Source organism: Taudactylus pleione, unplaced genomic scaffold, assembly GCF_031769625.1.
Source record: "Taudactylus pleione unplaced genomic scaffold, aTauple2 ptg000839l, whole genome shotgun sequence".
Taxonomy (NCBI): domain Eukaryota; kingdom Metazoa; phylum Chordata; class Amphibia; order Anura; family Myobatrachidae; genus Taudactylus; species Taudactylus pleione.
Genome location: NW_028285241.1, coordinates 187,182 through 331,360, shown reverse-complemented (window position 1 = coordinate 331,360; position 144,179 = coordinate 187,182). Strand labels below are relative to the sequence as shown.

At 40.7% G+C, this 144,179-nt stretch overlaps 1 pseudogene; it reads right to left on the bottom strand.

The window, feature by feature from the left end:
• Positions 1-111,051: 111,051 nt before the first annotated feature.
• On the bottom strand, positions 111,052-111,169 carry LOC148474512 (5S ribosomal RNA; annotated as a pseudogene).
• Positions 111,170-144,179: the final 33,010 nt, after the last annotated feature.

Genomic DNA, 144,179 nt, shown 5'->3' with positions numbered 1-144,179 from the left:
GCTATCCACGCCTCTATACCCAGCGTAAGCACCTCCAGTGTCCCCTGTGGAATCAGAGAAAAGGATTTACCGATAGGTACCAAAATCCCATTTTTTCCTGTACATAAAGTCATGAAGGATATTGTGTTAAAGGAATGGCACAGCCTGGATAAAAGACAGGGGAATCTAGCCAGAATTGATTGTATGTATCCTATTAGGGATGAAGAATTTCTTAAATGGTGTATTATCCTTAAGGTGGATGCTCCAGTGGCAGAAATGGTGTCTGAAACAACTATTCCTATAGAGGATGGAGCCTCTTTTAAAGGATACAATGGATAAGAGAATGGATCTCTCTGAAAAAGGGACATGTTTCCTCAGTGGTCTCGTTAAGATCTGGTGTAGCTATTGCTTCTGTGTCAAGAGCTTTAAGATTATGTGCTAATATGCATACTGATCTAGAAGAAAAGATTTCAAAACAGTATTTGTTAAAAAAAATCAGGAAATAATGCAGAGAGCAGTTGAATACTTATGTGATAACTTTTACTGCAAGCTCAATGACTACTGCAGTAGTTGCAAGGAGAGCATTGTGGCTCCGCTCTTGGGGCCCGATTCAGAGTCGCTCACAAGCGGCCTGATGGTTGCCCACCGCGCACATGAAGTTCAGTCGCTACGGGCTCACAACAAGACGGGGTGGCTGTCGATGTTGATTGACAGCTTCCCTCATTTTGTGGACGGGTGGCTGGACAAACGCAGGCATTCCTTTAGGAATGCCTGGCATTTGTAGGAGGGCTGACTGACATCACTACTGATGTCAGTAGTGGACTTCCTGCTCTAATAGAGCAGGAAGTCCACTTGGGCTTGCTGTAGCTAGACTCTGCCCCAGGGTCTCGTTGCAAGCCCGATGGTCGCGATAATAGCGACGGTATCCAGGCCGCTCGCACAAGCTGTAGGTGGTCACCCACAGCTTTGCGAGCAGCCGGAGACCGAAAAAAAAACACCCACATTCAGAGCGAGCACCCGCCAGCAGCGAGCGGCTCTGAATCAGGGCCTTAGTCTGCTGATGCTAATTCCAAAAACAGATTAACAAATTTACCTTAGGAGGGATCATTACTGTTTGGAAATAAGCTGGAAGCATTGATATAGAGGATAACAGGTGGAAAATCTACTAAGTTACCTCAGGACACGTGAACAAGATATCAGACACAGACCTCTAAGTAACAGTTTAAGGAAGCACGAGGTTACAGGCCGGGGAGACAGTATAATAGAAAGTACTCTACAAGAGTGACAAGAGAGTCATTTAGTCAAAACCAGGGTAGACCATATGGACGAAGACAATTACTATATAGAGTCTCTTCCCAGATTGCCAGTAGGGGGCAAACTGTTGGAATTTGCAGAAATATGGAAGACAATTATCCAGGACAGATGGGTCTTACAAATAGTCTCCAAAGGTAACCAAATAGAATTCCAAGAGTTTTCCAGAGGGGACAGATTTCTAATCTCAAGAACTCCAACATCAGAACTAAGGATCCTAAAAGAAAGTATAATGGAGTTAGTTAGTTTACAGGTCTTAAAAGCAGTACCTTACATGGAAAGAGGGAAGGGATTTTATTCTCAAATGTTTCTAGTGAAGAAACCATCAGGACAGTTCAGGACAATATTAGATTTAAGAGATTTAAACAAGTTTCTTCAGACAAGGACATTTCGGATGGAAACTTTAAAAACAATTCTGATGGGAGTAAGAAGAGATTTTGTAATGTCTTTAGACCTGAAAGATGCTTACTTCCACATTCCAATCTGGCATCAACATCAGAGTTATTTAAGAGTTTGTATCCTGAACAGTCATTGCCAATTCGCATTGTCTGCCATTTGGTCTGGCATCATCCCCAAGAACTTTCACAAAGGTCTTATCAGTATTAATAGCCTATTTACGAAGACCGGGTCTGTCAATTTGGCCATATCTCGACGACATCCTAATTTGAGGAAGAACAATACCAGAAATAAAGGACAGTCGGGACAAAATCTTGAAAACCATGGAATTAAGTGGCTGTTTGTATAACAATTGATCCACCGATGGCTATTTCTGACTCAGTTGCTCCGCCATGGGACGCTGACATGGTAGGAGTTATGTCAGACTTAACGTCTGAGTTAGCTGAGGCACGCAAGTCTCAGCTAACCAAGTCTCTAGACACCTTGGTACAGGTTATGGGCACTGCGGCATCGGCACCCTCCACTTCCTACCAGAGACCTAAGCGTACTCTGATGACTGTTATCCAGTCAGAGGAGTCGGAGGAAGAATTCCTTACTATGGAGGATACCGAAGTAGGGGATTTGGAGGTTGCATTACAGGACGATCCTCAGGAGTTAAGAGTCCACCTCTCCCGGGGTGGAATCTTTAATTTTGGCGGTCAGAAAGACTCTCAATTTACCTGAGGATATAATTCCTCCATCACAGGAGTTTGAATTATTTAACGAACAACCGAAGAGCTCTGCAGTTTTTCCGTTCTCGCAGCAACTTCAGCAACAGCTCTCGGTAGCTTGGAAACAGCCGGATAAGAGGTTCCAGATTCCACGCCTGTTTTCATCTAGTTACCCTTTTCCTTCATCCATGATGGAAAAGTGGGAGACCCCTCCTCCAGTAGATGCGTCTGTCTCCCATCTCTCAAAGAAAACAGCACTCCCAGTACCAGGAGCTACAGTTCTAAAAGACCCGTCGGATCGTAAGTTGGAGACAACACTAAGATCTATTTATACAGCAGCGGGTGCTCAACTCAGGCCCACACTTGTTACCGCTTGGGTTAACAAGGCTGTGGTTTCCTGGGCCGATCAATTGATTACAGGATTGGACTCAGGTAATTCCAGAGCAGAGTTACGTCTACTAGCAGAACACATCCGTGAATCTGCAGTTTACACGGGAGAAGCTTCAAAGGATATCAGTCAGCTTAGTGCTCGCATATCTGCTTCGGCGATTTCGGCCCGCAGAGCCCTCTGGCTACGCGCTTGGCAAGCGGACGCAGAATCCAAGCGTGCGGTGGAAAGTCTACCATTCACTGGCAACATGCTGTTCGGGCCGGAATTAGACAAATGGATATCCCAAGCCACAGGGGGTAAGTCTTTCTTCCTCCCGTCAGCTACACCGGCTCCCAGAAGAATTTACACGGGACCTTCGTTTAATTCCTTTCGGGTGCCACATTCCTTTCGTGGTAGGACCAGAGGTGCGCCCACGCAACCAAGAGGTGGCAGAGGTAGAGGTCGTCCACACATGGTTGCTCGTAGACCAGAGCCTAAACCAGCTGAGAAACAAGTGGCATGACGGTCTTCCGTCCCACCTGGGACCATCTGCAGTGGGAGGCCGCCTGCAAAGATTTCAACAAGTTTGGAACCAGACTTCTACAGAACCATGGATCCGAAGACTAATTACCCTGGGGTACTGAATAGATTTCGACACCTCCCCTCCACCTTGGTTCTTCACTACAAGTCTGCCAATACAGGCAGAAAGAGCCAAGGTTCTACAGGAGGCTATCCAGTCTCTAGTAGTATCTTCTGTGATAGCTACAGTTCCGGAACTTCAACGAGGTATGGGGTTTTACTCAAACCTGTTTGTAGTACCCAAGCCGGATGGCTCTTTCAGGCCCATCTTAAACCTAAAGTCTTTGAACCGGTATCTGAAGATGTATCCTTTCAAGATGGAGTCTCTAAAGTCAGTAATAGCGAGCTTGGAACCAGGGGAGTTCCTATTATCCCTGGATATCAAGGACGCATATCTCCATGTTCCCATTTGGGAACCACACCAGGCTTTTCTGCGTTTCGCCATTTTGAAGGATCATTATCAATTTCGGACATTGCCGTTCGGGTTATCCTCAGCTCCCCGCATCTTCACCAAACTCATGTCAGTCATGATCGCTCTCCTTCGGTCATCAGGAGTGAACATAATACCTTATTTGGACGATCTGTTACTCAAGTCTCCATCGGTGCCTCTTCTATCAGATCATGCCTTACTGACATATCACATTCTAATCCAACATGGTTGGATAATCAACTTCAAGAAGTCAAATCTCAATCCGTCCCAGAAACTTTTATTTCTGGGCATGATATTGGATACGAAATCTCAGGATTTTTCTTCCAACAGACAAGGCCAAGGATATCCGAGTGTTAGTTCAGCTGGTCCTCAAAACAAAGACTGTGTCAATGCTTCTTTGTCTGCGCCTCTTGGGGAAAATGGTAGCTGCTTTCGAGATACTACAGTTCGTCCGGTTCCACTCCAGGGTGTTCCAGCTGGACCTGTTAGCATAGGGGTCAGGGTCTCACCTGTTCCTACATCGACAGATACGTCTGAACCCGGTTACCAGAGTAGCCCTTCTTTGGTGGACACAATCCAGCAATCTGTTAGCGGGAAAACGGTTCGGAATGTGGGACTGGATCATCATAACCACAGATGCCAGCCTTCGAGGATGGGGCGCAGTAGTCCTCGATTATCACTTTCAGGGTCGATGGTCCCCTCTAGAACAGAAGTGGCCCATAAATGTGTTGGAACTCAGCGATTTACAATGCTCTGATAGAGGCAACAGAGTTGCTCAAGGCGCGTCCGGTAAGAGTTCAGTCCGACAACGTGATGGCTGTCGCTTACATCAACCGCCAAGGAGGGACTCGGAGTCACATGGCTATGCGAGAGGTAACTCGGATCCTCCGGTGGGCCGAGAATCAGTCAATAATCCTGTCAGCGGTATTCATTCCGGGTGTGGACAACTGGGAAGCAGATTACCTAAGTCGACAGGATGTCCATCCCGGGGAATGGAATCCAGACGTGTTCAACGCGCTTATACGTCGATGGGGATGTCCTCAGGTGGATCTCATGGCGTCACGATTGAATCGTCAGCTTCCAGTATACGTGTCAAGAACTCGAGATCCGCAGGCGGAAGCAGTAGACGCTCTGACAAGTCCGTGGACCTACGACTTCGTTTACCTTTTCCCTCCGATTCCACTTCTTCCTCGTCTTCTAAAAAGAATAAGACAGGAGTCAGCCTCGGTAATTCTCGTGGCCCCGAACTGGCCTCGGAGAAGTTGGTTCTCGGGCCTTCGGTCCCTATTATCAGACGATCCGTAGCCCCTTCCTCTGCGCCCGGATCTTCTACAGCAGGACCCTTTCATACACCCCAACTTAGCGCAGCTACGTTTAACGGGGTGGCTCTTGAAACCGATATCCTAAGACATAGAGGTATCCAAGACGCGGTTATTCCCACCATGCTACGCGCCAGGAAGCCAGTTTCGGCTGCGCATTATCATCGCATCAGGCGTGCTTATATCTCATGGTGTTCTAGTCGGGATCTTCTGTCTAGGACCTTTCACTTATCCCGGTTTCTGCTTTTCCTTCAGACGGGTCTGGATTCTGGCCTTCGTCTGGGAACCTTAAAGGTGCAGGTTTCTGCCCTTTCCATTTTCTTTCAAAGGAAATTGGCCCTCATTCCTGAGGTGCAGACGTTTCTTCAAGGGGTCTTGCGCGTGCAACCTCCTTTTGTACATCCAATTGATCCATGGGATCTTAATCTAGTTATTCTGTTCCTTCAGTCGCCCATGTTTGAACCTTTGGAGGAGGTTGATCTTAAGTACCTATCTTGGAAGACGGTAATCCTCCTGGCTCTCGCTTCGGCTCGTAGGGTTTTGGAATTGGGGGCTCTTTCCTATAAACCTCCTTACCTAGTGTTTCATGCGAATAGAGTGGAAGTCCGGATGATAGCCACCTTCCTTCCTAAGGTCGTGTCGGCTTTCCATATCAATCAGCCTATTGTGGTACCATCGTTGGTGGAGGACTCTGGTTCTTCTACCTTGGATGTGGTTAGGGCTCTCCGCATCTATGTTGACAGGACTGCTTCCCTTCGTAAGTCGGAGTCGCTTTTTGTCCTCTATTATGCGGTTCGGAGGGGTTGGCCAGCGTCTAAGCAGACTTTAGCACGTTGGATCCGGCTGACTATTCATCAAGCTTATGTTAGTGCTAACCATCGGCCTCCTTCGTCAATTTCGGCTCATTCCACATGTTCTGTGGGTGCGTCATGGGCGGCCGGTAGAGGAGCATCTACGTCACAATTGTGTCGTGCGGCCACTTGGTCTTCAGTTCACACGTTTGGCAAGTTTTACAAATTTGATACGTTTGCCTCTTCGGCGTCCCGTTTTGGCCGCCTTGTTCTGCAGACGCCACAGAGCACTCCCGCCCGTGGGGATAACTTTGGGACGTCCCCAGCGTAAGCACCTCCAGTGTCCCCTAGTGGATGAAAGAGAAAATGGGATTTTGGTACCTACCGGTAAATCCTTTTCTCTGATTCCACAGGGGACACTGGACGCCCACCTCTGTGCTCTATGCCTGCCTGTTCGGTTTTGTTCTGTATGTTGTATGATTCAGTTATTGTGTGTTCTTCTCTCCTTTTCACTCTGCTTGTTCTCCACCTCCTCTCGGTCATTTTCTAAACTGAGGGCTGGTGGGGCATAGAGGGGGAGGAGCTTCACACTTCTAAATTTTAAAGTGCCAGCTCCAGCTATCCACGCCTCTATACCCAGCGTAAGCACCTCCAGTGTCCCCTGTGGAATCAGAGAAAAGGATTTACCGATAGGTACCAAAATCCCATTTTTTCCTGTACATAAAGTCATGAAGGATATTGTGTTAAAGGAATGGCACAGCCTGGATAAAAGACAGGGGAATCTAGCCAGAATTGATTGTATGTATCCTATTAGGGATGAAGAATTTCTTAAATGGTGTATTATCCTTAAGGTGGATGCTCCAGTGGCAGAAATGGTGTCTGAAACAACTATTCCTATAGAGGATGGAGCCTCTTTTAAAGGATACAATGGATAAGAGAATGGATCTCTCTGAAAAAGGGACATGTTTCCTCAGTGGTCTCGTTAAGATCTGGTGTAGCTATTGCTTCTGTGTCAAGAGCTTTAAGATTATGTGCTAATATGCATACTGATCTAGAAGAAAAGATTTCAAAACAGTATTTGTTAAAAAAAATCAGGAAATAATGCAGAGAGCAGTTGAATACTTATGTGATAACTTTTACTGCAAGCTCAATGACTACTGCAGTAGTTGCAAGGAGAGCATTGTGGCTCCGCTCTTGGGGCCCGATTCAGAGTCGCTCACAAGCGGCCTGATGGTTGCCCACCGCGCACATGAAGTTCAGTCGCTACGGGCTCACAACAAGACGGGGTGGCTGTCGATGTTGATTGACAGCTTCCCTCATTTTGTGGACGGGTGGCTGGACAAACGCAGGCATTCCTTTAGGAATGCCTGGCATTTGTAGGAGGGCTGACTGACATCACTACTGATGTCAGTAGTGGACTTCCTGCTCTAATAGAGCAGGAAGTCCACTTGGGCTTGCTGTAGCTAGACTCTGCCCCAGGGTCTCGTTGCAAGCCCGATGGTCGCGATAATAGCGACGGTATCCAGGCCGCTCGCACAAGCTGTAGGTGGTCACCCACAGCTTTGCGAGCAGCCGGAGACCGAAAAAAAAACACCCACATTCAGAGCGAGCACCCGCCAGCAGCGAGCGGCTCTGAATCAGGGCCTTAGTCTGCTGATGCTAATTCCAAAAACAGATTAACAAATTTACCTTAGGAGGGATCATTACTGTTTGGAAATAAGCTGGAAGCATTGATATAGAGGATAACAGGTGGAAAATCTACTAAGTTACCTCAGGACACGTGAACAAGATATCAGACACAGACCTCTAAGTAACAGTTTAAGGAAGCACGAGGTTACAGGCCGGGGAGACAGTATAATAGAAAGTACTCTACAAGAGTGACAAGAGAGTCATTTAGTCAAAACCAGGGTAGACCATATGGACGAAGACAATTACTATATAGAGTCTCTTCCCAGATTGCCAGTAGGGGGCAAACTGTTGGAATTTGCAGAAATATGGAAGACAATTATCCAGGACAGATGGGTCTTACAAATAGTCTCCAAAGGTAACCAAATAGAATTCCAAGAGTTTTCCAGAGGGGACAGATTTCTAATCTCAAGAACTCCAACATCAGAACTAAGGATCCTAAAAGAAAGTATAATGGAGTTAGTTAGTTTACAGGTCTTAAAAGCAGTACCTTACATGGAAAGAGGGAAGGGATTTTATTCTCAAATGTTTCTAGTGAAGAAACCATCAGGACAGTTCAGGACAATATTAGATTTAAGAGATTTAAACAAGTTTCTTCAGACAAGGACATTTCGGATGGAAACTTTAAAAACAATTCTGATGGGAGTAAGAAGAGATTTTGTAATGTCTTTAGACCTGAAAGATGCTTACTTCCACATTCCAATCTGGCATCAACATCAGAGTTATTTAAGAGTTTGTATCCTGAACAGTCATTGCCAATTCGCATTGTCTGCCATTTGGTCTGGCATCATCCCCAAGAACTTTCACAAAGGTCTTATCAGTATTAATAGCCTATTTACGAAGACCGGGTCTGTCAATTTGGCCATATCTCGACGACATCCTAATTTGAGGAAGAACAATACCAGAAATAAAGGACAGTCGGGACAAAATCTTGAAAACCATGGAATTAAGTGGCTGGGTAGTAAATTGGTAAAAGAGCAGATTGGTACCACTTCAACAACTACAGTGGCATTTTGGATAACAGAATATTCTGTATTTTGGAATATTTCCATACCATAATGAAATATCTTGAGAATGGGACCCCAATATACACTCAGAATGCATTTATGTGTTATATACACCTTATACACACAGCCTGCAGGTAATTTTATCCAATATTTTCAATAATTTTGTGGCTCAAGCAAAGTTTGTGTACAGAAATGAAATTAATTTATGTTTCATATACACCTTAAACACACAGACTGAAGATAATTTTTAATAATTTGTGCCTTAGACAAAGTTAGTGTACATTGAACCATGAAAAATCAAAGGTTGCATTAGCTCAGTCATGCCAAAATAATTCCATATTTTGGAATATTCCGTATTTCGGAATATTTGGATATGCGAGACTCAACCTGTACTTTATTTAAGATGTCTGTTCAGTCCAAATATTTGTATATTTTACAGCATTCCCGGTCTATATCCCTAAAAAAGTATTTTCTGTGATTGATAGTATTCTCTTATCGTTTATTTGGGGGAATGGACCTGCCGGAGTATCTATTAAAACTCTATAAAACTAAAGCTTCTGGTGGGTTGGGCCTTTCTAATCTCAGGTTTTACTATATTGCCACCAAATTAGTTTATCTGTCTGGTTGGGTAACTGGCTCTGCTGGGTTAACATTATCAAGTTTTTTGGCTGAGCGGGTAGGTTCCTCCCTTACTCCGTTGCTATTTTTGCTTTCTGGTATGTCTGTTTCTGGGTTGCCCCTTCTGTTTCGTCAGGCTCTGCTGGTTTAGCGATATGCCCATACCCTTTTTGAATAATCAGATTTAGATGCAGATTCTCCTTTGTGGTTTAACAGTTCGTACAGAGAGTTACTTGAGCTATCGTCTGATAATATCTGGATTTTAAAGGGTGTCACGAGCCTGGGCCAATTGTATGATGCAGGAACTTTAAAGTCCTTCCAGCAGCTACGGACTGAATTCGATATTCCTAATACAGCCTTCTTTAGATATTTGCAATTAAGGCACGCCATAGAAACGCAGTTTGCTGGTACTACTCTTGTACTCTCACCGTCTCCCGTAAAATCTCTAGTTGCTACTTTGGGTTTGAGGAGTAAAGTATCTTTCATATATGCCTCTCAATGATAAACTGTATCCAGAGTTGTTCACTCCTCTTAAGTTGAAATGGGAGGCAGATGTAGGGTCAAAATCTGATGACCATTGGTTACAAATTTTGATCTCAATCAAGTTCACTACACCTTGTATTAGATTTCAGCAGGTTCATTTTTATGTTTTGCATAGGATATACCGTACACCTGTTTCTTTATATCGTGCTGGTCTCAGAGAGGACTCTCACTGTCCTAGGTGTCATGGGGATTATGCTGGTTTTTGGCATTTGCTGTGGGAATGCCCGCTGGTCTCTTCTTTCTGGGAGCATGTTTTGGAGCATGTTTGGAGGGACATGTTACTCACAGTTCCTTCCTTGCCCTGTCTTAATCCTGCATTGTGTTTATTTGGTCTGGATCTGGAAGAAACTCACTTGCTAATTAAATATCGCTATATTATGTGCCTTTCTACATTGGTCTAGAGTAATCGTGGCACGATCCTGGTTTTCAGCTGACTCCCCTGACCCGCTCAAATGGAGATTTCTGGTAAATTATGTGATCAAACATGAAAAGCATATGTTCCAGTAATAACTTGCCAAAATTTTATGATAAATGGGATAGATGGTGTAATTCTAGGTTGGGATGGGCATCTCAACTGCATAACGCTGTTATTCTTGTGAATATGATATACTGAAATGGGTCCACATTGATGATATTGATAATCTTGATTCGTATTCACCGTATATTATATTGCTGTAATATATTAATTTTCCATTATTGTTGCCTTTGTTGATCTGACTTAAATATTGGTTCACTCAAACCATGTTTTCTGTGTGCATACTCTGTGTGTTGAACAGATTTTATATAATACAGTATGGTTACTTATTTAATGGTGTAATATCTACACTCTGCACTTATATATATCCTTATTTCTCTCTATGGCTGTTTTTTTTCTATGTATGCAATTGATTACTATATTATGTAATGTTCTTCTTTGTTTATATCAAAAATGTTAAATAAATATATGATTAAAAAGAATAATGTCTTGGTACATTTTTCCATTCATCCGTCCTTCAATTACATGCAGTATGCCAGTACCGTATGCGGAAAAACAGCCCCACACCATGATGTTCCCACCTCCAAACGTCACTGTTGGTATGGCGTTTTTGGGGTGATGTGCAGTGCTATTTCTCCTCCAAACATGGTGTGTATTATGGCATCCAAAGAGTTCAATTTTGGACTCATCTGACCAGACTATATTCTCCCAGTAAAAATCAAAAGCAGGATTCACTAAACCAGTGCTTCCTCTGTTGTAATGTATGTACACTGCAGGGGACAGTTCCTCCAGCGGTGAGTGTTCTTAGTAAAGTTTTTAAAAACTTACATGGAGATTCACACCCGCGTACACATAAAAGGTATCTTTATCCTTTTCATTAAAATTCAGGAATGGCTATATAACTTACATTGACATTCTTACCCATATGTATAGAAAGGTTTCTTTACAAATCCTCAATCATACTTCTAAGCATCGATGCAATTCCAATAAGGAAAAGAACTTACATTTGTATTCTGCCCCGCGTTCCCGCAAAGGTTTCTTTAGTTGAAAGTGGTTTGAAGAAAGTGATCTCCGTAAACTCAGTATCCGGTAATAAGCTTTTTATTGTACAGGTTCTCACCACGAACCTGAACCATGAAGCTTTCTGGATTTATATGTTTCTAATTGGTCTCTTGTTTTCTCTCTTCTCTCCCTAAAAATTATTGGAGACTATATAATAACTTGAATTCTATTAGGTATTAATAAATAAATGTAATAATTTTGATGTAAAATATGAAATATATTTAGCGACATCTCGTTTTTTGAATAATGGAATTTTATGATTCATAATTGAATGGATTTTAATATATTGATTGAATTATTGTGATTATATGATTGTATGTTAAGTTTATATATTGCTCTTATGGAATGTAGCGTGTTTTTAAAATATGACACTGATTGTATAATATGTGGTGTATAATCTGTACAAAGTTGTAAAAACTGAAGTTTTTTTAATGCTTTGAACATAGATGAAATGTATAATTATTGAGATAATGAGTTCTTTCCAATTATCTAATTATGACTCACGAGTGGGTATATAAAGTATGGAAGTAGGGGATAAGCCACACTCCCTGACGAAGTCATACTGACAAAACGCACAGGGCGTGGCTAGTGACACAGACGGAGTGACGTAAACCGGTGTGCCAGAGCCGGGTCTATGCTTGAGGGATCGCTGTCCGGAGAACGGATTACCATACCGCTGGGTTACGGAGGATCCACTGTTGGTGATACCGCTTGCTTTTAAACCTTGATGTACGTTTGCAGATATCAGTAAGGTTATTACCTTTTCTATTTAATCACGAGTGCGCTCTCCTTATTACTTGCTTTTATATATTAGGGGTGAGCGGTTTCGGTTTTACTCGGATCTTTAAAAGGCATTTTATTGGCTATCGCCTATCATGTGTTTTGGATAGCCAATATAATAAATCAGAATTTGCGGTAAAGTGGCGATAAGAACCGAGTAAAACCGAGCCTGCACATCCCTTATATATATATATATAAAATCATATACATATATATATACAAATACAAATCCCATAATGGAAAAATACAAAACTATACCAAAACATCTATTGAAGATTGGACAGAAGTCCAAATTTGAACCGGTTTCTTCTAACGCATCCTTAAAAACATTCGGAAGGATGCTTGATAAATCCCTTAATGAGAAAAAACATGCTGTTCGCCATAATTTAATGACTGAGGTACATAAGGCATTGATGTCGCTCAGAAAGAGAGAGGACATAATTATACGCAATGCGGATAAGGGAGGTTCTATTGTGGTGTGGGATGTCAATGACTATAAGTTAGAATGTAGCAGGTTACTGTCAGACGAGGCGACTTATCGCCGTTTAAGTAATGATCCAACTACAGTATTTAAACAGGAATTAGACAACATACTGTGTGCAGCGCATAAAACAGGGATTATTGCAGATGCTATATTTGATAAGTTAATTAAGCAACATCCTGTTGTGCCAGTTTTTTAAGTGATTCCCAAGGTCCACAAAGACGCACAGAGACCTCCAGGTTGGCCAATTATATCGGCGAGGGGGTCTCTGTGCGAACCTATTTTGATTTATCTAGATGGTTTACAGGAATGTATACAAAACACTTTCACACACTTAAAAGATTCCAGTACCTTGTTGAGGAGGCTCAATGAGATGAAAGTAGTACCTAAAAATACCATCATGATCACTTTAGATGTATTCCACAAGAAGATGGGGTTCAGGCTGTGATTAGGTTGATTTTCTCTAATCCTTTATCTACAGGTCCCGACATAGATTTCTATGTGAGTCTTTTACGATTTACCTTAAATCATAATTATTTCCTTTTCAATGGTCAGTTCTGTCACACCACACAATGCGCAATGGGCTCGGCGGTGGCTCCATCGCTCGCCAATACATATATGTGGGAGGTAGAACGGGACTTATTTTTTAATAAAAGAGGTCACTAAGTTTATACACCTATATTATAGGTATATAGATGACCTCCTCATTTTTTGCACAGGAACAGTAGACGGTTTTGACAAATTGATACAGTCACATAATAGTTCCAATAGCCTGGTTAAACTAACTATGACTAAAGATCAAAAAGAGATTAATTTTCTAGACATCAGTATCAAAATTGAAGGTCGGATTAAAACTACTTTATACTTAAAACCAACAGATAGAAACACTCTACTTAGACATGACAGCTTTCACCCTAGGGCAACCATAAAAGGGTTACCATACTCTCAATTTTTAAGGGTATGTAGAGTTAACAATAGTGCGGAACAGACATTAATTCAGCTAGAAGAGATGGTCAGTAAATTCCTACAGAGGGGATATCCTCTGAGGGATTTGCTGGCAGCAAAAAATAAAGCATTGGCCCACAGCAGAGATGATCTTCTGCTGCCTAGTCCATCTAAAAATGCTAATAACATTATTACATGGGTAAACCAATACAGCACAGGTAGTAAACATACTATCAAAAAAGCTAAACAGCTATGGCCATTGGTCTCCACTGATGAAGACTTATCGTTACTATGTAACACCAGAATTAGACTAAGCTATACAAATAGCCGTAGCATCAGGAGTCTTTTGGTGAAGACAAACATCACCAACTTCTCTGCTAGTAAAACCTCTTCTTTTTTTTTTTTTGCAGAGAAAAAGGGATGCTGTAAGTGCCTGGGCTGCACAACCTGCAATTATATGATAGCAGGTGATACCATCATGCATCCTTATACAGGAAAAAAGTTTCACATACAGTGGAGCTTATCCTGTGGGTCCGGGTTCGTGATGTACTTGCCCATGGGGGTTATACTACGTGGGCAAGACAGAGCGTCAATTTAAGGAAAGAATGGCCCAACACAGATCGGCCATCCGGGCGGCAGTTCAAAGCGGCAATAGTGAACAGCCGGTGGCTCGTCACTTTGCGCTTAAGAGACATAGTATGGCCACCTTAAGATATTGGATAGTGGACCATGTATTAGTTTCAATAAGGGGCGGTGATCGCTCCAGGAGACTATTACAACTGGAATCTAGATGGATACATAAGTTAGACACTCTGGTACCACGGGGGTTAACCGAATCATTGGACCTAAATTGCTTTTTATAGAATTATGTTTTGTCTTTCATGAATTGCGTCCTTTATAAATATGATATTGAACATTATACATTTTAAGATGGGTTATATCTTTACGACAGGATGTTATGATAATTATGTGTAGTTTTTAAACATATTGTTTATGTATATTTAAGATATGATACACATATAATACATTATATATCACATAGCATGCATTTAGTATAGAGAAAGTTACATCCCATGTAAACAATTATCTTAAAATTTTTTTTTACAAGGTGTGACATTTAGTCACACAGCATTTTATTAGATATATATATATATATATATATATTGTAGATGTCCCCAGCGCCAACAGGAGAAAAATTAGCACCCTTCCAAGTATGTGTAATAAGTATATGTAATAATATTTATAGTAGATCACAGTGTATTGCACTCCTCAATTATAATAAGTGTCAGCTCTTATCAACAAAAAGAATGGTGGTGGCTAACCACCATAAGTGAAAATTAGAATAGTGTACACAGGGGTTGAAACGTGAGCGACAAAAGTTCTTATACACACTATTTAAATAGTTCGATAAAAACATGAAAACACTTAATAATTCATATATAGTGTTTTTTTTTGTTATAACATTGACAAAAAAAAACCAAAAACACTATATATGAATTATTAAGTGTTTTCATGTTTTTATTGAACTATATATATACAGTCAGGTCCATAAATATGGGGACATTGACATAATTTTCATATTTTGGCCTCTATTCACCACCACAATGGCTTTGGAATGAAACAAACAAGATGTGATTTAACTGCAGACTTTCAGATTTAATTTGAGGGTAATTACATCCAAATCAGGTGAACGGTGTAGGAATTCAACGGTTTCTATATGTGCCTCCCACTTTTTAAGGGGCCAAAAGTAATGGGACAAACTAAACAATCCTAAATCTAACTTTCACTTTTTAATACTTTGTTGCAAATCCTTTGCAGGCAATTACAGCCTGAAGTCTGGAACGCATAGACATCACCAGACGCTGGGTTTCATCCCTGGTGATGCTCTGCCAGGCCTCTACTGCAAATGTCTTCAGTTCCTGCTTGTTCTTGGGGCATTTTCCCTTCAGTTTTGTCTTCATCAAGTGAAATGCATGCTCAGTCGGATTCAGGTCAGGGGATTGACTTGGCCATTGCATAACATTCCACTTTTTAGCCTTAAAAAACTCTTTGGTTGCTATTGCAGTATGCTTCAGGTCATTGTCCATCTGCACTGTGAAGCGCCGTCCAATGAGTTCTGAAGCATTTGACTGAATATGAGCATATACTATTGCCCGAAACACTTCAGAATTCATTCTGCTGCTTATGTCAGCAGTCACATCATCAATAAATACAAGGGAACCAGTTCCATTGGCAGCCATGCATGCCCACGCCATGACACTACCACCACCATGCTGATGAGGTGGTATGTTTTGGATCATGAGCAGTTCCTTTCCTTCTCTTCTCTTCCCATCACTCTGGTACAAGTTGATCTTTGTCTCATCTGTCCATAGGATGTTGTTCCAGAACTGTAATGGCTTTTTTAGATGTTGTTTGGCAAACTCTAATCTGGTTTTCCTGTTTTTGTGGCTCATCAATGGTTTGCATCTTGTGGTGAACCCTCTATATTCACTCTTGTGAAGTCTTCTCTTGATTGTTGACTTTGACACATATACATCTACCTCCTGGAGAGTGTTCTTGATTTGGCCAACTGTTGTGAAGGGGTTTTTCTTCACCAGGGAAATAATTCTTTTGTCATCCACCACAGTTGTTTTCCGTGGTCTTTTGGTGTTGCTGAGCTCTCCGGTGCGTTCTTTCTTTTTAAGAATGTTCCAAACAGTTGATTTGGCCACACCTAATGTTTTTGCTATCTCTCTGATGGGTTTGTTTTGATTTTTCAGCCTAATGATGACTTGCTTCACTGATAGTGACAGCTCTTTGGATCTCATATTGAGAGTTGACAGCAACTAATTCCAAATGCAAATGTCACACCTAGAATGAACTCCAGACCTTTTACCTGCTTAATTGATAATGAAATAACGAGGGAATAGCCCTCACCTGTCCATGAAATAGCTTTTGAGTTGATAGTTCATTACTTTTGGCCCCTTAAAAAGTGGGAGGCACATATTGAAACTGTTGTAATTCCTGCACCGTTCACCTGATTTGGATGTAATTACGCTCAAATTAAATCTGAAAGTCTGCAATTAAAGCACATTTTGTTTGTTTCATTTCAAAACCATTGTGGTGGTGAATAGAGGCCAAAATCTGAAAATTCTGTCAATGTCCCAATATTTATGGACCTGACTGTATATATTTATATAATAGCAAAGAGACAGCGGCACTCCCGGACTTGATAATAGAATTAGATCAGTTTATTGCATGCCTATGTATGCCGACGTTTCAGGGCTATGCAAGGCTGGCGTTGCAAATATACAATAGTAACAAACAAGAAGAACTGTGGTTACTTCTTAACTTTAAATACAAGTCTTCATACTGCATGTTGCAGCAGACCAGGGCAGGCAGGAGGAGGCGGTGCCGTGCGTGCGGTCACTCGGGCCCCCAGTGATGACATCATTCCAGAGCTCATAGGTTGCCATGGAGACAATCCACTGGACGCATACACGTGTCAATATATTCTTACGGGTTCCACTTTTAAGCATCCTCATCGGGACCAGACATGCCAGATCAAATATGTACTTACCTGCACCTCTTCATTCGTTGTTTGCCTTATTAAGTGCTCATGCAACTACTATTATGTAGGTAAAACTACCAGAACGGTACGGGAACGTATGGCCCTACATCGTTCATCTATTAAATCAGCACTTACCAAGAAAGTGGCGGAACAACCGCTGGCTCGCCATTTTCTACAAGCAGGACACTCTGTCCGATTTAAAACATCTAATAATTGATCATGTCCCACCTTCACTACGTGGAAGTAACAGAGGAGGACAACTTTTACGGCTGGAGGCTACCTGGATCCATAGACTGGGGACTATATACCCGGCAGGCCTTAATGAGAAACTATCCTTTAATGTCTTTTCTTAATTGGTAACCTTGTTTACTATGCATTATATGACTAATATTCATCAAGGGTCATTGGTGAATTAATGTGATCTAGCCATGTAGTGGAACCTTAAACAATAATTATTATTCGTATTAGTCACGTTTTAATATGTTATGTGTCCAGTCCTGTTATACTTGAAATATGTGGTGTGTATAAGTAGTTTGATACAACCCTAAATCTTAATGACAGTTTTTGTCTTTTTAGATATATAGCGCTGTTATATATGTTGTTTTCTGACTAGCCATATGATCATTCATTTGTATAATTTTTTTCCCGTTCTGCAGGTTGTGTGTGGACCAGGGAGACAGTGTATCCATCCTGTGGATTGTCTCCATGGCAACCCACGAGCTCTGGAATGATGTCATCACTGGGGGCCCGAGTGACCACGCGCACGGCACCGCCTCCTCCTGCCTGCCCTGGTCTGCCGCAACATGGAGTATGGAGACTTGTATTTAAAGGTAAGAAGTAACCACAGTTCTTCTTGTTTGTTACTATTGTATATTTGCAACACCAGCCTTGACAAAAGGGTCTTGCATAGCCCTGAAACGGTAGCCCCTAGTGGTAGTCCCCTCCCCCCTATGCAGTGCCCCTAGTAGTTGTCCGCTCCCCTTGTAGTGCCCCTAGAAGTAGTAGTCCCCCCTTGTAGTGCCACTAGTAGTAGTCCCCCCCTTGTAGTGCCCCCAGTAGTAGTCCCCCCTTGTAGTGCCCCCAGAAATAATCCCTAGTAGTGGTCCCTTGTAGTGCCCCCCCAGTAGTCGCCCCCAGTAGTGATCTCCCCCTTGTAGTGCCCCCAATAGTGGTCTCCCTCTTGTAGTGCCCCCAGTAGTAGTCCCTCCCTCTTGTAGTGCCCCCAGTAGTGGTTCCCCCTTTGTAGTGCCCCCAGTAGTAGTAGTCCCCCCTTGTATTGCCCCCAGTGGTAGTAGTCCCCCCTTGTATTGCCCCCAGTAGTAGTAGTCCCCCCTTGTATTGCCCCCAGTAGTTTTAGTCCCCCCCTTTTATTGCCCCCCAGTAGTAGTAGCCCCCCCTTGTATTGCCCCCAGTAGTAGTAGTCCTCCCCCCTTGTATTGCCCCCAGTAGTAGTAGTCCTCCCCCCTTGTAGTGCCCCCAGTAGTAGTAGTCCCCCCCTTGTAGTGCCCACAGTAGTAGTCCCCCCTTGTATTGCCCCCAGTAGTAGTTCCCCCTTGTAGTGCCCGCAGTAGTAGTAGTCCCCCCCTTGTAGTGCCCTCCCCCTTGTAAAAAAACACTTACCTTAATCCCCGCTCCTGCCGCCACCATCTGCTCCTGCGTCTGTCCTACCCGGGCCGCTCTGCATTATGGGAGAGACGTCATGACATCATGACGCCTCTCCCATTGCCCACTGCAGGAGCCTGAAGATGGAGCGGCTCCTGCAGTGGGCGCAGCAGCAGCTAATGAGAATCTGTCAGACTCTCATTGGCTACTGATCAAAACAAACACACAGCTGCCGGTGCCGGCGGCTGTGTGTTTGTCACTTGTGTAGCGTTGACCAAACTCCGTCCGGTCAGCACTACACACGCGGTGCAGTCTGTGTCACAGTGACAGATTGCCCGTGGCCCACATGACGCTGCGGCCTGGGGGGGCACATGGCGCCCTGCCCCCCGGCCCAGCCCGCCACTGATAGTATACCAGCGCTATTATGCACAAGTAGGTGTTTTCACACACAAAGCACATCCAGATTAGTTTAAATGATTGTTAGATATGCTGGGATACTTATTCACTAAGTGTTTGTTTTATCAATGTAATATCTTTTTACACATTACTGGTTTGCCGGGACCCTATTGGTCACCGTCCGGGCAGGGTGACGTCATTCCGGTGGGCGGAGCTACTGTGACCGGAGGTGTGTGCCCTGGATGCCGGGCGGGGATGCAGTGGGAGCCAGGCTTCTGAAAGGGTGAGTGATTGTATTTATTGCACCGTTTAAGCACAGGGCTTTCATGCTCCGAAACGTTGAATAAAGCACAGCAGTTTATTTATTGATAAAAGTCTCCTGAGTGCCACCAGCATTACATCTTTATATATATCGTGTTTTGGATCTGGATCTTTCTTCGTGTTTTGGATCTGGATTGGTTTTGCCAAAACCACCCTTCCGTGTTTTGGGTTCTGGGTTTTGTGTTTCGGATCTGTATTTTTTTTTAAAAAAGCATAAAAACAGCTAAAATCACAGAATTTTTGTTTTTTTCTGCTCCTATACTATTATTAACCTCAATAACCTTAATTTCCACTAATTTCCAGTCTATTCTGAACACCTCACAATAGTGTTTTTATGTCCAAAAGGTTGCACCGAGGTAGCTGGATGACTATGCTAAGAGATACGAGTGGGCGGCACAAACACGTGGCCCATCTAGGAGTGACACTGCAGTGGCAGACAGGATGGCAGTTTGAAAAACTAGGCCCCAAACAGTACATAATGCAAAGAAAAAAAAAGAGGTGTAAGTAAAGGGCCGGCTGGCTCATTTCTTAACCCACAAAGTGCACTAATCTCCAGCAAAAATAAAAAAATATTTTCTGTGTTTGTGTGCGCCTTAGCCGCACGTATATATCAATATAACATAAATGGAGGACCAAACTTTCTCTGATAAAAATAAAATAGGGTAAGATCAAGAACCACTTCCTCCTAGTGCTGAAGCTGCTGCCACTAGTCATGACCTAGACGATAACATGCCATCAACGTCGTCTGCCAAGGCCGATGCCCAATGTCATAGTAGAGGGCACATACAATCCCAAATGACAAAGTTCAGGAAAATGACCTTGAAAAAAACATTTAAATCATCTGAAGAGAAACGTAAACTTGCCAATATGCCATTTACGACACGGAGTGGCAAGGAACGGCTAAGGTCTTTCCCTATGTTCATGACTAGTGGTTCAGCTTCACATGACGATGGAAGCCCTCCTCCCGCTAAAAAAATCAAACGAGTTAAGCTGGCAAAAGCGAAGAACTGTGCATTCTAAGAAGATATCACAAATCCCCAAGGAGAGTCCAAGTGTGGTGGCGGTTGCGATGCCTGACCTTCCCAGCACTGGACGGGAAGAGGTGGCTCTTTCCACCATTTGCACGCCCCCTGCAAGTGCTGAAAGGAGCACCCACAGTCCACTTGCTGATATGCAAATTGAAGATGTCACTGTTGAAGTACAACAGGATGAGGATACTGGTGTAGCTGGCGCTGAGGAGGAAGTTGGCAAGGAGGATTCTGATGGTGATGTGGTTTGTTTAAATCAGGCTCCTGATAGTGATACCAGGTTCTGGTAGTGAGGGAACTACCTGTGAAGTTAGTGCCCCGACAGGGCTAGGATTTATGTTTATGTTTTCTTTATGTTATTTCTGACATTGTACAATAAAGACTGGCGCCGACCAGCTTGTACTTGCATCCAGACTGGTGTACTGCTTCCCTGCTGCTGTGTGTGTGCAGGGCTGCCATCAGCAATTGTGGGGCCGGGACTGACAAAATAGGCAGGGCCCCTGGGCCTCCATCCCCCCACTACCACTAAAGGTGCATACACACACAGTGATTTTTTGGACGACTGAATGATAACGATATCGTTATCATTCAGTTGTCAAAAAAATCGTTCAGTTTTTGCCCCAAAACGATGAACGATAACTACCAATGCGCGCTCCCATTTGTAGTTGGTAGTTAACGTTCATCGGCTGAACCTCAAGTCCAACCTGACAATATTGTAAGGTTGAACATGTTCGGGGATGAGGGAGGGAGCCCGGCACTGAACTAAATCGTTCTTGATTTCGTTCAGTGTTTGTGCTCAGTGTCGTTAATGACACTGAGCACACATCTGCCAGGGACACACGGGACGATTTCATTCATGGAGCGAATCGTCCCGTGTGTATGCATTATAAGTCTCATTAAACATGACTTACCTTATCGCCTTGAAGAATGCTCCTTTCTTCTGGCTTCTTCTCATTCAGGTCTGGCTGTCGCGGCTCCTCTGACCTCTCCCTTCCAGCAGCGTGGCGTCATGAAGTCACACGCTCCAACCGCAAAGTAGAAAAAAATATTAAACAAGAGCAGGGGCAAACAAAGGATTGTCTGAGGGGGGGGGTTCTAATATACTGTGTGTATGTATGTATGTATATATATATATATATATATATATATGTATACACACACAAACACCACTGGTCCAGCACTCACAAAGAAACAAATGCAGTAAATGCAGTAATACTTGCTCCGATGCCCTCCTTGACGGAGAACTGCGTCCCCACTGTGTACCAGACATACGAGGCGGCACTCGGAGACAGTGCAAATGTGTTAAAGAAGCTATGTGGTTTATGATGACGATGACTATGCAATAAACCACATAGCTTCTTTATCACGTTTGCACTGTCTCCGAGTGCCGCCTCGTAGGTCTGGTATATATATATGTATATATACACACACATATATATAATATATACAGTATATAGCAACATGCATACACATATATACACACTAGCACATACACACCAACACATACAGTACATACACATATATACACACTAACATACATACACATATATACACACTAGCACATACACACCAACACATACATACACACTAGCACATACAGACACATATATACACACTAGCACATACAAACACATATATACACACTAGCATATTCACACTAACACAGACACATAAATATATACACACTAGCACATACACACTAAAGCATACAGACACATACATACACATGCTAAAACACATACATACTTCTAACTTACACTTTGAAGCAACAGCAGCTTGGTAATGGGGGGCGGGCACCTTGCATCGTTAGGCTCCGCCCCCCAGTGTGATGACGCGATTTGCGTCCGTGCGGGGGCGGGGCTTGTCACATTGGCTCCGCCCCCATTGCAATCAGCATGAACTTGAAGGGAATTATATCGGTCCATCGGAGGAGGGGAGCGGGCTCTCTGGTTGGAGCAGGTGCGCGCACACGAGTAGTGCAGGCCGGCAGGCTGTAGCAGCACCCCACCCCATTTTAACTCCAGGGGGTAGTGCGAGCTATACATTGGCGATAGAATAGGGTAGGAGCTGGCACGGGCCCCCTCCCGTTCTGTCTGTGTCCGGGACTCCAGTCCCGGCAGTCCCCCCCTGATGGCGGCCCTGTGTGTGTGTGTAAGGAAGGAGTCCTCTACCCAGGAGAGGGACCCCCTAACCTAACTGTGTCACAATATGGTGGAGAATGCGGGCACCCACACACACTGAAGTTGCAGCGAGAGGAAAACTTTCCGTTTAAAAATTAAAGGGACAGACACCCAATTGGTGAGTGTGGAAATAACACTGTGTCCTTGGAGTCCCATAGAGGAGGCGTCAGCCAATGCTCAGAGAGGCAAGGTTCAGCTTCCAACCTACACCCCAGGACAAAATGGAGGACATTATTAAGGCCTTGCTCCAAGCTACAGCAGCTCAGCAGGAGACAAACAAACTTCAGCAGGAATCTACCAGAGCTCAGCAGGAGACGAACAAACTTCAACAGGAAGCTACCTGGGCTCAGCAGGAATCTACCAGGGCTCAGCAGGAATCCACCAGGGTGCAACTGTTGGCCTTGGAAACAGCCCAGAGGCAACAACAGGTTGCCATCGAGGAAACCCGCCGGGCCTTAGCGGAAAACAGCCACACCATAAAAGAGGTGGTACAGCACCTGGTCGCCCGGCCCAGAGATGTTAATACTGGTCCTCCCACCACCACTCACTCTGTACGAGCCAGTCACTTCCTCCAAAAGATGACTTCAGGCGATGATGTGGAGGCCTATCTCGCCGCATTTGAAAGAACGGCCGAAAGGGAGAGTTAGCCCCAGGAGCAGTGGGCAAGTCTGGTGGCACCTTTTTTGTCTGGGGAGCCACAAAAAGCATATTTCTTCTTATGCCTGGCTGATGCCAAGGACTATAAAAAACTAAAACAGGAGATCCTAACTCGCTTGGGAGTCACCACCTTTGTTCGTGCCCAACGGGTCCACCGCTGGGAGTTTCATATGGACAAGCCTCCACGTTCACAGATGCATGACCTCGTCCATCTGTCCTCAAAATGGCTACAGCCCGAGACGCTGACGGGACCACAGATCGTGGAAAGGGTCGTGATGGACCGGTACCTGCGATCATTACCCGCGACTCTGCGCAAGTGGGTGAGCCATGCAGACCCTAAGACCGCGGACCAGTTGGTCGAGCTAGTGGAGAGGTACGTGGCGGCTGAGGAGCTGAGGAGTATGCCCCACCAAGCCCCGATGGCGCACCGGCGAACTCCCACAGACACTGGTAAGACTGTTCCAGGGGAGAAGGGTGCTGGGCGGTGGGATGTACCTAAGACTGAGGGTGTAGAACCTGGAGACAGGCCTGCCAGGCCAGGAAGGTTCTTGCCCCGTAAACGACTAGACATTAATATGATTCAGTGTTTCCGGTGTGGTGACTTCGGCCATATTTCCGCTAATTGTTCACTTACAATTGAACCTATGCAATGTGATACTGCTCATGTCTACCGCAGGGGGTCTTTCTTTGCACAGACAGCCTGTAAGGCTGACCGGCAGGCTGAGACTGATAAGCACATGTGTGTACTCACTGTAGATGGCAACCGAGTAGAGGCACTGTTAGACTCTGGTAGCTTGGTGACACTTGAGGCATACAGGGAAAACTGTTGGTGTGACCTGCATACATGGGGATACTCAATATTATGTTACTGCCAAGGTGAACATCGAGACACCCTGTGGCTCTGCTATAGTTTCTGTGGGTTTGGTGCCTGGTCTGATGTACGATGCAATATTGGGGAGAGACTTTGCTCACTTCTGGAAGTTGTGGGAAAGCCGTTTTGTTCCAGAGTGAACAACCCCGATCCATTTGAGAAGGTTGTCGATTAGTGGAGGAGGGAGTTTCTTCTGAGTCAGAGTTATCCCCTTTTTCTACTATGATTGGCGACTAGAGAATGCGGAGCGTGACGGTGGCCCGCCAACTGATGTGCCTCCCATTGAGGTGGGAAGTGTTGTTGGGCCAGTTGATCGTCTGCCTGATTTAGAGATCAGAAGAGAGGTCTTTGCCGTGGAGCAGTTGAGAGACCCTACTTTGGTAAAAGCCAGGAAGACTGTAAAGGTAGTTGATGGTAAACCCGTAGACCCTGATAGTCCTTTGTCCTATCCCCACATGGCAATGTGTCAGGATTTATCCTGCCCTGAGTGTCAGTATCATGCTCCCAGACCACGTTTTAAGGGTCCACTAGTTCCATTGCCTGTTGTAGAGGTGCCAATAGTGAGAGAGCACCTGAAACAGGCTCAACAAGCACAGCAGAGGGTATACAACCGCAATGCTCGGTTACGCAGCTTTGCTCCTAGTGTTGGTTCCCACTGTGGAAAATAAACTTTTGGCTAAATGGCAAGGGCCCTTTGAAATCTTAGGCAGAGTGGGACAGGTCAATTACAAAGTTTACCAGCCGGGGAAAAGAAAGCCGGAGCAGATATACCATATAAATCTGTTAAAGCCCTGGAAAGATAGAACGGTACTGTCGGCCGTCCGAGCCCCTCCAGTAAGTCTAGGGCCCTTAGTTCCCGAAGTGACAGTGGCAAAAACCCTGTCGGCAATTCAACAATGAGAGGTCAAGGAGTTTCTGGTTAGAAATAGGGTGCTGTTCTCTGATGTACCTGGGAAAACCTCAGTCGTTAAACATGACATCATCACTGACCCAGGGGTTAAAATTAATCTAAAGCCCTATAGGTTACCAGAAGCACCAAGAGCATCGGTGTCGAAAGAAATTAAAAATATGCTAGAGTTAGGGGTTATTGAAGAATCACATAGTGAATGGTCAAATCCCATTGTGTTGATTCCAAAGCCCGACGGGAGTGTGCGTTTCTGCAATGACTTCTGAAAGTTGAACAGTATTTCAAAATTCGATGCCTACCCGGTGCCACAGTGGAGAAGGAGGCGTTGGCCATAAAGTGGGCGTTACAAACTTTTAAATTTTCGGTGGAACACAGGCCAGGGGGCCTGTTGTTTAAAGCAGACGCGTTGTCACGCGTTCATTGTTTGGGGACTTCAGTTGTTCCGCCCCATAGGTCGAAACAAAGGGGGGGATATGTGATAGGATCACGGGTAAAGTGGTCTGTGACAGGGACTTTATCCCAGGTTCCTGTCTTATGTGTTTTAAAATCCCCAGGAGAAAGTCTGCAGTGTAGCAGGCTTGAGTTTCGGCTTTTTGAAAAGCCGGTTTGGGACCTGGGGGTTGTGGGTGAGAGGAGAGGGAGGGCTCCACCCACGGCCACTCCAGGTTTTGGTTCTCGCAGCCTGGTAACAGGCTTGTTAGTTTTCCACCTGAGAGTGGCCAATATAAGCCTAGTGTGTTTAGGGCTGATTGTCTCACCTGGGAGAGCAGACAGGGAGTTTGCTCAGAGACACTTGGAAAACCTATCTGTGAGTGTTGTGCTGTGCTTTTGTTGCTGGCGAGGGCATTAGGCCCTGCCAGGTTCTGGTAGTGAGGGAACTACCTGTGAAGTTAGTGCCCCGACAGGGCTAGGATTTATGTTTATGTTTTCTTTATGTTATTTCTGACATTGTACAATAAAGACTGGCGCCGACCAGCTTGTACTTGCATCCAGACTGGTGTGCTGCTTCCCTGCTGCTGTGTGTGTGTGTAAGGAAGGAGCCCTCTACCCAGGAGAGGGACCCCCTAACCTAACTGTGTCACAATATATATATATATATTTATATATACACATATGGAAATAGGTTGCTTTGCCTTTGTGCCCTTGCATTAGATCACGTAGAAAGATATTGAAATGCCCGGTCTGGCATATCACCACACGGCACTGCAGTCTTTGATAAATTAGTCAATTTTACTTCAACGTTTCGAGACATACACGCTTCGTCCTCAGGAAGATAGAAATTACATAAACAGTATTAACTTACCTTATAACCCCACCGAAAGAGTGACTAGACGCGCAGCAGCTGAGACGGGTGCACGAGACCGAGGAGTGTGGCGCATCCCGATGACATCATGGCCTCATTCCCCGGTGGTTGTCATAGTAACCTACCATGCTACCCCGACTGCTGTAGGCCAGGTAAGTCTCTGTCACTTGTTATAATGAGCCACAGAGCCCTGCTGGCCTTAGGGATAACGGGCACTGCTGGTATCGAAGGCGGTAACTCCAAGGAAATGTAGAAGTCTTTGGCTCATTTGGACCACACGTATGCAAAAGTGTTGTTCTATCCATAGATAACACCCTCCTTTTTGTGGCAATCAAATCTCTATTTTTATATCCCCTTTCTCTGAATTTGGTGATGACTATCCAACTCATCAGGTAGTTGATCAGAGTTGCTTGTTATTCTAGCTATGCGGAGCATCTGGGAATATGGAAGAACCCATTTGAGTGGAGGGGGATGATGACTATTGTGTTGTAGCAATGTATTGCAATCAGTTGGTTTATAAAACACAGACATAGAGATTTTACCCTTCTCTATTTTTACCACATCTAAAAAATCTATGGTAGTTTTGCTCCACCTCCAGGTAAATTTAACCGGTGAATTTGAGTCATTGATTTGTTGTATGGTATTTACAAATACGCATACATCTCCTTTGCCATAGAATGAACACATGGGGCCAAATGTAATAGGGTGTCTGTTTTGGTAAATTGCGAGTTTGGTGCTAAACTCGCAATTTTTCACAACTCTCCAATGTAATAGGGTGTCTGTTCACTAAAACTCGCATTTTTTAGCGTTACTAAAACTCGCCATTCTCAAAATCGCATCCAGATGTTTTCCCATTAGAAACATGCAACTCTCCAAATGTTATAGGTGCGATTTTGCAACTTTCAAAAAAAAGTTTACACAAACTCCACATTTTAGACCACGTTCAGATAGGTCTGTTCAAGCTCCCAATAAGTGAAATTTCACATCTGAGGCATATTTCCACATAGGAATCCCATTACCATTAATTTTCAGCCTGTATAAACCACACCTACATCAATTTCACCTGTGTGGGTGTAGCAATGGTGTTTTTGATGAATTCATATGAGCTGTATGTGTCTGGCATTATTACTGTGGAGGAGCTACGCAGGAGGAATGCGCAGGAGCATGACCAGATCCAGGTCCCTATTAGGCTGCGTGGCACACGTACTACAGTACAAGGATGGACCTGGACTCCCTCTCAGATCAAGAGGTGTTTCAGCTTTTTAGGCTGAGCCGTACCAACCTCCTGAACTTATATGAGCAGGTGAGAGCTGATTTGGAGCCTTTGGCAGGCAGTAACTATGCAGTGTCTGGGCTGCATAAATTAATGTGTTCCCTGCATTTTTTTGCCACAGGCTCTTTTCAGTCTGTGAGCTCTAGGGTGTTGGGGATTTCACAGGCCACTTTCTCAAGGCATTTATCTCAAGTGTTAAGTGCCATGAGGAATTTGTGGCGAACATATATCTCATTCCCAAGTTGTGAGTCCGACTGGCAGGACCTAAAGGTAGCTTTCTATAGGCTCTCAGCATTCCCTAATGTGCTTGGAGCCATAGATTGTACCCACATTGGGATCCGAGCACCGCTCTTGAGGAGTTATGTTTATGTAAATAGGCATAACTATCACTCCCTCAACATGCAGGTGGTGGCGATGCCCATCTTCGTATTCTCAGTGTGGTTACAGGTTACCCAGGGTCTTGCCATGATGCCTATATCCTGCGCCAGTCCGGCCTGTGGGAGAAGTTTGATGGAGCACACATGCCAGAGGGCTGGCTCTTAGGTATTTTGATTTCCTTTTTTTTATATTTTTGGTTTCATTTTGCCAAATGATATCTGTCCAATTAGGCAAAAGTCCGTGCTGGACTTTTCCCTCCACATCGGAGCTTTACCTTGGATAAAGTATTGGGTGCGTGCCTGCGTTATCCCAGTATTCAATTTTTTTGTTTCGAAAATGGTACCTTGCAAATTATTATCTGCAATTAAAAACGGGATTTATCTTTAAAAATTTGTATGACCCCCCTAAAGCTGTACAGACATGGTGGTTCACTATGGGTACCCCCGTTTTAGCCTGCAAATGAAAGTCGGGGTTTTAACTAGCCGCGGAGGGTGTTTTTTCCCAACACTGATTAAGTGATGCAAAAGATCTTTTTTTTTTTTTTTTTCTTTTGGGGTGTCCCTATTTTTTAAAAAAAAAATATGATCACTTTTTTTATCGAAATGTAATTCCCAGGGGTGCTGACTTTGTTTTTTAAGCCTGCACCCCTAAACCACAATTTTTAATTATTTTGGACATGTAAAACATGGTGATAAGTTATCCCCGTTTTTTAACACCGCGATTTAGAATACGGGTCTAATTTAAATATGCAAAAATGCCAACATCGTCCAAAAAATATCACCAAAACTGACTTTTAAAGAAATAAACAAAGAACCCACCCAGTTTTGACGTATTCAAGTTATGCGGAGCAGCGATACTTTTCTGCCTATTACACTGCCTTGACTTTCCGCCTAGGGGGAAAGTCTTTCAATACAATAGGGCGATGCTTTTCTGTCTTGCAAAATGACGTCATGGGCGAAACCTTTACTCCCATTTCCACATTTCACTTAAATTTGCATACGGAACTGTACTTGATAGTCTTTTTTTTGATATTTGGAATAAGGACATATTTGATTGTGTTACTAAATATACTTTCTTATCCATGACCAGGCGATTCAGGATATGGGTGTCAAAGTTGGCTCATGACACCTCTGGGTAGACCACGAGGCACTTCACAGAACAGGTTCAACCATGCACACAAGGTCACCCGCAGTGTGATTGAGCGGATGTTTGGGGTCTTAAAGAGTCGTTTCCGCTGTTTGGACCGTTCTGCTGGGATCCTGCTTTATGATGCAGCTAAAGTAGGTGACATAGTTATCACCTGCTGCATGTTACATAATATTGTCCTCGGACAAGGGCATGCTGACCTAGAAGACATTGCAGCCGAGGTGGATGTGCCGGATCCCTTAACATCACAACACGTGGTTAACTCAGAGGCTGGGAATGAGGTTCGACAGAGGATAATTCGTCGTTATTTCTCAAGTAAGTTTTTAGCTTCAATTAGTTTTATTTAAAAGGGCATGTTGTGTATAGTTATTACTAACTAATAATTAAAAATCCAAACACAAAATACATTCCCTTGTTTTTTTTCAGTGAACATGCATATAGCGAAAATTTACAATTTGTATAATTGTGGGTAACACAAATTTTTTTATGAGCCTAAATATGTTTACCATTACTACTGCCACACCAATTGGAGCCACATTTGTATGTGTTTACCTAATTTGTTCCAATTTATCATCCAAAAATAACCTGTGGCTTTGTTACTTCAGCAGGCATAGGTGTCTACACTGATGTGGTTTAGCAAAGCAAAATCTGTAGGTTCGACTGTTCCTGTTGCTCTTCTTTTTTGTAATTTGTTTGTCATTTTTGAAATTTAATGTTGTTGTCCAAGCACTTAGATGAACTGTCCTTAATAATGTTTTTTTAATAATCAGGCATGCATGTGTTACACATAAACATGGTTCAGCACTTGTTTTTTATTGTTTGTTGGCTCTTAATGTGAGCCCACCCCTTCTATCTTTTTAAAAATAAAAATATAAACATTAAATTTGTCCATTTCATATTGTATTGCTAAAAACCCTCAATGGAAGTTGTTTTTCTCACAGATCAGTTTGATGCATGGACGTGTTTGATTTTCATGGATCCTGCTTACGGAAGCTTATTGACTTTATATTGTTTTGTTAAAAATATGTTAACATTATACTTTTGACAGACTAAACTCAAAACAAGTTTTTTATAAAGGATCTGGGAAATATCTTTAAAATAAAATGTAAACCTGTTTTTATATAAAGTGCTAGTGTTTGTTTTCTTTGAGTCCAAATAAAAGTGTTTTAAGTTGTTGTGTACCATTGTGAGATGTACAAGTATGCCTGGGCAAATGTAAAGGTATACAATGTTTGTGCGTCTTCAAATGTGTCCTAACCCTATTTTTTGGAAGGACACTACTGTATATCTAATTTATAGTCCCTTCTGTAGAGGCCTACACCAATTGAAATGGAAATTGAACTTGCTAACTATCAACTTGACTATCCCTCAACCTTTGTGTTTAGTGATTCTGTAGATAAAAAATACACACTTCAGATTACACCATAAGTTTTTATATTAAGAACATATTGGAAATGTCCAATCTTAACATGGCTTTTTGACAGCCATACCAAATATTGTTTAACACAAAAAAACAGTTATGTGCACTTTGCTTCTGAAATGTAGAAAGTTACAAAATGTAAAATCAAAATTACAATGTTTAAATGGCAATAACAACATAAAAACATACAATCCCAAAAACAAAACCAGGAAATGCTCAATCTTTCAAAAATAAACAAAACGAAAAACTGAAGCTAAGCACCCTTGCCCCTCCTTGCCCCTTTGGAGGCACCTCCACGTACACGTGCGCTACGTCGAGGTGGAGAGAGTGGTGATGCAGTTTGGGGGCTGGTGGGTTGGGAACTCAGGCTGGAAATTGTTGTAGCCTTAACATCCTGCCTTGGAATTGGCAAGTCCCTTTGTTGGGAAAGGAAGGCCTGTGCCAACTCTCGTAATGCCATGGTTTGATCACGTATGGCTTGGGTGAGTTCAAACATGCGGACATTATTGTCACTCGCCATATTGGTGCGTGTTCCCTGGGCCACTGCAGCAGTTCTATTTAATTTTCGAAGTTGGTGTGAAATGACATTTAATTGTTGGGTTTGTGTCCCCATGAAATCCATTTGTGTTTGACGGAAGAAGTGTAGGGAACGGCTCATTTCATCTACATTTGGGCTTGTCGTATCAGTTGTTGCCTGTGTGGTTTGTGGTGGTTGTGCTACAGGGCTGGGGGGTGTGGTCTCAATGGAAGTGAGAATAATGGTGGGCTCCTCAGCGTCCTCCACATCTGAATAATCCACCAGGCCCAAAGGTCTTGCTGGGACAACTGGTGCTGCTCTGACTCCAATTGGTGGTCTATATTGTCTTGTAGAAGGACCTAAATTTTTATTTGGAAAAGGGAAAAAAAAAAAAAAAAACAGGTTTGTAAGTATTTTACATCTTCAAAATCTATGTGCTCAAAAACATCCTGGCTACAACTGTTTTTTTTTTTAATTTCAAAAATTAAAGACAGGGCATATTGATTTTTTAAAATAATAAAAATGGAATTCATTACACCTGAGTCTAAGATGCATTGTGTGTGTGTGTGTGTGTGTGTGTGTGTGTGTGTGTGTGTGTGTGTGTGTGTGAAAATTGCACTGGTTTAACTCACACAAAAATGACAATAACACAGGGTGAGTGACATGTTAGCAGAATTGAGTGACCTTGCGGAGTAGGCTTCATGGAAACACAGGTGTGTCAGTGTTGTTTGTAGTCATTACATGGCCCTTAATTAGTGAGACACATTACAAACATACACAGGTGTGCATGTTTAAATAGGGTCCAAGGCTGAAACATGTCACAGATGATGTTATGTCAAGATGACTGCTGTTGTAGGTCAATGCTTGTTTGCTTGTAGCCAGTATGCATGCATTGATATACATAGGTGATAAAGAAGCAGTGGCTGTTTTATGCTTGGCTGGATTTTTGAGTTTAAAACAGATGCTTCTAGTAGGTTAACAAGAAAACTCACCCGCCTCTTCATCGGTCATTTGAGAGCGTGGCCGTTTATTTCGTTTTTTCCCCCTCAAATTTTCAGCTAGTTAAAGTAACAGAGATTGTTTGAAATTACTCTATGTAATCTAATACTGTGTATACCTAATCAATTGGTCCTTATTTTCTTTGAGCTGATCCGCCAGACTTTTCAACCTACTTTTGGCCGTATTCAATTTCAGGCGTTAAGTCCGGATTTGCGGTATTTTTTCTACGATGACGTAATTATCCCGTTTTAGTTTTCCGCCGTATTCAATTTGAAAGACTTTACGCCTAGGCGTTAACCGTTAACTCAATGCAATGTAATAGGCTGTAAAGTATCGCCTAGGAATGGCAGGCGTTAAAAAATGCAGAATTGTGGTTTTGGTGTGCAACATTTCGGGCACCCCCGACCAGGCTTCAGACAGTCCCCCAAAGGTAATCTGTGTCCAAAAATGTAAACGAAAAAGTAAGGGCAACCTAAAAATTTTCTTTGAAAAAGTTGGTGAAAAAATAAAATAATGGGATACAAACTTAAATAAAAACGAACTTGACTCTGGGGGGGGTCCCCAAGTATGCCCCAAGTGTTTTTTTTTATTGCAGGTGTTTGCGGCAGGTGGGTTTTTCCCGTTTTTTCAAAGTCACTTTAGCAACTATCAAATATGCTGAACCCCATTTTCAAGTACCCAAAATTTGATGGCCATAGTTGTTTTGCCGTAAAAAAAACTATTAAATGCTCTTCTGCATCACCTTATTCCAAGCCGCATTTATGCACCTGCCTCGGCTAGAAACACCGACTTGCTTCAGTAGTTAAAAATGGGGGTACCCATAGTGATCCCCCATGTCTACACATCTTAAGGGGGGTCCCTAGAATTTTACAGCTAAAACCGTTTTTTGTTGAACCGGACAAAAAAAGTATTTAAATTTTTTTTTTTAAAATGACGAAAAATTACTCCGGCTACTGACAGTTCCCACGTGGTGTGAGTCGCCCACGTGGGAACTGTCAGTTGCTGGAGCCAATCAGCAGGCACTGTACAGTCAGCGCTGCCGCTGATTGGCTCTCTGGACTGCTATGCCCCGTGAAGTGCCGTTAGCTGGCATTCGGGAGCTATCTATATGTGTGGCAACACACATACAGATAGCTGTGTTCCGTAGATCGGGTAAGGACGTTTTTTTGTTTTAAAACACCCATGGATTACTGCGGAGACCAGCGCTGGATGTAGGCAAGTATGAAATCTTCGTTGCAGGGCCATGTTTTCTGGATTTCTACTGGAGAAGAGGACAGAACATCTGGTATAGGTAAGTATGTGTGAATGGGTAGGTGTGTGTAATAAACTTATACTGGATACGGTGTGCGTGTTTTGTCTTTTTTTAACTATTTATTTTACATTGAAATTACAGGTGCCGCATGTCTATACAAGAGCAAAATGGCAGGCATGCTGGCACTTGTAGTTCCACTGAAAAGTACAATAGTGTTACATTATTTGGCCCCCCTATTACCCCCATACCCACCGCTCCAGGGGTATGGGGTTGAGCCCCAGGCTTCAGCGTAAGCCTGTGGTGCTCGGGAGAGGGGGGACCCTTTTTTGGGGGGTCCCCGACTCGCCCGAGATCAACGGCTTGCGCTGACCGACTTGGGGTGTAATGCTTTGGACCTGGAGCACCGGTGATTGGGTCTCCGGGCTGTGGCATTACACCCCGGTCGGTTGGGTCTGGTGCTGGTCTTAAATATAGGGGGTACCCCACGTCATTTTTGCCCCCTATATTTAACACCAGCACTACTCCCTGCAGCCTGGTGTTGGATTCTAAAATACGGTGGAACCCTACACATTTTGTTCCCAGTATTTTTTTAAAACAACACTGGCTGGCAAGCCTGGGGCTGGTTTGGCTTTTGGGGGGGGACCTTATGTCATTTTTTTTTTTTAACATTTTGAATCTTTTTTTTACAGGTTCAACCAAAACGGGAATTATCGGAAAATATTCTAGGGCCCCCCTAAAGATGTGTAGACATGGGGGATCACTATGGGTACCCCCACAGCAAGTGCATAAATGCGACTTTGATAAAAGTGATGCAGAAGAGGTTTTTTTTTTTGTTTTTTTACAAATACCTAGGCCCATCAGATTTGGGTCACTTGAAAAAGTGGGTCAGCATATTTTAAATTTGCAAAAGTGATTTTCATAAATTTAAAAAAACCCACCTGCCGCAAGCACCTGCAATGAAATAAACACCTGGGGCATACTTGGGGACCTCCCAGAGTCAAGTTTGCAAGTTTTTAACTTTGTCCCCCAATTTTTTAAAATTACACACAAAATAAAAAGTTTTTTTTGGTGTTCAACAAATTTTTAAACTTAATTTTTTAACATAGTTTACCTTTGGGGGGCTATCTGAAGGATGCACGGGGGGACCTGTAATGTTTAACCCCAAAACCCCAATTCTGCACTTTTTAAAGGCTGCCTGCCATTCATAGGCGCTACTTTTCTGCCTATTACATTGCGCTAACTTTACGCCTAGGCGTAAAATCTTTAAAATTGAATATGGGGGAAAAAGAAAGCGGGGGAAAATGACATAATCGGCGGGAAACTAACGCCAATCCGGACTTAACGCCACAAAATTTAATACGGACCGACCAGCAAAAAATGTAACTAAAACAGGACTCACCAGGACGCCTTGGAGCAGGAGGTCGATCCATGTCCTCTGTATGATCGCCAGGCAGGACTTCAGGAGGCAAAACCTGCCTCAACTCCTCAAAGCTTGAAAACAATATCCGTACACAATGTCCTCCACCAGATTTGCGTGCTTCTCGCATCTCATCTGCCATTTTGGCCTTTAAACCCCGCTTAACATCATTGTATCTTTTTTTAATATTTTTAACATCACGGGGGCAGGAACCTACAGCAGTAACAGCCTCCAAAACCGTTTGTCACATAGCTTTTTTCCTCGACAATGGGGTCTTGTGTGCATCCTCACCAAGGAGGCGACTATAGACCGGGACAATTGCATGCACTAGGGCACAATTCTCGGCATGTGTAAACCGAACATTGTGCCCTGTTCGTATTTTCCCAGGGCGTGGAGCTACTTCCACCTCCTCCTCCTCACTACCCTCCTCCTGTGTAGCATCACTGCTCGCCTCCTCGCCAGTAATTGCCTGTCTGACTAGGCAAACAACATCCTCCTACTCCTAACCGTTTCTCTCCAGCTAAATGTGTACAAAGAGTGTCACCGCACTCGGATTCCCATCCCAGGCGGCTTGTTGTGTGTCCCCCTGCTAGACTTTTCTCTGCAGTACAAGCGGGGCTATTGGGAGGAGAATGTATTGGGAATGGGCGGCCAACTACTGTGCCGAGATAAATCTGCCGGTGCTGCTGTTGGATAAGGGGGATACCTGGAGGCCGCCGGGTTCTGCAGGGCAGCGGGACAGGGGGAACAGCGCCCGGTGTGTTTCTGTGTAATGGCCAACTCTGCTGCTGGTAGGAGAAGATGCCTATTGCAGCATATTCCCTTCCCAGTGCTCTGGCTGTTGCTGCTGGCCCCTTTGTCACCACGTTTATTCATGTCAGCCAGATTGTGGGATGGGTAAGGAGGTGGTGTGTGATGAGGATGACATTAGTTTAATGTCTGGTGTTTAGAATTTTGTCATCAATGCTCCCCATGCAGGTGCAGTATGATCCCCACTTCCCCCGTCACAGACTAGCTGTCGTTATATCACCCTCCTCTCTTTCTCTATCTCCTTTTCCATCTTTCTCATTTCTGTCCTCCCTCTCTCCCCTACCCATATGGTAGTGTATAAATCACCTTCTGTTTCTGTACCTGAAAGTGATGTGCAGTGAGGGTGGAAGTACGGTTTCCTGCCCATACAGTCCAACTGAAAGAAGAAATTGTCCCCTCGTGGGCTCACTTTGCTTGCCACAAGATTATATTCCCACCCTATATGCCCACGTAGATGGTTGTGAATGATGTTGGTTAGTAACTAAAGACATCATGGTACAGAAAAGGAAGGGGATCTATCCACTACCCTACCCCGTATCTCTCCACCTTAGTTTGTACAAAGTGCGTCACCGCTCCCAGCACAGACGCACTAGGATCCCTACCCCAAGTCACAGACTTGCTTGGCGCATGTTCCCATGCTTGTCTTTCTCCGTGCTATAAGTGGGAGTAGGACGGGGACGATAGTGCGCCTTCGCTGGGAGCAGTGACTCACTTCAGGGATACGTGGAGGCTGGCAGGTCCTGCTGAACAGCTATATGGATTGGGAATGTGTGGCCAAGTACTAGTAATTCAACCACGTCCAGGTCTGTGGTGGTGGGGTTTGAGGGATGCAGCCGACTCTGTGGTGGTGGGTTGTGGGGAGCAGGGGGACAAAGGGAACAGGGCGCTCAGTATGTTTGTAATGTCTGGCCCTGATGCTGGTAGGAGTGGATGCCTTTGTAAGCCAATGCAGCATAGTATCTTCTCAGTGCTGGTGCTGTTTGCTTATCCACAACTTTCCCCTTTCCCTCTCCTCTCTCTAATCTGTCTGTCTCCCTTCACCTCTTCCACCCCACCACGTCATGTCTCACCCCCCTATCTCTATATCACTCTCCTCTCTCTCACCCCACTCACTTTCACTCTCCCTCATTACCCTCGTTTATGTATCTCAGTTAATAATTTTCCTCCCTGTTTTCACATCTCATCAGCCTCCATCCTGAGTCCCACTTTTTCACTTTGTGCCACCAGTGGTTCCAATACTGGTACAGCTGTAGGAAGGCTTATGGCGATTGTAACCAGTTGAATAAGGCTGCATCCTAGATATCTTTATCATCAGTGGGCATGGATTTCTGTGTCTCTGTCTGTGTGTCTCTCTCTCTGTCTCGGTCTGTGTGTCTTTCTCTCTCTTCCCCCCTGTTTGTTTCTCAGTTAATCTTTTTCCTCCCTATTTCCACATTTTTTTTAGCCTCCCTCTTAAGTCTCTTGAGTCTTTTTTACTTTGTGCTGCCGCTTGTGGTACCAATACTGGTACGTCTGTAGGAAGCCTTATGACGATTGTAACCTGTTAGATAAGGCTGCATCCTAGGTATCTTGATCATCAGTGGGCATCAAAGGTGAGTACATATGTCACACTCTCCCGTCCCGTTGTGTCTGTCAATTTCCTTTCACTATTGTGCTAGTGACACGCCTGTATTTCTGTTTACTTATCCTCACCTTCCCCGACTTTCTCTCTCTCTCGCTTCCACCCTCTCTTCCACCCCCATTTCTCTATATCACACCTCTGTGTCTTTGTTTCTCTCTCTGTATGTCTCTCATTTAATCTTTTTTCTCCTTGTTTCCACATCTTTTCAGCATCACTTTGTGCCTCCATCTGTGGTTCCAATACTGATATTGCATCCTAGATATCTTGATCATCAGTGGGCATCAAAGGTGAGTGCATATGTCAAACTCCCCCGTCCCATTGTGTCATCTTCCTTTCTCTATTGTGCTAGTGACACGCCTGTATTTTTGTTTGCATATTCTCACCTTTCTCACTTTCACCCTCTCTCACCTCCCCTCTCTCATCTGTCTCTCTTTCACCCCCCGATTTCTATAATACCCTCTCTTCTCCCCCACTCTCTCTCCTCCCCCTCTCTCTGTCTTTGTGTGACTCTCTCTCTCTCTTCCCCCATTTATCTCTCAGTTAATCCTTTTTCCTCCCTATTTCCAAATTTTTTTAACCTCCCTCCTGAGTCTTATTCACTTTGTGCCACCGCCTGTGGTTCCAATACTGGTACGGCTGTAGGAAGGCTTATGACAATTGTGACCTGTGGGATAAGGCTGCATCCTAGGTATCTTGATCATCAGTGGGCATCAAAGGTGAGTACATATGTCAAGGTCTCCCGTCCTGTTTGTCATCTTCCTATCACTATTGTGCTAGTGACATGCCTGCATTTCTATCTGTTTGTGTCTCTCTCCTTCTGTGTGTCTCTCTTTGTCTGTGTGTCTTTCTCCTTCTGTGTGTCTCTCTCTCTTCCCCCCCATTTGTCTCTCAGTTAATCTTTTTCCTCCCTATTTCCGCATTATTTAGCCTCCCTCCTGAGTCTTTCACTTTGTGCCGCTGCCTGTAATTCCAATACTGGTTCAGCTGTAGGAAGGCTTATGACATTTGTGACCTGTTGGATAAGGCTGCATCCTAGGTATCTTGATCATCAGTGGGCATCAAAGGTGAGTACATATGTCAAATTCTCCCATCCTGTTGTTCGCCATCTTCCTTTTACTAATGTGCTAGTGACACGCCTGTATTTCTGTTTGCTTTCCTCACCTTCCTCTCTCTTTGTCACTTCCACCCTCTGTCTCTACCCCTCACTTACTCCTCCCTCCCTTTCTCTGTCTCATTACCCACCTCTGTCTCAGTTAATATTTTTCCTCCCTGTTTCCACATATCTTCAGCCTCCCTACTGAGTCTCTCATTTTCACTCTGTGCCTATGCCTGGAGTGTCCAATACTGGTTCGTCTGAGTCTTCGAGTCCTTGATCATTCCTGGAAATTTAGTGTTATAGAGATTAGTGTGACCCTTCTCTCTACCTCGGTATCTCTCCACATATGTCAGCTCCAATCCCTTTTCTTTCTCAGACCCCATTTACTCTGAGTAGCTCTTTCCCAGTCAATCGCTCTTCTTTAATTTCTTCCTCAGAATCCGGGATTTTAAACCAAGCTTCTTGATGTAGGAAGGCTTATGGCGATTGTGACCTGTTGGATAAGGCTGCATCCTATGGATCTTGATCATCAGTGGGCATCAAAGGTGAGTGCATATGTCAAACTCGCCCATCCCGTTGTGTCTGTCATCTTCCTTTCACTATTGTGCTAGTGACACGCCTGTATTTCTGTTTGTATATCCTTTCCTTCCTCTCTTTCTCACCTCCCCTCCCTCACACCTTCTCTCTCTCATCTATCTCTCTACCACCCCCCCATTTTTCTATATCGCCCTCTTCTTTCTCCCCCCTCACTTTCTCCCTCAGTCTCTCCTCCCTTTTTCCACATTTTTTAGCCTCCCTCCTGAGTCTTTTTCACTTTGTGCTGCTGGCTGTGGTTCCAATTCTGGAACGGCTGCAGGAAGGCTTATGACAATTGTGACCTGTTAGATAAGGCTGCATCCTAGGTATCTTGATCATCAGTTGGCATCAAAGGTGAGTACATTACTGTATGTCAAATTCTCACGTCCCGTTGTCTGTCATCTTCCTTTTACTATTGTGCTAGTGACACAAGAAATATCTCTTTCAAAGACAGGAAATAATGAACAATACCCCTATTAAGAGATTAGACTCGTTTGAAGAAGATTGTTCGTGTGATTGTGATGAGTCAGAAAAAGAAGATAGGGAATATATGCAAGTAAGAGAGGAAAATAGATACAGGAGAGATGACTCACATAAATACAAACCCAGGAGAGTGAGTTTCAGGAATTATGATTGAGAGAAACCTAGAAGACAATGGACACAATATAATGGACCAAGGAGAGTGCAAACCAATAAGAGTTTTTTTAGATCCTATAATTCAAATAGACGGAACTTTAGAAGTCCCTCTAGAGAACCCCTTTATATAAAGGATAAGTGGCATATTAATGACGACAGAAGAAGCCCCATATCCACTAGAAATAGGTTTCAGCCCTTGGATAATAGGCATTTTTTAGGGATGAACAGAAGAAGACAAAATTGGAAATAAATAAAGAACAGAACAAAAAGGATAAGAAAAAATCAACTAGGGGTTGTCGAAGGGGGGGGGAATAAAAGCAAACCGAATATCCCTAATCGAGCACCAGATTCTATAAATATAGAGAAAGAAAAAGACATCCAAATTTTCAATTTGAGCAACCATCACCTTACTAAAGAGGAGGAATCGGTTTTAATGAAAGGATTAAAATTTGCTCCTAGCAATAAATTAAACAAATTTGGTACTTATCTTGATGTACAAAAATTTGTACGAAGTGTCCCTTAAGAAATATTTTTTAAGTAATAAGACAGAAGGTGCCAGTAATAAGGATATTTTTAAACCCAAATCAGTTTTTAATCCCACTTTTAATCGGGATGTTTTATTGAGAGTTTTTTAAAATCTGTTTGTATTGACCTAGAAAAATAGATTCAGATAAGGATATCGGCAAGAGAAATAACCTCTCTTATAAAGGAAGAAAGGCCCTGAAAGATCTAGGTAGCAACTCAGAAATTACCATAAAACCAGCAGACAAAGGGGGGTGGCATTGTTATTATGGATACCACAAAATACAACACAGAGATTATGAGGCAACTCAATGATAGTGACACCTACAAGGTTTTGAAAAATAACCCTAGTTAAAAAATTAAAAAAAACTTAGATATGTTGTTGTCTAAATATCAAACTTTAGGAATCCTTTCAGAAAATGAAAGAAAATACATATACACCACTTCCCCTGTCACACCAGTCTTTTACATTCTTCAAAAGTACATAAAGATTTAGACAACCCGCTGGGACGACCCATTGTAGCGGGTACTAATTCTATCACAGCTAATCTGTCTCATTTTTTGGACTACCACCTCCAACCAGAAGTTTCCAAACTTGAATCATATATAAAAGACACACCAGATTTATTACATAAGACTCAGAATTTAAAATGGGAGGATGATTTTATCCTTGTAACTGCCGATGTAAAAAGCCTCTACACCGTTATTGAGCACACCAAGGGTTTAGAAGCTGATAGATATTTTCTAAATTGAGGAGAATTGCTAGAAGATAAAATCAACTTTGTGTTAGAAGGCATAGAATTTATTCTTAATAATAATTTCTTTTGGTATTCAGCTAAATACTATATGCAAATAAGAGGGACCACAATGGGTATCCAGTTTGCACCCTCGTACGCAAATTTATTCATGGGCCTGTGGGAAACCACTTGCATTTGGAATAATAACCCATGTCGGGAAAATATCATCTATTGGTATAGATTTATTGATGATATTTGGTTTATATGGAAGGGAAAGAGATTATTTTGGAAGAATTCAAACAATTTATAGGGAATAATACATTTAATATAGAATTAACTTTTATTTCAAGTAAAATGGAGGTTAATTTCTTAGATCTCACCTTTTATATAGATGATAATGCCTATATTGATATAACAAGCAACCATCATCACATGTGGTTGAAAAATATTCCAAAGGGTCAAGTTAGAAGAATTCAAAGGAATTGTTCAGATTTAGGATGTTTTTAAAGAACAAGTTATAATATATAAAGACAGGTTTCTAAAGAAGGGGTTTCAAGATAAAGATATTGAAGATCAGATTCAAGGAATGATTATTAAAAACAGAGAGGATATTTTAATACCGAATCGCCGTCAAGAACCTACCTCCGATATTTTTTCACTTTTATCACCTCCTTCAGCGTGCATCACAGAGAGGTGGAAAAAATTGTCAAAAGACATTGAAATCTGCTAACCCGAGACCCTATTCTTAAACCAGTGATTCCACAGAGACCTAAATTCATCTACAGAAAAGCGCCAAATATTAAGAATAAAGTTGTGAAAAGCGCTATCCCACCTAAAAGAACGAGCCGTATTAAAACCAAGGGTTTTCACCGTTGTGGTACATGTGTGGTGTGTAGAAGTTTTACAAAACAGGCTACAAAGGTAGAGAATTTTGTGTCATCTCAAACTGGCCAATCATATCCCATATTAGATTTCATTACTTGCAACAGCAAGAATTGTATCGATCTAGTAGAATGTGTCTGTGGTTTACAGTAAGTAGGACGAACCACCAGATGTTTAAAAGACAGATGGTCTGAACATTTAAGAAATATTAAGAAAGGTTTCGAAAAACATTCCCTATCTTGTCATTTGAAAGAACAGCACAACAACTCATTAAATGGTATTAAACATATTATTGGAGTGAAACAAGTAAATAGCCATTGGAGAAAAAATAAGGACACTGAAACCTGTCTGGCTAAAACTGAAAAGAAATTTATCTTTGATCTGAAAACACTGAAACCCAATGGTTTGAACATTGATTTTGAACTTAAGTGGTTTTTATGAGTTCTATACTAATTTTTACTATTATTTATGGTCTTTTATATATTGTATCCATTCAGATTTATTTATATATTTTATATTCAGTTTTTGGGTTTACTGGTGTTTTATATACCTACCTGTAAGTTTTTATTTCCAGATGGGAATTTGAGTGTAAAATCTACATTTTAATTTCATGTATTGTAGATTTTTTATTTATTTATTGTTTCTATAAACGCGTGATACCGGAAGTGACGTCTGCATGTCACTCCGGATCTCTTATCTATTATATCCGCGTTCCACTGTAATTATATAACTCCTTTTAACAAGCGGTCTTTGAATAATCAGACCACTAGATACAGCCTATCCATCCTCTGTGCGAGACTGTAAGGGCAACAGTAATACTCTACAGGTTCTTTTTGTTTACATCCGACACCGGAAGTGACGCATGCGGGTCACCTGCTGGCCCGGAAGTCCTGTTTACGTTCCACACGAACGCGATTGCTTTATGACTCTGTATGCAATTATGTTCATCTTTGCAAACATATACTGCATGTATTTTATTTAAATGCATGTTTACCCACTTAGGGGCTTTATTTTAATAGCAATATATAGGTTTTTGAAGTTCTTTTAGGATTGACCAATAGGATTCCTGGGGAGGGTTTATAAAGGATCTGAGTCCACAAGATCACTACACCTTGATAAAGACTCACATTTGGAGTTGAAACGCGTTGGTGACACTGCTACAAGGCTGCACTCCAGGAGGTGGGAACGTTTCAGAGACACCAGAGTGTGCTGGGATACCACGGAATCCTGTTCCCAGGAAGTGCTATACAAGTGACTTTAGGTGTGAATTTTACATTTTAAATTATCCTGTGGATGTTTATTTACTTTGTTTTATATTGATTATTCCATTTAAAGGTACTACACTATGATACACTATGATAGTCTCTCTCCATTCTCTTTTTATATGACCTGATTTTGCATATGGGAGTGTGAAGACCATTCTACTACTGTACCTGTGTTGGAAGTTTATGAAAACACACTATCACCCTAATCAACTTTGTATTTATTATTGGTATATCGCCTATATTTCTGTTTGCATATCCTCACCTTCCTGTCTTTCTCATTTCCAGCTTCTCTCACCTCCCCTCTCTCTGTCTCTCTCTCATCTGTCTCTCTTCCACGCTCCCCGTTTTTCTCTATCAACCTCTCCTTTTCTCTCTCACCTCCCTGTCATAATTCTCTCTCTCTCTATTTATTTTTTTTTTTTTGCTTTTCCTCAAGGTTCTGGATTCTGTACACTGTCCAGATGACAGCTATTTAAGTATTATGGCCTGTTAATGGAATAGCAGTTTGTCATTTCACTACAGCTGCTCCTTTTTGTATCTTCCTGTCACTATCTTTGGAATTTCATTTTTGACCAGAAGTTCCACTACAGATATCAGCTTTATTATTGGAGTTTATGAAAATTTAAACACATAATTTCATTATTTTGTGACTGGTGTCTGTGTTATATGTAAACATTTTTTATAACTTTAATTTGCTTGGAATTTATTATAAAGTGTAATTTATTTGACCTAATATTGCTGAAAAACAGTGTAAACTAATCTAACTTATTTGTGCCACTGTTCTCTAAGTTAGTATTTAGGATAAACTTTTGTTTATAATTTTGATGTAAACAATACAGCAATTAGTATTGTTTTGGTTGTTATTTTGACCTTTTTTAATAGGTTACTATCTAATTTAAGCATTTGAAATATAGAAAATATTTTTTTCTTTTTAGAATACAAATACAAAATGCCTACAAGAGTGAAAAGTAAGCGTAGTAAAAGAAGACATGAGTATTTGGCTAACAAAATTAAGAATGTTAGTGAAGAGAATCTAAAAGTATTAAATCGTAAAAGAATTGTTATGTGTAGTGGTAAACAAGTTCAAAAAGAAAAGAACTCTAATAGTTTATGCAATTATACACATCAACATCTGGTTTTTGAGAGAAGTGGTGAAATTAATCAAAGAACACTTTCAGATAGGTCATGGCGTAAGAAAATTTATATGAAAAACAAGTTACAAAATAGATGTTTTGTGTCACAGACTGTAGGAAATATAATGTATGTTTCTTCTCATAAGATTCAAAATTTAAACAAGAATACAAGTTCAATGCTTGGTAATGAGATTATTAAATTTAGATAAAATATAAAAAATTCAGTTATCATCATCTTTGAGAGACTTACACAAATCATTTGAAAAATGTAATGTGCATCATTTGGATTGTACAGATGTTTCAGTAGAAAATTATTGTACATTTTTGGGTGGATCTTGGTTATATTCCATATGGCGCTATCCCTTTTTTGCAGAGATTGGAAGTATTCCACTTCCTACTCTTAACAATCTTGTTGTGGCTAAAAATGGGGTTGTTTTGCTTCCAAATCAGCATGATTTGAATCCTGAAACAGTGTCTGGCAGTTCTCTAGAGAGCACTGAAGTAGCACAATGGCCATGTTCTGAGTTGTGCATTCGGCCAGTTCAGTCTTTAACCACTTAACTGACGAATTATTTCTCCAAAAACCGCTCCCGAAATTGTCTTTTTTTTTTAATGATTGAATTAGATCAGGAACAGCTTTTTAAAACTTATCCAACACGATTTTCTAAAAAAAATAAAAAATTTTAAGCGCTGTATATCATAAAAATGGCAATTTTTATGCTATATAGTACTGTTGGCCATCGATAGAAACATCGATTGTGACCACAGCTGCCGATGTTTCCTTAACATCGGTTGGGGGCTGCCATCTATATACGTGTGTATATATATATATATATATACGTGCACATATATATATATACACACACATATATATACATACATATATACACATATATATATACATATACGTGTGTGTATATATATATATATATACGTGCATATATATATATATATACACATACACACACACATATATATACACACATACATATATACATACACACACATATATATATACACACATACATATATATATATATATACACATACATATATATATATATACTGTGATTGGCGGCTGCTAGAAAATTATTTTCCAGCAGCCGTCCATAGAGCTTTTCTGACTGGTCGTATCAGATACGACCATGTCAGGGAAAGCCCAGTCTGGTATGGTCGTATCTGATATGACCATGCCAGGCAAGTGGTTAAAAGTCATTGTTGATTTTGTGAGGATCTATTTTTCTTCTTGAATAGATAAGAAAAAGAGTATGATCCTAAAAATTTACTCCTGTAAACAATTTCGCGTCACTGGAAAACATGGGCATTCTTTATTCTGGAAAAAAATGCTAAAGTATTTTAAGGCATTTTAAGATGATTTGTGTCCACAGTGATTCAACTGCAAATGTGGTTCGAAACATATATCGGACACGTTCTATTGTTCTTTTGGAAGATAAGTTTAAAAAGGTAGTACAGAGTGGTGAAATTGAGAAAATAAAAGACATTGCAAAATGTTTAAAACAAATTGAATCTTTGTGTTACATATGATTCTAATAATGTGTATGTTGAGGAAGAGGAAGTGAGACACAACAAAGTAATTGTTTTAGGAAGGTTTGAGGATGACCTAATTCATTTTGAAAAAGAAAGTACATTATTTTTGATCGTAAGTGTGTTAGCTGTAAGGGCTTATTTTATCCATTACAAGATTGTTGATGTGGATAGGTTTGTTGCAAAAAATAAGTCATGGAGAGAGATATTTGCTATTTTTTTTGAATAACGGTGACAGTTTAGATAACATTTTATATGCATGTTTATACTGCAGTCCTACACTTGATAAAGACATTCTTCCTGCTCAATGTCAAATGAATAATATGTTTCCATACTATAATATGTTTCCATTCTTCCTGCTCAATGTCAAATGAATAATATGTTTCCATGTTTGTATACTATCCAAAACCTTCTGTTCATTCAGTAGAGTTGCAAGATTTAAATATTCATGAAAATTTTTTAATAGAGTTGATAAAACCTTTCCAAACAATTGTTTGTTTGAGAACACAAAGTGGAAATATACCATCTAATACATTAGTCAAGGCATTGAAGGGACAAGTTGTTTGTCTTCCAATTCCATTGCAAGAAACATTGAGTACAGTTACACAAAAGAGTAATTTATGTGATAACTTGTTTATTCTAGTAAATGGAGTAGCAACCAGAAAAAAAGTTATTTGGCAGGAGTTAGTAGATTTTAGTAAGATTTGTTGTGCACTTCAATATTTGAAGAGCAATAAACCTTTATATTGCAATGTTGATGTGAATTTTTAAACACAATTTAACAACAGTGAAACTTGTTTTGAAAAATCAATTTTGCAGAAGCTAGACTTTGCACAAGAGGATATTTACGAACAGTACACAATTCATCCTTTGCATAGTAAAGATCCTGTAGAAGATGCTCTTGATTTATACCAGATGAAACCAGTTGTAGAAAAACCAGTTAGTGTTTGGGAAACTTCTTTGGAGATGAAATGTTTTCCAGATTTGTTTTCTTGTGGAGTTGGAGGTTTCTATGATGAACGTGCAAAAAACATTTCTAAAAATGAATATCGAAAGGCGAGAGTTAATAGTGCTGATTCTCATTTTAGATGAAACCATCAATATTTATTTCAGATGTTCTGGGAGAGTGAACTGAGGGCCTGATTCTGACCCGCTCGCGTGCGCTCGCAAGCGGTTCGATGGTGCCCAAGTGCGCACGATGGAGGTGGCTCCGTCGTGCGCATGCGCGAGACCCGAATAACGATGGCCAAGCCGTTGTTAAGCCGTCGTTATGGGTCTTGCACCAAACGGGGCGTGCTGTCGATGTTGATTGACAGCACGCCCCCTTTGGTGGGCGTGCCTGCCCAGACGGAGGCGTTCCCATGGGAACGCCTACCGTCTGGAGCTGGCCCCACTGACATCACTAGTGAAGTCACTGGGAGTGATTTTGGCTCTGATAGAGCCAAAAGCACTCCTGTGCTTGCGGCAGCGAGACCCTACTGCAGGGTCTCGTCGCAAGCCCGACGGCCCTGATTCAGAGCGCCCGGCTCTGAATCAGGGCCAGAGTGCTTTGTCTTACAGTATTGCTCACACTTTGAATATAGTAGATCAGTTTGGAGATACCAATGCTGTAAAAATGCTTGAGCTTATAAGGACTAAACATACATTGTTACAAGCCAACTTACAAAGCATTTTCTCAAATATGCGTGGCACAAAAGAATATTGGTACCGTAGGCAGGGTGAGATCTATTGTATGCTGCGTAATTTAACTCTTAGTTGTGCTGAGTATGCTTGGGAAGAACTTGTGGACTTGCTGAAATGGGTTAATAGTAGTAATCCAAAAGTGGATTCAAAATTTATTGGAGAGTTATGTTCTTGTGATCCAGTTTCAGTTTGTAAACACTTTCATCAACGTTTCAAGCTGATATTAAAATTCATTTTAGCAAAAAAAAAGTCCATTGGGTTTAGTGAAGCATTATTTTTGGCGTGTAGTATATCAGTGGTGCACCTCACATCCATATGGTGCTCTGAGTTGGAGATGCTCCTGCTCTTGGAAAAAAAACTAATGATATAGTGAAGGAATTCATTGATCGTTTTGTGACATGTACAATTCCTAATAAAGTTTCTAGTCCTGTTTTATTTAACCTTGTGGATGAGTTTCAGATCCATAACTGCAGGAAGAGTTGTAGAATTTTTAAGTAAAAAAATGGAAAATGTTATAGATGCTGCCATTATGGATTTCCAAGGAAAGTGTGTGAAATAACTGAAATTAATGGTGTGTTTTTAAGCATTAGTCTGAAAGGCAAATCTAGCAAGTGAGTATATAATTTACGACGGACGAAACAGCAGAAGTATATTAATGACTACAATCCAGTGATTCTGTTGATGTGGAAAGCAAACATTAATGTGCAATGTGTGGCTGATAATTGTAATGCACTTGCTAGGTATGTCACTGCCTACATTACAAAGCAAAAAAATCTAATTTAGAAAGTATGTGGAATGATATTTCTGCTAAGGAAAGTTTAGCTTCTCGGCTATGGAGTTTTGGTATAAAAAGGCTGACTCAGCATGGATGTGAATGTGACGTGAATTTTAAAAGAAACCGAAAAAGAGTTTTAAAGAATAATTTAGAATTGGACAAATTGGCTACAATTGATCCTGGAAGTACAGTTATTTTGAAAGGAAACTTAATAGATGTATACTATCCAAAACCTTCTGTTCATTTAGAAAGAAATTGTATGACATAGGTCAATGGTATGACTATTGTCCTAAAGTACTTGAAGAATGTATAGATTTGGAACATTTTTGTGTTGAAGGATCATCAGGTTGCCTTGTAAAAAGGAAAAAATGTTTTTAATGATCTTGAAAAATGAGAACATTATTTCTTTTCAATGATGTTTCTGTTTATGCCATGGCGTGATGAGTCACAATTATTAGGTGATTTTACAACTTATGAAGAAAGTTTTAATGTATCTATTCATAAAGTAGAGTGCAGAGCTTTTGACCATTATAAAGATTTGTTAGAACAAGAGTCAGTTATGTTGAGTCATTTAGAGTGTGAAGTTGCTCATGATTCTCAGGACAGTGTAAATTCAAGTGTAAATGAACCGCTGTTAGTATGACAAAAATGTTGATTCGATAGATGTGCATATGGAAGATATCTCTAACATTTTTAATTTGCAATTTGAGGAAAATTGAAAGCAGAGCATCTTAGAAATAAATACAGATCAGCTTACTGTATATGATGAAGTTACTTAACTGATACAGCATAGTTTTCTTCATGAATCTTCTAAATGTCAATGCAACAATAACCAGTTAGTAATGTTTGTTAGTTGGTCCACTTGTACAGGTAAGAGTTTTCTTATTAAGGCAATACGTTCATTTGTTTTGGAAGAAACTGGTAAATCTGGTTCTTGTTGGGTTGCTGCTCCTACTGATTTAGCAGCATATAATGTTGGTGGAGTTACTTTGCATTGGCTACTTCTTTTACCTGTAGAACATGGAAAACAATTAGACTATCGTGATCTCAATGCTGATAGTGTTGAGCTTTTGAGGAAGATACTTAAACCTTTAGTTCTATTAATTGTTGATGAAATTAGCATGGTATCAAATTTAATGCTGTAATTTGTTAATTTGAGGTTACAACAAGTTATGAAAAGGTCTGAAGATTGTTTATTTGGGAATAAACATGTTTTAGTTTTTGGAGATTTATTGCAGCTGACCCGTTAAAGGGCTTCCTGTTTTTGAAAATATAAGACATACTGATGCACGAAAGTCAATAGGTTGTATAGGTCATGTAAATCTTTGGAGATTTTTTTTAAATATTCTGAACTAAAATTAAATATGCGACAAGCTGAAGATGACAAGTATGCTAGATTATTGAATCATCATTAGTCAAATGAGGAGAATATTATTTTACAGAGCCGACTGATTTGTAACAGTGGTGATACATTTGAAACTGCTTTAGAAATTTTTAGATCTCTGTTAAATAAACAATCCTTTCCAGTTTGTCTTATGCCTACTTTAAAGTGATGTGAGAAATGTAATGCATTAATGATGTCTTCAGAAAAGTAGAATATAATTGAAATTAAATCAATTGACCATGTGGATAGTGTGCATTATTCCACAAATGTGAAGGATAACATAATGGAAAAACTAATCCAGTTGCATAATAATATTTCCAGAACTGCTGGTTTGGAAAGTTGTTTGAAATTGTGCAAAAAGTCACGAGTTATGCTTAGATGCAACTTAGATGTTGAAAAAGGCCTTGTAAATGGAGCCATGGGAGAGGTGGTAGATTTCAAATCTCATATTTATAACCAAACTGTGGTTGAGGTTTTTGTAAAATTTGATTTGGTAGAAGCAATACAGTGTAGTGGTAGAATACAGGTAAAGTTTTTGTTGTTAAGAGATGTTTATATAGTGAGGAAACAATTTCCACTCATTTCATGTTATGCAGTTAGAATTCATAAATCACAAGGTCTTTCTTTTGACAATGTAATTGTAGATGTGGGGAAATACATTTTTCAAGATGGAATGATTTATGTAGAATTATCTAAAGTAAGAAAGTTGTCTGGTTTACATTTGATGTCGATAGATTTTACAAAAACCATTTGTGACAATAGATGCATTGATGAGTATAATCGTTTACGACAAGTGTTCCTACCTTATCTTCCTCTTTTTTCAAAAGGAAATAATAAAAAAAGACAGCGCAGGTAGAAAGCAGTGGTCCCTCACCTAAAAGATCTAGAAAAAATAAAGACCTTTTAAAAATAAATGAACATATTCCAAATGGCGCTAAGGGCAGAAAACAGCATCGTGCCTGTACTTTTGTCTGATTTCTGCTCGCATCCCTTGAGGGGTGTGAGAAGAAATCCATCACAGTGCACTTAATTGAATAGCTACGGGAACTCCCTCCCGGCGCTATTTACTTTGCGATCAATTGAATGGAGCCCAATGTAGTTAATTCATTTGAAGATAATGTTTAAAGAACGCTTGCACTTTTGTACAGTGTAACAAGCTTAATTTATAAGCCGTTAAATTACTGTATTTTTGGTATTAAAGAAAACTGGTACTATATACAGGATGAGCAATATTATATGCTGCAGGTTTTAGGTGTGCCTACTTGGTTTTTAAATCTTGTATGTGCTGACAATGTATGGGAAGTTTTTGTTAATTTTGCTGAAATGGGATAATGGTGATCTGAAAGTAAATACAATAACTTTAGGAGAGATGTGATCCTGTTTTTGTTTTTTAGACACTTGCATCATAAATTCAGATTATTTTTAAAATTTATTTTAACAGTCTTTTGTTCTACATGCCAAAAATAATGCTTCACTAAACTTAATATTGTAGTGATAAAAGTTAAGCAGACTAAATGAGCAAAAAGGTTCTTAAGAGCTATCAAAATCTAGATTTCTATGTGTCTAGTTGTTCAATGACAATGTGAACACTGCAATTTCAACTTGTGTTTAGTAGGGAACTCCAGTTTGGTTTCTCTAAATGCAGGGCCAGCCAAAAGGTTGATTGCGATCTACCTGTAGATCGCGGAGCTCCTGCGAGTAGATCGCGATGAACCTGCTGCAGTTCCTGGGAATACTGGTCTCTGAAGTAATCAGAGACTAAAGAAGCCTCTGATCACTTCAGGGCACAGCATAAGAGGCACTTCTAAGGGCATTAGAGGAGGTACAGCATAAGGGGCATTGCATAAGGGGCACTGCATAAAGGGAACTACTGAGGGCACTGCATAAAGGGCACTGTATAAGGGGCTCTAATACAAGGGGCATTGCATAATGTTCACAACTACAGGGGCATTGCTTAACGGGCTCTTATACAGAGGTCATTTCGTAATGAGTATGAGGGGCATTGCATAAGCGGCTCAAATACCGGGGACATTGCATAATGGGCACAACTACTGGGGTCACTGTATAAGGGGCTCTAATACAAGGGGCACTGCATAATGTTCACAACTACAGGGGCATTGCTTAAGGGGTTCTTATACAGAGGTCATTTCGTAATGGGTACAACTAGAGGGGCATTGCATAAGCAGCTCAAATACAGGGGACATTGCATTATGGGCACAATTACAGGGGAACTGCATAATGGGCACAACTACTGGGGGCATTGCATAAAGGTCACTACTACTGGGGGAATTGCATAAGGGGCACTACTACTGTGAGCATTGCATATGGGGCACTACTACAGTGGTCATTGTATAAGGCGCACTACTGTGGGCATTGTGTATAAGGGGCACTACTGTGTGTCTTAAGGTGAATAAGGGACACCACTATGTCATGTAATGTGAATAAGATTGTGCTGTTGTGTGGAGTCATTTGAATTGGGGATACTATGTGTGATTTGCCAGGACAGACCCCAACCCCCCTTGCTGTGAGGTCACGCCCCCTTTTTTTGAATACCACACCCCCGTTTTTGGCTCGGTAGATCACAAAAGGCTTTAAGTTTTAAAAGTAGATCACTGAGTCCAAAAGTCTGGCCACCCCTGCTCTAAATGTATTTAAGGAATTAATCTAGCATATTTACATATCCACTGCTAATTGTAATGCACAGTCATCTTCGTATGCATACTAGTGGTTTCCAGTATTAATTATAGAACTATAATATGTACTTAAGTTAATAATAACAATACATAAACACCTTTTTTTGGATTTATAAAAACTTGATTTAAATCAATGATTGAAATTGGTTAATTTAAATCTGCACATCCTACTAAGTAGCGTTTAGAATTTATAAGATAGAAAGTTAAATGAAATGGTATTCTGATTATTTTGAGGACTGATATGTCAGAGTGATTTAATAGAAGTCTTTTTGAGATATTTATGCTGGATTACCAGATGTCTTGAGAGTTTTTTGGAGTGTTAGAAACATTTTAATTGTAATCTACAGATAGAATACAAAAAGCCATGGTAAATTATAGTATGCTAACAGAGTGGCATATCAATAAGTCATGTTCATCCATGACAGTAGTGATTTACTTGAAACAAGTTTCTTTTTTTCCATGAAATATTAGATAATTGTATATTTATATATTTAAATAATTTTGTTAAGGCCATAATTGCTTGTAGATCAGAACACAATATATCAATGTATACTGTAATATAGAATACAAATATGAGTACCTGTTAGTAAAAATTAGATTGTTCCAATAGATTTCTTTATATTAAACATATGTACATAAATAATCCTCTGGAATGAATTATATAATTTAGTTAAAAGCTTGAACAAATATTGTAAAAGAAAATTTAATATAAAGAAATGGTCACACATTAAAATTATAGTGGATTATTTTGATGTATATTATGTATTTCTATAAAATTATATTGATGTACATTATTTATTGTCTTATTTAAAAAAAAATAAAGATTACAATAAAAACTTCTGTTTATGTTAATTATTTATTTTGGAATTTATACTACTTGAAGAAAAGTGAAATGTCCAGGTTGTTAATGTCATTTGATTTGAAACATTAAGTTTTAAAGTGATTTTAACTATTATATGGACTTTTGTTTTTTAAGTTTCAATGGTGTTATTTTTTAACGAAAAACCAATGAATCATAATAATTAGTATAACTTGAGGCAACTGGCTTTTTCATAAAACATTATGTTTAGATTGTACACACCTAAACAAATGATCAAATCATTTAAAAAATATAGGGTGGTGGATAGCTACAGAAATTGTCAACAGTTTGAAATTTGTGATTGTCTCATGTCCCAGTAGAATACTTAGTAACTTCAAATTAAAGTTCAACCTCTGATGTAATCAGTTTTACAAATTACAAAATAAACATGCACAAAAAACCTCCAAAAATTATTAAATGAAAAGTACTTTTAAACCTTTTCACCCGAAGCACACTATGCAGGATTTTAGAATTACCAAGGCACATGATCCAGTGATACAGCGTGTGCAATTTATGAAAAAACATACATATTGGCTTCCACATAAAAAAACACAACCACTTGCCTCCTCAGGAATAAAACACTACATTGGCCTCCACAGGGATAAAACTAAATGTAGTCGGCATCCCAGCGAGCGGGATGCCGACGGTCTGAATACCGGTGCCATAATCCCGACAGATCGAAATCCTGTCACCAGTATCCCGACCACCGACAACCTGAAGCTAAGTATCGGTTGGTGAGGTTAGGTAGCGGGGTTAGGGTTAGACATTAGGGAGAAGGGTCAGTGTGTTGGGAGGTTAGGTTTAGGCACTAGGAGGGAGGTTAGGTTTAGGCACTGGGGAAGGGTGTTTGATTTACGGTGCAGGGAGGGGGAGATTAGGTTTGGGCACTAGGGGGGAGGTTAGGGTTATGCACCGGGAAGGGTGGTTTAGGGTAGGTGTTAATAAAATACTCAGTTAATCCTATGGGTGTCGGGATTCTGGCTGCCGGGATGCCGCTGTCTGTTTTCTGACCAGTGGCATCCCAAAATCCGGGTTTTCATACCTAACCCGAATAAAACGCACAACATTGGCCTGAACAGGAATAAAACACTACATTGGCCTCAACAGGAGTAAAATGGGTGTAGTAGGTATTCAAATCCCAACAGCAGTAGCCCGGCAGAGGTGAAGATCCCGATCGCTAATTAGGTAAGTATAACTAACCCTATTTTACCCCCTAACCCTCCCTTAGGGGTGCCTAACCCTAACCTCCCCCCTAGTGCCTAGCCCTAACCCCCTCTAAGTGCCTAACCCTAACCCACCTTCCCCTAGCCTAAATCTAACCCTCCTGGAACCCCCGGGAGCCCTAAAACCTAACCCTCCCCCCAGCGGCTGTCCGTGCCCGGCTTACCTTCGTTCGGTATGCCGGGCGTCAGGCTCCCGGCATAGGTCTAATGACAGGCATCAGGATTTTGACGCCTGTTATTAGTACCTTGTCGGAATTTGACAGTCTGTAAGCCGGCGGTCGGTATTTAGACCGTCGGCTTCCTGACTACATCCCGAATAAAACACCCTGGCCTCAATAGGAATAAACTACACATCCATAAGCCCCAGAGAAGTAAAACACCTACATTGGCCTCAGTGGTGTATACACTGTAGGGCTCCAAGCCTCCCTGGGAAAGAGAGATTGGTGCGCCCCCCATATTTTCAAAATAATTACATTCTGTGAACGGGTCACTAGGAGCACCCATACAGTCCCTGCTCTGGTTGGCTTCCCTGTCTTTTAATCTGCTCCTCCCCATCTGTGTGATTGTGCTTCCCCCTCCATCATCTGAGTTGTTGTGCTCCCCCCTCCGCATCCCCCCCCTCTTACCATCAGTGTCCGTCATGGTGTGTACCGGTCCCCCAGCTTTTCACTCATCTCTTCTCACCTCCTTCACTGTCAGAGCACCTCTGACAGGTCTTCGAAGGGCTGGGGAACTGGCGAGCCGGGCCGGCAACGCAGCGTGTGTGTGATCTGTAATGTCGCGCCGCAGCATCTAAGCACAGCTTGGGTGCTTCTGAGCCTCCCAGAGGAGCTCAGAGGCAGTGCTGCCTAGTCCGTTCTGTAACCAGCGGTTCTCATGCCGCAGCACACTTAACTGCCCGCGGCACAACGCTTGAAAACCTCTGGGTATATAAGTTATTTCTATTTTTTGATGAACCTCAATTCTGGCAGGCTTATTTTAGGTCAAAGTTCTGCGATAAGCAGGCCCTTTGTGTTAGATACATCAGTGGTCGTCCGTGGTCTATGAGTGCTGGGTCTGTTGGTGCAAGTGGCACCAGTATTATCCTTCCTGCAAAGCAGGGTGGTGGTGGTTGTTCACTACAAACCTAGGACATCCGCCAGTCACAAAGGAGTGGTCTGTGCATATGCCAGGTTACCTTACAAATCTGGCAGGGGGGGTAGGTTCATGACATTCAAAATCAGAGGAGAATAGCCACACAAAAAAAGCCTGGCCTTCTATGTTAGGAAGCCGAAAACTGAAGGGGGCAGAGAGGAAAGGGTGAAGGCAGGGAGATTGTAATTTTTTTTTATCTTTAACTAGGGACTGGCTAGGGTAATATGAGTTATCTTAAAAAATAAGCATTTCCCATGAACCAGTGAAAATGCCTGGTTACTCTAATGTCTATGGTAATGCTAGATCGGCTTTTAAAGTTGATTTCTCTGGAGGGAATGGGGGCGCTCAGATTTTTGGCACGGGAATACCGACATCATTTATATTTCCTTTGGCAATATCCTGACAGCAGACATCCAGAAGATAAGTATTGGGTTTAATTGGAGGGTTTGGGTTTGCCCCGGGAGGAGGGACTGTATAAGTCGGGAGGGGTATATAGGAATAGGCTGTTAGGGAGGGTTTAGGTTGAGGGGGCCAGGGAAGGGGTAGCCAATTGAGTTAGGTATTGGCACTGTGAACCAGCTGGGTTTAAGCACACCGGCATTTATGACTATTGGCATACTGTAAACAAACGTACATAAATTTACCCATTCAACTTAGTATTTTTGTTTGGATATTTTACCAATTTTGTGTTAACTTTCTAAAGGGTCTTATGGTGCACATGTTTAGCTAATAATCTATCACTGGGGTCTGAAACTGAGAAGTGTTAATTTTTTTGTTATATCTGGAATATATCTGCTGCTTGTTTTTTATGGTTTTGATGGAGAAGCTTATTAATTTGTCTTTCTTTAAAGCTGGGGGACACTGGACCATGGGGTTGTAGATGGGACTGCAAGGAGCTGGCACTTAACAACTGTAACTTTAAACCCAAGCTCCTCCCCTCTGCAACCCCATGACACCAGTGTAGTTTAAGTGCCTGTGGAACAAGGCACGTTTTAGGAGGGCTGCTTACCAGCCCTTGTGATCTTTTTTTTTTTTACTTAGGAACTGTGCACTGCAGTGTGAGTGCAGCGGCTGCGGGAGCCGCGAGACACAGCAGGAGGGGGTGCGCTAACAGAACTCCGGTCTCAGAAGAGATTGCCTGGGCCCGGGTGCCCCCGCACCCTTATAGAGAGGGCAGGGGGTCAGCACTGTCCTGGATGGCGGCGCCATCCTGCAGGGCTTTGTGGTGATGGCGACTCATTAGGCGAGAGCGCCGGAGACAGGCTACCCACTTTTCGGGCAAACCAAGTGTTTTCCCCACAGAGGGGAGTAACACTTGGTCGGAGATGCTGCTAGCGATCTCTATTTATCGGGGGTGGAGCCTATTGCCGCTAGCTCCCCCCACTCTACGGCTGCACTGTGGAGGATCCTGCACACACAGGAAGACATAACAGGAGGACTCAGTTTCTTTTGCGTAGGCTGCTCCTGTGGCCATCCTGTATGCCACAGAGGATGTACAGGGACTCAAGCTCCTCTCCTCTGTGGGGTCTTAGCCAGGCAAGGCTGAGTATTTAAATTTTATTATTAAATTTTGCCTGTGGGGCTTATTGCCAGTGCTCAATGAATGCACTTTTTTTTTTTTGGGTGCTGACTGCATCAGCAGGGTGGTGCAGGCGTAGCAGTTATTTTTTACGTGTGCCCAGTGTTATGTCAAATTGCCATGTGGACAGCTGAATGCAGGGGCACTGTGCTTGGACTGTCAGCTGGGACCCACTTGTGCGCAGCCATCAGGTGGGGCCACTTCCGTCCCGGACGAACCGGCATGGGCCCAGGCTATGAACCGCTCGCTTTTTGACTTGGTGAGGCTCATGTTCATTAGAGGGAGGAACAGACTCAAGCATCGCCTCCCGCAGCCACAGTTGTCGCCCAGCCAGGGTCTGATTCACCTTGGCTTCGTACCATGCAGCGCACAGCGGCGGGTTTCGAGAAGGTCTCCTCTTATATGGAACACTTCTTTGTAGATCCTAAGCTCCGCACTGTGTAAAAGCATCTTCCTTCCTCCAGGGGACGTTAAGTCATGGTGTGGAGGACCTTATTATGGTGGTACGATAGTCTCTGGACTGCCTAGACCTGGATGCCTCAGCAGCAGCAGAGAGGCCATTCAAGCGGACCTCTCGGATCTCGTTGAGGAAGCATGGAAGACATCGGATAGAAACTTCACCATACCTTGTAAGTTTGCAGCCCTTTACCCGCTCCCACCAGATCAGGTCGCCAAGTGGGAACTACCTCAAGAAAGTGGATGTGGCACGTTTGGCCAAACACACGGCTCTTCCAGACCAGGGTGCGGCATCCTTCAAGGATCTGCTGGATAAAAAATAGGAAGGCTGCCTCCGGAGCATTTTTATTGGCTATGGGGTCATTATTCGCCCTATGTTTTCATCCACGTGGGTCACTCGGGCCATGGACACATGGGCTGACAGACTAGTGGCTGGTCTTCAGGGTGACTTATCCAGACAGGCTTTGCTAGAATTGGTGGAGCAGATTCACGCAGCAGCAGAATGTGTGTGAGGCTGTCCAGGACGGTGCACAGGTTTCCTCCAGAGTCTTGACTACGACGGTCTCGGCTCGCAGAGCACTCTGGCCCCGCGCCTGGGAGGCGGGCGCTGGATCTAAGTGTTCTTTAGAATCTCTCCCTTTTTGCGGGGGGAGGGGGGGGGTTGGGAGTGGTTCCTGTTTGGCTCTGAACTAGATACCATCATAGCCCAGGCAACCGGTGGTAAAAGCACATTCCTTCCCGTAGTGCCCCAAAAACAACGGGGCCCACGCTTCCGTGATTTACGTTCTTCCTTTCGAGGGGGAGGACCGGTTAGAGGTCAGACGGCCTGGGGATGATATTTCCCTAGCAGGGGTTCGGCTACACGGGGGCAGGTTTTCCAGTGCATTCAGGCGCATGGGAGCTAAAGCTCCCGAAAAGTTCAGCACATAACGGGCTCTCTGCCCGTCCAGTCCCGAAGAGGGTGGGGGGGCCGCCTCCTCTGTTTCCGGGACCGGTGGGTGGCATCGACGGCTGATGCCTTGGTGAGGAGTGTTGTCTCCCGAGGCTATGTAATCGACCTCAGGGGACCACCGCTGCAACGTTTCTTCGCCACGGCCCTGCCCAGGGACCCGGAAAAGAGAATGGCCTTGGCTGGGCCATCAAGTCTCTGGTTTCGGAAGGATTTATTGTTCCAGTATCACAACAAATATGGGTGTTTTACTCCAACCTCTTCCTAGTCCGAATGCACAACGGCACTTATCAACCGATTTTAAATCTGCGGGCCTTGAACACCAGACTGTGGGTGGATCGGTTCCGCATGGAATCGCTCCGATCAGTGATCCAGGGAATGTCGGCAAACAAGTTTTTGGCTGCAATCAATGTCAGATACTCGTACCTCCACATTCCGATTTGGGCTGGGCACCATTCTCTTATCAGGTTCACAGTTGGACACGCACATTACCAGTTCCAGGCCCTGCCTTTCGGCCTGGAACATCCCCATGCGTCTTCACAAAGACCAGAGAGATCAGGGTGGCAAAAAAGTGTTTTGCCGAAAAGCTAGTACAATTAGTACAATTTGCAGCTAATAATCCTGTGTCAATGTGGAAAGGCCTGCAAGATATTACTAACTACAGGAAAATATCTCCCCACTCTATGAGCCAGGAATTGGCAGATTAACAAAATAATTTTTATTGTAGGTTTGAAAAGCCGGATTTAATGCGTCGCCCTAATTTTGATCGAGGTCAAATAGGCGGGTCTTTTGGTATTCCTCCGCCATGCGGTACAGATAGTTCACCTGTTCTGAGGGTGGAGGAGGTTGAGGTGGCCAAACAGAGGCTGAGGACCAGGAAAACACCTGGCCCAGATGGGGTGTCACCAACTAGTCTGAAGATCTGTGCTGAACAGTTGGCCCCTGTTTTTACAGGGATTTTTAATGCATCTTTGGAACGATGTGTAGTTCCATCTGTTTTTAAGTGTGCCACAATTATCCCAGTGCCTAAGAAATCCCCTGTTAAGGGTCTTAATGACTATAGACCAGTCGCTTTGACTTCAGTGGTCATGAAAACACTTGAACAACTAGTGTTGACCTATTTGAAGGATACTGTAGGCCCCTTTTTGGACCTTATGCAGTTTGCCTATAGGGCAAATAGGTCGGTGGAGGATGCAGTCAATTTAGGACTGCATTTTATCCTGCAACATCTCGACTTGCTGGGGACATACGCAAGGGTCTTATTTGTTGATTTCAGCTCAGCTTTCAACACAATTGTCCCAGGGAAACTTTACCCTAAGCTGGTTAGTTTGGGGGTTCCTAGTCCGATGTGTCGCTGGATCATTAATTTTTTAGAGGACAGGAAGCAGCAGGTGAGGTGGGGTAGGTTCACATCTAGTGGTTGAATAATCAGCACAGGGGCCCCTCAAGGATGTGTCCTTTCGCCACTGCTCTTTTCATTGTACACAAATGATTGCACTTCTGGTGAGCCGTCTGTAAAACTATTGAAATTTGCGGACGATACTACCATTGTAGGCCTTTTAGTGATGGTGATGAGTCCGCTTATAGGAGAGTGGTTGAACGGTTGGCCATCTGGTGTGGTGAGAATAATTTAGAGCTAAATCTACAGAAAACAGTGGAAATGATAGTGGACTTTAGAAGACAGCCGCTTGCGATGTCTCCTGTTGTTATTGGTGACATGGTGGTGTCTGTGGTGAATTAATTTAGGTTTTTGGGGTCAGTGCTTTCATGGGATCTAAAATGGGGAACTAATGTGGACTCCATTGTGAAGAATGCTCAGCAGAGGGTGTATTTCTTGCTGCAGCTTAGGAAGTTTAATCTGCCACAAGAATTGTTAGTCCTCTTTTATTCAACAATAATACAGTCTGTTCTTTGTACATCAATTATTGTTTGGTATAGCTCTATTACACAACAGGAGAAGAACAGATTACAATGAGTGGTTAAGGCTGCGGAAAAAATCATTGGTATTGACCTCCCCCCCTTCAAGATCTATATTTAGCCAGGATGAGTAGGCGAGCTGGTAATATTGTAGCAGATCATGTACATCCAGGCTGTCATCTGTTTCAAATGTTACCTTCTGGTAGGCGGTATAGGTCGCAACGGGTGAGAACTTCCAGACATCTGAATAGCTTTTTCCCACAGGCTATTATGGTGTTAAATAGCTGATTTGAATAGTTGAGGGGGTAGGGTGGGCTGTACTGTGGTATGATTGAATAGCATTTTTTGTTGTGAGTTTTATGGGAGTGTGTTATACCGGAGCAAATTCCTTGTATATTTATGTATTTATGTATACTTGGCCAAATAAAGCTGAATTGAATTGAATGGCGGCTATGACAAGTTTGCTGCATTTGGAAGGGATCATGGTCGTGCCCTATTTAGATGATCTGCTAGTAAAGCAGATTCGGTTTCCCAGTTGCAGTCACATCTGCATCTCACGGTACAGCGGCTTCAGTATCACGGCTGGATACTGAACTTCTCACCTCATGCCTTGCCAGCACCTGATGTTCCTAGGAGTGATCTTTGATACATCCCTCTAGAGAGTCTTCCTACCCGAGCACAAACCCGGGGCCCTCTAGGATTTAGTTGGGAAAGTGCTGTCAGTGCATCATCATTCCATCTGGCTGTGCATGAAGTTATTGGTACAATGGTCTCTACCTTCCAGACCATCCAGTATGGCTGCTTCCACTCGCGAACCCTCCAGTGGGAATTTCTCAGAAATTGGTCGGGTTGCACGGACAACCTCTCCTCTCAGTTTTTAGTTCTGTCAAACAGCACTCATCAATCCCTTCAATGGTGGCTGATGCCTGATCACCTACTCCAGGGTCGGTCCTTGGTCACTCCCAACTGGGTCATTGTAACTACAGACACAAGTCTCAGCGGTTGGGGAGCAGTGACAGCGAACCTTTGTCTTCAGGGTCTTTGGTCGTCATTGTAGACGGTTCTACCAATCAATGTGCTGGAGCTTCGGGCCATCTATCTGGCTGTGTGTGGAGCCAAGTTCCTCCTGGCTGGCCGGCCAGTGAGGATTCAATCAGACAACACCAGTGGTGGCATATGTAAACCACCAGGGCGGAACCAAAAGCGCGGCTGCCATGGCAGAGGCAAGTAGCATTTTCGCTTGGACAGAGATGTTTGTGTTGGCACTATCAGCTGTTCATACGGGGTGTGGAAAATTGGGAGGCAGACTTCCTCAACAGTCCCACCTTCCTTCCAGGGGAGTGGTCTCTCCACCTACAAGTCTTACAGCAGTTGGTCTGGAAGTGGGGACTCCCGAAGGTGGACCTGATGGCGTCTCGGCACAATTGCAAGGTCTCTCGATTTTGTGAGATCCCGAGACCCATTGGCCTTTGCAGTGGATGCCATGACAGTACCCTGGAACTTCCGTCTGGCCTACATCTTTCCTCCGATTCCCATGTTACTGCGGGTACTCCATTGAGTCAAGGAGCAACAGGTTCCAATGATCCTAGTGGCTCCAAACTGGCCGCGCAGGTCGTGGTTCACCACGGCTCTCAAACTGGCTGCAGGTCCTGGTTGGAGTCTTCTACTGCAACCAGATCTCCTTCTGCAGGGGCCATTCTGTCACGAGGACCTTCCTTGATTGGCTATAATGGACTGGTTATTGAGACAGAGCTCTTAAAGGCTAAGGGGTTTTCCCCTTCCATTATCGGGACCATGCTCCAGGCTCGGAAGCAAGTTTCTTTGCGCAGCTACCACAGAGTCTGGAAGACCTACATCCTGTGGTGTGAGCGTCGCAAAGTGCATACATCCCAGTTCCGCCTTCCTAGGCTGTTAGCTTTTCTTCAGGGTGGTTTGGGCGCCGGCTTATGTACAGATTTTGGCTCTGTCCATCTACTTTTTTGCAGGGTTTTTTTTTGCGAGTGCAACCTTCGTTTCAGCCACCAGTGGATTTGCCCTTGGTTCTAATGGCTCACAAGCAGGCTCCCTTTGAGCCATTGGACTCCGCTGACTTTCAAGTCGTCACGTGGAAATAGTTTTTTCTTATGGCCATTGCCTCGGCTCAGCGCGTCTCTGAGTTTGGGGTTTTGTCTTGCAAGACACCGTTTCTTATCTTCCATGACGATCAGGCTGTTCTCCGAACAGTCCCTTCTTGTTTTTCCTGTATTCTCTCCATCAGAACCTTCACGGGACCAGGACAATCTGCCGCTGTTGGCCGTCGTCCGGGCCCTGTGGATTTCAGGGTTACGTCGTACGGACCGCCTTCCGGTCCTCTATGACGCCCACAAACGTGGCTGGCCGGCCATGAAGCAGACCATTGCAAGATGGCTCCGCTCAGTCATTTCTAGGACTTATTCTGATGCGGGGAGCCCGGCACCTGCCGAGGTGTAAGCTCATTCCACTTGGGCCATGGCGGTCTCCTGGGCGGCGCGCCACGGGCCTCAGCTGAACAAGTTTTTCGCGCAGCTACCTGGTCCTGTCCACACGTTTGCACGGTTTTACAGGTTTCATATTTTTGCCTCCGGTGACGCCCACTTTGGGCGTACAGTTCTCCAGTCAGGCAACTTGCGGCTTTTGAATGTCCCGTGGTCCAGTGTCCCCCAGCCTTGAGGAAAGAGAAAAGGGGATTTTTGGTACTTAGCGTTGAAACCTTTTCTCTGAGTCAGGTTGGAGGACACTGCGTTCCCTCCCTTAGCTCAGTTGTGTTGCGTGGTAGTTTTTACGAGGTTGGTCCTTATGGGACGGTCAGGTTAATTTTCAGTATGACAGTTTCACTGAGTTACTGCTTCTCCTTACCAGGCACTTTTAAAGTTGTACTGGTTTCATGGGGGTGCAGAGGGGAGGAGCTTGGGTTTAAAGTTACAGAGTTATTAAGTGCCAGCTCCTTGCAGTCCCATCTACAACCCCTTTGTCCAGTATCCCCCAGCCTGACTCAGTGAAAATAATTCAACGGTAAGTATCAAACATCCTCTTTTTCCAGTGGGGCACTCGCTCTTGTTTGTTTTACTTCCTCAAGCAATATTTTTGGGAGTCTGATTCATACAGGAAGGAAATGCTTAGCTTTCTATTATACTGCTAGTACCATGGGGTCTATATATAAAAAGTGTTTGATTAATAGAGACAAGTATATTGCTTTTGATAAATCTGTTATTAAGCTATCCACATAAGACTCCATCTTGTCTCATGATGGTGTGCCTTTAAGTTATTCCTAACTTTAAATGTATAATATTACAAAGACTGATTTCTGCTGAGCTTTGAGCTGAAGAGCCTTGGAATGTATAAACATGCAGATAATGTTATGAATAAGACTGTATCCTCACCCCTCTACCACTCCCACATGTACTGCTATAGTGAGATATAACGTGTGAATATTCTGATATGTTGCAAAGTAAGAACACTGCTTTATATTTTTGTACGAGACACAAATATAGCCAGAGGGAATCTTGAAGCCAAGACTGATGTTTGTGTTGATTCCATCTCCTGAGATATCAGTAATGCAAGGGTCTGACATACACTAATGAGCTTGGGCTGGCGATTAATTACAGAAGATTGGTTCCGATCTATAACTTTATATTGTATTTAATCGCAAAAAACTGTAAAGATAGGAGGACATTCATGTACACTCACCCCTCCTGCAGAATGAAATAAAAAACTGGGCCCGAGCCCGGAATTTATGTAAATTAAATACTGTTTGAAATGATGGTCCTTGTTGTTTCTAATGGTGAAATATTGTCATATGTATGTCTTTCAATGTAATCTGCATTTGTTTTTTGGGGTGTTTTGTTCTATTATTATTAGTTTGGTCACAATAGGTTTAACATTTGTCCATCTGTTTGCCTGTGTAATCATAACCATTGTTCATCGTGCTTTTGTGGGTTAGTTTTGAAATGTACATTCTGTTTTTCTTTGGGGGTGTTTGTGGCTAGAAAACTGTGTATAGTTGTCTTGTAGATAAGATCATATACATGATGTGGGTTTTCTTAAACGTTTGTCCATTAAACAGATTTGCTCATTGTAGGGGGTATATTTTCAACATGTACTGTATACTTTACCCAACTGTAGAGGTTTGATTAGCAAACAAACACATTAAACGTAATGTTTAACCTGCAGCTTCTAGAATATTTTTATTTTTGGTTTGTTAACACTATCATCTTCACTTCTAAGAAATGGCAGTTTTTTGGAATGACCCCTATGGCCTAACACATGTCAGTATGGGAATCCATAGTTGAACGCTGACAGAATTTACAAACTACTTGTAAGCATGCAGGGAATTGTATGTAGACCAGCAGATGGAGGGATGCTTACTACACAAATGTTGTGCAAACTGTAATTTTTTGTTTGTCAAATGTATTGGTAAGAGGCAATTGATCATAAACATTTAAAGGCTTTATGTGTCATACTGCAGGAATACATAGTTAGGTGCCAAATTCAACAAGGAACATGTGTTAACATTTGTCTGGTTTTACCCTAAAATGTGTGAGATTATCTTTACACTAGTAATATGTCCGTATTTAAACATATCAGTTTTAATTCAAATTGTATATGGTTGGCATTTTTATTGTGATGACTTTTGCTATACAATGGCTAAAGTCCCTAAATGTAACCCCCAAACAGAAAAAACATACCTCAAGAAGAAACCAGACAGATACAACACTAACATCTTTAATAATGTAGCCTCATTCAGAACAAATGTAGTAGAAATGAGCAAATAATGTCATAATTTTGATATAAACAATATGAACATCTGTTTGATTTTTTCACATTTACACAGCTAAACCCACAGCTGCATCCAATAAAAGAACCAGGCAACACCAGGATGCAGATTTTGAGGAGGCCGGTAAATTATTGCACATACAGTATTTATAAGGACAAAACAATAGTGATACTTTCCTAAGGTTTTTATGCACTATGGGTTGTAGGTCCGTCAAACCTTCCGCCCCCAAAAAAGGGCATATCCTGCTTTGGCCATTGAGCTACAGACGCCACCATCACAAGCTCAATCCAGAAGAATGGACACTCGGTCTTTTCCAGCTGGTCCATTGTCACCCCATCTTGATGGTGAGTCTGTGATTTCTGGTCTTCCAATAAAATTAACTAAATACATAAAAAAAAAATGTAATAAAAAATCAGAGCCGCACATTACCATACAGTTACATGTTTTAGATTAAAGTTGAGGCTGTGTTTCCCTTTTTTATTTGTAGTGTTCTAAATAATTATGTCCCTATTTTCTTGTACATACCTAATCAATGCACTTTTGTATTTACAACAGTATAATAGCCACTAAAATGCATATGTGTACTCTAAAGTTGAATGTCTGGCTGATTTGCATTGCATTTGCCTTTTGCTTGTTAACCTTGAAGACTAAAGTTATACTTGTTTTAGACATAAGGATCTATGTTTTTGTGGCTATGTAATAATGCTTTACAACGTACAATATTTCATTTTCATTTATGTATGGGGATATGAGGGCTTTGCCACATTTGTGTGTCAAGCTGTGGTTCATCTGCAAGTGAATACATGGCCTCACAATGTTTGCACTGTTTAAAATATGGCTAGTCTAGCAGGCCATGGTGTAAATTGTTTTTTTATGCTCTAACATGCAAAAGGTGGCCATGGCTATCACATGTTATATTTCCAATGATGAGCTGATGAGTGTGTATTTAGTTTTTGCACCCCCCATTAAAATATACTTTAATTTTTTCTTAAATTATTTTTCTTTAAAATCTGTTTATTGAACAGCGAAAAATTGTTATACATTGTACAAATCAAGAATTGAAAACAATAAAACATTTGAATACAAACTACATTGTTTCTTAAAATAAACAAAATGTAAAATCACTGTATCTAGTTTTTTCAATTTTCATATATTGGAGCAAATATGAATTGTAAATAATTCAAAGTACACAAAAATAAGTGTCGAAAAATATACTGAACATCTTGAAATAATAAAAGCTGCACATACTACACAGAATTGACTACATAGTATTTCTAAACATAAAATCTGCAATGTGCAATCTACTACACCACACATCTCACATCATTCACTTGAGTTTCGTGTAACTTGAATCGCCACTGGAGAGTATTAAGAAGAGAAAATAAAAGAAAAATATGATGAAAGTCAAATCAGTTCTAATGGAACAGTAGGGGATATTTACTAGTAATCCCAATGAATAAGGTAAGATACTCAAGAAGAGAAAAGGAAACCAAAAACAAAAGGCGTATTAAAAGGAGAGAATCTTATGTGATCTGTTGCAATAAGAACCATTCTGTATGGTCAAAAACTTTCCAAATGTTATTCTGGGTTTGAGTCGTTAAACACTTTATGTAGGGTTCCCATTTTTTTGAGAAAGCATAACCCCTTTTTCAACATTCAGGATGGCCATGCAATGCTCACAATAACACATTCATCTGCTTGGAGTATTTGCACCTAAATCTATATAATTCTCCATCCTTTCCGTAAGGTAATGTGTTGTTTGCGTTGTTTTTCATACAAATTGACATAAAATATATTTTGAAAATCCCTAAGGGGTTTAGAAAAAAACAATAAAATCCTGAACTAAAGATTATAATGTTGAAAGTGTAAATGTACCATTATTTGCAGTTTATTTCTGTGTATGTAAAATATCTTATACTTACCAACTTCTCTCTTGTATGATCTGCCAGGGGTTCCCTCTACATTCTGCTCTGTAGACGAGCCCCTAGAAGATCAACAAGAAGTGGTTACACTGCAGGCTCTATTGTTGAATAAATTGTGGCTCCTGGTTATTCAAGGTACCCTGTATTAAACCTATCTGTGCTGCCTATGCCCTGAAAATAAAAAAACCGGAACAGATGTCTTATGGACACACAAATTAGCCCATGGCAAAGTAAATGTAATGGTGTTTTTCTAAAGAAAAAAAAAACACTTTGTACAATTTCAAAAAATGTGATGTGGCTATAGTCATGCTAAAGGCAGTGGCATAACCAGAGCAGGCCGAGCGGGGGACGTGCCCTGGGTGCCGTCCATAATGTAGTCAAAATAACTAGTAACCTGCGGCGATGGGCGGTTTGTGTATGTTTAATAACTGTAGCATGTATACTGCAGTGACAGTGCACTGCACTGAAGCACAATACACTACTACCTCCTCCGGACTGGGACCGTCACTGTCTGATGACTCACACAGACAGTCACGCGGGGGGGCAGGCATACAGGATTTGGGTGGGAAGCGACCATGTCATTGGGTGGGCGGGAAGTGGGGAGGATTCGGGAAGCCATCTCATAGGCTTCCTAATGCAGTAATGTTTATATAAAACCAGTGGGAGCACTTAGATTAGATTTAAGAAAATATTTTACTTCACATGAATAATTTACAAATAAAAAACAGACATAAATTCAATATCTACAAAAAAATCACATAAAACCAGCTGAATTAAATGGATAAGCATGTAAGACACTAAACTAGCAGCAGATTTAAAGAATCAAAGAAAAATATTATAACTAAAGGAGTATTTAATTTATCATCTAGGATATTGAATACCGCTGAAAAAGGAGTTTTGATCAAAGGACTTATATATGCCCCAGAACAAAAACCTAATTTATTTACGCTATTCGTAGATCTTAATAGATTTGTTAGAAACATGAGAAGGAAAAGATATTTCGCACTTAAGATCAAGCAGAGGATAGAGAAGCCATAATTATGTTAGAGGAACTGGTATTGGAATAGGCATTAGATAAAGAAGGAGTAGTACGAGTAGTACACATTTATGTTGCTAGGGGTGAGGGTTAGAATCCATGGGTCTTCAAAAAGAAGTCTGACTTTTTCCCTCTCCAATCTAAGGGTCCATGTTTGGAGGGCTTTTATAAAACAACAATAGAAGATTTTGTCAAATTATGTAATTCAGCGGATGTATCCCCTTTAAGGGATAATCTGACCCGAAATGAAAGAGCATTAAAATCTTTGATTTTAGATGATAAGATCATTGTAAAAATGGCAGATAAAGGAGGAGGTGTAGTTGTACAAAGCACATGTGGGCAATACCATGTTTTATGACACTCTTATCAAATAATCCTATAATAGAGTTAAAATGACAACAGCTTTTGGATGATACCCTGGGGTGTGGCGCGATATCCAAGAATGAATGGCAATTTTTGTTTATTTTGTATCCTGTCACACATATTTATTATCATTTGCCCAAAATTCACAAGTCCCTCACTTCACCCCCTGGGTGTCCTATAATTTCGGGCATTGGGTCTATCACCTCCAATCTTTCACATTTTGTTGATGTGCACCTACAAAGCCATGTGGTCTCTCTTAAGTCCCATCTAAGGGACACCACTCATTTCCTAAATTTAGTCAAAGACATCAAATGGAAAGACACATACTATTTTCTCACTTGTGATGTGGAGTCTTTATACTCCAACATCCCCCATGAAAAAGGATTGGAGGTGATCAAAAGCTTCCTCAATAGTGATCCAGATATGGACAAGAGGCTATGTGCGTGACTTTGTGCTGGCATCTATCAAATATAGTTTGCAGCACAATAATTTTTTATTTAATTCACATTATTATTTACAAACATGGGGGACTGCCATGGGGACCAGTTTTGACCCGAGTTACACCAATCTTTATATGGGTGCATTGGAGGAGCTGATATGGGGTGGCGGACACGGGGGGAGCCTGGTCCTCTATGGCAGATTTATAGATGATCTTTTTTTTCTTTGGGATGGGGATGATTTATCTATTACTTCTAATACACTTAACAATAACACATGTGTCTTTGTGTCTTAAAATTTACAAGCACCAGCAGCAATTCACACATTCAGTTCTTGGATATTGCGCTACAAGCCAGGGACAATTAGATCCACACTGAGACCTTTTTCAAAAAAGTTGACACAAATGGCTTTTTGAATTTGAATATTAAAATCAGTCATTTTAAAGCTTGGAAACATAATATCTCCAAAAGTCAATTTTATAGTTTGAAAAGAAATTGTTCAAGCATGACTAAGTTCGATGAACAAGCAAACAATCTATATACAACATTTAGAGAACAGGGTTATCCTGCATACCTTTTGGATAAGGCACTAAAATAAACTCTTAATAAAGATAGGGAAGATCTATTAAGTCATAAGGAATCATTAGATCCCAAAATAGGGACATTTAAACAAGAAGAAGCAGAGTGTTTGTTCTTTACCCAATTTAACATGCATGCTACCGATATAAAGAAAATTATTCGAAAAAATAGTTCTATATTACAGGCTGATTCAATATTAAGTTCTTCCGTTAGGAATGGAGTAAGAGTAGTATATAGGATGTCGAAGTCAAATAATTGGATGAAGTCATTTGCAATTATTATCTAGCGATACTATCGTCTTTGTATGAAAACATGCGACTAGCACGCTACGGTGTGCTAGCCTGTACAGTATTTGCACATCACATGTGAATGCATTTTTATACATATGCATATTTATACATTTGCACACATGCACATTCACTTATAAAATGGTTCCTACACACTGTCTTTATAACCAGGGTTGATAGTTATTTATAGTTAATAATAATAATGTAAGATATACCATATAGAGATCTAAGGTTCAGAATACAGAGGACATATCATGTTTGGTATCATTCTAAATCCCTATTTATTCACAGACATCCGTTCCTATCGGCAAAGAGATCGCACCTTGCGTATGCAAGTTATGGATGATAGGGAATTAATGATCAGAATGCTATTGTTTGTGTAATGTAAATAGACCAGTTTGAACTAGGTTTTTCGGAGGGAAATCATGTGTGAAGCAGTTGGAGTGCTGACCCCCACCTTTTGTGGGCACCCTTTGAACTGGCCAATGTCCTGTTTCACACCAGACTGACCTGAAGCCTGAACCAATGGAAACATGCCAAATTGCCTCCTTTGTTATCTGTGTAACAAACTGTATATATCTCTGAACCCTGGGACCAGCAAACAGTCTCCTTTGTGTGACCACAGGCTTCAGAATTGAATGGCTGTTTGCTGGATCCAGGGCGCATGCGTATGTATTGGCTGTACTTTGTACTTATTGCATTAATTGTTTATCTGCTATCTTTTATTATTAAATAATTTTCTGCTTTGGAACCACACTATTGAGATTGGAAAGCAATCATTGAACAGCGACTAGATGAACTTAACAGATGGGGGCTCTTCAGTGGAATCATGCTACCAGAATATTCGCAAAGCCTACGGATTTCGGTTCCTCAACAAGGGTGGAGACGCGTCATATATGGTAAGAATGCAATGTGTTCAAGGCCTGTTTATCACTGTGTTGTGAAACCGAATGTCCATTTTTGTGTAATCCAAGGAGCGCTGATTAGAACCTAGGGACAAGAAAGAAAAACTGTTTCTTTTATTGACACTGTGCGATTTAATGTGATTCATTTTGCATAGTGTATACGTACTTCCTGTATTGTTGCCACATGTTTAATCAATTGTTTTGATAGTCTTGTTATAGTTTGTGATCACTGGTTAAAATCTCTGAACAGTTATTACAATCATTTGGGAAAGTATTTTTCTGCACAGAAACAAAGGTATATATGTATGTGGGATTGTGTGGTTGTAAAGTGAAAGTTGATTTACTGTTGAAAGATACAGGAAATGTCGGTTGCTGTTTGACGAGACAGGTAGGAAAAGCCGAGTGTCAGTATACACTGCAGGTATACTGGGTACGAAAAATTAGTTTTTTTCGTCACACACCAAATAGTAATTGGAAATTTTATTGATAGTTAGTGTCTCTAAGCAGTGTGATCGGACCGCATGGTTGTGTGCAACTGTGATTGTGACTCTGGAAGTTGTGGGAGGAAATACGCTGGCAAGGTTAAGTGTTAGTAAATGCTTAGTGCTACCAGTTGTAGAATACTCAGCAGGAAAGCTGGAAAGTCAGGCTATTGCTAAGTTGATATTCTTGTTCCCCCAGTTCCTGTGTCAGGGGTTCCTTGCTGGGTACACTGACAATCACGGGTGTTGTTCAGTTGTACACAGTTGAGAAGAAGTGAGTGGACGCAGCTTGTGTTAATACGTCCACGGCCAATAAAATCTCTAGTGGTAGTGGTGTGCTGCTCAAAATCAGTGGAAAGCAAACACTAGTGATGGTCGATTGAGATGCTGCTTAAAGGGGCTGATTGGTTCGGCAAGATATCTTATGCATGTGAAATATGGTACGTACGCTACGGCATACTGCGACATATGGGTCAAGATGACCAGAGGATGCATGAGACCTTTTCCCAAGATTGGAAGTTTCGATTCTGAGGTGTTAAGTACTGTAAGAGATAAATATGTTTAATGAAGTCACTAAGAAAAAAAAAATAATGACTTTAAAACTGTGACAACTAGAAGTGAACAAGTGGCAAGGTAGCTCGTGTTCCGGAAGGAAGCATTACAAAGCGAGGAGAAGGGAGCGCAAGTGTGCCCCCGCCGCCATATACGGTTGGGGGTGAAAGTACAGCAGATACCAAAAATAAAAAAAATTAAACAAGTAATTTCTATCCTGTGCGAAGTCGGTTTAATGGTAATGTTTGTGAAGAAGATAATGAACCCACTGTAATTTCAGCCATTGCCCATGCTATTAACATGCAAGAAGTACCACGTAGGCAAGAAAGGGGAGTGATCCCACCAGCAGGGGCATAGGCTGAAAATTTAGTATTTTTACAGGACTGAAGTCACACTGAACAGCAGGCTCTATTGTTGAAGAAATTGTGGCGCCTGGTTATTCAAGGTACCCTGTATTAACCCTTTCTGTGCTGCCTATATCACATCTGCAATAACACGCTACATAACCATAAAAAAAAATAAACACACTCACACTTAGTAAAATAGATCTCTTTATACCGTCATGGCTGCATTGCCATGAGGCACCACCATCCCATTCAAAACACAAATCACACAACCCACACATGCACATACATACACAAATAATTATTTTCTCTGATAGATTGCTTTCCACAATTTATCTCTAGACTAGTAGTCGGGCCGAAAGTGCAGGTGAATAATTAACATTCCCTTAAAGATACATACAGTATATCATATATCCCCCCCCCATACACATGCATGTACACATTCACGGTATATCACTCCATTTATTGTTTAATTTACCCTGCAGCATATCTGCAGTGAAACTTGTGCATTAAGGTCACATATTACACATTGGTATTTTAAAGCACTAGAGAATTCATAATTGCAGCAAACCCAAATATGAATCATGATTTGCATTTATTGCCCTCTGTTGTTCTCAATGTCTGATTGTGAACAAAAGGGGGGGTTACACACAATCTCAGAAAACAGGGATCTGTGTCATATAGACCATTAATGAACACACAAATGGCTGCAATACAGAAGTCTTGAAGTTTGTATGTGCTTCATATAAAAATGTTCTGTGTGGAGTTTGTATGTACTGAAAAATCCTTACAATACAGCATTTGATAGACTGAATTTCTTAACCTAAAATAAATCTGAGTAAGTTATGACATTTGGTGTTATACTGAATGGAAAGGTTAGTAATGTTCTAAGAGATATATATCTGAGATGTATTGTTTTAATTTAGGTAAACAGGTCATGTGGTAAGTACAGTATATATGACTGCAGGAAATACGATTTTTAGACAGCGATATATTTAACATTATAGATATTGGGAAACAATGTGATATGCGTAATACTCATAACGTTGGACATAAGATATTCCTTAGAAGTAGAGATATCATATGAAAAGCAGAAATAAGGAAATCTAGGTTTGTCACTACTGCAGAAAATAAAGAGACGTCCTTATGGTACTGAATACGGGTGATAATGGATTTAACTTTTATGCTTATAACAATGTTTACGGTATATGCAATTGTTCTCAAGACTGTATATGGTATTGTCAGGACTGCGACTATTTCAGTACATAAAGATAGATTACTTTTTCCATAGTTCCTTTGTGGTCGTTGGAGGAGCTATCCTGCTTGCTGGCACTCTTCACAAACAAAAAGCAAAAAAAAAAATGGCAGCTGCTCAATCACTCTGCGTAGTACTTTTTTCAGGTGCATGAAAGGGAGGGGTCATACCAAGTAGAAAAGGGAGGGGGTTTTAACCCCCTATTGTTCCTCAGCACACTGAACCATACTAGCAACAATATATGAACACTATATGGTAATAGAATTTCAGAGATATTGGTTGCATGCATTTGCAAATACATGGGAAGCTGCTAGGCCTCGTCACGGCTTCTCTGTCACTAGCAGTCCCTAACACTAACGGGTTCACGTCCAGGGCACAGAGCACCCCATAAAACGTCCAGCCCAGGACCACCCCCAGGGCATCACACGAAAATGGAAGTGTAAAGTATAGATGTGTGCGAGTAGTTAATAAGTGATGAAAGAGATTAAAATATATGTGAAAAAATACATGAATAAAAAACAAACATATAAGGTGATGTGAAAAGTAACTATGTGTATTAAGTGGTGATACCCTGAGGAGGCCCAGCCAGAGTAGCCTTGGGGGCCCTACGTCCAAACGCTCACCCAAAATGTAATATATGCCAATTAAAGCCTCATAATAAAGGCACATATGTAGTTTGGCAAATGTATGGCCTCATGATAAAGGCACATACAGTACATAAATGCATCCAAACTTCCTATAGATCACAGACCTCTAGTATAAAGCCTGTTACTGTGTCTCAGTGTCTGTGCAACGTTACTTTCAGGTCTTTCTTGGACTCCTGCCAGATCCCTGCTGTGCCTGTGGGTTGCTGTGGACTTTGCTATAGCTCCGTTCATGTTTCAGCTAAAACTTTTGATGCCAGTTACCATCCGCACTACAGAGCTCAGCATAGCCATTGTCTAAGTATTGCTTTCTGCTCCACTGCTGTGGTTTCACCTTTTGCTGCACTATTTACTTTGCCTGTTGTCTCTTACTCCTGTGGACATCGAACCCATTTTCATTACAGTTGTCAACTGCACCGTTACAGTTATCATCACCGCATCGCGGGGCTCAACCCCATTCCGGATTCTAGTCACACCGCAGGGCTCAACCCTGTTCCGGAACCACACCACTTCACAGGGCTCAACCCTGCTTCAACCTTCATTGCATCGCGGGGTTCAACCCTGTTCCGCTGGGTTTACACCACAGGGCTCAACCCTGTTCCGGAACCTCACTGCATCACAGGGCTCAACCCTGCTCCGACCTCACTGCATCACAGGGCTCAACCCTGCTCCGACCTCACCGCATCACAGGGCTCAACCCTGCTCCGACCTCACCGCATCACAGGGCTCAACCCTGCTCCGACCTCATCACATCACTGGGCTCAACCCTGCTCTGACCTCACCGCATCATAGGGCTCAACCCTGCTGGAGGTGTTAGCCTCATACTGGACTCGGGATTCCCTACCATATTAGCTTTTCTGTGTAAAAGACTATATTTGGGGGGTTTTCTCCTATACTCATTATTGCTTATGTGAACCTCTGTGTTGTTGAGACTATGTGAGACGTTGCTATTATATTTGTCCTGTGAAGAAATTCTATTTACTTTTATTCCGTGCTACTGAGATTTCATGAAAAGGTCATTCCTAAAGCCACCCCAGTTTATTGTGCCTAGTAGGCCTGCCTCCTCCCAGGAGTCTCAAGTGTCGGCAACCGTGACAGGTATAATATGGGTTAAATACAGACAGGTGGTGTAAAATCCTGCTCATTTTAAAATCCCAGGTGTATACAGGTAAAGTATAATGATATTAATATGTATATCGGAGTAAAGGATTCTAAAATCCCCTAGTGGATATAGGTAAGTAGTGCAACCCCTGACCAAAGTCATAGCAATTGGCAATTGGACGATGGGTGTACAAGGTTTTTGTTTTGTAGGATCTTGGAAATATTAATAGCTGAAAATACTATGTATATCCCATTGAAGTAATGTATGTGGTAAATGACATCGAAACTGTTGTAAGTGGTAACAGTTCATAAGGAATAGTTTTTAGAGATCCCAAGTGATTGTTAGTAGCAGACACAAACGTAATATTTTTGTGTCAATATATCCCTGTAAAACCTAGTTAAATTGAGATGTAAGTATTAAAGGATTACCCTATGGTGGATGTTTAATTCACCAGAACAGGGTAATTGCCATAGATCATAAAAACATGGATATGATCATACTGTTTTAAATTGTTGCAGTAACAATAACTCAGCGGAATGTAAGTTTTTCTCAAACATCTGTTGTCATTTTGCTATTTTACCTCTAGTGGCCAGTAGGGCACTCACAGGTCCTAGGAGGAGTAGTAGTAGAAGGGGAAATACCCATCCATTTCCCAGCAGAGGTGGTAATGCCTGGAATCACGAAGGGCTTTCAATGAAAAAAAATTAAATTTAAGGTTGTTTTAAAATGGTCTTATATTTAAACAGGTTCCACAGGATAATTTTCTGTTATTACTAAATGAATTGGGTATATCTATTAACAGTTTGTATGTTGGGAATAGATAGGAATTAGCTACATATTGTCATGCCTGTATTATGTATACTAACATCTCTTTCTATTTTCTCGGAACATCTTAATGCAGGTCAAAGTAGACCAAAGAGCCCAAGACTTCTCTGATTCTCCTCAATAATTAATGCACAGATTATTGTCAGGAGAAAAGGGGGGGTGTTATATGGGTATTTGAAGGTTGGAAATTTAGAATGTACCAGATTAGGGATTTTTTGGAGGTTTTCATTGAAATGAGAAAAACAAAGGCATTGTAGGATCTTGAATGCCACCTAGTGGAGAAAACGATGTAAAGTTGAGTCTGTAACACTCGTCAATGTTAATGATGTGATTTTTGGGAAACTCCAATATGGAGCAGACAAAATTCTAAATTATCACAGTGGGTGGGGAGGGACCGCTAATGCTTGGAGAATCTGTTTTTCGTCCATGTAGGCAAATTAAGTCAACAGCAGGATATCTGAAGACTGCAGACGGATCGGATGGAAGACAAGACGTCAGATTTAGTAGGAAAGATGGAGACATTGAAAAGTACTGATATCTCAATTTCTTATGTAGATGCTGATGAGGCCCAGCTGCAGACGATATTCCTGGTAGATGACTACACGAACCCTAAGATGATCGGACGGGATACAGATTGGAAGAAACGGGATACAGATCACCCAAAGCAGATGTCCAAGATGACAACACTCCAGAAGTGCGCCCTCACCCCATTTGGCGAATATGACATCATAGGAACAATTATATGATGATGAACTGCATTATAATCCTGAAATCGAAAGCACAATCAAAATAATAATTTTTATTACTGATTAAATATTATAAGAAGAGTTTATGATAGTGTTTTGTGAACTATCAAAGTGTGGAGCTGTCGAAGTCAAATAATTGGATGAAGTCGTTTGCAATTATTATCTAGTGATACTATCATCTTTGTTTGAAAACATGCGACTAGCACGCTTCGCCGTGCTAGCGTGTATTTGTACATCACATGCAAACGCATTTTTATGCATTTGCACACATACACATTCACTTATAAAATGGTTCCTACACACTGTCTTTATAACCAGGGTTGACAGAGTTATTTATAGTTAATGTAAGATATTCCATATAGAGATCTAAGGTTCAGAATACAGAGGACATATCATGTTTGGTATCATTCTAAATCCCTATTTATTCGCAAACATCCATTCCTATCGGCAAAGAGATCGCACCTTGCGTTTGCAAGTTATGGATGATGGATGATAGGGAATTAATGATCAGAATGCTATTGTATGTGATCCAGGGCGCATGCGTATGTATTGGCTGTACTTTGTACTTATTGCATTAATTGTTAATCTCCTTTTATTATTAAATCACTTTGTGCTTTGGAACCACACTATTGAGATTGGAAAGCAATCATTGAACAGTGACTAGACGAACTTAACAAGGAAATCCAGTAACCTAAAACAAAAACTGGCACCCAGTTTTTTCAAATCAAACCATCACAAAGGAAATGATAATAGGAAAAAAAGATTCATTGGACCTTCTAAACAAACTACTAACATAATACTAAATTAATTCTCTGTGTGTGTGTTAGTGACATACCAAGACCTACTAACCAACTGCATGGGACTTTTTAATATGTCTGGCTACTAAGTTAACAGCTAATAGACTGCATGAGATTGCATAATCTAAATCTGCTGCTAATTTAGTGTCTTACCTGCGTATCCATTTAGTTCAGCTGGTTTTATGTAATTTTATTGTAGATATTGATTTTGTCTGTTTTTTTTATTTGTAAATTATTTCATGTGAATGAAGTAATTTTCTTAAATCTAATCTAAGCGCTCCCAATGGTTTTATATAAAAAATGTTTAGTTTACTTATTGATGTGGATCATCAGATCCATATATACAGTATGTGGATGCTGCTGGATTGATTTAAATATCAACTATCTTTTAATTGGATTCATATGTTAAATACTATATTATAAAGTACATCTTCTTAGTGCCCACTATTAGTATATATATTTTAATGCTGTAATGCACTGCACTAATTAGTCAGCTAGTGGGCGGGGCTAGCGACAGCACGGTGCTTTATTGGCAGGCATTGTCCATGCACACCACAACTGGCGTCTGACGTCACCCACTGCAGAGGAGTAGGTTGGAGCTGCCCTGGAGAGGGACCATTTTTGCCTGCTCTACCTTGGCAGCTACTGAAACTTATTCTGCAGTCTGCACACACTATTTAAAGAAGACTCCTGCAGTGCTGAGAAATTGCCTGGTCGGACTGTGTAAGTAAAGTGCCAACTATCCATAGGCTTGCCTGCCCTCAATGCCCTGGACTAGCTTTGTTAGGTTAGGCATGTTTTAGTTTATAAAAAAGCCCCATGGCCCCAATGGGTGGGGGGGGGTACACACAAACACTAGATGACTTGGCAATTAAGTGGTGTCGTAAATGGTTTCCTTGAACTCCCAGGCAACCGATATAGTGCATACACATCGTGCATTAATCTAGCAAATGACCATACAATATATCTTCCAATGTTTGGTGGTTAGATTGTTAACTATATAATGTAACCACATCGCCTAATCATCCGGTAGTGCGTACACATTGCACGATGGGGAATGCACACGGCACACTGATGAGGGGAATTGTTAACAAGATTGACAGGTCTTCCTGCATGTACAAAAGATCATAAGATGTGAATGACGGCGCAGGAGTGCGCATAGTGAATACACACTTGAATATTTGTTGTTCCGATGCATTGGAATTGCCCAAATTGTTTAAAATATTGTCTAGTAGAAGTGTGTAGCGGTCTTTGGATGGGGGGGCTTTGATTGGCTGCAAGGTAGACTTAGACTGTGGTGGGGGTAGTCAGGTTAGCTGTCAGGATGCTGCTGACACTACCGCCGCCAATAGGACTGATAATCTGTTGAAACCGATAATCTGGCACAGTGCCAAAACAAAGTGTGCCAGATTATCGGTGGTGTACCTGTAATAAAAATGCCACAGTTTATTAACAGGCCTTTTTTAGTTAAAGTGATACAAAAAAATCCACAGGGCTACTTTAAAAATAAAGCTCTATACCATGTTTAATGGTGTAAAAAAAAAAAAATCCATGGGCCTACAACTTTAATTAAATTTTTTGGTTTAAACTTTAGAACTTGCCTGCTGTTCGTCTGGCTGCGCTTCTGAGAGTTCCAACGTTTGCTGCCGCAAGACATCAGAATACATTAATGGCTGAGATCTTGAGACACTGTGCAAAGGTAAGTGCTCCTATGCCATCGAATCTGGTGGGGGGGGGCTGTAAATCTGTCTAGGATGTACAATCCACCTCTCTAGGGGGGAGATTTATCACAATCCGCATCTGAGGATGCGGATGTGATAAAATCTCCCCAATCCGCAATGTGATAGTTGAATACATCACATGGATGTATCAATTATTGCATTCAGGGTCTTAGCTTGTGAGAAAGTCCTGTCCCTACGAATCCGATCCTTAGCCTTTTCGGGATATTTTTCTCCAAAATTCCCTGATTATGTGCTGCACATGTGCTGCCGCGTTCCCCCCGCCAATCATATTTACCAGACCCAGGGACTGGTGATCCAGGTGGCCTGCCGGTCCTCGAATCCTATGTTCCTGCTGTGACCCTTGTGCTGTAAATTGAGCTGGCGCTTTGCAGCATCACTTTACTGCCCTGAGGGGTCACAGCAGCAAGACGTGATTCAATGACCGATCATTGGTTCCTGGGTGTAGGTAAGTATATATATATATATTTTTATTTTTTTTCCAGTGTTCAGCTTGTGTGTCCAATGGTCACACATAGCTGATCACACTGGACGGATCCCAGGACAGTTTTCTCTGTCAGCGAGCAGAGAAAGCAGTATAGGGGATGCACAGCGAGTCCTGTGTTTATGCAATGGGAAGATAGCGTTAACATCACAGGGCTTACTATAGTGTCTTTTCATTATTTTATTTATTTGTAAATTCCCCATGATTACATTTTTCATTACAAGTATGAGAAATGCAACATGATTACGAAAAAAAATGTGAATTAAAGGGTTTAGAGTAGCTTTTCACATAAACTACTTCTAAAGGCCCTTAATACATTTTTGTGATCTTAAAATAATGTGATAAGGGTGTGAAAACACCTATTTTCATATTATTTTAGTAAAAAAGATATAAATAGGCCCCTAGTTGACATATTGCTGTCAAGACCATATTAACAATGGGACAAAATGAAATACATTGTCAGTGCTTCAACTAATTTATTGAAATCAACTAGACTTTTGAGGCCAATAGTGTGTAGGTTGTATATGTCTGCATGTCACTGGTCTTAAACACAGTACTGCTTACAATATTAGGGATCGTAACAGCGAGTTGGTAAAAGTGAGCCTTTGATTTGTAGTTGTGTGTGTGTATATATCTAATCGCTGTGTAAATATACATTTATATACTGGACGCACATCACCGCCGCACTTCCAGGAGCAACAGGCCTCACTGCCGTGGGAACCACCATGTGCGTTCCACCGACCGGAAAAGTCAGCGGTGATGGCCTGTCGCTCCCGGAAGTGCGGTGATGTGCATCCAGAGGGCGGTACCAGAGTGGCGACAGAGAATGGACCGGCATGTGGGTTGAGAGGTACATAATGGGGTAAGTGTATTAATGTTATATATGTGTTTTTGTATTTGATGCTGTCCTGAAGACGGGGCTTTGGCCCTGAAACATTCATTGACCAATACATGTTACCTTTTGTCTAATTGTCTCTGTGTGCTGTTTTTCCCTTGGATGAGTTATTACTTTTACATTCGTGCTCCGGAGGAAGTTGAGTGTTGTCGAAGTCGAATAATTGCATGCGACCGCAATTCAACTGTTATCGGACGATTTGGTCGTCCGCTGCCCGATTTATGTTGGTACAATCCACGATGTAACATTGCGTGCGCACGCACCCAGTGTGCGCACGTATCCACACATTCGCACAACACTAAATAGTGAATAATATACAACACTCTCGCACTGACAAACACAATATTCATGCAGGGTTTAGTTAGAAACAAGAAACAGCTTCTGTATACATGTCTGAGAAAAGTAATTAAAAAACAATACACCAGGATACTATGAGTGTTTTAGATATAAATTGGGAAGCCCTGCATATAGACAAGTATGGCTGTGGCAATTGAAATATAACCCAGACATTGATATGCACAATTTAATTTGTCTGAATTAACAATGGTCAGAGGTTTCGCTTACCAGACGCAGTGGCAACGACAATCAGCTGGGGGTCCCCACCCTGCTTGAAAGTGAACCTAGCTGCTTGTAACACCTTGCATTATAGTTTTAAAAATGTTAGTAAGGGATAATATATATATATATTAAATCCATCATAAATAGACTTGCCGTGAACTGTCAGTAATACGCTCCAATATTTCCTCTTTGAGAGTGCTCATCTTGACAGATTAAAATTAGACACTGAGATGGACTGGCTTAAAAAATTAGGTGACCAAATCGATACATATCGACGTGAACTCGTCAAATTTAAACGTGATAAGTTGACTATAGTACAACGTGATTATTCTCAATATAAAGTGTACAGCTGGGTCAACAATCCAGGCACTTCAATGTATAATAAAAATAAGGGCAGGTGGAGGCAGCAGAAACCTCTGGATACGGATACATCCAGCGGTGGTTATACATCGTTTAGTGAATCAGATGATGCCAGCAATCCTCGTACATCGAAGCCCCATTTAGGGGTCAAAACCCGTGCACAACGGGCTTTAAACAAAGAGGTAGCACCCGTCGGGGCCGCCAATGTCAAAGGATCTGCAGAAAAAAATCAAAAGCGCCGCAAGAAAATGTAGTATTCAATTTATCCAGCAGAAATCTAACAGACACTGAAACGAGTATCCTTAACAAAGGTTTATCTTTTATTCCATCTAATAAATGTAATGACTTTCAGTGGAATATCGATCTGCATAAATTTTGCAGACAGCTGAGATTAAAGGAGTACTACAATAAACAAACTAACCCTGACTTTACATCGCAAGATCAGATGTCTTATAAATTTAAAAGCAAATCATGTTTAGATCCTGTCTCGTCCAATCCCTCTATAAAAAGTTTCTCAAGAATGATGAATTATCATGTCAACACATATGGAAAACAAGGGAATCAGTCCGGTAAAAATCTCTTACTTGCGGAACAGGCCCTTAAGAATTTGCAATCATATAAGGACATAGTAATCCGCCCGGCCGATAAAGGGGGCGGAGTAGTTATACTCAATCTTACATACTACAAGGAGCAGATTTATTCACAAATGAGCGATGTGGATACCTATAAAGAGCTGTCTGTGGATCCAACCAATATCTTTAAAAAAGAATTGGAAAATATACTAATAGAAGGTGTTGAAAATCAATACATTACTGCCAGCACAGCGAAGGGGTTGGTACCGGAATGGCCGGTCGCACCGATACTATATACAATCCCGAAGATCCACAAACATGCCATCCATCCTCCCGGGCACCCGATCATCAGTACCAGGGACTCTTTATATTATACTGTATCTCAATTTTTGGACTCAGTCCTACAATTACCCATACAACAACAGAGCACATATTTAAATATTTAAAGGATACAACTACATTTATTAATAAGTTGTCAAGTATTTCACCATTGCCATCTGACTGCTTCCTCTGTACACAAGATGTAAGCAGCCTGTATGCAAATATTCCACACAACAGGGGATTGGAGGCAATGCGGAGATTCCTCACTGGTAATTCTGCATACAAAGCTCCAGATTTGCTATTTTTTTTTAAACTATTGGCGTTAACACTGACAAGAAATTATTTCATGTTCGATAGTAAATGGTTCATTCAATTATGCGGATGTGCGATGGGGTTCTGTGTGGCCCCGTCATTTGCCAATATCTTCATGTTTGACATTGAAAAAAAAATATTTTTTACAAATCCGGACATGTGTGAAAAAATCTTTTTCCTTACACGTTATATAGACGATTTGTTTATAATCTAGCGTGGTACACAACAGGAGTTTGAAGATGCTATGCGGCATGTCAACACCCTAGACGACAATATTAAATTTACATTTTCCATCAGCAAATATGTGGTTCAATTTCTAGACGTCCAGGTATCCCAAGATAATTGTACATTACATACGGACCTCTATAGAAAACCTACAGATCGCAACACCATACTACATGCAAGAAGCCAACACCCTCGTTCTACTGTTAACAGTCTGCCATACTCGCAGTTTCTAAAGGCACATAGGATTTCAGATGATATGGCCAATACTCAAAAAAGAATTGATGAAATGATTAAACAGTTTGTTGCAAGAGGGTATATCTTGCAAGAGCTAATAAAAACCAAACAACAAGTATTGGCTCTACCAAGAGAACAAATTTTGCATTCTTCCATTAAGGATAAAAACAGGATGGTTTTTGTCCAACGATATCATCCTTCAAGCAGGGTCCATATGCGACATGCCAAGGACATGTGGCCTTTGATAACTACTGACCCAGATTTAAAACCATTACAGGGGACTTCGCTAATGCCTAGTTTCACTAGGTCCAAAAATCTAAAGGACCACGTTGTTCGGAATGATATTTCATCCATGAGTATGGCCCATAATAAAGAAAAGTTTTTTACAATGGAAACCTGGGTGCTATACCTGTATAGGGTGTATGACCTGCAGGTATATGGAGACGGGACAGTATATTGTGAATCCTCATTCAGGGAAAAAGATTTCAATCAAGCACGTGTTAACTTGCACCAGCACGTACGTAATATAGTGTATTCGCTGCCCTTGTGGTCTCCTATATGTTGGGAAGACCACAAGACAATTCAAAGAATGCATGGCCCTCCATAGGTCAGCCATTCGGCTGGCCTTGGAGAGTAAAGCACAGGACCAACCGGTGACATCGCCACTTTAGACAACGCAAACACACGTTGGCCCAACTGCGATACAAAATTGTGGACTGTGTGCTCAAATTGATTAGAGGTGGCAATAGAGCAAATTTGTTACTGCAGCTCGAGGCAAGATGGATTTTTTCTTTGAATACGATCTTTCAATTTGAACTTAATGAGACTAATTACTTGGGCTGTTTTGTATAAATGGTTTTGTGTCTCTTTTGGGTACATTGTGGGACTTGGGTGATTGGCACCTTCTGCAATATATATTGCTAACAGGGGGATTTTGTCAGATCCACAGTTATTGATTGTGGATCTTTAGATCATGATAATGACAGCGTGAGTCTGGTGATATTGGTTCGTTGTCCTTTGAACATCGGACAGTATAAAATATATGTTTGGTAGATCAGGGCTGCTAATTGTGCTACATTTAGGGCTACATGTATCATGTGCCCAATGCAGCACAATTTGAGTAGAGATGTAATGAATCAGTACTATATTGGTTCACATACTTGGATGATAGTTATTTATTAGAGTGTGGTATTAACCTTTGATATAATTTTTTCAAGTAATTTGCTGTTACGTTTTATTGTGATCTTTAACGTATGTGATTTCATCTGTATGGCTCCAATATGGATATAGGGCATATACCGATTGGCCTTTATTCTAGATTTTACTGATGGTAATATAGTTGTTTTTGATAATTGTACCATCATGTATGGCCCTGCTCTAGGTTGGTAGCCCTCTATTAGGGTAATGTCATACTATTTGTATATTAATCTTCTTTAAGATCGATCCATATACACAATGTGTTTCAGGTTTGGACACTTTTGGTTAAATGCTTTTATTGTACTCTTTATTGCCATCTTGTGGATTCTTGGATAACTGCATGAGGTGATGGCTTTTTCTTTACTTTCACTCTTGGTACAGGTTTGCTGCCGCAGGGAGTCCTGTGTGGCACCGGCTGGTGTGCGTCGCGATGATGGTGATGTCATCAGGACCCGGCTGGTGGCAGATGGGGCCGGATGGCTGCGCAATGACGGGGGACCTTTCTTCTATAAAGGTAAGCTGTACATAATGTTTGTTTGTCCTGAGGAAATTTTTGCAAGAAAAATGAATCGTTGACCTACACGACCAGTAGCGCATGATTTGGTGTTAGCACACCGTCTGTACCCTATGCTGAGAAGTCCTACGAGTGCCACTTGCTTTTGTCTGGATATATTACACGTTTGTGTTTTGGAGGCACCGAGGCAGGATACTATTCGAATATCAGTGAGTGCCGGCCTGCTCTGTCTGTTATATATATATATATATTAAATCCATCATAAATAGACTTACATGCATAAAACACACACACACATAGACTCACATGCATAAACACCGCACATTACGCACAGTTGCGCTGTTTATCATAAGCACTCTACAAATAAACGCACCACGCTTATTAGCAACTTTATGCAATATTCTCTTACACTTACACAAATTACATAAAAAGGTTCCGCAGTAATAAAGGTTATTACCCAAAGTGTTATTTATATTTGCAATGATGTGAAGTGCATGTTATATGATATCTATGGTTTAGTACATAATAAGTAGATCATGTTTGGTGCCATTCTGATCCGCTGTGTATTTGCAGATCTCCGGTTCTATTGGTGGGGAAATCGCTACAAGCATTTGCAAGTTATGAACTATAGGGTATTAGGTGATAGAATGTACAATGTATGAAGTGTTCATTGCTTAGTTATGCGGCAGGAAAAAGTACACAAGAGCCCCTGGGAGGCTGAACTTCTCAAGTACAAACAGACCAATGAACTATGTCGTAACAGAAGACCGAAGAAGAACCAATGAAACAATACCAGCTCATGTCCATTGTATTGCCAATTCTTGAAAGAGTATATATGTGCGCTCTCTGACCCGTCTTGAGTCTTCTTGCTGTGCTGTTGACGGAGGTTTCTAATGCTGATGCCGGTATCTGGGCCCAGAGCGCGTGCGTATATAACAACTGTACCTTGGGTCTGTATGATTTATTTGTGCTAATTGTCTTTAGATCACAGCGTGTAACCATCTGTTTTTTTTTTATACTGAATAATAACTTTTTGTGCTTTGGAACCACATTCAAAGTCTGAAGGCATTTATTTACTGTGCGACTCAATACGCTAAATTGCGACAATTTTAGAAGGTATAGGCAGGATTTTAGAAGGTGTAGGTAGGATTGCCTAGAGGTTTAAATCAGGTTTCAATAGTTGGGGGCTCGCAGTGTTAATCATGCCACCGGTCACTCGGTAACACTCGGTAACGATCTCTCAGCAAAAGGGTGGAGGCGCCTAACAGGAGAACGCATTGTGCCTTCGAAATCTGTTACCACTGTTGTTGCTGAGAGTCCTCTACCTGTTATTGTGACTTTAGGAGCGCTGATTGAGAATCCAGGGACGAGGGAGGAAAAAGTTTGTTTTCCTTCATCGATAGTTTTTTGTTGTTGTTTTGTGTGTTAAAAAGGGGAAGTCGCATTATTGTGTATGTGACTAAGTCGCACTATAGCATAAAAGTCATAATACATGTTGTGTAGTAGTCGCATTATTGTGTATGCGACTAGTTGCACAATAGCGTATACGTATTTCCTGTATTGCTGCCAAGTGTTTTAAACAAAGCCGTTGAGATTGCATTATCAGTGTTGCCAATAGCTGGGTGTACGTGTATTCTTTTTCTGCGCAGGAAAAAAAGTGTGTAACAGTGAGCATTTGTTGGTTTAGGGTGTAACACAGTTCCTAAAATGTTAAGGGTATCGTAGGACCCTTAAGTGCTAGGTGTAGGAGATGGCCTAGTGACTCGGTAGTAGCTTACCGTTTACTATACACAAAGCAGGTGTATGGGTTGTTATTTTTGTTAGGGTTCGGCTCTCAGTGTGATTACAGTATTCAGTAATCAGTTAGGCTTATTTGAGCACTGTAATTGAACCGCATAGTTTTGGCTAAACTGTGATTGTTAACTGAAGAGAGGGTGGACGAAATCAACTGGAAAAAAAGGGTAAGTATTACCCCCTAGCAGTTGAAAGGTAGTCAAAAAGGGATTCTGCATGAAGCAGTTTATTCCATAGGTCGTGGAAGCATCTAGATATTCTTCCATAGGGTTTGTGGATACGCCCTGTTTCCAAGACATCCACAGGTAAGTGAAAGTGTCTTGAGTGTCTTTCACCGGTTTAAATCTTTATTGAAAAACGTAGGGGTTTTCCCAAGATGGAAGCCACGCAAACAGCAGAGGTGTTAGATGATGATGTGCTGCTGTGGGAGGCGCCGCTTGGGTCGCCACACCGTATTGTACGGTGCTTATGCAATTAGGTACTGTGATGTATGGTTTAAGATGACGATGAAGAGTGTTAGACCGTTTCCCAGAATTGGTAGCTTTGATAAGGAGGTATTGAACAATGTCCGAGATAGCATCAGTATGGTGCGCTCTCAAGTGAAAAAGGTAAAATATAACGATTGTTTAAAACTATTGCAGCATGTCTGGGATGCGTGGCTTAAAGGTGTGCAAACTAGCGTCACAAGCACGTTACCGGAGTACACCCGCAGCACACAAGGTAGTGTTGTGGAAGGTATTGCCAGTGGTTCACGCGCACACCACCGCCGCACCTATGCGGATGGGGGTGCAAGTACAGTTGTTGAAAAAACCCATACAAATGTAATAAGTAATTTGTACCCTCTCTTAAATAATCATAAGGAAAATGTTTATGATGCGGATGATGAGCTTATTGTTATGTCTGCCATTTCCCATGCTGTACACGTTAGATGCTCCACCACGACAAGCACAAGTGGTGCCGCCATCTTCATCAGTGATAGTACAGGAAGTGTTAACATCCACTGCACTCGTAGAGGAAGTTGTTAACCCTATACGTAGCAGTAATAGACTAAACCCCCAGCCAGGTAATAAGGTCAAAAGTAGCAGTGCGGCCGGTCTGCATCCTATCCGGACAATAACTGTTCCGAATGGGAATGCGGATGCGAACGCTGTAGTGCCCACAAGGGAGGTAGCAATGCATTGTCCTTGGACAAGAGTGGAGCTAAATCCCATAATGGATGATTTCCCCGATCCTAAAAAGGAATTAGATTTTTTAAAAACTTGGGTAGTTCTCACGAGCCAACCTATAAAGATTGGCAATACCGACGTGACAAAATTTATCACGGATTGTGTATTGGATGGAGATGTTCCCTTAACAGACGAAGTTAAGGTAACATTTCCCGCATTGTAACTCAATTGGGTGTATATTTTCCAGTAGTAGTTAACTGGAGCAAAATGTTTACCATAAAACAAAAAGAGAGTGAATCTGCAGAGGATTATTGTAACCGAGCACTGCAGGCTATCACCCAGTACACTGGGTTAGAAGATATTAAAGATAGCACTCATCATAGGGGAATGATTGTCACTGTACTTATGGATGGTCTAAAAGAGAACCTAAAGACCCGAGTTCAGACCTCACAGCCTGGCTGGAGGGGAGTCACTGTAGACACCCTCATAGAATCAGCTATTGAACATGATAAGAACATCTCTAAACAGAGAGAGACCCAGAATGAGAAACTAATGGCTGTTAGTATTCAAGCTCTAGAAGGAATGACTGTAACATCACAGCCAGAAGACACACCTGAACCTGCACAGCTACACAGCCTCACCAATCCTGCACCACCTCAAACACACCCCTACCCCACTTATCACACACAACCACAACACCCATACTATCCACAACCACCATATTTCCCTCAATATCCTTACCCATATCCACCACCTTTCCCTCCCGCTCAACCCACACAGCAATCCTTTCATCCACCCCACTCACGAAAGTGCTTTAATTGCAATCAACTGGGACATGTAAGTAGGAACTGTACAGTGAAGAGGGTAGGACCCCCTAACCAGGGAGTACCTGGATATCCCCATAAGGGATAAACACAGAGAACAGTAAATGTCCAACAGACACCAGCTCCAATTGTGGCCGTAAATGCTGTATTGGAGAGTGGGAGTCAATGCTAGGGGTCAGGACATACCTGTAGTCTACAGATAGTCAGGTTAATGGGAAGTACTAGGGAAGAACTGGTAATGATGGTTGATGTAGCTGGTACTAAATATCCTATTCTTGTAGACACAGGGTCGACCAGGTCAGTGATAAAATCTCCCGTTAATTTACAGGTAGCCAACGAGACAGTACCAGCAATGGGTGTAATGGGTAAAGTACAACATTATCCTTTAACAAAATCCATCACTACTGGGCCATTGCATACCAAGCATTCTTTTCTCCTGGCAGCAGAGGCTAGTACTAACCTACTGGGAAGGAATTTGTTATGTAAGATGGGATGTGTTATATATTGTGCCCCTGATGGTGTATTTTTAGATATCCCAGAGAGAATTACGCACGAGGTGAGGGATATATTGGACACTTCCCAAAGGATAATGTATCACTCTACCAGGTTAAAGTGAAAATCCATCTCAGGTACAGTAGATCAAATGTTATCCCAGATTCACTCTGGACCAAGGATGGACAGGACACTGGATTAGTGGCAAACGTAAGTCCCGTAATGGTAAATTTAAAAAGCGGTAGGCAAGCTCCAAAAATTCCCCAGTACCCATTAAAATAGGAGTTAGAATTAGGGGTTTATCCCATAATTGAGCAATTGTTACAGCAGGGAATTTTAGTTCGTACAGCTAGTACAGCCAACAGTCCCATCTTTCCTGTAAAGAAGAGTGGTGGAGGGGTTATAGGCTGGTAAAAGACCTTAGAGGGGTTAATAAGGTGGTAGAGAGCCAATTTCCCAGTAGTGCCAAATCCATCTGTCATTCTTATGCAGATCCCACCAAATGCAACCCATTTCACTGTCATTGACCTCTGTTCTGCTTTCTTCTCTGTTCCTCTTCATCCTGACTGTCAGTACCTATTTGCCTACATACAGGGGTGTACAATACACATGGACACGTTTTCCCCAAGGCTTCATAGACAGCCCCAGTATCTTTTCCCAGGCCTTACACGACTGTTTACAATCTTTTCAACCTGCCAATGGATCTGTTCTAATACAATATGTGGACGATTTATTATTATGTTCTGATTCGTTTATGTCATGTTTAAATGATACTAAACTTTTGTTGCTTCATCTCTCGCAAACAGGACACAAGGTTGCCATGGACAAACTACAGCCATGCCCAGGGTTAAATATTTGGAACACTGCCTAACTCAGGGGTTATGACATCTCACAAATGACAGAATCCAGACCATACAGAACATGACTGCCACAGAACCAACAGCAAAGCATACCTTCTTGGGAATGTGTGGATACTGCAGAATGTGGATCCCAGGTTTTTCTATTTTGGCCTTGCCATTACAGGACAGTCTCTTCCTCAAAGCCCGATCGTGTCATACACAGAGGAATCAGAGCAGGCTTTCCTTAATCTTAAGGATAGTCTGACAAGAGCACCTGCATTGGGAATACCTGATTATGAAAAACCTTTTGATTTGTATTGCACGGAAGGCGATGGTTGTGCAGCAGGTGTCCTCACACAAAAACATGGTGATGCCAGTAGGCCCGTAGCATACTACAGTGCACAATTGGACACTGTGGCAAGATCACTCCCAACGTGTTTAAGAAGTGTAGCAGCAACTGCTCTATTGGTCAGTAAGAGTGAGGATGTAGTACTAGACCATGCTGTATCTGCTTTGCTAAACTCTGCCCAAACCAGACATGTCTCCTCAGCTAGGTTCACAAAATGGGAACCAGCCTTAATAGCACCTGCAAACATCACCATCAAAAGGTGCAGTACGTTAAACCCAGCTACGTATTTACCATATGTGCAACATGATGCACTAAGGGTGAAGAGAGGTGAGCCGCTGGCAGCAGGTGAGTTCTGCAGGTATATTGATGCACATGATTGTATGGAATATCTGAATCAAACCTTTACTGCAAGATCTGATACACCTTTAGAAAATGTAGATGTGACATTTTACACAGATGAGAGTTGTCATAGACAAACTGACACTGGAGAGTTATGTGCAGGTTATGCTGTTGTAAATGACGAAGACATCATAGAAGCCGAATCTTTAGGACCACCACACTCGGCCCAAGTGGCGGAATTGGTGGCACTAAAGAGAGAGTGTGAATTAGCGGAAGGTAAATCTGCTAATATCTACACTGACTCTAGGTACGCCTGGGTAGTACACGATTTCGGTGCCTTATGGCGTCTCAGAAAATTTATGACAACAGCAGGCACACCAATTGCACATTCCAAACATATAAAAGGACTACTAACAGCAATCCAATTGCCAAAGGCAGTGGCAGTAATTAAGTGTAAAGCCCATACATGTGAAGATGATCCGGTGTCACTGGGCAACAAAATGGGCAGCAGGGTTAAAAATGAATGTACCAACTGAACAAATCATGACTTTCCAAACAATTGATATGCTGAAATTAATTGAGATGCAAAGTTTGTGTTCTATCCAGGAAAAATCAGTCTGGAGGTCCAAGGGATGTGGGCAAGAGTCCTTTGGAGGGACGGACAAGGTAAGCCAGTGGCTCCCAAGGCATACTACCCCAGCCTGGCTGAGGCAGCGCACGGTCTGACTCATTTGGGAAAGCAAGGTATGTGCAAATTGGTGAGAGCATACTGGTGTGCACCGGGTTTTTCTTCTCAAGCGGAAAAGAGAGCAATGTCCTATCTGACCTGCTTGAGGAAAAACATTGGGAAAACGATCCCTACCGAACCATCCCACATTACCCCGACTGAAGGGCCTTTCCAGGTAATACAAATTGATTTCATCCAATTACCACCCTGCAGGAATCTCAAGTATGTATTAGTGTGCACTGATGTTTTTTCCAATTTGGTTGAGGCATACCCAGCTGCGTTTACTGCCAAAAAAATTGTTCAGGAGTTTGTGTGCAGATACGGTATCCCTAAAATTATCGAGAGTGATAGGGGTACTCATTTCACAGGTGATATTTTTCAAAATGTGTAAGCTGATGGGTATTAATAGTTGACTTCACACGCCCTACCGACTGCAAGCCAGTGCCAAGGTGGAGAGGATGAATGGAACTATTAAAAACAAACTAAGTAAAATCATGGCAGAGACTGGACTAGGATGGCCAGAAGCATTACCGTTGGTCCTACATAGCATAAGGACCACTCCTAGACCCCCTCTAAATCTGTCCCCCTTTGAAATACTGTTTGTTAGACAACCTCATTTGATTATAAGTCAGCAGGAAGATTTGAATGGTAACAACGAGGTAACTGTAAGGTATGTTATAACAATGAATAAACAGTTAAAACAGTAACAGCAGAAACTGAAATTGTTTATGCCTGAAACAAACTGATATGCCTGATACAAACTGTCATGATGTTGAACCTGGAGAATATGTTATGATCAGAAATTTCTTGCGTTCAGGTTGTTTGACTGATCGTTGGGAAGGTCCGTATCAGGTGTTGCTGACGAGTACCACATCTTTGAAGGTGGCCAAGAGAGATACCTGGGTCCATTCCACTCACTGCAAAAAGGTCAACCAACCGGTGGAGAAACAAGGCGGAGACGAGGCTGATAACATGGATCTGTCGATTGCGAGCTTGTTCCGGGAGGATTAAAAGGTTGCAGTGAGATATCTGAACTAAAGAAATTTGCAGGTCCTTGTTGCGTCAATGGACTGGTCTGCTGTGTTCATTTTTATATTCTCTTCCAGAGTTTCCATCATCTTGGTTTGTCTGGGGATTTCCGGTTTCTGTGACGGAGGACAGATAAAGGAGATGGGAGCTGATGTCTGAGGATTTCTGTATTAGTGAACTTTGTGGGTCTCTGAAAAATGTATCCAACGGTGCCAACCTAAATATAACCTGTGTTGGGGTGGGTATCCTTTAGAGGATTATAACATGGTAGGCAAAGTTTTAAATCAAACTGATTGTTGGGTCACACATGCCTCAGGGACAGCATAATGTAGGGTTGGTGCCATTTCCATTGAATGTTTCAGAAATCTTAGAATTACAAAAAGGGAAAACGCTGGATGGAAAATTCATGAGCTGGTCCCCACCCTGCTTGAAAGTGAACCTAGCTGCTTGTAACACCTTGCATTATAGTTGTAAAAATATGTTAGTAAGGGATAAAAAAGAAATATATATATATCTATATTAAATCCATCATAAATAGACTTACATGCATCAAAACACACACACACACAGACTCACATGCATAGACACCGCACATTATGCACAGTTGCGCTGTTTATCATAAGCACTCTACAAATAAACGCACCACACATATTAGCAACTTCATGCAATATTCTCTTACACATACACAAATTACATAAAAAGGTTCCGCAGTAATAAAGGCTATTACCCAAAGTGTTATTTATATTTGCAATGATGTGAAGTGTATGTTAAATGATATCTATGGTTTAGTACATAATAAGTAGATCATGTTTGGTGCCATTCTGATCCACTGTGTATTTGCAGATCTCCGGTTCTATCGGTGGGGAAATCGCTACAAGCATCTACAAGTTATGAACTATAGGGAATTAGGTGATAGAATGTACAATGTATGAAGTGTTCATTGCTTAGTTATGCGGCAGGAAAAAGTACACAAAGAGCCACTGGGAGGCTGAACTTCTCAAGTACAAACAGACCAATGAACTATGTCGTAACAGAAGACCAAAGAAGAAGAACCAATGAAACAATACCAGCTCATGTCCATTGTATTGCCAATTCTTGAAAGAGTATATATGTGCGCTCTCTGACCCCAGTCTTGAGTTGCTGTGCTGTTGACGGAGGTTTCTAATGCTGATGCCGGTATCTGGGCCCGGAGCACGTGCGTATATAACAACTGTACCTTGGGTCTGTATGATTTATTTGCGCTAATTCCTTTAGATCACAGCGTGTAACCATCTGTTTTTTTATACTGAATGACTTTTTGTGCTTTGGAACCACAAGTCTGAAGGCATTTATTTACTGTGCGACTCAATACACTAAATTACGACAAGATTGCATAGAGGTTTAAATCAGGTATCAAGTGTTTTGTACTGCGTGCCAGCAGATTGTGGATCATAGATATAATATATATATATATATCTATCTAGTGTGTGTAAAAAAGAATTTGCCTCAGTCCCCACTGTTACCATCCCGTTATACTTGCTCCCCTGTTCCAATTATATTTATTTCCTTAGCCGCACTGCATGCTTAAATGTTGCATCTGAAGTGAATAGTACATGCTTTCGGACTTTGAGTTTGCATCTCGCAAAAAAGATGTGATATTCAAATTCAAAATCCAGAATTAACTCATCATACAAGTGCTTCATGACCTAATTTGTCATTTTTAAAATGTAATACATAAAAATATAGAGCAGGATGGAATGCATCCCGCCGCTCTTCACATGCATGCCAGGGTTGTAACGCCGTTGTGCATGATGATCTCCACAAAGGACCGCTCTCTCTGTAAAAGCGTCTCTTTGCAATGGAAGGACTTCTGCGGCTATGACCCAGAAGCCTCTCTGGCTCTCGCTGCGAGGGTTGCTGGGAGGGTTCCGATCGGATCCCTCACAAAGCACTCTCCCGATAGAAGCCCATAGACTTCTATACGGTAAAGCCATCAGGAAGATGGATGGTGTTACCCACCCACCGCAACCAAGTCCTGGAGTGCATGTCTTTCCGGGACTTGGTGCATGAGAAGTGCAGTCAAACCCACTTTTTGGGGGTTTTACTGCATTTCTAGCTTTGCTGCATCCCGCTCATAGTATGTAAGGGGCTTTATATGTGTTTACATTATGTCTGGGAATCTCAAAAAATTTCCAATCACAAGACCTGCTTAGTTGACTTCAATAATAGGAAAAATGTTTTTTCCATCTATATTTCCATTTATAGAATTTGATGGCAGTTAAGAACCACTTTGGCTATCTAGTCAACCTATGTACATGCACACACTTACACAGAAAGGTTAGCTCACAACAAAAGAAATTACCCTATTAGTATATTTTGTAAATGGTTGTGATGAGGTCGCCTATGTTGTGAAAGCTTTTGGGATTGCACATTTATTTTTTTTAAATATAGCTGCATTGTGTATGTCTACCCCTTTCATTGTGTTATGATAGTCTAACCTTTGACTCCCTCACTGTTCTTCCTATGAATTGTAGTCCTCAGGGACACCATGGCAGGTAAAATAAATTTCTTGGTTGATTTCTGTCTGAGGGAATATTACTTACCCAGCCAAATAGTTAAAATTGCCCCTGCATGATTAAAGAAATCCTTAAAATATGACCTGCTGGTAGATGAGGATTATGGATGAGAACCCGTGCATCACAGAATTATAATTTCATCAGTTTAAATAAGTTCATAGCTGTATGGTAAATATTTGCTAGTATTAAAGGGCAGACTAGCTGGGCCAAGTGGTTCTTATCTGCCGTCAAATTCTATGTTTCTATGATAATAAATTTGAATAAACAATTTGTTTTAAAATTTGCAAGTAATACGTGATCAGTAATGTTTTATGCATTTTCTTAATAGTGTCCAAGTCGGATAATGTTTCTGGCAAGGAGTATATTGACCAAAGCCAACTTTGTTTATTTATCTGGTCTCTAGGTTTTCACCACACAGCTGGCATACCGACATAAGACAAAATGTTATATATTATTCCCTCGGGAGGTCTCTGGTGAAGATATAGATTATCTTTATTTCTGTTTTACCTCCTTATTGATTTTTGGAGCTTTTAGGCAACTGTTATTCTGTCCATTGACTGTTAAACTACTGTTTCTTTAGTTTACACTCCTATTTGCCTGGGTGCTCAGAATCTACTACTCACTTTGTAGCAACATTGCAGTGTAGTTATAATATTGTCATAATCATATCAGTCAAGATATCTCTTTGCATAAAATCTTTTGTCTAGTTTGGGCTTTTTTTTTAAAACCTTTTTTACAATGAAACGAAATTTACCGAAAAAGAAATTGAGTGGAGCCGAAGGCAGGAGAAAAGAAAATCGCAAGAAGAAGCAGCTAGTATTTTTATGGTGTCATTTTTAGAAAAGCAAGATGCTGGAACTTCATCTGCATTAAATCCTTCAGATATGAATGCGAATTAACCCATCACTTTATCTGATGCAGAATTCGGTGACTTGCAAGAACCAGATGTTTCTTTATCTTCTGCCCCACTGGAAGAGTCTTCTGGTAACAAAGATCCAGGATTAACCACCAGTTTAGAATTAGGTGTGTTCCAAGAAACAAAAATATCTTTATCTTCTGCCCTACTGGATGAATCTTCTGGCAACAAAGATCCAGAAATAACCACCAGTTTAGAAATAGGTGTCTTCCAAGAAACAGAAATTTCTTTATCTTTGGCCCCACTGGATGAATTTTCTGGCAACAAAGAGCCAGAAATAACCACCAGTCTATCTGAGGCAGAATTAGGTGTCTTCCAAGAAAGAGAAATTTCTGTATCTTTGGCTCCACTGGAAGAATCTTCTGGCAACAAAGAGCCAGAAATAACATCACAACCCATCCCAGATGTGATTAGGACAGATGATGTAGGCTTCTTAGAGTTTGATCAAACAACTAAGAAAGTGATTTTATCTGATGCCATCGAGAACCGAAATGATTCGATTAGGTTCTAGGTATTTTCAAAATGTGGATGGGCCTTTCATACCGACCAAAAAATGGTCTATGAATAAAAGGTGGTTTAAAAGGAATCTGGGAAATGGAAATGGTAAACAAGTATGGCGCTCATGGCTGGTTTATTCGATTGTCAAAAAAGCAGCTTTTTGTTTTTCTTGTTTGCTTTTATCACAAAGTGATAATCTGTCTTCGCTGCAGAAGGAAAATGGTTTCAAAAGCTGGAAAGCTCCAGAAAGGTTTAGCTTCCATGAGAATAAACAAAATCATAGATACTGTTTTGCTAAATGGAAGGAAATGGAAAGATCTTTTTGAGAATGGAGGAATCATTGATGTGGAGCTTCAAAATCAAATTGCTCAAGAAAAACAAAGATGTCCTGAAGTTCTCCACAAAATTCTGCATTGTATAAAATTTATAGCTACTCAGAACCTTGCATTGCGTGGTCACAGGGAATCCCTTAGACACGAAGAAGAGAGAAATGTAGGGAATTTTCTTGGATTGATGAAATTGTTAGCAAACAATGTTGAAAATAATCCAAGAACAATATCCTATTTATCACCATTGGTGCAAAATGAATTTATTCTGTTAACGGCTTCTACTGTTCGCCAAAAATTGTTACACCGCATCCATAAGGCCAAATATTTTGCTCTTATGTTAGATTCTACTCCAGATCAGTCACATCGAAAACAAATGGCAGAAACCATCCGTTATGTTGATATAGATTTTCAGACAAAAACAATTTGTATTAAAGAGTCAATTAGAAAAAAAGATGCTGAAAGCATTGTTGACATTATTTTAAAACAACTGGAAAAAGACAAAATGCCATTAGAAGATTGTAGGTCTCAATGCTATGATAATGCTGCAGTTATGGCTGGTTTTAAAAAAGTGATGTTTAACAAAGGATCAGTGAAAAAAATAGAAAAGCTATTTTTGCAAATTGTGATAATCACTCTCTCAATTTGGCTGGAGTTCATGCGGCTACTCATGATGCAATGATGATAACTTTTTTTTGGTACAGTAGAGTCACTTTATTTTTTCTTCACACGATTAACGCTTCATTGGCAAAAGTTGAAAGATGCCATTCCAATAGTTCTTAAATCCGAGTGTGACACTAAATAAGAGTTCCAGGACAGAAGCTGTGAAGCCAGTTCATGAGTACCTTGATATTATAGTTGATGTCTTGCCAAAGATGATTCAGGATTAAAATGAGAATGTCGAAACTAGATCCGATGCTACGCAAATGCTTAATCGACAACTGACTTTTGATTTTTTTAGCTATGCTTGGCTTTTGGAAAAAAAATTCTTATTAAAATTGATTGTGTTCAAAATAAATTATCTGAAAACGAAAGCCCTAGCCTTCTATTCAACAGCAAAATTAGGTTGGGGAACTAATGATTGTTTTACCTATTTACGAATAAGAATCCCTAATCATCCTTCAAAATTATACACAGCAAATTACTCTCCTCTACTCGCTAAAACGTATTCAGATTTTGCCAGATGGGCTCATCTCCCTTTAACTTACACTGGGCGCTGTTATTTATACAAAATGATCTGCTTTCCACGGTTTTTATATGTCTTGCAAATGCTTCCTATATTACTGCCCAAAAATATATTCCTGCAATTTAATAGAGCCTTAAGTAAATTTATCTGGGCAGGTAAACGCCCGAGAGTCTCTTTATTTAAATTACAACAGCCACGGGAACTGGGAGGCCTCAATGTACCTTGTCTCCGCTCTTATGCATTAGCAGCCAACTATAGAATTGCTTTAGACTGGATTGGAGGGCTTAGTGTCTATGCATCAAGGACATTGGAACAATCTTTCTTACCAAACTGGGATTTAGTCTCTCTTTTGCACACACCGTCACAGTCCATTCCAGAGACAGGAAAAATAATGTATTGTTATCAACCACTTGTATGGCGTGGCGGGCCATTCGCTCAAAATTAAAAATTTCTAGATATTCCTCTATTTTTATGTCGTTATGGGGTAACCCTCATTTCACCCCGCACAAATTTTATCCAATATTTCATACATGGCATAATGGGGGTCTCCGTTATATCTATCAATTTCTCCAAATAGAGACCTTGACTATTCTTACTCTTTCTCAGCTAAAAGAGAAATATCGATTACTAGTTATTCCTTTATTTAACTTATTACAAGCTAGTAGCTATATATAACAAGTTTTGTCAACCCTCACTAATGAAGATAGAGATTGCAGGATAGATGAGAGGGGAAACCCCGCGAGTCTGGAAACCCCTTTTCTACCTCTCTCATTTACGGGTACTCCCGTTCATTAATCAATTTGGACTCTGGTAATGTGGGATTACTTAAATGGAGGGCGGACTTCCCTGATCTCACGGTGAAAATAATATTAGAAGCCAACATACGACTAAACAAACAGTTAGTTTCTATGGCTTATGCTGAAATGCATCATAAGATTCTCCATAGGTCTTATTTTACGCCCAAATTAAAGTGTCTTATTGGGGATGCTCCTAATTCTAATTGCTACAAATGTGGATCGCCTGAGGCGGACATTGTACACTGTTTATGGTCCTGCCCAAAAGTACAGGCTATTTGGGGGTCACTCCAAACTTATATTAACACTGATTTAAAGATTGAGTTCACTGTTAAAACTTGGGCTTTCTGGGGCATTTATACCAACACGTCCTCCCATAAGTTATCCAAGGGTAATCGTATGTTACTTGTTAAATTAGCTGCGGCCACAAAGAAAACTATACTCTCTCAGTGGATAACTTCTGATCCTGTTCCTATATCTTTGGTGTAACCCCGAATCTCATTCCTGTTCCTAATGGACTGGACTGATACCACATTATTGAAGGAGAAACACACTACAGTTTTTTGATGTATGGCTTCCATATATTCTTACCTTATAGACCACAGTCAGAGAAGCACTGAGGAAGTGCTTTTGTCTCACTTCATGGTACAATATGGAAGTACTGACTTCTGGAATCCCATTTTAAAGAGTTGTGAGATACTTACCTTGTTCTTTTCTTTTGATAATGTCTCCATTGTTAACATAGGTACCCTGGGATGTAGTTTGCTGCTTTTTGGGTATTATTCTGTATTTTGATATGTAATTTAAGTAAAATATATATTTTGTAACAGCAATGGTTATATAATTGTATCTTGGTTGTACATTGTACAATGTTGATTTTATGCTGTATACCTGTCAATAAAAATTATTGAAAAAAAAAATTGATTGTGTTCAAAAACGGCTTTAAGATCATACCATGAACTTTCATGATGCAGCTTTGGATTTAAAAGCACTACGGGCTTATTTCACTAGCAACAGAGAAATACTGGCCAATGAGGCACTTGAAGAAGGTTTGAAGCTTTGTGAGGAATAGGATGTTCAAGTAGAAAGACGCACCAGAAAGAAGAAAAGAATGGATGGTGAAAATGCCATGGATCTAGGTCTAAGCACGAAGAATGAAGTGTTGAGAATAATTAAATGGAAAAACTTACTCACTTAAGGTGGGTACACACTATAAAGATATATCTGCAGATGATGGTCATTCATACACACTGAACAGCCATCATCTGTGTCTGGCTGCAGGTTGGCCAGGGGGCATGGCCCGCCACCCTCCCCGCGGCTGCCGCTGTGTGTGTACGGGCGGTCTGCAGACATATCTGTCCATCGGCTGTGCAGCACAGCCAATGTGATATGTCGGTGAATAACGACATTCACCGACATATCGCGGGTACACACTGGTCGACGGGCAACAGATATATTGGCCGATCTATTGATCGGCAGTGTGTACCCAGCATACGATTCAAAATTTGGCTTTCTTCTTGATGTCAAAGGTTTATTGGCTGAAACAAATAACAGCAGTAGTAGTAAAGGCCAAAATATCTTAAGGGATAGTTGTGTAAACCTTGGTTGGTTTTATAACTCAGATATTGATGGTTTACAGCTGTTTGAAGAAATTCAGGAATGTAAAATGCGGTTAAAAAGCTACACCTCCAGTACCCCCGGTGTAAAAAAAACGGGGGTACAGCCGTGCGCCGGAAAATCAGGGGTCGTGGCCACGCAGGCCGTACCCCCGTTTTTTTTACACCGGGGGTACTGGAGGTGCAGGCTGCCCCTGGGGACCAGCTTGTTTGAGTGCCTGCTCCCTAGGAGCTGAGTGCTGCACGTAATGCAGCACCCGGCTCCTGTCACTGAGGAGGGCCAGCACTATTGTGTCACCCCTCAGCTGATGACACCTGGTGTGGCCCGCTCCTCCTTTTTGACACCAGTGGAACTATTACATTTTAATAGTTCAGTATGGAGATGAAAATGTTTTTCCTAATGTAAGACTTGCAGTTAAAATTAATTTTATCATATCTGAGAGCTTCAATGGGGCAGGAACGACTTTGTGCATTAGCCCTGATGAGCATTGAACATGAGGAAACTGAATTCACAAATTTTGATGAAATCATAGATCAGTTTGCTTCAGCTAAAGTTACAAGAATACATTTTTAGTTGGTAATGCAGTATTTTTTTAAATCTATTTACACCAGTATTATATCATTTAAAAAAAACACCACGTTAATATTTTATTTATTTCTACTTAAAAAAATATTTTGTAAAATTTTTAAAAATATCATTTGTAGTTTAAGAACAGTGGAGGTACAGTGTGTCGAGGTGTCGACTGACTGAGTAATGCAAACAAGGTGGTATGACTGAGTGAGCAATAACAAGTTAAATATCAATTAAGTTCAATGCTGAAAGTCATGTCAGCACTGTGGCAAAATATGGGGTGTAAGTCAATCTTGTCGACCAAGTTTGTAGACGTGGCTGGCGGCGGCACCCTGAATCCCCCATGTCTGACCATTGCCTCAGACCTGGTGATGTTGGTGGGTGTGTGTCTCACAGCCCAAAGATGGGGACAGAGATACTGAGGGTCTAGGAATTACTGCCGACTGTTGTCCGATTGGGGTGCTTCCATGGGGTGTTGATTCTGTCTTGCTCTGATGGAGTCTCTGGTTGTCCTGTCTGGGTTGTCCTCACTGGTGCTGAGGTCTACTGTCCCCTGATGGTGTCTTGCGTGGGCAGTGGAGACCCACCCATTTTGGTGGAGGAAATTAATGTGGCCAATGGGATTCTGTGGTGCGTGACTTGCTGTGGGGCATCAATCCTTACAGGTGCACACTTCCCAAGTGCCTGTTTTTGCCAAGGTCTCCTGCAGTGTAGCTTCTCAGTCAGGTACCCTGGTTCCCCAGCAGACTCCTGGATCCATGCTCCCTGTTGCTTTCTGCGGCAGATGCGGGGGAGCCAGTGGAGGGAGGTGGGATATAGTGTGTGTGTGTATTTCCTAAATACGTTTTGGCCGCTCAAATCTTCTTCTAAGAGGTCTTGTCCTAGAAGAAGGCCTGAGAGGCTAAAATGTGTTAAGGGAACATAGACATCTCCCATCTCCTTTAAATGGCTGCCGCTGCATCAGCAGAGTGGAGAGACATTGCAGCCACATCTGTCAAGTAATCAGGCTGGCAGCAATGAGAGAGCCGTGATCCAGAAGCCTGCTAAGGAATCAGGCCACCCGGCTCAGAAGCAACCACGGCAAGAACTGGTGCCTCTGAAGTCTGTACTGAGAGTGAGCCCAGCACCCCTGTAAGGATTTGTGCCCCAGAGTAATGCTGGCCATACACCAGATCAACTTTCCTACTACCATCCAAATAGTTGGTTGCTTGGAATAAAAATCTGCAAATGTATGAAAACAAATGGCAATAGGTAATTTGCTCCAAAATGCATGAAATGTTGACTCACATACACTACCAGATTTTCATTCCAACAACCAGCTATTTGGATGATTGGAGGAAAGTTGGTCTGGTGTATGGCCAGCATAAGTCAAGCACCACAGACTCCCATTGGCCACATTAATTTCCTCCCCAAGATGGTTGGTCTCCACTGCCCACCCAAGCCACCATCAGGGGACAGTAGACCTCAACACCAGTGAGGACAACCCAGACAGGACAACCAGAGACTCCATCAGAGCAAGACAGTATCGACACCCCATGGAAGCATCCCACCCTGACAAGTCAGCAGTGATTCCTAGACCCTCTGTATCTCTGTCCCCATTTCTGAGATGTGTGAAACACACCCACCAACATCATCAGGTCTGAATATAATAGAGATCAAAGAAATCTAGTGGTTAAACAAAAAGAAGTAGATAAGTGTAGTGAGATGAGTTATAAAGAGAATTTCACAACAACAACTTGCCCAATACATTTCCAAACCCAAATCCCAAAACTTTTAGGAAGAAAACATATAGGTCTCCTAGTAGAAAGCGATTTCCCCATACTAACAGGCCAGAATTATACCCAAGAAAGCAGACACAGTTTAGAGACCAAGGAAGAAAAAATACCAGTAACTACACCCGTTGGGAAAGAAATTAATCTTGAGATAGGTACTACAGATGGAATAGCGATCACTTCAGGGAAAATGTAGAGAATAACTATCAAACACCAGAAAGAAGAAGACCATACAATAGAGATAGACACATGAGAAATGATTGTTCCTGGAGATCGAATAGATATGAAATATTAGGGAATGATGATTTCTTAGAGAGTTGGAAAATGATTAGAAACAGATGGAGGTGAACATGCTTAGAAAGAAAAGAACACATAGGGGCAAAAGGTCTTAATAAACAAAAAACTAAAATGACTAATCAGAATATATTACTTAAAACATAACTTTTATTAGATATGTATTATAATATATATCACCCCTCTAGGGAAATAAAGCGGCAAAGTATTAAAATATATAGAGAAAGAAGAAATTAGAATTAAAATTAAACTGGGGGTCTTCTCTTTAATGGGTTTATTAATCAATATCTTCTAGTGAGAAGATCAACTATCTCATCTGTGATCGGATATAGTTTAAATTATACATCTGTTATTGATCCATATCTTGGATCTCCAATGTGAACTCCCACAGTATACAATTTGTATAATCTATAAAATTTGTAGATTATAATCCAAAAGTTGCAGATTCAGCTGCTTCTATAATATCGGCACCTTCATATCAATTAACATTTACAAATTATATTCAAAACATCGATGTTGTGCCGATTAAATCATTGGTCCAATTATCGCTATACTGTTTGGGTTGCCTCTATAAATAGGCAAATAGATCCCTGATGTTGCGCAACGCTTGTACGTCGATTAATACCTGCAGATTATATTGATGCAGTCAAAAAAAAAAACCACTACAGCCACTTTATCATAAATCTCGATAAATAGCAGTATTCAATTTGAATCTCAATATTACAGATTCAGTTGTTGAAATATCAGCAGCTTTGTATCTTATATAGTATCAGCCGTTTACTATCAATTATCGTTTAAGAGTTGTATCGCTGAAATAAAAAAATCGATGTTATGCCCATTAAATCATTGGTCCAATCATCACTTTATTGGTATTAAGATTACCTTTATGTATAGGCGAATACGTCCCTGATATTTAAATATCTTTATAGAGCTGCTTCTATACTATCTGCAACTTTATATCACAAACATTTACAGGTTATATTGCCAGATTCAAAACATCGATGTTATACCGAATATATCAATGAACCACTCATCACTATACTAATATTAAGGTTGCCTCTGTATGTAGGCAAATAGATCCCTAAAAATGAGCAACATTGATACATCGATTCATCTCTTTTTTAAGTGACTCATTGGCCAATTCAAAAAAAAAAAAAAGGACTACAGCCACTTTGTCATAAGTCACGACAAATGGCAGTGTTTGGTTTCAATCCAATTGTAGCAGATTCAGTTACTTTTAAAGTATCAGCAACTTTGTATCTTCTATAATATCCACAACTGAAAAATCGATGTTGTGCCCATTAAATCATTAATCCAAATATTGCTTTGTTGGTATTTAAGTTGTCTTTGTTTAAAAAGATATCTAAATATCAGAGACACATTCATCTATATACAAAGTTTTTACATCGATCAATCCCTGCAAATTATCTTACTGTGGTCAGACAGATTGATCGATGCAGTATAATCGAATCTATCTCATTACATGGATCACTTTTTACAACCTGAAGTAACAAAATTAAGATCACACGTTAAGGATAGCACAGAGGCGATTAAAAAATTAAAAAGTGTACAAATAAAGGAGGACTAGTCTTTAGTCACTGCTGACAAACAGTCAGCAGTGGGAGGCACATATTGAAACTGTTGTAATTCCTACACCGTTCACCCGATTTGGATGTAATTACCCTCAAATTAAATCTGAAAGTCTGCAGTTAAAGCACATCTTGTTTGTTTCATTTCAAAGCCATTGTGGTGGTGAATAGAGGGCAAAATCTGAAAATTCTGTCAATGTCCCAATATTTATGGACCTGACTGTATGTTCCTTATATACAATAATTGATCACAAATTTGAAAAGATGCCATAAGTTTTTTGCTACATAATATTTTTTGGGTTTCAAGGTCAATACTATATTCAAAATAAGGGTACCGCGATGGTAGTAAATTCACCCCATCCTACGCAAACCTTTTTATGGGGTGGTGGGAAGATTTGTGTATATGGAATAATCCTTTTAATCAGTTTTTACCCATGTGGACACGTTTTATAGATTAAATTTTTTTTATATGGAGCGGACCAGAGAATATTTTAAAGGAATTTTGTAAGTCTTAATAATAACACTTTTAATATCTCTCTTACCTTCTCAATACATAAACAGGAGATTAACTTTTTAGATCTCACGATTTATATAATTTAGGACAAACTAGCTACCAAGAATTATATAAAACCCACAGACAGTAACTCATACATCAGTAACAAAAGTCATCACCATGAAACATGGTTGAGAAATATTCCAAAGGGGCAAATCCAACTCCTATGCAGAAATTGTACAGAAACCTCAATATTTGAAACTCAAGCACAAAACTTAAAAAAAATTTATGGAGAAAGGTTACGATGCTGCCAGCATTGAAACCACCATATGCTTTCAAAATGTACCCCAAGATACCCTTTTAGAATATAAAAAAGGTAGAGAAAAAGAAAACCCATTGCCTATATCATTTATTAGTACTTTCAATTACCAGTATAAAACCATGGAGCATATTGTTAGAAAAAATGTATTTATTTTAAAACAATATCCTATTTTAAATGAAATTATTCCCTCTAAACCAAAATTTACATATAGAAGAGCACCAAATTTCAAAAATTGTCTGGTGAAGAGTTTTAATAACTGAGAAAAAGACAGGCAGAATAAGAACGAAAGGTTTTCACCGATGTGGAACATGCAATACCTGTAGGACACATACCAAACAACCATCAAAAACAGAAGAATTCTGTTCCACATCTACCAAGAAGATTTTCAAGATAAATGAGTTTATTACTTGTAATACCACTAACTGCATATATATGATAGAGTGTAATTGTGGATTACAATATGTGGGAAGGACAAAAAGAAAACCGAGAGATAGATGGACAGAACTAGAATGTGGAAAACTTTACTAAAGCAACTACTTATTGGGCCTACTTACAACTGGGTTTGGACAATACTTATGGGGCCGACTAAAAACTAGAGCTATTACACTGCACAACAATGACATTTTTTCAGGCTCAAAATTAGCATAGTCTAATGTATTTTCACCTGCTGAACTAAAAAATCACCATAAAATTGACCGATTAGCTCTTGCTTTGGAGATACAGTGACATGTCATTTTTTAGAGTCTACATTTTTAGTTTGGAGGAAATTTTGTTTTTGGGAGTTGTCACACCTCTCAACTGACATAACATAACGTTCTCCAGATGTTTGTAGGTAATAAACATATGTTGCTGTGACTGTGAGTTTAATATTGTTTCTGTTTTTCTTTTTTCAGAATTTCTGGTTTTGGAGGGCTTTTGAAGTGTACAATTTGTCAAATCAAAATGCCACTAAAATGTGTAAATTTAGTGAATAATTTTTGTTACATATGTGGTGAAATAACATTTTCATCACAGAAACGCAATCTAACGCCTCGTGAAGACTGCCTATCTGCATTATTTTGGTATGAAGGTAGGAAACCAGGATAAGTCATTGGCTCCACATATATGTTGCAACTCTTGGTCAGTTATACCGCGCGAATGGCTGAAAAATAAAAAACGATCTATGGGTTTTGCTGTGCCTATGGTTTGGCAGGAGCCTACAAACCATACAAATGACTGCTATTTCTGCTGGACTCCACCTATAAAGGCAGGATTGTCCATGACGAAAAGAGGAACAGTTCAATAACCGAATCTTCCATGTGCTATACGACCTATTCCACAGATAGTTTACCAGTTCCTACTCCACCCCAACATTATGAGCTTGAAGTAGAAAATGAAGACGGTGTGGAAGATGAAGAACCCAACAAGCCTTCCACATCCCATGACCCTGATTTTGAGGAAAAAGATGATACACTGCACTGACTGAGTCAAGGGGAATTGAGTGATCTCATTCGAGACCTTGACTTGTCAAAGGAGAAGGCAGAACTTCTAGGGTCAAGACTGCAGCAATGGAATCTGCTTCCATTTTTTGAGAAGAAAACCAATCTGGTTGTTTGCTGCAACATTAATGGCTTGATGAAATGTTTGAATTTGAACCATGATCCAACTTATTCTCAACGGCAACCGTCTTCTATTCCTGTTGGTCATGCAGTTCACATGAAGGAGACTTATGCAAACATGACAGCCCTCCTCGACTCAATTAAATATGATGAACACAAGTAGAAAATCTTTGACGATCTAAAAGTCATCGCTGTACTCTTAGGAATGTAACTGGGGTACACTAAATACTGCTGCTTTTTATGTATGTGGGACAGTAGGGATAGGAAATCACATTACATTCAAACAGACTGGCCTGCAAGAAATCTTGACTCTAGCGAGAAAAATGTTGTTGCCGAGTCTCTCGTGGACGCAAAAGATGTTCTTCTTCCACCCCTTCATATAAAGCTGGGTTTGATGAAAAATTTTGTCAAAGGTATGAACCAGGAAGGACAGGTCTTTAAGCACTAAAGAGACAAATTTCCTAGATTGAGTGATGCAAAGGTTAAGGAAGATATTTTTGTTGGGCCACAAATTCAACAACTTGTAAAGGATCCTGCGTTTGACCAAGTTTTGGAGGGGAAAGAAAAGGAAGCTTGGGAAGCCTTAAAGGGAGTCATTCATGGATTCTTAGGCAACAAAAGAGATGATAACTTCACTCAGTTGGTGACAGTACTTATGGAAAAATACCATCAACTCGGATGCAACATGTCCCTTAAAATCTATTTTCTCCACTCCCACCTAGACTTTTTCCTTCCTAGTTATGGAATTGTCAGTGATGAACACAGAGAAAGATTCCATAGGATATTTCTGTAATGGAACAAAGATATCAGGGCCGTTGGAATGAAGCAATGCTTGCGAATTACTGCTGTACTCTGTGTAGGGATGCTCCTGAACTCACTTACAAGAGGCAAGCCAAAAGAAAACGATCTCATGAAGCGACCACATGATTCTCTTCACACCAAACTACCTGCAAGGTATTCTTCCATCAATTTAGAACTATTAGTTACTAATGTAACTGTCATTAAAAAAATGTCAAATGCACTTTCAATGTTGTTGGCATATGTAATTAAAATGTATAATTTTCTCTTAATCCGTTAAAATAAAATACTTCCACCTATTGTATATCACAGAAACTAGAGCTAATAAATATTTTTCTTTGTCATATTCGTTTTTCTCACCCCAAAATTAGTTAGATTTCACTCATGAAGTAAAGGAAACATGCCAAACACATTTTTTTGTTGGCCAGTGTTTGTTGGACACTGTTTCCCCATCACTGTCTTTCTTGTCATAATCGAGATTGCAGTTCACCACACAACATTTGGAATCATCAGTTGAGTTGAACAACTACATAATAAGAGGCAGGGTGCACTGTTGTCAACTGCACACATATCCAACACATTGGAACTATATTTGAGCTCTTTTACTTGACCACTTATCCCACGTGAGTTTAGGACCACTCACGACATCTAGCTGCCCCTTCCTCTTTTTCAACATTATATATAACACGGCTCAGAATGCTTGTTCTATAGCATTTACCATGTTTTAAATTTAGAGCTACTTTGGAAGGGAAATTATGTGGTTGCAGGGAATACCTTAGACAGGAAAGAGAGAGAAATGTAAGAAATTAACTAGAAACATTTAGCAAACTTTTATCTGGTTAGGAGATAACATCTAAGAAATGTTGAAATTCATCCAAGAACAATATCCTATTTATCACCATTGGTGCAAAACGAGATTCAGTTCTTTACTGTTTTTTGGTTACTGAAGCTCTTTTCACAAGAGGCAAAATCTGGAAGATTTGCAGAGCTATATCGATATTACAGTATGTAGAACTTAGGTTCCTGACATGTATGAGGTTCAAAATGTCCTATGTTGTTGCTTTGCTGCCGTCTGTGAGGATAGAAACTGCTTAAAATCTGAGACTGTCAAAAAGTGTGATGTATTTGCATTCATAGCAATAGAGTACTATATTACAAGTCAACAGCACATTTCTTCTTATTTTGTAGCATGTTTGAGAGGGCCGACCCAGTAAGCAACTCAAAATAAGAAATTTCTGTCAGGGTTTCGTTACGCCACTTCAGTTGTACAATCAAAGTATGAAGTCCTTTAAAGAACAGTCTTCAGAAAACCTGCTCAGTGGTTATGTTGAAACCTTCATCTGAAGTGTCATCATTATCAAGTAATCTTCTTTTGCTTTGCCTCTTCATAGGAAATACTTGAGGAAGATCCATTGACTAAGCAATGATGCCTGTTTCTTTATTTATCAAGCCGTTCACACATTTGATGTAGTTACTTCAGCAGTCCACCTATTGGTGTGACAGCTTGGTCAACTGATGCCTTCTTTTTCAATGTTTGGTTGTTAAAGTCACAACATAATAAAAAGGCAAATTTATAATATGGCGTATCAGACTTTTGGCTTTAAATTAGTTTGTGGACATGTAGTATAACTTTCTTGGTGCAGTGCCTCAAGAAACCCTGGCAATTGGGTAGTTAATGACTTCACAGCATAAGCTTTTGATGATCATCTGGTGTTAGTATGACCTTTGAGGCTGACTGAGAATTTTGGTCAATGTGTCCCATCTGGCTGTTGAACTCACAAAAAAACAAATTTTCTAAACCATTGCAAAGACTGAAACCGTTGCCACGGAGGTGCAGGCAGCGGGTACTACTAGATTAAGCAATTGTACAACACCTGGAACATATCTAGCCATATTGTTCAGTTGTGCTTGCACACCATTATATTTTCAAGACCTATTTGCTCTGTTGTCATAACCCTGCTCAACATTATTACCTGTATCTAAACCATCATTGCAAAGTTTCTGTTCTATTTCAGCAGCAAAACCACTGCCTCTTTTCTTACTTGTTTCAATAAAGTCTATGAGGCTCTCTTCCACACTGCATTTTATGTATGAAATCCTAACATATATGATTATTTCACACAGATGTCTCATTTGTGCAGTGTCTGGAGTGCAGTGAAAGATAATAGAATATTTTTCGTCTCTTACTGTATATACTATAAATTCTTTTTTTTAGTCGCTTTGGTACCATGGAGGATAATGCAATCATTTTGGATGGCTGGTGACAAATAGTCAACTGCCTTTCTAATGTTTTTTTTTTAAACTATTTTATTGTATTCAGTATATGACAACATTACAGAAAAATTTAAACTTTGTATTACATGGAAGATGACAATAAAGATATACATTGTATCTATAATAATAATACTAATTAATACATTTATACTTTATGGAGAAAGGTAATGGATAGAAAAAGGAAAATAAAACAAAAAGAAAGAAAAATTGCCAGTTATTGAAAACATATCGGGTACAATTTTAGAAAATCGAAAGGTAAAGGTGGCATGTCTTATTGAGCAATTAGATGTAATGCCCAAGTGGTATCATCAAATACTTTCATAATTTTATCAGAAGTTTCAGTGGGTAAATAATCTTAATATAAAGCGTAAAATTACTTAACTTTTTCAATATCATAAAGAGCAGAACGTCTGTCAAAATAAAGTATGGATAGCAATTCTAATTTTAATATTTCTATTGATGGAACTGTCTTCGAGAGCCAGTATTGTAGAATCAATTTTCTAGCTAAGGTTACAGGACCAAACTTTATGCCACAATTTGTCCATATCTTGGGGTAATAAATCATTCTAAAGAAAGTGAAGTTAAAATTTACAATTCGAAACTAACTTAAAAAGAGAATATATAGGAGTAGGCATAATATTATGTAATAGAGAGTAAAATGAACCGGGGTTTATTTTGCTATTGATATAGTGTCGGGTTTGTAAATATAGAAAAAAGTGGGAATTAGGAATGATAAAAATCCTTAAATTTCTGAAAAGAATATAAACTGCCTCCAGGGTCAAAAACATTCTGAATGGCTGCCAACCCTTTTTTTTCCACAAGGAATAATGAGAAATGAAGCACAAGAAGAAGAAAGAAGGGCTTGTTGCTGGGGCACTCTTATACAGAATATCCAATCAAATCACATATAAAATATAAAACATAACTTTTAATACATAGAATTAAAATAAGGTTGGCCCCCTGTTAGCATATAATAAGGTGACATATATCGAGAACGATAATAGAAGTTCTCGATAAATGGTGGCGAAGATATTATATGAGGTACGAAATTCCCTATGACAGAATGTTAATAGATTGTAACGATATACATGTGTTAGGGGATATGAACCTATTGACCCTGATAAAGTTTAGACAAACTACAATATAATGACATATCTATGCACTATCATTAAACATATTGCCATCACTGTGCAGCATCCTGTGTTACCAAATAGCCCCACTTCACCTCATGTGTAAAAACCTACAGCACCTGGTATTCCCAGGTGGTCTCCCATCCAGGTACTAACCAGGCCCGTACCGTATAGCTTCCAAGATCAGATGAGATTGGGCATATCCGGTAGGGTATGATTGTAGGTAAATCTGCCCGAAATAGGGGAGTGTGAATGCCCAAGTAAACACAGTGGAGAGGTATTTGTAGGACTAACTTAGTAAAGGAAGTCCACTATATTAAATGATACACAGTTCAAAAAAAGTAGTGCATAAGCGAACTTTATTGTAAAAAAATATATTATTATTTATTTGCATATATTCATATCCAAATTAGATCATATTGTAATAACCTGTGACTCATACATATAAGTAACAGATTCACGTATGAAAATGATAGATCTCAACTACTGCGGATCTATATATGTGAAACATACTGCCATGCATATAAATTATATGAACCAAACAAGCCTACAGTATACAATAAGCAGTCAATCCACATGAGCATAAAAGAAACCAGAGTTAGTGTCCAGTATGAGCATTGTAATGCAATCCAGTTAGCATATAATACAAAGGGAAAAATAATGGAGATTCACAGTGAGAAACACTACTGGTATTCCTGAAATGATTGCTAGATGATAAAAGGTGACTGTAATACTGTAATTCAAAATGGGTATACCTGCAACATATCCTCCTATATGAGTCAACGGACCCAGATGAAAAAGGCTGCAAATACAAAAATACCAGCATATACCTAATGGTGAATAAACACAAATGTGTAATTCTGTTTAATATTCTGCAAGGAGCAAGTCACCTAATATCATAAATGCAGGCAGCTGATTAAAGGAGGAAGCGTATAGTATATCCCTTAATTCTAACACAATGCTGTAATCTCAGCGCAGGGCAGGAATGTCCTACACCAGGGAAGCAATCGTGAGGAGGAAACCATGTTATATTCCCATTTAAAAAGAGTTGGTCAGGGTGAGCTGATCACTGTGAAAGAGTAGTCAGTGAATAATATAAGCAGTAAGGTTGTCCACAAATGTGGAAGGCAGCGTCTGCACTGACATAGCAGTCAGTCTGCAGACATACATACGATCTCAGGGTAAAAGTCTCTAAGAGTTCGGTCCGTGCACTGGCCGAACTTCCGGAGTCCGTGGACGCGCGTTTCACCAGGAGGTGGCTTGTTCACCTGTCCATTGCCGCGTCATAAGTGGTCTAGGTCTTTAAGCCGGATCTTTCCCTCATTGGGACGTGTCCGGTGGGCGTTCCTACTAACGCCACTGGACAGACTAACATGTCTGTCAAATAAGTCCCGCCCATGACATATGTCATCAAAGGCTTTAAAGTACGGTCTCTCATTCATAAGAATACAGCCAGTGGGCGTTCCTATTGACGCCTTTGGGCAAACTAAACTGTGTTACAAAAGAGTCCATGTAGATTTAAAATCTGTTATACGTGTATGCTGAGCTTTGAATGCAAGCAAGACATATTGGATCCTATTAACCCTTGATTGATATTAATCCTAGGTAATAAGATTAGAGCTGATGTCAGAGAGTAATCTGAGCTAGCTTAATCTACAATAAATATAATAAAATGAAATTTGAATTACACTGAGTAGAATTACAATAAAAATAAATAAATAAAAACAAGAACATTTATAAATAATGTAATAATGTAATATTATAAATAAAATCATTGTGTATAAGTAAAAATTGGGGGTGACATTGAATAAGGTAAGTGTTGTGCAAAATAAAAGCGCACGTGATCCGTGACATAAGAATAGAAATAGTGAAAATCAATAATTAAGATAATTAGTTAGTGAAATAAAAATGTGTAAGTGTCCATGTGTGAGTAGAAAAAAACGACAAATAATAGAAACTAATTAAAACAGTGCAAATGTGAATCCAATAATTGAGATGGTGTGCAGATAAAATCCGTGCAAAACACCAGTATTAAAATATAGTGATATACGGATGATAATATATACATCTTATAAAGATATTCCAGAAAGATGGAATAGTGCATATACAAACAAAAAGTGATAAAATTGAATAAAAATGAAATAAAAAATAAAAAAATATTGTCAGTGAGACAAAAAAACTCACTGACAGTGATTAAAACCAAACTGGTGAAATATTAATAAGTAGGTGATGAGAAAAGTGAATATAGAATATAATGATATAAAAAATATATATAAAATAATACCTATTTAAATGCAACAAAGCTAATAAAAAACTAATACTTATACTAAAAGTACTAGTTATATATTTTTGTGAAGTATGTTCCAAAACTAATGAAAGAAAAGAAAGTGATAATTACTATAAACTAGTCAGAGAAATATTTGATAATAAGGGTATAGAGAGGTCATAAACTAATGACAAGAAAACAAATGAAAATTATGCCCTAAGTAAAGGGCCAAACTACCTAAATACTTCAACGAGTTTTTACTAGTGTATTTAAAAAACTAGGGTTATTCGTGTGTGATGCTGATTTCCGTGTGTTAATAAAAACACACTGTAATTAATACATTCGTTCAACCCTTTGGGGGTGAGCGCACCCAATTTGAATGTCCACTCACTCTCACGTTTAAATTAATTCCTGTGTCAATTCACCACCTCGAATCCCAAGTTTAACTTTTTCCAGTCCATAAATCTGCAAGTCCCTATGATTCCCTTTATGGTAGGTATTGAAATTACGTGCCACTGATGTCAGTTTTTTAAATTGCAATAGGTCGGATGAAGCATTCCTAATGTTTCCTGCATGTTCCAGAACCCATTGTTTAAGGGTTCTGGTGGTCATCCCCACGTATTTCATCTTACAACTGCATGTAATACAGTATATGACACCCGAAGTGTTACAGTTGATAAAGTCTTTCAACTGTATTCTGTGGCTATTGATATCCAAAGTATAATCACTTTTAATCATATACTGACATGCCTTACAGGAACCACATGCAAGGGATCCACCTCCCATTCCTTCTTTTTTTGGTTGTTTGATGAAATGGCTTTTGACTAAGGTGTCTCTCAAGTTCTTTGATCTGCGCCATCCCATAGCAACTTTCGTTCCCAATGTGAGTGATAGGTCCTGATCCAGATGGAGAATTGCCCAATGTTTTTGGATTATTTTTTGTATATCTTTCCATTCCTTGCAACAGTTCCCAATAAACCTACATTCTTCCGACTTAGTTTTATGTTTGTTTCTCAGTGTATTCGTCTCTTCCGAGAAGATCAAAGATTCCCTCTGTATATGGCGGATGCTTGTTTGTGCCTTCTTTATATTTCTTTTGCTGTAGCCTCGCTCACTCAATCTCTCAGTCAGCTCTACACATTTCTGTTTATACAAATGTTCCTCAGAACAATTACACTTTTACCTAAAGGGTAATTTCTACGGTTAGTTTTCTACTGTGGGTGGAAAGTGTGCGCTTGTTTGGTGTAGGAGACTGTTAGTAGCTGTTTCCTTCCGAAAAAGTTCTGTATGAATATTACCTTCGTTAGTTTTGTAGATTTTCAAGTCTAAGAACGGAACCCAATTTTTACTGTAGTGGTGGGTCAATCTTATGTTAATGGTGTTTTTATTAAGGTCATTAATGAAACGTAATAATGATGTTTCATGTCCCTCCCATATCATAAGTATATCATCGATATTCCACCACCATCCTACTACATTTTGTGAGTAATGGTCCATGGACTCTCCAAATACCGTTTCCCGCTCCCACCTGCCAAGAAAGAGGTTAGCATATGTGGGGGCACAGGCCGCCCCATTGCTGTCCCCCTAGTTTGCAGGTAAAAGCGGTCCCCAAAGGTAAAATAGTTTTTGGTCAGAACAAATTCAAGAAGATCCAACAAAAAATGGTGAAAAGAAATTGGTTCTGCCATTCACAGAAAATAATCAACTGCTTGAATTCCTAAATTGTGATCGATGCACGTGTACAATGATTCAATATCTAGGGTGACCAAAAAGTGGTCTCTCTCCAATTTCACATCATGGAGAACAATGATCGCGCTATGGAACGCACATTACTTCCGATTTTTCCAGGAAGTTGTCATAGATGGAAGAAGCTTCTTGAAGAAGCTGCTGTATTGCAGTGAAACGCGTTAAGGATTACAGAGACCACTTTCATTTCAGCTACTGCACCAGTATACCATCATTTCATCACTCCCCCAGCCAGGGGTTTTACACAGCCCGGTTTTCTTTCCATCAAGAGTCCTGTTTGAGCCATCACAGGACCAGATTATCAGCTGCGGCCAAGTTTGTGAGTCAACACATGCCACCCACATCTCTCTGGAGAGAGCTACAGATCACTGGGAGTCCGGTCGCTCATTATCGGAGTGAGCCACCTCATTGCTGAGTCCGGCCTTATCCCGCTGGTTACTTCACGCCACTGTGTCACGGACCTCAGAGTTCACAGCTGCAGTGCTCCTGCATGCACTTCTGCACTGCCGTCTAGACATCAGCACTTCCAGCCGCATACCAACCGGTTTCCACTCCGGGCTGACACCGCATTCCATTCTGGACTCATTGCATTACGCGTCTGAGGGGTGAGCATGAGCCATTAATGTTGTAAGCGGTATATCATTACCCAGATCCATCTATTGGCACACTTTTGGGGTACCCCACCACGACTTTCTATATGGCCGTCAATTGGTCTCAATAACCACTTATTTGTGGAGGTCCACTCCCTGTCTGCACGGAGCTTTAAGGAGCCATACTAAATTTTTTGGTAATACTGTTGCCGTTACTCTAGGATACTTCTTTTCATCCATTCATCTATTTATTGTTGCAGAGACACGATTTTATTTGTATGTTTTATATTCATTTCCTTCTGTTGTATTTATTTTATTGTAATCATACAATTTATTAAATGATCTACTATCACATTGTTTCAATGCAATAATGTGTTTCTAGCGCCATTCCACATATACCATTTTTTTTTTTTCATTTCATAGATGGAACGCAAGCAGCTTCCGGTGGAGACCGGAAGTGACGTCATCGTAATGTCTGCCGCGAAAAAAGCGGGAAATAGAGCACCAATAAGAAACCATTGCAGGGGATAAATAGGATTTGTTTTTCAAACACAAACTACCTTTGCCTGAGGAAGGATCCTGAGAGGTCCGAAATGCGTTGCAGGAGGTGCAAGTTTGTGAACCAGGAGGAACGTCTTTTGGGATCCTGCCATCATTTGGACTATTAAAAGCTTTCTGCGGTGGTACCGAGCTAATCCTGGCCCGGAACCCTTTGCTAATCTTTAGCACTAGCCCACCGCAGCATCTCCATTTGGGGAGACTTTGACATCTTGGATCCCGATTCCTCTTTTATGTCCATGTTATTATTCTTCTTGTTTTTAAATTATTGTTTGAATAAATGATATCATTTTATTTTTACTGGGTGGATATTTTATGTATTTTTCCCTTCCTAATGTAAGGCTTCATCTACAATTAGCGCTATCCAAGGCACTATTTCTTGTTTTGTTGCATGGATTTTCCGTAGTATATCCGATGTGTCCTGTATATATGACGGCAGTCCCAAGACATGTTTTCGCAAGTGAAGATCCACAAATCTGCTTGCTTTCTCGGATAATCCCCCTAGGCCCAAGACTATAGGCCTTCCTGGTGGTTCTTGGATGTACCTTATGAACCTTGGGTAACAAATAGAAGGTTGGAACTTTAGGGTTAAGTATCTTAAGATATTCATGTTCTTGTTTCAGGATTATACCTTCTTTCAAGGCCTGATCGATCATTCTGTTGAAAATTTTCGGTAGGATTAAATAAGATCTTTTTATAGCAGCTCTCGTCATTGAGTTGGCGCATCGCTTCTTTAAGGTACATGTCGGTGGGCCAGATGACAATATTTCCACCTTTATCGGAAGGTTTATGACCACATCCTTCCATTGTTGAATGTCCTTAAGTGCTTTGATTTCTTGTTTAAGTTCTCACACATAAATTGTTTATGTTTGTTATTATAATAAAGTTTATCCAGATCTCTTGAGACAAGTTCCTGAAAGATTTTAACCTCCGGGCTAATATATTCCTGTGGAAAAAATGTTGACTTTCTTTTGCAGATTGGTCTAGTATGATCAGGTGAGTTATCCATTGAGATGTCGTCTTGTTGTAACTCTTCCAATATCTGTAACGCCTCCAGATCCTCTTCATGTAGAGCCACGTTTTTGTTCATCCTTGGTTTATCTGAGATTAATCTTACATTTTCTGATGACTCTTTCTGTTGGTTAGCAAAATGTTTCTTTAGAAGGAGTTTACGTCCAAATAGTTTTAGATCTTTTTCCCAACCAAACCTGTCAAAAGATCTTGTCGGTGAAAATGAAAGTCCCTTGCTCAAGACAGCAGTTTCTAATTCAGTAAGTGTTTTATTAGAGAGATTAATTATTGTTAGACTCTTAGTAGTTATCTCTTTGGTGTCCTGATTGGGTATCTGAGTGGCGGTCGATGATCCCAGTTTGGTTGTTCTCCTGGATCTCTTCTTGCTCCGCCTCGTTTTCCTCTTGCACTGTATTTTGTTCTCCCTCCTCTTCCTAATCCTAAAAAAGAAGCTGAGGGGTGTTGATCTCTATATGTATCTTGTCGCAGGTTCGGGTGAAGAGATCCGATCATGTTATGTTCTGGGAAATCTTCTCCACCTGAAGATTCCAATTCTGATAATGTATATATTTCCTGAGGTTTAAAGGGTTGTCTACTGGTATTCACTCTATTCCATTTAAATATATTGCCGGTCAGGAAGTCACGTTTATCTCTATTAAATTTATGCTTTTTCTGTTCAATAATCTCAAATTCATAGGACTAGTTCTTTTTTGTGTCTTTCGATTGTTTTTTGGAAGGTATGGTCCTTTTCCCAATTCTCCAGTTTCTTCCCTAATTCCTCAATCTCTTTTTCACATTCGTCCAAGGTAATATGATTATGTTTTCTAAGAATAGACATGAGATCTTGAGAGCATTTTAAAAGGGTCGCTTCCCAGTCTTTACTCAAATTGTCCGTAGCTAATTTAAACGCTGGAAAAATCTTCGGTCGTAGACCTCTAGGTGTGATCTTATGTTTCAAATAACTTTCTAGGGTCGTGATATCCCAAGATACCCTAGTTTGGCGTTGAAGGGCAGATCTTAACTTATACCACTTTTACACCGGAGCTAAAACCCGGGTTTTTGAAGGGTTAACCCGGGCAGCTCCCTGGTGTAAAAGGGGAGAGAGTTGGATCGCCGGGTCAAGTGACCCGGCAATCCAACCCAGGTAACTAGCAGGGTTTAACACTGGCGTAGCTCGTGAAACCCTGCTGTGAGAACAGCGCACTCCGGGTCACGATGACCTGGAGTGCGCTGCTAGCCGGTCGATTGGTCCGGCTTCAGTGGCACTTGGAGATGACGTCATCTCCAAGCGACCACTTTCACTCCGCAAAAGCCAGGTCTATGCAGACCCGACTGCGGTGTGAGCGGCGCTGACTCGGGAATATCCCGAGTCGGCACCGGCAAAATTCTGGGTCTGATCCGGATAGGAACTTTGTTCCAACTCCGGGTCAGACCCGGAATTTAGGTGGAAAAGGGGTATTATGTAGGTCTTCAGACCAACCACCCCTAAGGGGATCCGTTATTGAGATGTCAGAAAAAATATCTTCTAAATTGTCTGGGATTTTTCTTTTTATGGTAAGCTCATTTTTAAGAGAGAAGACGGCCATAATGTTGTTTCAGAGATTGTTTAGTCTTAGGAAAGGTTTAGATTGGAGAGTAGATGATGAAGATACCAATAAGGCCCTACTTGTGTACAACCTATTACAGCAATGGACTTTATGTTGATTTACTCATATATACATGCAATAAGGGGGAACCATTGAGGCAGATAAATAATATCAAAATTAAAGATATTCAAGGTTCGTGCTGGGACCAGAAACTGAAGACTCAGTCAGTAAGTACTTATTTGGAACCAAAAAGAGGGAGGGTACTGCACAGAACCACAGTAGTAAATACCAACATTGATGCATGTGTATATTATAACATATCCATTTATCGGTGGTGCTCCCAAAGCCCACGGTATATCAAGAAAGACAAGAAGAAGAAAGAAGGGCTTGTTGCTGGGGCACTCTTATACAGAATATCCAATCAAATCACATATAAAATATAAAACATAACTTTTAATACATAGAATTAAAATAACGCTTATGCACTACTTTTTTTGAACTGTGTATCATTTAATAAAGTGGACTTCCTTTACTAAGTTAGTCCTACAAATACCTCTCCACTGTGTTTACTTGGGCATTCACACTCCCCTATTTTGAGCAGATTTACCTACAATCATACCCTACCGGATATGCCCAACCTCGTCTGATCTTGTCTTGGAAGCTATACGGTACGGGCCTGGTTAGTACCTGGATGGGAGACCACCTGGGAATACCAGGTGCTGTAGGTTTTTACACAGGAGGTGAAGTGGGACTATTTGGTTACACAGCAGAGGCTTGATGCTGCACAGTAATGGCAATATGTTTAATGATAGTGCATAGATATGTCATTATATTGTAGTTTGTCTAAACTTTATCAGGGTCAATAGGTTCATATCCCCTCACACATGCATATCGTTACAATCTATTAACATTCTGTCATAGGGGATTTCGTACCTCATATAATATCTTCGCCACCATTTATGGAGAACTTTTATTATCATTCTCAATATATGTCACCTTATTACACATGCTAACAGGGGGCCAACCTTATTTTAATTATATGTATTAAAAGTTATGTTTTATATTTTATATGTGATTTGATTGGATATTCTGTATGAGAGTGCCCCAGCAACAAGCCCTTCTTTCTTCTTCTTGTCTTTCCTGATATACCGTGGGCTTTGGGAGCACCAAACGATAAATGGATATGTTATAATATACACATGCATCAATGTTGGTATTTACTACTGTGGTTCTGTTCAGTACCCTCCCGCTCTTTGGTTCCAAATAATGAGAAATGGTAAGTGAAGGAGCAAAATCTGGGTTTCCCCACAATGGGATAAATTTAGTGACATAAGGATTTGATTCAAAACATTTATGAATGATGGACCATGCTCTATAGGTATCCATAAAAATACCCCTTGGTAGCTTCGATAAATGAAGCAAAGCTGCAGGGCAAAAGGCACAAATATTTCCTCTTCCAGTAATTTATTAGTAAAATTAGATTGGCCTAGATACCAGTCTGAGTTATACCGAAAAGCTGTGGTGCATGAAAAGGTAAGAATGTCAGGAAGTCTCACCCCTCCCTTGGTTTTGGGAAGAAAATAGACGACCTCTAGCAATCCTAGTTTTTTTGCGGTTCCATAAGAAGCATTGAAATGCTGCCGTACATTTAGCAATATTTTTCAAAATAAACATAGGTATCATTTGGAGTGGGTACGCTAATTTAGGGAATAAAACACTTCTGACGACCGTTGCTCGTCTCAATAAAGAGAGCGTTAGTGAAACCCAGTGGTGACGTTTTTGTATAATTTTGGTTATAATTAGTGGGAAGTTGGCATTATATATTTGGGGAATAGATGGGGTAATATAAATACCTAAGTATTTAAGTTTTGAGGAAATGACAGAAAAAGCCGAAGTAAGAGGTGTACATAATGGTAGCAAATCTGGTCTAGACAATGGAAGTACCTCAGACTTAACTACATTTATTTTATATCCCGCAAAATAACTAAAAACTAATATGAGATGTAGGATAGCTGGGATGGATATGGAAGGGCGAGATAGAAATTAACAGATCATCAGCGAACAATGACAATTTAAGTTCAACATTTCCTATCTTGATACCTTTAAATTGTTGATCAGACCGCAGCGCAACTGCCAAAGGTTCCAGGACCAATTCAACAGGGGAGATAAGGGGCAACCTTGCCGGGTGCCTCTCTGGATAGAAATAAGTGGAGAAACATAATTGTTAGCTACTATACGTGAAGAGGAAGATACATTTAATGTTTGTATAAGCGACAAAAATTTAGGGGGAAATCCAAATCTGCGGAGCGACTCATACAGGTGGATCCCACACCACCATATCAAACGTTTTTGTCTAAAGAAATTAACAATTGGAGATCATCTTCCTGGAATTCATCAAAATACTGTAAAACTGTCAGGACTTTGCGTATGTTAGAACCGGCACTGCGTCCCCAGACAAACCCCGTCTGATCAGGATGTACCAAGGTGGGAACCACCTGCTTGAGCCGGTCCGCAATAATTTTGGTAAAAATCTTGTAGTCAACATTTAACAAGGATATGGGATGATAAGATGCGGGTTGGGTGGGATCCTTACCAGGTTATGGTAAAACATTTATGAAAGCATTATTAAAATAAGAGTGTAATGTCTTTCCTGAAAGTATGGAGTTATAAAGGTTCATAAGGGTAGACTTACGGTACAACAGAGGATGTAAGAATGTGTAACCATCAGGACCCGGTGATTTGCCAGACTTAAGACCTTTAATAACTGAGAGAACCTCAGGTTCAGTAATGGGTTCAATTAACAAAGAAGCCTGATCTTCAGTTAGACTGGGGAGCAATATTGAATCCCAGAAAAGTTGTTTATTATATAAATTGATAGAATCTTGGGAGTAAAGTTTAGAGTAAAAAGAATGTAATACTTCTAAGATTGCTGGTCCTGAAGTGTGGGATGCACCGGATTCATCAGATAAAGTTAAAATAGCTGCGCTAGTTCTATCACCTCGTAATAGGTTAGAAAGAAGCTTACTATTTTTATTACCATGAGTGTGAAATTGATACCTATTACTATGTATTCTTTTATCCCCAAGTTGCTGAATTAAAGTGTCAAAAGCCAATTTGCATTTATTAAATTCGGCTTTAAGAAGAGTGGATGGAGAATGGAGTAATAGTTCAATATACTCTTTGATAAAGCCCCCACTATATAGGGGCGAAACTAATCAGAGGACCCCCTGGTTGTTAGTACTTTTTGAAGTGACAAGCTTGGAATACTGGACCACCATATACCAGCCAATTCAAATAGAAGCGAACACCTTTTTTCAGCCTGCCGGATCTTCAAATAGGCTCTGCTCCGAACATTGCGGCATACCCAGCTGGTGAATACGGAAGACGGAGGACTTGCTAATGCAGTGTCAACCCGGCTTCGGCGGCTGCCTTTGGAGACACAAGTAGCCAGATCCATTCTCACCTCCTACCAGTGTTTTCAGACACTCGCTACAAATACAATATTTCAGGTATTTTGGAACTATTCCTAGCTACATCTGTTCACTTATTAACCAATCCAATTGGATAACTTGTGGAACTTTTAACTGGATTAATTATCACTGCTACAGCAATTGCCAAGCAATACTGCAGTATAAATGATGTGTGCACACACAAAAGACATTCCTTTATAAATTATCATCATTGCATTATGTGTGTGGATAATTAACATTCATGTTTATATAGATCTATCAAATTTATTATATTTATATACATTTTCAGTATTTAATATTTAGTATTAAGATTTGTTCATTTATATATATTTTTTTATATTTAATTTTTATCTTTATTTCTATTTTTATTATTTTTTATAATTATCATGTTTTATATTGTGTATTGATTATCTATGTGCATCTAGTATGTGAGATCTCTATATTAAATCTATTAATTGCGAGTAATATAATAAATTAATTTATCTATAAATAACGGAGCTTTGATTGCTGTATTGTATTGTTCTGTCATCTCACAATTGTTAGATTCTTATTAGCGCAGTCCTCTTGATATAAGTATATATATTTATGTATTCTTTCATCCCCAATTTGCTGAATTAAAGTATCAAAAGCCAATTTGCATTTATTAAATTCGGCTTTATGAAGAGTGGATGGAGAATGGAGTAATAGTTCATAAGCTTGTGTTAAATCCAATTGAGCGGGGCTGGTGTCTTTTATGATGTGATAGGATAGGACAAATGATAGGATTCTACCCATTAGCACCACCTTTGCTGTTTTCCAGTAAAGAGCAGGATTCTGTTGCTGTTGGGAGTTATCAAAATGATAATCATTCCAGGAAGATTGTAGAACATCCTGTAATTTAGAAGAGGAAGCCAGGAAAGAAGGGAAGCACCACTGTCTAAAGTCCCCAGAAAGCATCACAGTTTCCAACCTAAACCAAATAAAAGCATGATCTGACAACCCCAACATCTCTATACCTGAATCAGTTATTTTGGAGGCTAACATGGAGGAGGGCAGAAAATAATCAATTCTGGGGGGTGGAATAAAAAGTATATTCTTTGTCTATTCAGTGATGGAGTCGCCATATATCTACCAAGTGAAGGCATTGAAGGAAATATTGAATACCTACACGTCGGACCCTAATGAGGGTGCAAGCTGTGGACTGTCGGTCCATAGAATGGGAAGCCACAATATTTATGTCTCCGCCCAAAATTACCGTGAAGCCTAGATATGGGTATAGTATATTAGTGAGAGAAACAAAAAATTGTTAGTCATATATTGTGGGAGCATAAACATTGCAAAGTGTGTAAGGTATTTAAAATATTTTAACCACTAGAAGAACATAGCGCCCATCCGGGTCTGACTGTTGGTGAAGAATGGAGAAATAAATATTTGTCTTTACCAAAATGGCCACACCTCTTGACTTAGAGTTAAAGGATGCATAAGCAATTACTTTTTGTCCCAGCATAGAGTTTTTCATGTTCCGGGTCTGTTAAGTGAGTCTCCTGTAAAAAGGAAATATCAGCCCCTTGTACATTTAGGTAAGAGATAATTTTGCGGCGTTTAACCGAAGTGTTAATGCCCTGGACATTCCAGGAACAAATTTTTAAATTATGCATAAAATATAAAAATATGCAGAAAACAGCACCAAAGCCAGACCCGGATTCTGTTGAAAATCTAAATAAAATGTTGGCAAAACAAATTGCATCGAAAATTGTACTGCTCCGATAGTTAATACATAGAGAACATATACAAATAAAAACATTTTTGAAATGGCAACCTTAAAGAAAAGAGAAAAAAAGGAAAATAAATAATTGATAGAGGGATCTCTAAAAAGCCCTCCAAACAAAAAGATATTAATCAAAATATAAAACCAATCAATCAGATTAGTCAACATGAGGAAACACTGAAGAAGTGATCCCTATCGATTAATAAAGAAAATAGTGATACATTAATTAAGCATTTCGAAGCATTGTAGAGAAAAAATATAATATTAAATCCATATATATTTTTAGAGAACGCGTTCTCAGACATAGTAGATCATATGCATAATATGAACTAACAAAATTACGTAATTAACATCAAACTTGAAAATATGATTAAACAATCATTGGTAGCTATACGGTAAGCCCGGAGGCCACAAATGTTAAACTGGATACATCAATAAGAGAAACAGCATAATATAATTACGGATGACGATCAGGTTTGTAAGGCTGAAGACTCAGTCTCCTCCTCAAGGAACGCCAGCGCATCTGCGGCAGATGTGAAGTCCTTATAACCGGAGGCCTGAAATAGATGAAGTCTCGCTGGAAACAATAAAGCAAATTTCTTTTGAGCTTTGATTAATTTAGAACACACAGGCGACATCTCTTTGCAGGTATGAGAGAATTCAACCGAGTAGTCTTGAAACATCAATAAATGGCGATTCTGCCAATGGTGCCTTTTTTTCCGCATTGCCGCCCATATCGCAGATTTATGAGTGAAATTGAGACATCGGAAGATGACCGTACGTGGTTGTTTGGCATCACGGAAAGGGCCCAACCTGTGCGCTCTTTCTATTGCGAAATCGGGTATTTCAGCAGATAAGTCCAATACCTATAACAAGTCCTTATGTAGAAATTAATAGAGGTTGGGACCATTAAGCTGTTCCGGAAGGCCAACCATTCTGAGATTATTTCGCCGAGAGCAATTTTCCAGATCGTCCACCTTATTTAATAAGTGTTGAGAATCCTTTCACTCTTGATCCAACTGTTGCTATAATTCAAAAAGAGCCTGCTCATGTTCCTCAATCTTATTTTGATTAGTTACCACTTGTAAATCTTTGGAATCTAATTGAACCTTCAAATCTTTAAGTGCGTCAGCAAATTTGGTCGCCTGTATCTATATTATAGGAGTAATGGTGTCCTTTATAGCCCGGACCACGTCTTCATACATAAGTGGCTTAGTAGACTCCATGTCAGCGGCACGAGTAGATTGAGAATTAGAGTCGGCTAATGAGGGGTTTAGACTAGGAGAATTACTTGATATAGAAATATCCACTTATTTCACTGCACGTGTACGTGAGGTTTGAGCAGGTGTAGAAGATTTAGTGAACTTTTCTTCCATAACCACTAGATGGCGGAGGGATTCAAAAAGTGGCCCACAGAACAGCAACAGGTCTCAAAAATAGCTAACATATACTGTAGTAATGGTCAATCACTGGAGAAAAAAAGAGAGTTCTTGATATTATAATCATCCATATAAGCCAATACCGTTAATAAATGATTGACAGTAATGCAGTTAGTATCACTGAAAAATATGTAATCAGGAGATAGGGATCCTTCCCAGGAATAGTTACTTCAAAAAGCTAGGCATTGGTATTGAAAAATATTGGTGTTTAAAGAGCTTCCAGAAATCCAAGGAGAAAAAAGGGTAAATATAGTGTAGAAATAGTAACATTGGGGTGCTACTCACAGTGAAGGAGCATGCAATATAGGTGATAGGTGCTGTGTGTCTCCATTGATATTACGTGGTTATAGTGAAGCAGACACCTTCCACCGCCTCCCTCAGCTCGGAGGTGGAATGCAGAGCAGAGTCCGTGTAAATTGAAATCCAGCTCTGCTATAGCCCGGACATAGGCTTCCCTCAGCATCTCCCGAGCAGCCCCTCCGCCGGGTAGCGAACCCGCGCTCCCAGACTGAGAAGGAGCCAATAGGAGACAGCAGCAGGGAGAAGCAGGCCGTGGTCAGAAGAGCCGTCGGTGTGCGACAGAGAATCAGGACCGAAATGAGTGTCAGTCTCCGGCTGTGCCAGAGCGTCCTAGGGGCTGATGGTAAGTATTGCTGGCTAGGAGAGTGCCGAGGTGCGGCTGCAAGAGGCTATGGATTGAGCCCTCGTGCAGAAGCTCAATGGCGCCACGTCTTCTTCACTCGGCATCCAAGTCACGCCCCCTTTCTTTTTTAATATGACCTGCTAGCTCAGAATTGTATTAGCTAATGGTATTGAGGAAGTTAAGGTATATTAACTAGTTGGTTTGACCAAATGACACATGAACCACAAAAAGCTAAATTGTTTGTGGCAGAGAAGATAATTGTGTGAAGAGTTATTTTTAAAATTGCACCCACTTCTGTGAGAAGAGCTTTGAAGTTCGTGATCAAACCCATGACAAATCTTCAAATTAATCAGTAAAGCTCTCCAAATTAAAACATTCTAATAATGAAAATGTGGGTAACAATTTAATTTCCCACTCAAACATGGAGCTTATGTATGTGATTATAAACAGTATTCCCTTGGTCATACAAGTACCGTATTACATATTAATTTGTGTTTTGCAGCTCTTTACTTTTAATATTGTGTATATCTTTACAAGTACTTTGCTTTGTAGTAGATTACAATGTTCTCCCCAGAAATTTTTTCCAGCCGGGTGGCATCAAAAAGTAGCTGGGTGGGGAATAATAGCAATAATAAAATGTTTTAAACCCTGACCCTATGATTTAAACTTGAAAAAACTTTTTATATATTCTCCTTTTATTATTAGAGGCCCTAGTTGTCCGATTATGAAAAAACTGCCAAGTCTGTAGGATCTGTACCTTTTTATACAGCTCCCAGATACTGTCCCCACTTGCAGGCTCCCAAAGTGCCGGGTGGTAAGCTGTTTCTTGCTGGGTGGTGCACCCGCAAAAAACAGCCTGGGGAGAACACTTGATTAGAATATTGTCTTCCATATAAATATTTCTTAAAATGTACAAATCAATTTGTAACCTTTAATGGCACTGATATGTAATTTTATTTATAAATGTATCAAAATGCAACAATAAAAGTTTAATATTGGTAAATTATTGTTTGTGCTTAATTCTGTAATGCTGAGAACACGCTGCTGATATATTGGCCAATCAATTGATCTGCAAAAATATCTTGTGTGCGTCAGCAAGTGTGTACCAGCAATATGTCTGTGAACAAAGGCCCTCATTCAGAGCCGTACGCTCTGAGCAGAGCGCACGCTCTGAATGAGGGCCGCCCTCCATGAAAATGGAGCGTCCTCCTGGACGCTCGTATAGCTGTGGGTCACCACCCACAGCCAAACGAGCGTGCATTGTGATGGCCGCGATGGTCGTGACCATCGAAACTGCGAGCCGGAGCCTGCGGTTGAGGTTTTCAACCGCAAGCTCCGGAGTGATTTTGGCTCTATCAGAGCCAAAATCACTCCCACTGACATCACTAGTGATGTCAGTGGGCCGGCTTCTGACGGTAGGCGTTCCCTTGGGAACGCCCCCGTCAGGGAGGCACGCCCCCGGCACGCCCACCAAAGGGGGCGTGCTGTCAATCAACATCGACAGCACGCCCCCTTTGATCAGACACAACGAGCGAAGGACTTTCCTTTGCTCGCCGCGTCTTGCGCATGCGCACGACGGAGCTCCCTCCGTCGTGCGCATGCTCAGTGCATAACATCGACCCACTTGCGAGCGGACAGCCGCTCGCGAGTGGGTCTGAATCAGGCCCAAAGTCGTTAACAGAAATATTGTGTCAGCTGTTCTGCACAGCCAATGCCCAATATATCTGCAGATATATTGAGACATTGTGCTGTGTGTATGGGCGGTCGGCCGAGCGCACGTACACTTGCAGCAGAGGCTGTGGGAAGGGGGTTGTGACACGCCCCCTGGCCAGCGGGACCCGCGGCAAGATGACAGTGGTTGTGTGTATGAACAACAATCATCTGCAGATATATCTTAAGTGTGAACCCATCTTTAGCCGTTTATAGCTATAAACTATTTTGTGTATCTATATAAGTTTTCTATCATGATTTTTAGAGGGTTTTTTTTTTCAGAGAGTTGCCAATCTCATCCAAGTTTGAAGTAACTTTGTCCAAACTTGCAGCTTCCAGGCAGGTCTGTTTGTTTCGAGATAACTCCACTGAGTTTGCTCCTTTCTCGGGCGAGTTAACAAACTCGATTCTTGGTAAATTTGCGAGTTGTATTTAGAAGACGAAAAGTACTTGCGAGTTGGTCCAATGGGGATTTAAATCGAGTTGGCTATTTTAACTGATTGAGGAACCCGAGATTGCTGTTAATAAATTTGCGAGATGACAAAAATGACTAAACTCACCCGAGAGAGCCAACTTGATTCTACAGAAGCTGTTCCTAGTTCAACATCTTTGCACTGCAGCACAACACAGCAACAACGAGAGGCAAAGACGATAATGTTTTTTCTTCCCGTATTGCCCTTAATAACTAATTACAAGCAAGTTAAGATAATGGGCAGTCAAATAAAAGTTTTTCATTCAATGTATTCTTTGTTATGATGAATATATTCTAAATTATTCTAGTATTATGGGACTTGTTTCCTTGTTCAACATCTCTACACTGAAGCAGAAAACAAGTGCAAATATTGTAATAAGTATGTTTTAACTTTTTTTTTAATTATAATATTCTGGTTTTACTATGGAGTCTTATTTATGTGTGATGTGTAAATTATCTTCCTGTATTGCTTTTAACAACTACCTAAAAACATAAGTGAAGATAATGTACATACAGTACACATGGACAGAATCAATTAGTCATGAGGATTCAATGGAATAAGTATTGTGTAATTATGCCCAATGGAATAAGTATTCTGTAATTATGGAAGGAGAATCTTGTCTGTTTCTTTCACACCTCAAAGGAATTTGCAAGCTAAACAAGCATGGCCTTCCTGAACCCAGCATATATTTGAGTGAAGTTATAATTGAATCTCTTGGATAATTAAATCTACTAGTTGTAGTTTGCCTGTAACTTTTCTTAATGGTTGAATAAAAGGGTTGGGTATGGGAAACCGGCAGTCGGGAGACCGGCTGTCAAAAGACTGACAGCGGCATCCTGATGCTCAGAAGCCTGACAGGGGCTAGGTAAGTATCCTAACCCTCACCCCTTCATCGTCTAACCCTAACCCTCCCTTCCGGCATCCATACCCTAACCCTCCCCCCTAGTGCCTAAACCTAACCCTCCCTCCCAGCAGCCTAAACCTAATCTCCCCCTAACCCTTACCCTCCCCCTAACTCCATTAGTTACCTTATAGATTCTGTTGGTCGTGATGCCGGCGCTGGTATTTAGACAAGTGTCGGTATTCCAGCATCAGCATTCTCTCCGCAACCCAATAATGGATTTACTGACAAAAAAAGAACTGTTCAGTTCACATAAAATATATAGCAAATAAAAATTGGATATTCGATAAAGCACACAATATGGAATATCAGGAATTTCTTGGACCAGAAGCGAGTGATAAAAGTGGATCTATGCCTATAGTAGCTGATTTTGATGTATAATAGAGACAGTAGTGATGACAGTGATGTATCTTTTAGAGAAATTCATAAACCAAGAACAAGTTCGCATGAAGTTGGGTGTGAGGTGGATGAACAAGCGGATGCTTTCTCCAGTAATCGAGCAGAGCAAGATGAAACACAAACTGTGCCTGTCCAATAAAAAAATATTCTGCCTACTGCACATGTGTGTAATAGCAATTTAATATCAGACATGGTGGTCTGAATAACTGTAAATGCCTGTCTGAATGTGCAAAATACACAAATATAAGAAGACCATGAGGCAAGTTCAAAAATGGTACGTTTCAAAGATATTTATTTTATTGGCTTTCTGATCAAACATAACAATTCTGTTTCTGCCTCTGATCGTGTAGGAAAAATGAAGAGGATGATGATGCCCAATTCAAGTGAGGTTGCTGTTGAGGGAGAACACAAACAAGCGCACTAATTAGAAACCGGACATAGTGGCATTGCCGAGCTTGCCCTTTTACTTTAGCGCTGGATGGCGGAATGAATAAGAGGCAAAATTATTTCCCATATTGTGTCCTACTTTGACACTAATGGAAAAGTTAAACCTAAACCTTTGATCTTGTGGTTTGCAATATTGCCACAAGTGTTTATGTTGTGAATGCAGTTGATGAGGTTTTTAAAAAAAAAAAAATCACATGGTATTTCCTGGACAGATTGCATTGGTCTTTGTCTAGATAATACATCTGTAAATATGGGAGATACAGGTCTGTAAAGACTTAAATTCAACAGAAGTGTTCTTCAGTCTTTACCAAAGGTTATCCATGCCATCTCATGCACCTTGCTGCAAGCAAGAGAAGCTATGTACTTTCATTTAATGCTGACACTTTTTTCCACAAACTTATAACCTACTTCTGGTTCAGTGCTAAAAAAAATTCAAGCGCTGAAAGATATGAGTGAGTTTGCTGAAACTGAGTATGCTAAATTACTGCAACATGGGGCAACCGGGTGGCTTAAAATGTTTCCAGCACTAAAGTCCAGTGAGAAAAAAACTACTGAGCTGTATATTATGGACCTTCATGCAGTACTTTGCACATAATGAGACAATAACAGTATTCCAGTAGAGGCCCGTATTCAGTTTGGAGCGAAAAGCCGGAATCGGTGAATGACTTAATTTCGCCAGACGAAAAAGTATCGCCGTATTCAATTTGAAAGACTTTCCACCTAGGTGGAAAGTCAATGCAATGTAATAGGCGAAAAAGTTTCGCCTATGAATAGCAGGCAGAAAAAAATGCAGAATTGGATTTAGGGATGCAACGTTGTGGGAACCTCCATGCAGCCTTAAGACAGTCACCCAAAGGTAAACTGCGTCAAAATTTAAAAAACAACAACTTAAGAACGCCCCAAAAAATCACTTTCAATTTGGAAGCTAAAAAAAAATGTTGAGGGATAAAGTTAAAAACTAGCAAACTAGACTCCAGGGGGGTCCCCAAGTGTTTTATTTGCATTGTGGCAGGTGGATTTTTCATGATTTTTTTTAGACTTAACTTTAGTAACTTTTAAATATCCTGGCCCCCATTTTCAAGTACCCCAAATTTGCTGGGAAAAGTTATTTTCTGCAAACAAACTTCTGAATACTATTCTTCACCACTTATACAAATACGCTATTTAGCAGCTTTTGAGCCTGTTTAAAAACACCAAATACCTTCAGCAAGCCAAATCGGGGGTAACCATAGCTAACTCCCATGTCAGAGCATCTTTTGGGGGATGTCAGGCTGATCTCCCCAAATCTGACATGACTTTCCGCTTGTTTAAGTTTCACCGCGTCCGGTTTTCGCGTACTTTCAATTGAATACGGGGATATGCGCGCGATACTTTTCCGCCTGCAAAACAGGCGAAAAGTCCGGGAGGCAGAAAAGTATCGCGGGTCCGCTCACATTGAATACGGCTCATAGTTTCTCTTTTATCCGCAAATAACATGAGTGCTTAATGGATTATACAAGAAACTGCTGCTGAAGTTGGTCAAACCCATCATAATTAAAAAAGCCGACACTTTGGAAGGACTTCTAGGCATAATTTTTGTGTCTCAAAAATGCAAATGGAAGACAGAGAATTATTTATTCGCTTTACCACTATACAAGGCAATGTTTCTGTCTGTAAAAGTTCTTTTACGTATGAAAAAAGTTTCCTGATATAGTAAAAGCTATAAAAGTCTTTGACTAAAAAAACATGTGGCTGTACAATTTGGAGACATTGAAGTGCTTTGCTTTACCCAAGTGGTAGACAATACCTGAAGCAGGCAGTGCATGAAGAATTCTATAAATACTAGGTTTATGACTTTAGTGTTAGAGATATGAGTCTGCACCAGTTAAATGCAGTTATATGTAGTATTATATACAGAGCAGAGGGATAATTTAAATAAAAACCCAACATGAATGTCTATCTTGTATAAGAAAATATTAGATAACTCTGTGTTGGTGGTGCACCCAAAGGATTTGTGTTATACACATGAATACAATTGCAAAAAGGCAAAAAAGAACAAAAACTTTTTTTGGAGCACTCTTGCATCAATTTAAGAAAATATAATGAAAAGATATTATGGATGGGGAAAAAAAGTAGAGTTATGGCAAAACTTATCCTTGTTAACTCTCTTTTTTCGAAGTCCATAGGGTCTACAGGGAGACAATGGGGTGTAGGTGGTACTTGGAGGACCGGACACCAACAGCAAAGCTTTTTTCAATCCCAGGATGCTAACAAGCCCAAGGCAGGAGCAGGATAGCAGAGAAGGAAGAATATAAGCAAAGAAAGAGTTAAACAAGGGTCAGTTTTACCATAACTCTCCTTTTCTTCTTCAGGGTCCATAGGGCTCCACAGGGAGACAATGGGGATGTCGCAAAGCAGTTGTTCAAGGGCAGGGATGCTCCTGAGCTGAGAGGAGAACCCGGCGCCCGAAGGAAGCATCCTGAGGGGCAAATGTATCAAAGGCATAGAACCTAAGAAAGGTGTGGACAAAAGACCATGTCATCGCCTTGCATAGTTGTTCGGCAGATGCACCATAACGGGCTGCCCACGAGGGACCCACAAAGCGAGTAGAATGAGCAGATACTGTAGCCAGCACAGGAAGACCAGCCTGCGTGTAAGCCTGTGAGATAGTCCTGCAAAGCCATCTGCCCAGAGTCTGTTTGTTAGCTGGCCATCCCTTCTTGTGGAATCCATATAGGACAAAGACGGAGTCCAATTTCCTGATGGCACTAGTACGGTCCACATAGATCTTAAGAGCACTGACCACATCAAAAGAGGCCTTACCTGCCGAGAGGTCTGGTGATTGAAAGGCTGGAACTACAATTTCCTCATTGAGGTGAAAACGAGAGACCACCTTGGGAAGGAAGCCAGGGCACTTTCGAAGAACAGCCCTGTTCAGATAAAAGATTAAAAATGGGGAGTGACAGGAAACTGCCCCTAAATCAGTTACCCTACGGGCAGATGCCAGAAGAAACCGAGTCTTCGCATTGAGCCATTTGACATCTACTGATTCCAGGGGTACGAATGAAGGTTCCTGAAGTGCGTGGAGAACCACTGACAAATCCCATGGAGCAACGGGAGGGACAAAGGGAAGTTGTATTCATAGAACACCATGCAGGAAGGTATGAACATCCGGCAGAGGAGCAATTTTGCGTTGGGGTGGAGTCCGAGATCCAATCCAGCTTGAGGAAAGGTAAGGATTCTAGAAACCCTAAAAACCTGAGGGTCATAGTTTCTAGAAGCACACTACTGGAAATATGTATGCCACACCCTATGATAAATCCTGGCAGAGGACGGTTATGCGCTGAGCGTGGTCTGGACCACAGAGCTACAAAACCCTTTAGAACTGGATGAAGGGATGTCTCAAGAGTCAAGCCATTAAAGACAGATGGGTCAGGTCTGGATGTAGACAGGGACCCTGAGACAACAGGTCTGGTCTATGTAGAGACTTTGAAGAGCGGAGTACCAATGGTGTCTGGGCCAAGCCGGAGCTACCAACAAGACTGTGCCCCCTTCTTGCTTGAACTTCCGATGAACTCGAGGCAAAAGGGAGACTGTAGGAAAGAGGTACGCAAAATGGAAGGTTCACTTCACAGATAATGCGTCCATGGAAGGCTGCGTCGGGGTCCCTCGTCCTGGCCCCATACACTGGAAGCTTGTGACTGTGTTGTGAGGCCATGAGGTCCATGTCCGGTAGACCCCATTTGTCCACCAGGAGCTGAAAGACTTCTGAATTGTGAGACCACTCCCTTGCATGAACGTCGTTATGGCTGAGGAAATCTGTCTCCCAATTGAGAATTCCCAGGATGAACACTGCGGAGATGGCTGGGAGATGGCATTCGACACATGTGAGAATGCGGGACACTTCTGCCATTGATGACCGACTTCGAGTGCCTCCTTGGTGACTGAGGTAGGCCACTGCCATGGTGTTGTCGGACTGTACTTGTATGGCCTGCTCTGAAGACTATCCTGAGCCAGAGTGAGAGCTCTGTAGATGGCTCAGAGTTCTAGGATGTTGATTGGTAAGACTGCCTCGGCTGGAGTCCAGCGGCCCTGGAAGGAGTGCTGGCCAGTCACTGCGCCCCACTCGGGGAGGCTTGTGTCCGTGGTAAGGAGTACCCAGTCTGGGATCCAAAAGGGGCGTCCCTTTTCAAGTGGGACGTCTGTAGCCACCATGCTGGGGACAGACGAACCTCCGGGGAGAGGCTCATCATCTGGGATCTGAGTAGATGAGGCAGCTCATTCCATCTGGAGAGGATCAGGTGTTGTAGGGGCTTGGAGTGAAAATGAGCAAACTACACCATGTCGAAGGTGGACACTATGGATCCCAGGGTCTGCATTGCATAGTGAATTGACATTCTGTGACTGTGAAGTAGTCTGCACACCCGGTTCTGTAATACCGAGATTTTTTCAGTCATTAGGAAGATTCTCTAAACATGAGAGTCCAGGAGGGCTCCCAGATGTACCATTCATTGAGGTGTCAAGGAAGACTTTTTCCAGTTGATCAGCCAACTGTGTGTTTGTAGAAAGGTAATAGTTATCTGTAGAAGGCGGTGAAGAGATTCTGGGGAGCTGGCCAACAGCACGAGATCATCAAAATATGGGAGCAGTCTGATCCCTGGCCGTCATAACATTCTTGGTAAAGACCCGAGGAGCCGTTGAAAGGCCAAAAGGCAGTGCCTAAAATTGGTAGTGTTGCTGTAGTATAGCAAACCGGAAATATTGTTGATGAGAAGGCGCTATAAGTTTATGTAGGTAAGCGTAATGAATGTCCAGAGACACCATGAAGTCCCATAGGCTCCATAGCCAGGATAATAGAGAGGAGGGTTTCCATACGACACCTCGGTACCCTGATAAACTTGTTCAGAGACTTGGGGTTGAGGATAGGCTGATGAGACCCGTTGTGCTCCTGAGCTAAGAAAAGGGTAGAATAATAGCCCTTCCCTCACTGTGTGGAGGGGACCAGAGTTATTACTCTTGACAGCTGTAAGGACTGAATGGCCTTATGGTGCAGCAGGGCCTTGGGTGAAGGTTCCGAAGGAGAGCCTTTGCAAAAGAACTGCTGGGAGGGCTGCCTCCGGATGGTTAGGGCATATAAATGGGAGACCACTTTTCTTACCCAGGCGTCTGATGTGGTCTGATGCCAGAACTGGGCGAATTGAAGAAGTCGGTCTCCCACCCTGGGAGCTCCCAGGAAGAGGCACGCCCTGTCACGCTGAAGGCTTGTCCTCAGATTTGGTAGGTGGACGTCTAGTAGCCCAGGTCTGTTTGGTCCTAGGCTTGGAAGCCTTAGTTGATGCTTAAAGCCTTGAAAATTATTGAGCTTTTCCTTGTGGACGAAAGGATGACATCTGAGGCTTCGCATTATATGCAGAGGGCAGGAACGCCGTCTTGGAAGCTGCCAAGGTAGTCACAATTTTGTCCAATTGTGGGCCAAAAAAGATATCCCCTGAATAAGGCAGAGACTCCAAAGCCTTTTTAGAGTCCGTATCTGCCTTCCATGAATGGAACCAAACAATACAGCGGGCTACTACAATAGTGGCAGATGCCTTGGAGGCTAGGAGAGCCATATCCATAGCTGCATAGCTGAGATATGTAGGACAGCTGTTCCCTCAAAGCATCAGAGGGAAATGTCTCTTCTAGGGCCTCTGCCCAACTCTCAATGGCCTTAGCCACCCAGGCCGTAGCCCTAGCAGGATGAGTAGTCTGTAGTCTCCTTCAAGGAGGTTGCAGTATGGATAGGTAAGGTATCATTCTTGACCAGTCACATGATAATCCACTACTGAAGGAAATTCACATTTAGTGCAATCAGTAGCTGGAAGAGGGTAAAAGGAACTTAAATGCTTAGGCAGCTAAAATCTTTTACTTGACATATTCCATGCCTCACTCATATTATTAGATAGCTGATCAGAGAGAGGAAATGCTGGTAAAATTACCTTTTGTAGTTTAAAGGATGGCTGTTTTGCCTTAGGAGCAGGTTCTGTCTCTTCTATTTGAAGAATAGAATTTACAGCTCTTACAAGTGCAGGTATATTCAATTTAGAGGAGGGTTCCTCATCTCCCGAAGGGAAGTCAGATTGAGAGTTCTGCATCTTCTGCCTCCCCAGATGATAAATAAGAATCTGATAGCTGGGTGGAGTGGGAAAATAAAGCACGCTTAGTAGGTTTACTAGGTAAGTGTCTCTCCTTTTGTAGCATTTGGTGAAAAGCTGTAGAGCTATCGGCCAGACTCAGCACTGAGGTAGAAAGTATGTCTACCCATGGGGGAGGCAAAGGATTTGCAGCGAGTACCTGCTGTGGCCATCCCATAGGGGGAGCTACCACAGGGACCGTTATATGGTTCGCAATTGTTGCCAGCACCTGTTAAAAAGTAGCCTAGGATGGGTCCTGAGAATAGGACACCGGGGCTGATGGGCCCAGGGCAGTATAACACGATGCACAAAGACCATCCTGAATGAGATGCTCTGAAGTTAAGCTGCTGAGCAGGACTTAGAAGACACCAGAGTGGGCGGAGCAGGCTGCTAGTCAGTCTTACCTCTGCCAGACATAGCTGCAAGAATAATTTAACACACAATCTGGCACAGTGCAGTGAGCAACCCAGCTGTATGTATAATACTGCGATATATAGTATGTGTAACACAGCTGTAGTGCGCAACAGCGATATATATAGTATATGATAGCCCTCACAAATATATGGAGATGTGAGGTACAATGAATCTTTACCTTGGGTACTTAAACGAGAACATAGATATGAATAATTTAAGGTGAAGGGATTTAATTAAAGAACGTAAAATAAAAATATACAAATAAAAATATGAACTTATATTATGTTAAGTTTAAATGGTGTCTAATATTATTTGGTGGGTAGAATTGTTTCTTAAATTGTTTAATTATAAGATAAGAATGGTTTCTTCCTGTTTCTAAAGATATCATGAATACTGTCCTTATTACTTTGAGGTAATTTATCTCTTTAATGGAGTCTAAAGTCATTGAATCTAATTATTGTGATCACAACTTTGAGCAGCAATTTCCACTGCACATTTGAGCGATATATCAAAGATCACTATTTTGTTTATTCTGCTGATAATTGTATTTTATCTTTAATACATTTATTTTAACTGTCAAATGTGTTTACTTAATTGTAATTTTGATTAGTGTATTGAAGATATCTAACACATTTTAAATCATTGCTTTTACACATGTGATTTCTATTAAAGAATTAGTATACCTGCCCATGACAGGGTAAGAGCTGTATTTAAGGACTCACTGAATACCTGATTTTTATACTTACCTTCTGATGAAACCATCAGAGCACCTGGACGAAGAAACTAGTTAAGGGACTTAAACTTACCCCCCACCTATTTGTTTTACATTTGAATGGAGATCCCCATAATTAATTAAACCCAAAAGACAAGGCAAGTGTCTTCTCTGCTACAGTCTGCCTAATAGGACGTTGAGATCAGTGCCTGCGCTGACCGTGAATCAAAGCTGCAGCTTTCTGTAGACCGGACCAGAAAATATCCTAAAGAGACAGAATGCCGGTATTAAGCTGGTCTGCCTAATAGGCCGGCACGATCAGTGCCTGCGCTGTCCGTGGATCAAAGCCACAGCCTGAGCTCTTTGTAGACCGGACCAGCAAATATCCTAAGGAGACAGAGTGCCAGGACTAAGCTGGGTAATTATTCAGGGACATTTGTTGTTCTTGATTTTGCTGATGGTTAGATACCTATAATATGACTGTTACTTTGTTGGAAATCTCTTGCATAATGCGTCTGGATTACGGCTCACTATACCTTCAATATAAACGGAGGGGATAAATAATTCTAACCTGGGAGCATTTGTATTTTAATTGAGCTAATTTCTATTCAAAAGGTAGATGTGATATTTTCTTGTGAAGTTGGATTTTAACAGCTATTGTTTAATGGTTTAATTATCAATATTTCTCTTATGTAATAAATAGTTTATTATATTATGTGTTCTGTAATATTTTATAAGTGCCCCATATGATATGATTTCAAGATAGCCGTGTTTAGTTCTAATTTGTAATTCAGATTTACCTATTGGGTGGCTGCTGCAATTAATTACACACATTTGATAGTTTTGCGCCTAGCTGAAAATGCATCAGTTTCTAAAATGGAGTGTAAACTGAAAATATTTTGTCCGCACAATTAACAGTAAAGGAGACGTGCCTCCAGGCAATTTACTTACCCTTATTCCCATCCCTGTGTGTCCGGAGAGGATTGTACTCTTCTTTGGATCCCGCAGCGCAGTATGCGCTGATCCTCCATGAGCTGTGGGTTTGGAATCAAAGCATCTATGTGTTTCACTTTCAGGTACAGCGTATCCTTGATTCCTCCGCGATCAATGCGTTTTGCCTGGCTAAGTAGGCTTCATCAGGATGTGAAGTGGATTATTCTCTGCATCTCTTCCTTATACGCTCATCCAGGGTGGGTGTGTTAATTCCGCCTTTACTATGGAGACCATCCATGATGTCATATCCGCCCTCACAAAGCAGTGGATCATTGATATCCCTTTACACATGCCAACATATTTATACATTGGTAGAGGTAAATTCCCAAAGATTGGCAGGTGATCTCTAGACTTTCACATATATTTGTAATCCGTTTTCTTATAAACATAAAGATCATATTTTATATCTTAGTAGTCCAAATATGTTATACTCTTTGTTGTTGGGACAATACAACATACAATGAAAAGACAGTACAACATTCAACAATTCAAAAGTAGTATAAAAATATTCTAAACTGGGGGGTGGTGGTAGGATGTATAAAAATGCTGGCGTATAAAAAGTGAATGAGTGCAGCTTATCCCACTAGAATTGAAATCTGGGTGTAATGCCTTTAGTTCATACACAAATGATAAAATAGTAAGAATTGTGCATTTTATTTTAAAACCAGGGTTAAGTACCCCACTGCTATGGATTAACCCACAAATAGTAAGCAAATAAAAAACAACAACACATCTACAGTATAGACAAGGAAAACCACACAGGCAATTAGTAAAGACAAAATAGGCACAGGACAAGACAGCCACTGACAAGTTATTTCCTCTTTTTAACAACTACAGTGCTAAGCGCACTCTATAGATGACTAAGAGGTCCGCGTATCAAGACTTTTGTTTTCGTAAAATTAATCATGCTTCAGCTTTGCCTGTTAGTGATGTGAAGCTCTAAGGCGGATACAGCAAAAAAATACTATGAACGTCCATGTCAGAGATTGATTGCAAGGTCACCCTCTCGGCAAAGACTGCAGACACATGTAGCCTGTGCTTTCAAATGTAAAATCCTGATACCCCTGCACTTGCAACAATATATATATTTTTTTACATTTAGCAACCTTTATTGACAATCAGCCAAAGTGCTAGAGAGCTTCCTACATCTTACACGTGAAGTGAAGCAAATAAGGGCATCTTCACTTAACAATACCAGTGCTGGTCTTTCTCCTCTCTGTAAAACCTGGGGCAATAAACAATGTCATAGGTGCAAATGACAACTCTATTTGTTAAAATTATATCAAGAATTTAACGCTAGTTGGCTGAAAAAGAAAAATTGTATAAATACATATCACCTGGTTATATGTACATTCGTTTTTTAATGTCTTTTACGTTCTGCTCCCTTAACTCCACTTAGAACATAAACCTCATTATCAGCATGATATTCAAGACTAATATTTTTAAAAGCAAGCAGCAGGCAGATAACAGATTAGTGCATTTACATAAACGATATTCATATGGATTTTATCTACTTATTTAGTTTAGAATCCTTTTCCCTGCTTAGTATATGCATCTCAAATTGATATAAACTATAGATTTGCACTTCAACAGGTACAACACCGAGTTAGACTACATGGATAATGGTGAATTTCTATTCAGTATTAAAAATATTGTTTTATTAAGAATAACAATAAGGTCAATACTATACACATTTATTTGTTAATGTATATAAAAAAGTCAATCTGCAAAGAAATTATTTTAAAACATTTTTATTTAGAAAAATATATATTTCTAATATTCATTAGTATAACTAGAAATTGTATTAATTGGAAAAATTTAACATACCGTATTGATTTTTTAAACAATAACATTAACGTAAATAATTTTAAAATATAACAAACAATTAAGGTAATTAAATAGTATATATTTTTTTTTAAATACTAAATTTGGGACCAATACTAATCATATATTAAAAATATAGAAATAAATGAGGGGGGCGGTCTGCACTTCACAATTGTGGTGTGATGGTGGGGTTAGGGTGGGGAGACTGGAAGGGAGGTGGGATAAGGAAATGGTAGGAGCAGCAGCATGAAAACAGGAGTACCTAGGCCTGTCGGTCCAAACGGAGGAATATGTGATACACGTGCACTCCTAGGGTTGTGTGTGGGAAAAAGGGGGGGGGGGGGAGGGGTTGTGGGATAGGATAGTTGTTGGGGAAATGGAAGTGTGGGTATGTGGCTGTTGTATAGATAATGTTTGTGGGTGTACATGGGTGAATAAATGAGGCAGACAATAAGTGTAGGATCCAACCTTTTCTTGGGTAAGGCACAATGCTTCTCTAGGTAGTTCCGTTATATGGTGTGGGGATTAGCAGATAAGTATTGTGATCCTCGGTTGGGGAGTGGGTGTACCCTTTCAGGGGGCTCCTTTCCGTGCGGTCCTTACTCCTGCACGTTCCTCCTTGAAGAAGGCACCAGTACCGAAACGCGTTGGGAAATTAGCGCCCCCACCAACCACTAGAACTCTGACCATTGTACTCATTACCACACCACAAATAAAGGCTGCAGAGGATCCAGCACCGCAACGCATACATACCCACACTTCCATTTCCCCAACAGCCCCACATTTCCACTCCCTTCCTATCCCACAACCCCTCCCCTCTTTATTTTCCCCCTCACCCCCTTTTTCACCTTCCCTTTTTCCCACACACAAACCCCTAGGAGTGCACGTGTACCACATATTCCTCCATACATTAAAAATATGTAGTTATACAACACCTAAGCGCAACCCGGTAAAGCTAGTGGAAACACAAGGTACCTTAAACCCCTAAAACAGAACTCGTGACACAATATAAAGTGTGTGACCAACAAGTGGTGCTTTAACTAAAAAAGGTGAATTATTAGTTACTTATCTTTCCTGATCCCTTTTGAAACAGTATGACAGGAAATTTCCAATATGTGGAGAAAAAATATATACAATAGTATAATATTGCCAGCAAAAAGTACATTTATTCATTCATCAGTAAAAATAGACATAAAAAATAACAATCATAAATTAGGCTCTACATGGCCATCCACATGAATGCCTATTTAAGGCTTGAGAACATTTATCTCTTGAAAAAGAAGGAGGCCCAAATACCCTGCGTACCAGATCAAAGATGTTACTAGGCGTTGCGTTTGTACTGCTGACTATCCGGATAGAGTCAAAACAGTGACAGACCAATGAATGCAGGTACTCGGGTTCCAGGGTCCTTCTCCGTAATGAATGTGCTCTGCTGTCCTTAACGCGTTTCGAGCTTTTTTGGTTATAGTGCCACTTGGTGGTCACACACTTTATATTGTTTCACTAGTCATATATGATTAACATACTGTAGCTGTACACATAAATGATAAATGAAGGAAAGGATTTTTAGAAAGAGACAAACTCTCGAAGAGCAGACAGAGGAAGAGATTATTAAATTACATATGACCCAGAAGAGCAATAGAAGATCTATATAAAAATATATATAAAGGAGTAACAAATATTTTGGCAACACTTCATTATCTAGCTACTTTGTCATTTCAACCTACTGTGTCAGATGTTGGTGGCTGCTCTTAGTAAACATTTTCATGATTTTTTGCACACGTTATTTATGGAATGATCTCATATTAAATAATTTGTTTTCCTAAAACTGCATCTTCAAAAAAAAAAAAAAAAAGCCTTCTACTCATTAACAAAATTCCCAATATTTTAGGAGCAATTGATTGCACTCATGTGCCATACAGGCCAACACATGACATAGATGAGTTATCAAGAAACAGAAAACATCATCATTCAATGAATCTGCAGGTTATCTGCAAAGCTCACTGCTTAATTATCAGTGTTAGCCTATTTACACATGATTAATTTACTTTAAGAAATTTGTCTATTTATTGAAAATTTGAAGCTAGAAGAAATTTACAGGATTTAGATTTTATTTTTTCTAAAACAGGAGATGTAGGAGATGTCATTTGGCTTTTAACACCTTTGTCCAAGCTTTTGTCAAGCATACTGTAATTATAATAGCAAAATTATAATAGAGCTCATAATTATAATAGAGCTCACATTTTATCAAAAGGAGTCATTGAACATACTTTCGGAATTCTAAAAAGTAAACTCAGATGTCTAGATAAAACCGGTAGTGCAATGCAGTATAGCCCCGACAAAGTTTGTACAATATTTACAGTTTGCCGTATTTTGCACAATATATGTATCAAAAATGATAAGTTTTGAATTAAAATGATCAAGACCCATACATAATATCAGCATCAATGGAATATGAATCTTCACCTGGCAGAGAACTTCCATTAAACATAATGATTTTTTTCAACTATTAATTGACCTCAATTTACAAGAAGTTGGGAGGTATGCTAACAGCCTGATAATGTCTTAGCCCTCAAAATAAACAAATTACCCCTGTTAGGTCACGAGGTGCTCGTAGTGATATTAGATATATGCCCAATGCTGTTTTGAAAACAGATTCATTAACAAATAAAAGGTCCAAGAGGTGCAAGTTCGTTCGTCGTGCGACAGGCAAGCGCGCATGCTTAATGCTTGCATTCAGCCCATAGTCATGCATGGAGGAGGATCCATTATGATCTGGGAATGTTTTGGAGATGGTGCAGTTGGTGACTTCATAAAAGTCGAAGGAATCATGGACTCTACACACGACCACAACATCCTGTTACGCCATGCCATCCTTTCCAGAACCTGCCTTTTTGGTCCTGGTTTCACAATACAGAAAGATAATGACCCCAAATATACCTCCAGTCTTTGCAAAATGTATGTTCAGTCAGAAGAACAACAAGTGCTGAAGAGCATGGTTTGGCACCCCAAGGTCCTGATTGCAATCCAATTGAACTTCTTTGGGATCTTTTGGACAGCTGTGTTTGAGATGTGCAAGTAACTAGCCAAAATCACAATTGGGAGTTGCTACAAGACAAGAGGGCTGCAATCGGAGCTGAAACTTTAGACATGTTAACAGACAGAATGCCCCACAATTACACTGCTGTTATTGCCGCTAAGGGTGGATACTTTGATTAGAGAAAAATGTAAGGAAATCAAAACTCAATTTATGTGTAAACAATGTGTATGAGTACAAAACATGTTTATTTGCCAAAATAAATATATTTTTATCATAAATTAATTAGGTTCTTTTGTTCATTAGTTTCCAAAGAATCAATAATTTGGGTGGTGTATTGAAATGAAGGAGCTGTAGTGAATTATTAATTGTCCTGTTGCCATGTATTGCAATTATCTTGTAAAGTGGGGGCTGCCACACAATGTCTGTAGTGAGGCTTCAGCACAAGTTTCACTGTTAGACAGCACTGGTCCCAATCGGTGGCATGCACCGGGAGCAGGTAGCTGGATGCTGTGCACACTGCAGTACAGTATATAAGGATCCTGAGCGGCAGTTGAACTGTCCTTTCCCAGGTACCTGATGTGGAGGAACTGTCTGGGGAGCGCTCTGGTCCCGATGAGGTGTTCCGTTGAAGGCGTGAGGCCAGAACAAGAGGTGGAGCCAGCGGGAGTAACGAGCTGTGGATAGAGACTTTGGGCTAACATACACTGAGAGAAAGTCAGATTTCTGCTGTAGAACTCGCCTTGGAGGCAGTATCAAGAGGTCCGTGCTCCAGTGGGGTGGGGCCCAGTCCTGCCAGAGTGAAAGAATATCTGTGTGTCGGCAAGCAGGTGCTGCAATTAGCAGCTGTCACAAGAGTAGAGAACCGACCAGCCGAACCTAGTGTGTACCCAGCATTAGAGATCTGGAAAATAATGAAGCTATCAACACTTTAAGACTGAAAATTTAATTTAAGGAGATGAAAACCGGAAGACAAAAGTATGTGGTTTGAGATTTGCTGAAAGAATTGCACTTGTGGAAAATGCTCAAATTTCACAATCCAGTTTATGCCTCAGTGCTGATTTTGATATTGACGTCAAAGTTACTGCAGTACAGAATTCAGTGGCAGTGAGAGCTATAG